General features: G+C 47.4%; 12 protein-coding genes across 23 annotated transcripts; 7 read left to right on the forward strand and 5 right to left on the reverse strand.

The window, feature by feature from the left end:
* Positions 1-10,969: 10,969 nt before the first annotated feature.
* UFC1 (ubiquitin-fold modifier conjugating enzyme 1) lies at positions 10,970-14,702 on the forward strand. 2 transcript variants are annotated; one of them, XM_007171720.3, is made up of 7 exons: positions 10,970-11,050; positions 11,208-11,330; positions 12,963-13,030; positions 13,268-13,331; positions 13,630-13,706; positions 13,964-14,054; positions 14,257-14,702. In XM_007171720.3, the coding sequence occupies exons 2-7, from the start codon at positions 11,208-11,210 to the stop codon at positions 14,335-14,337; spliced, it is 504 nt and encodes a 167-aa protein (XP_007171782.1). In that variant the 5' UTR covers positions 10,970-11,050; the 3' UTR covers positions 14,338-14,702. The 2 variants fall into 2 exon arrangements, with proteins under 2 accessions (XP_007171782.1, XP_007171781.1); XM_007171719.3 differs by lacking the exon at positions 10,970-11,050 and having other exon boundaries at positions 11,059-11,330.
* Positions 14,703-14,791: 89 nt separating this feature from the next.
* On the forward strand, positions 14,792-21,478 carry USP21 (ubiquitin specific peptidase 21). 2 transcript variants are annotated; one of them, XM_007171716.3, is made up of 13 exons: positions 14,792-15,518; positions 16,342-16,952; positions 17,742-17,801; positions 17,960-18,080; positions 18,304-18,415; positions 18,595-18,750; positions 19,257-19,321; positions 19,578-19,681; positions 19,864-19,950; positions 20,238-20,316; positions 20,547-20,654; positions 20,761-20,875; positions 21,116-21,478. In XM_007171716.3, exons 2-13 carry the CDS (start codon positions 16,353-16,355, stop codon positions 21,204-21,206), a joined length of 1,698 nt encoding a protein of 565 aa, XP_007171778.1. In that variant the 5' UTR covers positions 14,792-15,518; positions 16,342-16,352; the 3' UTR covers positions 21,207-21,478. The 2 variants fall into 2 exon arrangements, with proteins under 2 accessions (XP_007171778.1, XP_007171780.1); XM_007171718.2 differs by having other exon boundaries at positions 16,342-16,691.
* A 154-nt stretch (positions 21,479-21,632) lies between these two features.
* On the forward strand, positions 21,633-26,104 carry PPOX (protoporphyrinogen oxidase). Of its 7 annotated transcripts, XM_057528154.1 has the most exons (14): positions 21,633-21,833; positions 21,981-22,208; positions 22,727-22,821; positions 22,974-23,108; positions 23,242-23,357; positions 23,540-23,672; positions 23,977-24,121; positions 24,231-24,421; positions 24,847-24,907; positions 25,091-25,209; positions 25,287-25,397; positions 25,497-25,646; positions 25,760-25,802; positions 25,886-26,104. In XM_057528154.1, the coding sequence occupies exons 3-14, from the start codon at positions 22,735-22,737 to the stop codon at positions 26,026-26,028; spliced, it is 1,434 nt and encodes a 477-aa protein (XP_057384137.1). In that variant the 5' UTR covers positions 21,633-21,833; positions 21,981-22,208; positions 22,727-22,734; the 3' UTR covers positions 26,029-26,104. The 7 variants fall into 7 exon arrangements, with proteins under 7 accessions (XP_057384137.1, XP_057384129.1, XP_057384150.1 ...); XM_057528146.1 differs by having other exon boundaries at positions 21,633-22,208; XM_007171712.2 differs by lacking the exons at positions 21,633-21,833; positions 21,981-22,208 and adding an exon at positions 22,346-22,554.
* A 93-nt stretch (positions 26,105-26,197) lies between these two features.
* On the reverse strand, positions 26,198-33,056 carry B4GALT3 (beta-1,4-galactosyltransferase 3). Its single transcript, XM_007171714.2, has 8 exons — positions 32,973-33,056; positions 32,000-32,145; positions 30,592-30,866; positions 29,825-30,060; positions 28,676-28,866; positions 28,445-28,567; positions 27,099-27,203; positions 26,198-26,964 (listed from the first exon to the last, which is right to left on the reverse strand). Exons 3-8 carry the CDS (start codon positions 30,851-30,853, stop codon positions 26,691-26,693), a joined length of 1,191 nt encoding a protein of 396 aa, XP_007171776.1. The 5' UTR covers positions 30,854-30,866; positions 32,000-32,145; positions 32,973-33,056; the 3' UTR covers positions 26,198-26,690.
* Positions 33,057-40,650: 7,594 nt separating this feature from the next.
* On the reverse strand, positions 40,651-49,092 carry ADAMTS4 (ADAM metallopeptidase with thrombospondin type 1 motif 4). Its single transcript, XM_007171709.2, has 9 exons — positions 47,810-49,092; positions 46,379-46,702; positions 45,995-46,127; positions 45,264-45,434; positions 44,251-44,537; positions 43,957-44,143; positions 43,528-43,703; positions 42,415-42,590; positions 40,651-41,920 (listed from the first exon to the last, which is right to left on the reverse strand). The coding sequence occupies exons 1-9, from the start codon at positions 48,431-48,433 to the stop codon at positions 41,494-41,496; spliced, it is 2,505 nt and encodes an 834-aa protein (XP_007171771.1). The 5' UTR covers positions 48,434-49,092; the 3' UTR covers positions 40,651-41,493.
* Positions 49,093-52,533: 3,441 nt separating this feature from the next.
* Positions 52,534-61,658, forward strand: NDUFS2 (NADH:ubiquinone oxidoreductase core subunit S2). Its single transcript, XM_007171708.3, has 14 exons — positions 52,534-52,646; positions 53,451-53,557; positions 56,286-56,476; positions 58,003-58,123; positions 58,305-58,417; positions 58,673-58,747; positions 58,916-58,993; positions 59,137-59,222; positions 59,427-59,546; positions 60,256-60,385; positions 60,665-60,760; positions 60,940-61,023; positions 61,167-61,224; positions 61,425-61,658. The coding sequence occupies exons 1-14, from the start codon at positions 52,555-52,557 to the stop codon at positions 61,460-61,462; spliced, it is 1,389 nt and encodes a 462-aa protein (XP_007171770.1). The 5' UTR covers positions 52,534-52,554; the 3' UTR covers positions 61,463-61,658.
* Positions 61,659-62,102: 444 nt separating this feature from the next.
* Positions 62,103-65,767, forward strand: FCER1G (Fc epsilon receptor Ig). Of its 2 annotated transcripts, XM_007171707.3 has the most exons (5): positions 62,109-62,646; positions 64,499-64,590; positions 64,751-64,786; positions 65,228-65,248; positions 65,403-65,767. In XM_007171707.3, the coding sequence occupies exons 1-5, from the start codon at positions 62,334-62,336 to the stop codon at positions 65,463-65,465; spliced, it is 525 nt and encodes a 174-aa protein (XP_007171769.1). In that variant the 5' UTR covers positions 62,109-62,333; the 3' UTR covers positions 65,466-65,767. The 2 variants fall into 2 exon arrangements, with proteins under 2 accessions (XP_028019685.1, XP_007171769.1); XM_028163884.2 differs by lacking the exon at positions 64,751-64,786 and having other exon boundaries at positions 62,103-62,646.
* Positions 65,768-68,358: 2,591 nt separating this feature from the next.
* Positions 68,359-69,707, reverse strand: APOA2 (apolipoprotein A2). Its single transcript, XM_007171705.1, has 4 exons — positions 69,633-69,707; positions 69,402-69,477; positions 68,969-69,101; positions 68,359-68,593 (listed from the first exon to the last, which is right to left on the reverse strand). The coding sequence occupies exons 2-4, from the start codon at positions 69,451-69,453 to the stop codon at positions 68,467-68,469; spliced, it is 312 nt and encodes a 103-aa protein (XP_007171767.1). The 5' UTR covers positions 69,454-69,477; positions 69,633-69,707; the 3' UTR covers positions 68,359-68,466.
* Positions 69,708-71,503: 1,796 nt separating this feature from the next.
* Positions 71,504-76,138, forward strand: TOMM40L (translocase of outer mitochondrial membrane 40 like). 3 transcript variants are annotated; one of them, XM_007171702.3, is made up of 10 exons: positions 71,504-71,654; positions 71,875-72,125; positions 72,418-72,485; positions 72,787-72,879; positions 73,159-73,260; positions 73,408-73,513; positions 73,703-73,825; positions 73,939-74,015; positions 74,208-74,310; positions 74,450-76,138. In XM_007171702.3, the coding sequence occupies exons 2-10, from the start codon at positions 72,011-72,013 to the stop codon at positions 74,587-74,589; spliced, it is 927 nt and encodes a 308-aa protein (XP_007171764.1). In that variant the 5' UTR covers positions 71,504-71,654; positions 71,875-72,010; the 3' UTR covers positions 74,590-76,138. The 3 variants fall into 3 exon arrangements, with proteins under 3 accessions (XP_007171764.1, XP_028019705.1, XP_007171766.1); XM_028163904.2 differs by lacking the exon at positions 73,703-73,825; XM_007171704.3 differs by lacking the exon at positions 73,159-73,260.
* On the reverse strand, positions 75,315-86,002 carry NR1I3 (nuclear receptor subfamily 1 group I member 3). Its single transcript, XM_057556548.1, is given in 14 exon segments — positions 75,315-75,359; positions 75,361-75,445; positions 76,309-76,429; positions 76,609-76,648; positions 76,650-76,699; positions 76,702-76,725; positions 76,828-76,919; positions 76,921-76,978; positions 77,200-77,307; positions 77,310-77,340; positions 77,563-77,618; positions 77,621-77,725; positions 79,213-79,343; positions 85,956-86,002. Coding segments are annotated over 14 exon segments (993 nt in total).
* A 6,474-nt stretch (positions 86,003-92,476) lies between these two features.
* PCP4L1 (Purkinje cell protein 4 like 1) lies at positions 92,477-116,474 on the forward strand. The gene is made up of 3 exons (XM_007171701.2): positions 92,477-92,702; positions 114,696-114,750; positions 115,356-116,474. The coding sequence occupies exons 1-3, from the start codon at positions 92,694-92,696 to the stop codon at positions 115,496-115,498; spliced, it is 207 nt and encodes a 68-aa protein (XP_007171763.1). The 5' UTR covers positions 92,477-92,693; the 3' UTR covers positions 115,499-116,474.
* A 9,756-nt stretch (positions 116,475-126,230) lies between these two features.
* Positions 126,231-131,283, reverse strand: MPZ (myelin protein zero). The gene is given in 6 exon segments (XM_007171700.2): positions 126,231-127,489; positions 127,591-127,651; positions 127,809-127,944; positions 128,187-128,400; positions 128,644-128,810; positions 131,155-131,283. Coding segments are annotated over 6 exon segments (939 nt in total). The 5' UTR covers positions 131,222-131,283; the 3' UTR covers positions 126,231-127,195.
* Positions 131,284-133,324: the final 2,041 nt, after the last annotated feature.

Raw genomic sequence — 133,324 nt, forward strand, 5'->3', positions numbered from 1 at the left:
CCTCTCCTTACTTCAACTAAAAACTCGAGAAAACTCTCTCAGAAGATTGAGAACCCTATGTAGGATTCTCCTGTTCCTCCGCCTTTCACGTCCCTTCCTTTATATCAGTTCCTGTCTCTTCCTTGGAGCCTCAGCTGAGATAACATCCCTCCAGCTTTCAAAGACGGGCCCCTCCAACTGGACCCTGAATCCCATTCTTTTCTGCTTCTCAATACACTCTATTCCCACAATTATCTCTTCCTTCACTAGAATCATTAAACTGACACCCTTCAGCTACCTTTCACATGCTCCCATTTCCAGTATGTCCTGCACTTAATTCTCAATTCATTCTAATTTTCAGTGGTTAGAAACACCTTTTTTTTTCTTCTGTATTTAGAAAAATCTCTTTGTAACTTCCATTTATTGGTCCTATTTTTTTTTCCCCTCTGGATCAACGCATCAGAGCTAAATGTCAGCCCTTCAGATAGCTACTATGTCCCTACTAAATATTTTTTTCCCAGTCAATGGTACTACCAATTCAAATTATAGTAGATCTCTTCTCTTTTTTAATCTGAATACTCTATTGAGGCTGCTTGTCCCAGTGTATGCTGTTCCCCAGCTCTGCCAGAATTAAAATCTTTTTAAACCAGACATCCCTTAAAGAATTCTATACCCTGTTAGCAACCTATTGTCACAAGTATCCTCTTGACTCTTCCAGGCCCACTCTGATCCCTATGTCCCTGCCTGGGCTTTCCTCTTGAACTTTATCCTACAATGACTTGCTGACCTGACAGTCCTCTCTAGGTCTTGGTTTCCCATTAACTCCAAGCTGCTTTAGCTACTCATTTTCACCCAAGCATCATACTTGCTCCTAATTTCAGTTGTACTTCAAACCTTGCTGTAAGCCCTTAGCTAGAATTCCAGTGTCTGCTGGCTCCTGAATAGAAGAGTAGGGACCACAATCAGTCACTGAATCCTAATGATCTGCTGTCCAAAATTCTCCTTAACCTTTTCCCTTCATTTGCCAGCTCTGACCCTCACTAATATGACTTTGGGCAAGTTCCTTCTCTGAGCTTGTTTTCTCATCTGTAAAAAGGGCAAATATAAAATAACATCCATGTCATAAGTCCCTGTTTTAATGATTATATTAAATAATATATGTGCAGTGTCAACACAGGGCCTAGCTCGTTGTAAGCAGCGGATAAATGTTACCTAATATTTATATATAACAATTTTCACCAGGTTTCAGAAATTCAGGAGAGGTTCTTTGTTAATGCTCTCTGCTGCCCCCATGGGGATGATTTTTCCAAGTCATTGGTTATCCCACAGGCAGGCCATGACAAAAAACAGCCTTGTCTTACCAACCCCACCAGCTAATTAGAGAATTAATTCTCTTTGGTTGGTTGTTCAGTCAAATAAAAATGATTCTATATTCTAGCAAATTCACTATCTTTTTCAAAGAACATATCAGGAAACTTACGTTTTCCTGAAGTCAAGATATACTGTCTCTATGATGTTCTAGTCTGTTAATCTAGTAACACTGACAAGGAAAGTCATTCAGTCATTTACTTAATAAATATACGTTAGGCATTTACTAATGTCAAGTACTGTGATAGGCATATAGGATAGGATACACAGTGGTGAACAAAACAGACATGGTCCATGTCTTCATGGAGTTTACAGTTTACATGGGTAGACTGACACTAAGGAAAGAAAATAGCAAATATATCATTTTAAATTGAGATAGGTGCTATGAAGGAAAAGAACAGAATGCTGTGACAGAAAAATGAATGATCAGGGAAAGCTCTCTTTGAGGCAGTGACATGGAAGCTGAGACCCAAAGGACCCAAAGGAGCCAGGCTTCTTGCAGAAAAGGGAGGAATATCCCAGGCTGAGAGGACACCTGCTAAAGGCCCAAAGACAAGGAAGAGCCAACACCTTGGGAGACTGAATCACATCGCCATGACCACTGTAGGCATCTGGGGGTCGCTGCTTCCTTTTCTATTCATAAAATACTCTTTAATAACTTCTACAGTTTTACTAAGAATCAATAATCTTAGTTTTTTAGTTTCCAGAATTCACCATCTAGAATTTCCCTCTTTGAAGATGTGGACATTTGCTATATTGTGTGTTCCTCAGATGACCTAGACAGAAAACAATTTCACTTACAAATATTTCTGATTTCTAGAATACCATGTGTCCAGGCCCTGAACTCATTTAAAATGCTAAGAATCCTGTTACCATTTTAACTAATCATTAATGAAGTTATAACTAACAAAAAGACTTTTCCTAACTCATTTTACCTCATTTCTTAATGTTTTCTTCCAAGTTTTAGCTATTTATAAACATTTTATATAGCTAAAATAATAATGTAATTATCATTATTGCAGATGATAGCTTATTTACATAGATATAATCATGAGAATCAACTTTAAAATTATTACATATAATAGAACTTAGTAAAGTGGTGGTTGGGAGGGGAAGTAACATGCAGAAATAAATATCCCTTATATATAAACAGTAAGTTAAAGGTATAATCAAAAAAAGACCAAATAGGGCTTCCCTGATGGCGCAGTGGTTGGGAATCCGCCCGCCAATGCAGGGGACACGGGTTCGAGCCCTGGTCCGGGAGGATCCCACGTGCCGCGGAGCAGCTGGGCCCGTACGCCACAACTGCTGAGCCTGCGCTCTGGAGCCCGCGAGCCACAACTGCTGAGCCCGCGTGCCACAACTACTGAAGCCTGTGCGCCTGGAGCGTGTGCTCCGCAGCAGGGGAGGCCACCGCAATGAGAAGCCTGTGCACCGCAACGAAGAGTAGCCCCCACTCGCCGCAACTGGAGAAAGCCCACGCGCAGCAAGGAAGACCCGATGCAGCCAATACATACATACATACATACATACATATATACATAAATAAATAAAATTTTTAAAATATATATTAAAAAAAAAAAGACCCAATAGTGACAAGTCAGATAAAATGCCTAGGAATAATTAACAAGAATGGGCAAGATCTGTATGAATGGAAAAAAAAAATTTTTCCCCATGCCACATGGCTTGCAGGATCTTAGTTCCCTGACCAGGGATTGAACCTGTGCCCTTGGCAGTGAAAGCACAGAGCTCTAACCACTAGACCGCCAGGGAATTCCCAGTATGAATGAAATTTTAAAATGCTACCCATGGGCTTCCCTGGTGGTGCAGTGGTTAAGAATCCGCCTGCCAATGCAGGGGACATGGGTTCGAGCCCTGGGCCAGGAAGATCCCACATGCCATGGAGCAACTAAGCCCGTGCGCCACAACTACTGAGACTGTGCTCTAGAGCCCGTGAGCCACAACTACTGAAGCCCACGTGCCTAGAGCCCCCATGCTCTGCAACAAAAGAAGCCACCACAATGAGAAGCCTGCGCACTGCAACGAAGAGTAGCCCACGCTCTCAGCAACTAGAGAAAGCCCAGGCGCAGCAACGAAGACCCAATGCAGCAAAACTAAATAAATAAATGTATAAATAAATAAAATAAAATGCTACCCACATAAAAGAGAACTTGATCAAATGGAAAATAATATCATGTTCCTGGATAGACCCAAATATGTGAGGAAATTTTGTATTGATAAAGGTGTCACCTTAGATCAGTGGAAAGATTATACATACCCTTTAAAATTACTTCCACATGCATTAATAGCCGATCGTAATTAACATAAAATACTAGAAACTATCTAAAACGTAATGGTACAGGGACTTCCCTGGTGGTGCAGTGGTTAAGAATCCGCCTGCCCATGCAGGGGACATGGGTTCAAGCCCTGGTCCGGGAAGATCCCAAATGCCATGTAGCAACAAAGCCCGTGTGCCACAACTACTGAGCCCACGTGCCACAACTACTGAAGCCCACGCACCTAGAGCACGTGCTCCACAACAAGAGAAGCCACCACAATGAGAAGCCCGCACACCACAACGAAGAGTAGCCCCTGCTTGCCACAACTAGAGAAAGCCCACACTCAGCAACGGAGACCCAATGCAGCCAAAAATTAATTAATTAATTAATTTTAAAAATTTTATTAAAAAAATAAAACATAATGGTTCAAAAACGTTGAAAGTAAAAGAATTGGAAAAGATATACTGTGCAAATATAAACCAAAAGGAAATTATATAATAACAGATACAGTAGACTTGAAAGCAAAAGCGTTACTAGAAATAAACAAGGGCACTTCATATGAACAAGTCCAATTTACCAGGAAGTTTTAAATTTGTATGCACTTAACTTCAAATTATATAGAGCAACAGAGCTACAAGGAAAAAAATAGACAAATTCACTATCATAATAGGAGATTTAACATACGGCTGTCATCCATTGATAGAGGATACCTCTTTCAGAACCAGTAGACACCCCCCCCCCAAAAATTAGTAAGTATATAAAAAACTTAAATAACGTGAGCAGCAAATTTGATTCAACAAGCAGATATATAGTCACTGTACTCCAAAACTTTAAATTACAAATTATTTTCAAGCACACTTGGAACATTTTTAAAACTGACCATATTGTGCTATAAGGCAAATTTTAACAAATTTCAAAGTCTTAAAATTATACAAAGTATGTTTCTTGACTTGTAGTTAAGCTACAGATCAGTAACAAAAAAGTAACTAGAAGTTATGAAATACACTACTTCTAAGTAACCACCCAAAAAATCACACCTGGTGTTAGACAATAATTTGAACTGAATGATAATAAAAATATTACATACCAAAACTTAGATGTGACTAAAGCTGTGCTTACAGGAAAATGTATAGTCTTAAGTGCACATATTAGGAAAAAAGAAAAGCTGAAAGTTCATAAACTTTGCATCCATTTCAAGAACCTATATAACACAAAGCAACTATACTCCGGTAAAAATTAATTTAAAAAAAAGAACCTATATAACAGTAAATTAAACCCAAAGAAAGTAGAAGAAAGAAAATGTGCACATAGAGATGTCTGGAAGGATGTATACTTAAAATGATAGCAGTTTTTGTCTCTTGGGGTAGGATTTTGAATTAATTTTATTTTTCCATATTGCTTAAACTGGAACAAACAAAGCCATTTTCATTTTAAGAGAAAAAGTACTAGAGGAAAACATGGGATAATTTTTAAAAAATAGTATAGACTGTTGTGGTGACTCAACACCAGAAATTATAAGCAAAAAAGACTGGTAGACTTGACCTCATGTATGAAAAATTTCCACATGGTTAAAAATACTATGAACAAAAGCAAAGACAGATGACAAACTGGGAAAAATGTTTACAACTAATCACAAATGGCTAATCTCTTTAATACATATATTTTTAAAACTCATACAAATCAGTAAGAAAAAATGAATGACAATTACAAAGGAGCAAAGGATATAAGAATTTACAGAAAAGGAAATACAAATGGATCCTAAACCTATGAAAAGATATTCAGCCTTACTCATAATAAGAGAAATGGACATTAAAATTGTCTTGAGATTCCATTTCAATCATGAAATTGGCAAAAACAACTCTGTTGTTAACACTGATTTTTGGGGGGGGGCGCGGTGGGGAAATTTGTCATTTCATATATTGCTAATAGTAATACAAATTGGTTTAATCTTTCTAGAGGCAAATTGGCAATATTTAACAAAATTTAAAATACAAATCTTTTGAGGCAACAGTTCCATATCTAAGTATTTATTACATATGTACAAAATGATGAGTAGGCAAGGCTATTAACTGCAACACTGTTCGTAATAGCAAAAGACAACCTAAATAAACATCCTGAGGGTCTTGTTGAATAAATTATGGTAGATCCATACAATGGGATGCATCTACAAAAGAAGAAAGAGGCGGAGGGGGAAGAATGAGGTAGTTTCGTATGTATTAATATAGAACAGCCTCCAAGATATATTATTCAGTGAAAAAAGCAATGTGCAGAAATGTGAATAGTATGCTATGATTTTTATAAAATGTTTTAAAAGAATGTGTATGTGTGTACATATTGGTAAGTGCATAGAGTATATCTGGAAGGATATACAAAAAACTAGCTGGAGGGGGAGAGGCCCCTGGGGAAGGGAACTAAGTAGCCAAGGAAAGGGATAAGAGGGAGACAACGTTTCACTCTATATCCTTTTGTATCTTTTGAATTTTGAGCAGGTGTATGTATTACCTATTCAAAAGTAAATATTTTAAAACCACATCTAGGGCTTCCCTTGTGGCGCAGTGGTTAAGAATCCACCTGCCCATTCAGGGGACATGGGTTCGAGCCCTGGTCCGGGAAGATCCCACATGCCTCGGAGCCACTAAGCCCATGCACCACAACTACTAAGCCTGCACTCTAGAGCCCGTGAGCCACAACTACTGAAGCCCTTGCGCCTAGAGCCCGTGCTCCGCAACAAGAGAAGCCACCGCAGTGAGAAGCTCACTGCAACCAAGAGTAGCCCTCACTTGCCACAACTAGAGAAAGCCCACGCACAGCAATGAAGACCCAATGCAGCCAAAAATAAAAATAAAATAAAATAAATTTATTTTTTTAAAAAAACCACATCTACGTACAATTTTGTGTTCTGATTTTACACTTATTTTATAAATATTTCTCTATAGCATATTCCATATAGTTAATATAACATTAACAGTTTCTAGGAGCTTTCTTCCCTCTTCTGTTATAAATAATGATCTAGATATTTTGTGTCATTAATATAATACTATATTCCCTCACGCCTTCCTGCCTTACACATGTTCTTCTTTCTGCTTAGAATGCCATATTTACCCTGCTGTCTCCTTGCCCGCACATTCAATGTGCTCATCCTAAGAGTTCAGTTCAAATACTAACAGCCTTACCTGATTCTCTCAGGAATACTTACTCAGACAGTACTTTGTGTACCTCCAGAATAGAGATTTTTGATTTTATGGTAATTGACTGCTTATTAGTTTTTCCTCCCCAAAGAATACGTCTTTTCATCCTTGTTAACCAAATCCTCTGACACTCCCAGCCCTTGCCGAGATCTCACTAGCTAGTAGATTGCAGTTAAAGTCCATAGTTGTAAAATCTCTAGGGATGATACCAACACCTCAGAAGGTCCTGTGCACACATCAGCCCATTCCAGGGAGGGGGTTTGTTATCTCATTTACGTTCCTGCAGCTCTACTGTTTGTTCCTGCAGTCTCTCTTTGTGTTTTCAGAAACACTGGTTCATTACTGATAGCCGTCTTCCCTTTTAGGGCCATGAATAGCCCCTGCCACCACCTCTGTCCCCTCAGATCACTGGTGCTAATTTCACATTGGCCTGGAAATGGTAGAAAGCTGGTTAAGGATGTGATTTCTAGAGCCAGATTGTGCTTGGGCTTGAATTCCAATTCTACCATTTAGTGGCTGTGTGATATAGGGCTTTCTTTCATTGAACCTGACTGTTCCTCAGTTTCCTCAAATGTAAATGAGGCTAATGAAAGTAACTATCTTAAGGTTGTTGCCAGAATTAAAGGATCTAATTTTTAAAAACGTTTAGGACAGTGCCTAGCATACAGTAAGCATTGTTTAAGTGTTCGTTTTTATCATTCTCTTTACCAAGTTCTCTAAGTGTGAAACTAATTCCCCACAGCATAACAGAGATCAGGTTACAGTTTACAAGAATTCTTTGCTGAAGTCTCCAGAATAATTAAAGGCAATAACAAAGGAGAAAATTTTACAAAAGTGGCCACCCATCTACACTGATCCTCTATAGCAGCAGTCCCCAACCTTTTTGGCACCAGGGACTGGTTTCATGGAAGACGATTTTTCTACAGACCGGTTGGGGTTCGGGGTGGGGGGGTTCAGGCGATAATGCGAGCGATGGGGAGCGGCAGATGAAGCTTTGCTCACTCTCTGCTCACCTCCTGCTGTGCGGCCCGGTTCCTAACAGGCTGCGGACCGGCACCGGTCCATGGCCCCAGGGGGTTAGGCACCCCTGCTCTATAGGGTGGTTCCCTCCCTGTAGTAGAACTAAAATTTCCCTCACCATTCTGAGTAATATTCCAGAATATCAGAGTCCAGACTATCCCCTTAAAGACCAGAAGGAGGAAAAATTTTAATTCCTTTCCTAATCCAAGGTTTATTTCCCTAATACAATATTTATTTTTCCTTTTGTCCCAGGAGCTACCTTTCTCCATGATGACTGACAATGGGATTTTCAACTACTTTCAGAGGCTTCCTCATGTACTCAACAGTACTATCCCATCAAAACCGTGGTCTGATGTTAGTGTATTTCCCAGAATTGAGTTTTCCAATCAATTCTGTCAGGTTCCTTTTTATAGCTGTTTTAGGACAATTTCCATGAGGGCAAGGACTCTGCCTGCCTTGTGCACTACTGTATTTCCAATGCCTGAATGTAGTAAGAACTCCATAAACACATGAATTGTGTATGAATGAGCACTTCCTTTGAAAAAAGATGAAGCTCAGGCCTACACACTCTTCTTTCAGTCTTCTCAACCTTAGCGTCTGACCTCTTGTGAGAATTACTTAAAGCAAGAATCAGCTAAATTGATCATTTAAAAAGAAACTTCTCTAAAATAAATACACTCTCCAGAGATGCAACTATGCTTACAATAGAGACAGCCTTCATGCAGTATGAACTCTGCTTTACAAAGTGGTCTAATAAGGTGATTTTCAAAAAAAAAAAAAAGGTAAGATGCAGATTTAAGGTGACAGCTTGTCTGATGCTTACCTAACTCATCAAGATATTCCTTTATTTTAAAAATATTGATTGAGCACTTACTCTGTGCCAGGCATTACAGTATTATTGTATGAACAAGACTGACACACAGTCTCTACTGTGAGCTTACAGTCTTTCAAGACAATTAAACAATAAAGTGTGATGTGTTGTTACCATAGGGGAAGTATTCTAAGGCTAGAGGTCTTCTGCCTGCACTTGAACAAGAGCAGCTCTGCACTGATCATTTTTATACTTTGAGATTCCAAGTGAGATTTTATGTTGTTGTTGGTAACCTGGCTCCAGTATTACAAAAAGTTTGAAAATTACTGCCATATATATATATATATATATATATATATATATATATATATATATACACATATATATATATACATATATATATATAAATTTATTTATTTGTGACTGCATTGGGTCTTTGTTGCTGTGCGCGGGCTTTCTCTAGCTGAGGCGAGCGGGGGCTACTCTTCGTTGCAGTGCGTGGGCATCTCATTGCAGTGGCTTCTCTTGTTGCGGAGCATGGGCTCTAGGCACGCAGGCTTCAGTAGTTGTGGCACGCGGGCTCAGTAGTTGTGGCTCACGGGCTCTAGAGCGCAGGCTCAGTAGTTGTGGCGCATGGGCTCAGTAGCTGTGGCTCACGGGCTTAGTTGCTCCGCGGCATGTGGGATCTTCCCGGACCAGGGCTTGAACCCGTGTCCCATGCATTGGCAGGCGGATTCTTAACCACTGAGCCACCAGGGAAGCCCTGCCATATATTTAACGTGAATTTCATCCTGAAAATCTATTATGTGAATGAATGAAGAGACACTGCATATATAGTTAAAATCACCCTATAAGCATTACTATCCTCCTTTCACAGGTGAGAAAATGCAGTTCACAGAGTAACTCTCCAAAGTCTTCCCCCCCCCAGTTTTATTGAGGAATAGTTGACAAATATAATTGTATAAAGTGATGGTTTGATATACATCTACATATAAATCATATACATATGATAGTTTTATATATATATATTGGAATGATTATCAAGATCAATATCCACATCCATCACTTCACGTAGTTTACACATGTGTGGTTAAGAATGCTTAAGATCTACTCTCAGCAACTTTCAAACATACGATACCATTTTATTAATTATAGTCACCATGCTGTACATTAAATCCTCAGAATTTATTCTTTTTATAACTGAGAGTTCATATCCTTTGACCTACGATTCCCCATTTCTCTCTCCCCCGTCTCTAAAGTCTTATGACAATTACATTGCAAGCCTCATTCCGAATCTCTGCACTCTACCACACCACAGAGCCTACACCCTAAACGGAATAAATCTTTATTTCTCTAGGAGAAAGAACTTTAGTGAGATATTACAAGCTTGCCTTACCCTTATCCAATATCCAATATTTCAAAGAAAGAAATATATAGCATGCAAATAAAAGACAAAAACCACATCATCATCTCAGTGAATAAAGAAAAAGCATTTGGGAAAAAAATCCATATCCATTCATGATAAAAACTTTCAACACTAGGAAGAGAAGGGAACTTCCTTAACTTGATAAAGGGCATCCACGAAAAGCCTACAGGTAACATCATACTTAAGGAAGAGACAATGCTTTCCCCCCTAAAATCAGAACAAGACAAGGTTGTCTGCTCTCAACACTGTACTGGAGGTTTCAGCCATTAGAAATTAAAGTTGTGGATAGACTATAGAATTTGATGATTAATGGGATTTGATCCAAAATTACTGCCATGGTTTGGAACGATTAACACTGCAAACAAGATATGTAAGTTAAGGCCAAAAATAACGTGCTTAGGTTTAAAAACCAACTGGAAGATACACATTTTGCAAAAGGATTACTGGGTACCTACTGTGTGCCATGCACTAGAGATAAGAGACATGATTCCTTCCTAGATGAGTTCATTCCAGACCCAAAAATGCCTAGGCTACACTAAAGCAAGTCTTCCCGTGACCTCTAAACTCCTTTGGCATTTATTAAGAATTTTCTAATTCAATTGTGTTAACTGTTCAGGGCTGAGACTGTATATACTTTGATTCTCCACGGTTCCCAATAATTCTCAGAAGTTTACTACCCTCCTAATGGATCACTGCATTGGCCCCCCGCTATCTCAGCTGAACTACAAGGAAGTTAAAGAAGTTTATTCGAAGCCGAAACATGTGAATCGCGCGTTTTAGGATGACAGCGCCGGGAACAGCGCCTAGAACTGCCTGAAATTCTAACAACTCTTCAAGTGTCCGGAAGCGTTTTCTGAGATTACGTCTCTGAGCATGAGCGGAAGTCACCCTTTGAGCAATCTGCGGTTTAATTATATTCAGGACAGAGCCATCCGTTTCCATTCTTTTCTTCTCGTTGCACCCATAAGCAAGTGATCAGGTGACAAATTTCTCTTCGTTACTATAAAATAAAGATCGTATTCAAAGACGTTTCAAGGCAGCCCAACTCCCCATCGTCCAGTAGTAAAGATGGAGGCGCCCTGAATGTAAACTACAGGTAATACCACTTCCGTGTTTCTCTTGCGCCCTGGTCCAAGATGGCGGATGAGGCCACTCGGCGTGTCGTGTCTGAGATCCCGGTGCTGAAGACCAATGCCGGACCTCGAGATCGGGAGTTGTGGGTGCAGAGACTCAAGGAGGAATATCAGTCTCTTATCCGGGTCAGTTGTGCTTCTACTGCCAACCGCGTCGCAAAAGGGTTGCGGGTAATCGGGTGTCCTTAGGAATAGGCTCCGTGTGGAAGCCGCTTCCGGTTTTAAAGTTTACGAGTTCATAGATATTGGACGACTGCGGGGCTGGGGGACTTAGGGAGGCGCGGTGGGGAGGAGGTGCCTCCTAAGAGACTCAGGTTAGGAGCCACGGTGGGGCCAGACTTTATGACTGAAAGCAGCAGTTATTTGGGGGATGTGCCGCCCCGGAGGATGACATGTCCTTCTGGCCCCAGGTGATTGCTCTCCTGGCTATAGGGGAGGTGGTCAAAAGGAATTCCTGGAACCCTAAGTCCCGGTCCGCGTCTCTCCGCTCGCTCTTTCACTTGTCCTGAGGGAGGAATACACGTTAGAGCTAAAAATTCAAGTAGATATTAGTTGCAGAGAGACAAGGAGCTGAGCTCAGGGTTAGGAACGAGCCATCTTCTGAGCTAATCTCCCTTCTGTGGAAGGAGAAGAAAATTTGACTTTCTTGTGGTGGTCTCTGTTTCAAAGGCTACCAGCTTTCCTGATGCATGTATTCATTCACTAAAAAAACATTTATTGTATACCAAGTACCTAGGAAGGGCATCCAAAGCCGAATAAAGTTGAGCCTACGGAGGTGGACAGAAACATATCATGATAATACATTATGTGGAGAAACAGGGAGAAGGAGTCTGAGAAATTGCTAAGATGTTTTGAAGCAGGAGGTGAGATACCGAAATCCAGCTTGGGTCTGGTCAGGGAAGGCTTCCTAGAAGAGGCAATGCTTGAGCTGAGGCTTAAAGGGTGAATGAACATAGTTAGCCTGATAAAACATGAAGGTAAGAGAATAACATTCAAGGCAAACGGAACAGCATGAGCAGTCATAGAAGCTAGAAACACCATGACATATATGAAGAAACACAAGTAGATCACAGTTGTTAGAGCATCAAAGTGTGGCAGTGAGTGGTAGATAAGGCGTGACAAATAGATTTGAGCACTTGAATTTTATCTTGGAGGCATTGGGATACCTTTAAAGGATGTTAAGTGGAGGGGTAACACGATGAGATTTGGGTTTAGATCAATCACTGGCAGTAGAGAGGAAAATAGAATTGACAGGGGTAAGATTGAAGTTAGGAGGCTGTCATTAATCCAGGCAAAAGAAAGATGATGATCTAAACTTGGGAGTTATGGTGAAGATAGAGAGGAGAGGTAGATTTAAAGAATATTCAGAAGGTAAAATCAGCAGGACATTGTAAAAGATTGGTTTGTAGAGTAAAGGTGAAGGAGGGTCAAGGATGATTCCCAGGTTTTTGGCTTGGGTGACTGAATGCTAATGCTGCCAACTGAGATTGGTGAAGTGGAGAAACAAGTCTGAAGGACTAGAGGGAAACTCGGACTGCCAAGTTTGAGGTACCTGTGGAATGAAGGTAGAAATTTCAATACACAGTTGGATAATGGAGTTGAAGCTTTGAGAAAAGCTCTAGATTAAAGATAAAGATTTAAAAGTCATCAGCATATGGGTGCTTAAGAGAGGAAGTAATCACACACTTTTCTTTTGAGGGAAGCGGGACTGCCCTTGACCTCAACACCCCCCTCAAAGACCTCATTCTCTACTTTTAGTACGTGGAGAACAACAAGAATGCAGACAATGATTGGTTCCGACTGGAGTCCAACAAGGAAGGGACTCGGTAGGCAGACCCTCTTGGGAGGTGTGAGGGTGGGGATGTCACATAGCTTGTGCATTTTGGTGTCCCAGAGCCCACTGCCAGGCCTTTCCTGCCCCTTTCTGGTCTCCACTCCCACAACTCCAGAGTTCCCCAATTCCCAACCCACGAGTCTCCCAGGCTGGTCACCTAAGCCAAGAAGATGTCATCTGAGTATTAGAAGAATGGGGAAATTGCACTGAGGTTTGGTCTATGTTACAGGTGGTTTGGAAAATGCTGGTACATCCATGACCTCCTCAAATATGAGTTTGACATCGAGTTTGACGTGAGTATGATGGAGTGGGAATTATGGAGGTTAGTAGAACAGGAGGGATTAGGTGATTGTTAACAAGCTAACCTTTCTTGGAAGGACCAAAGATAACTTTTTAAATGGGAGGGAAAAGCTGAGGTTTGAAACAAGCATAGGTTATATTTACTCATCTCCATGTCCAGAATCCTGGTGTGTGACTGCTGCTTGATGAGTTTATAGAACATTTCAGTTCAACCAAGAAATGTGTATATCTGATTAGACTAGTTCCCTTCTATTCTGATTCTGTTTTATTAAAGCTTTATAATTCTTCCAGATTCCTATCACATATCCCACTACTGCTCCAGAAATTGCAGTCCCTGAACTGGATGGAAAAACAGCAAAGATGTACAGGTAGGACTGAATAGCAGATGGGAAAAGGTCAAAGAAGGCCTTGGGGAAGAACTCTCTGAGGCAGGAGTTTTCCCAGTGTCTGCAGGCCTACAGAGACTCCAGGTCTCCCTCTGCCAAGCCTGGGCAAAGCACTGACCTTAGCTGACCTTGTTCTCAGTTCTGATCACCAGTAGTCTTCCTGTGCTCTCAAGAGCCTGCTGTGCTTTATGGTATACCTTGCATGTCAACACCTTCTGATCATCTTGTCCCTCTCATAGGGGTGGCAAAGTATGCCTGACTGATCACTTTAAGCCTTTGTGGGCCAGGAATGTGCCTAAGTTTGGACTAGCTCATCTCATGGCTCTGGGGGTAAGTTTGGAGTATTCGGTATATAAGGGGAGAAGGGGTTAGGTCCTGAGCGGTATAAGAAAAGTAACTGAGAGTAAACAAGGAATAACAGTGTTTTCCTTTGAGCGTGTTCTCCTAAAATATCTCTAGGAAGGAGCTTCTGATGGAATAAGAGGCATTGATTGGGTGGTAGTAATCTCACAGGGTCTCCCTTGTATTGCAGCTGGGTCCATGGCTGGCAGTGGAAATCCCCGATCTGATTCAGAAGGGAGTGATTCAGCATAAAGAGAAATGCAGCCAATGAAGGATCAATTCCACTGAGGCAGGACAGAGGGATCTTCGATAGGCTACGTTCCTGTTTTCCTGTGCATCATTCTTTTTACTCATCTAACCACTTCCCTCCACACCCCTTCACCCATAATTGTTACTAAGTATCAATAGTTGCAGCAGACACTGCTGAAAAAAACAACGGTATTGCTACTGAATTTCTAAGTTGGGCTACACAGGAAGGAGAAGGACTAGGGCCTTGAAAAACCAAAAGGCAATTTATATCCCTTGTCCATGTGGAGCAGTGTGAGGTCCTGGAGGGATATGGGGTGACTGAAAGTGGGTACATAGTCTTTTTGGTTTCTGGAGATAACTCATCAATAAAAGCTGCTTCCTCCTGTGGCTTGTGGTTCTCATTGGTGGCTGTTAATAGAGGGTGAGCAGGCTTAGGGTCAGCAGGCTAAGACCCAAGGCACATGTACAACTATACTAGTTCGGGAGGGAAGGGGAAATGGGGGATGCTCTGGTCTGGAGCTGGGGAATGAAAGGGAATCCTGACCGCTCTCCCTGATGCTGAGATCTGCTTTTGTCCTTTAGCAGGGAGCCTACTGCTTTGGCCTGCAAGATGCTTGACGACTGGTTTTGCAGGGCCAGTATTCCCTGCCCTCCAGGGATCTTCCCAACCCTATGTGGATACTTCACTGGTCTGTGGGCTGGACCCAGTCCCTGCATTCGCACCCCTGCTCCCTGGGAAGGATCCGTGCTGCAAGCCGGGGGGCCATACTACGATTGTCAGATCTATATCCTTTAGAGCCACGGGGTGGGGCGATGGGACTCTACTTTAGGGACTTGCTTTGGAGCGATGGTTTAAAGACAATTCTTGCCAAAGCTGGGAACTGGCGGTCCTAAAGTTGGCTGTGTTTCCATGGTGTCGGCGGCGGAGCCGAGGGGGCGGGTTCACGCAAGCGCCGAGGAAGCCAGTGGGTGGAGTCTGAGTGTGGGTGCGCAGGCGCTCTGAGAGACAGTGAAGCCGGCGGCCGGTGGCCGGGCGGGACCAACAAAGATGGCGGCGGCCCCTGCGGTGGGAGAGATCTGGGCACTAGCTGCGGCTAAAGCTGCAGCCGGGCCCGCAGGGGTGCTGCACGAGGGTAGTAGGGGGTGGCCCTGAGCTGGGGCCTGGCCCCGGCTGGCCTCCCCCGCCGCCTCACCCGGGGACAGGTACGGTCCGGGGCGTTATGGCGTGGGGGTGCCGAGGGAAGACTGTTCCAGACCCGAGAGATCGCCCACCCCAAAGGCAGAGACGCTGGGGGCCCGGCAGGCCTGCGAGAACTGGGCTGGAGGGACCAGCATCCATGGATCGTGTAGAATATGCCGCTGGACCCCGTAGCCAATCAGCAGCCTCGGCCTTTCTGCCCTCGAGGGGGGCGGACCCGGTTAAAACCTCCTGTGGTGGGAGACGTGCAGAGATTAGGAGTCAGGGAGTTAGTTCGTCCTCCCCCCCCGCCACAGCCCCTGAGCTCCGACACCACTTTGGAGCTCAGAGGTGGGGGAGGGAGTGATTCGCAAGTAACCTTTTTAGTGTGCTTCATTTGCAGCCAGGAGGGGCAGGGGTTTGAGAATGGAATGCTGTCCTTGGGGCTGTTATACTTGCATCCACACCGCTATTTGACCAGAGGTCCCAAGTGACCCAGAGCACATCCCACTTGACTAGGCAGGTATGGGGGAACCTTCATGAGCACCTAGATTATAAAGACAGCCAAGATAGGAACTATCTATCATTGGCTCTCCAGTAAAGCAGTATTCTGTAGGAAGGGCGTGAGGAATGTAGAAAGAGTTAAAGCCCTGCCTGCTATCATTCATTCATTCATTTACTCAACGGATACTAAGTGTTTACTTTGTACCAAACACTATACTAGGCACTGGGGATACAATGATTGATATGATAGACATGGTTCCTGCCCTCCATGCATGTAGCTAGTATGGCAGCCTAGGTTCCCACCTCCCTCCATATTCAAACGCTGATCGTCTCTTCTCCTCCCAGGTCCAGCCACAATGCCCCAGGCTTCTGAGCACCGCCTGGGACGGACCCGAGAGCCACCTCTTAATGTCCAGCACCGAGTGGGATCCAAGCTACCATTTGCTTCCAGGGCCCGGAGCAAGGAGCGCCGAAACCCAGCCCCTGGGCCGAACCCTATGTTACGACCTCTGCCTCCTAGGCCAGCTCCCCCTGAGGAACGGCTCAAGAAACTGGAGCTGGGACGGGGACGGACCTCAGGCCCTCGTCCCAGAGGCCCGCTTCGGGCAGATCATGGAGTTCCCCTGCCTGGCTCACCACCCCCAACTGTGGCTCTGCCTCTCCCATCAAGGACCAACCTAGCCCGTTCCAAGTCTGTGAGCAGTGGGGACTTGCGTCCAATGGGGATTGCCTTGGGAGGGCACCGCGGCACTGGAGAGCTAGGGGCTGCACTGAGCCGCTTGGCTCTCCGGCCTGAGCCACCCACTTTGAGACGTAGCACCTCTCTCCGCCGCCTTGGGGGCTTTCCTGGGCCACCCACCTTGCTCAGCATACGGACAGAGCCCCCTACTTCCCATGGCTCCTTCCACGTGATATCTGCCCGGCCCTCTGAACCTTTCTACTCCAATGACAAGATGGTGAGGACTTGCCAGCACATGCCTTCCATGCCCATGTTCCTCCATGCCTCCAGCTTTCTTGCCATCATATGGCTTTCCTTTCCCCTTTTTGCCAAGTTCCCTTTTCACCCCTTCATTTCAGTAGTTGGGACTTGCCTCTCCCTTATTTAAGTACCCTTAAGCCTCATAGACCCTTTCCAGGCTTGTCTGTGACTCCCCAGAATGGTGTGCCATTTCAGTCCCCAAGGAATAAACCATTTGGAATTCTTTGGGTCTCCAGGCCCTTACCTTCCCTTGCTGTACCTTCTCTCCTAGGATGCTGCCTAGGCCTAATTAATCTCTGGAGCTGAAGAGGGGCGGGCTCAGAACATCTGAGCTCGTGTGGTTGCCCATTTCCCGAGCTAAGTGAGCTAGGCTGATTGCAGTTGGAGCCGTCAGGAGAGGGTGCAGGAAGGGGCCACGGGTGCAGGACGGGGCCTTGGGGGTAGCAAGGTGGGGGTGGGGAGCAGCTGGGCAACCATGCCAGTGCTTGGGGAGTTGCCCCAGGAGCTGCATCGCCGGCTAGCTGGGCAGAGGAGCAAGTGGGGAACAGGTGGGACAGCCATGGCTGAGTCCGTGGTACACTCAGCTGTGATAGGCTTACTGCTCATGGCCATTGAGGTAGGGAGACCCTAATACCCAGTGACGGAAAAAGTGTAGAGTTTGGGGGTGAAGGATGGGGTGGGGAAGGCAGTGGGCAGCATGCTGTCGAAAGGTTAAAGTGCCAGGTGGGATATATGGGAACGTGCTGACTGTACTCTGACCTTCCAGGCTCATCACACACTGCTTCTGGGCTCTGGTCATGTTGGCCTCCGAAACCTGGGGAACACGGTGAGAGCCATTCTCCTGTCTTTCCTAACAGGAATGTGAACTGGTGTTGGGGGCAGGCATGGGGAGGGAAACTTGGGGAAGGACAGCACTGCAGTTCTCCTAAGGCTTCCTAGGCACTGGTCTGGGGAGGTAATGGCACTGTCTTTACTGCTCCCCAGTGCTTCCTGAATGCTGTGCTACAGTGTTTGAGCAGCACTCGGCCTCTTCGGGACTTCTGTCTGCGAAGGGACTTCCGGCAAGAGGTGCCCGGAGGGGGCCGAGCCCAAGAGCTCACTGAAGGTGGGGCAACAACTCCTGCTCCCTTCTTTCAAGTCCTCTTTTCCCCAAACCCTTGTAGGTCCATCTGCCAGTGCCAGTGGCCCCAACCCTGAAAGCTGGCAGTTGTATCTGTTTTTCCCAGTGCCTGATTTCCTAGAGGTTGTTTTCCACCCTCTAAGCCTCCTCTTGCTTCCCTCTTTTACTCATTAACCATTGTTTCCCTTCCCCACTCCCACCCTAATAGCCTTTGCAGATGTGATTGGTGCCCTGTGGCACCCTGACTCCTGCGAAGCTGTGAATCCTACTCGATTCCGAGCTGTCTTCCAGAAATACGTTCCTTCCTTCTCTGGATACAGGTGGGAGAGCTGGAGGGTATGGGATTTCTCTCTGGCCTTGTCTGGGGGTAGGGCCAAGCAGCATCATTCTGAGCCTTGAGACACTCTTCATCCAGGAATTGGGGACAGATGTCTGGGCAGGGGTTAGTGACTGTGGACTAGGCAGGGGTCAGTTGCCCATGTTCTTTGTCTGACTGCAGCCAGCAGGATGCCCAAGAGTTTCTGAAGCTCCTCATGGAGCGGCTACACCTCGAAATCAACCGACGAGGCCGCCGGGCTCCGCCAGTCCTGGCCAATAGTCCAGCTCCCTCCCAACCCCGCCGTGGAGGGGCTCTGCTAGAAGAACCTGAGTTAAGGTAAGGTTGCCCCCCTCCTTCTTCTCCGCAGTAGTTTAACAGCAGCATTCATCCTTCACAGAAATGAGCTAGTCAAGATTGAGGATGTAGGGTCCAAGGAAGTACTTAGCTCAGAAAATGGTTTGAGAAGCAGTGCAGAAGTAGGAAGAAGGCAGGAGGAGGAGGGAGGCTGAGGGGCACAGATGGAGGCAGAAGATAGTGCTATGGCTGTCACTGTATTGACAGAGGAGGGGATAATTAATTTACAAGGTACCTAAGGGGTCTGAAGCCAGGTGGAGGAAGACGGCATGTTCTTCCCTTGTCAACATTCCTTTCTTTTCCTCTCACCTTGGATTTCCCCGGAAAGTCCTCTGAAGCATTACTCCTTCGTCTCTTTCTTGAAATTTAGAGAAGGAGCTGGGGTATGGGTGGGGTACAGGGCTCTGTGGATCATTTCAGTGGTGTCGGGGGTGCCCGGTGTTCCTGCTGTCTGATGGGTGCTCCCCACTTCCCTTGATCTGTCCTAGCGATGACGACCGAGCCAACCTAATGTGGAAGCGTTACCTGGAGCGAGAGGACAGCAAGATTGTGGGTATGGAACGAGACAAAGTGATGGGGAAAGTTAGTGTGCGGGGGGTGCGGGCTTGGCAGAAAAAAATCCATCCTCTCCAGGGGTGTGGGAATAAGGCTAGATGACGAAAATGTGGAGAAGTTGTGAGGGGTTTGTGAGGAGTGTCGGTGGTGGGAAGGGAAGGGTCAGGCAAACGGGTGGGAAGAGATGGGAATCCAAGAAAGCATCTCAGGCATCCCACAATGACTGTTTCTCCTGCCCCTTTGCTTCTATCTAGACCTGTTTGTGGGCCAGTTGAAAAGTTGTCTCAAGTGCCAGGCCTGTGGGTATCGCTCCACGACCTTCGAGGTTTTTTGTGACCTGTCCCTGCCCATCCCCAAGGTGGGATTCCAGAAGATTCCAGGGGTGGATGGGACATGGGTTCTGTGACCCAACCCTACCCACCCCCAGTGTGGGAGGGAACCCTGTGGGTCTCTGGAGCAGAAATGAAGCTTGGATTAATTGAGAAGAGTTGGAAAAGGAAATTCAGAACATGCTGACCCTTCACTCCCCTTTCCCCCCAGAAAGGATTTGCCGGGGGCAAGGTGTCTCTGCGGGATTGTTTCAGCCTTTTCACCAAGGAAGAAGAGCTAGAATCGGAGAATGCCCCAGTATGTGTGGGTTCACAAGGGATATAGTATGGGTGGGAGACCTGGGGGGGGCTCCATATGGGTAAAAGGGGTTGCATGATGCCTTAGTATGAAGAATAACACTTATATGTCTGGGTTTGTGTAGGAGTTTCAGATATGTCCTGGGATTCCCAGGGCAAAGGGCAGTGGCCCAGAGGATACAGAAGTAATAGGGAGCATAGTAAATTTGTCTGTGAGTCAGGGTGTCAGAAAAGCCAACTGAGGTGAGGAGCACGTTAACCTTATAATATTATTTGACATTTACTCAGGTGTGTGACCAATGTCGGCAGAAAACACGAAGTACCAAAAAGTTGACAGTACAAAGATTCCCCCGAATCCTCGTGCTCCGTATCCTAATGTTCAAATTCTTATTTCTCCCATTCATTCTTTTTCCTCATTCCTCATGTTTGCAGAGGCTGGACATTTGGGAATTCAGTTTTCCTTAGGAAAAGCCTGCCACTCCACCTTTCCCTACCAAGCTCCCCATGTGTGTTCAGGGAGGGGAGTGGACAACATTCAATTCCTCAGCCCCCCTCAGAGGCACTCTGCCTCCCAAATTCTCCTTAACCAGAGCTTAGATCTTAATCGATTTTCCGCCTCCCGAGGCTCCATCAAGAAAAGTTCAGTAGGTGTAGACTTCCCGCTGCAGCGACTGAGCCTAGGGGACTTTGCCAGTGACAAAGCCGGTGAGTCTTGTAGGGAAGGTCCTGAGGAGCTCCCATGAAGGGGAGGGAGAGAGTGGGAGTGGGGCACAGCTCTGACTATAGATTTTGGTCATCTCTAACCCCGAAGGAAGCCCCGTATATCAGCTGTATGCCCTTTGCAACCACTCGGGCAGTGTCCACTATGGCCACTACACAGCCCTGTGCCGGTGCCAGACTGGTTGGCATGTCTACAATGACTCTCGGTGAGAATAGCCTCCTATTCAACTCCTGCCCCATTCCCGCTGCAGCCCTGATACCTTTCCCTAATACGAAGCCCCAGGAGAGCACAGTGCCTGGTAAAAGGTGGGCGGTGGGTGGGTGTGTGTGTGGGTATGGGGGCGTCTTTCCTGATCACTACCGGGATGCTGTGAGGTTGATCATGTGGGGAGGGGGGGAATATGCAGGAATGATCACACCTCCTTCCCCATCTCCCTTCTTCCTAGTGTCTCCCCTGTCAGTGAAAACCAGGTGGCATCCAGTGAGGGCTACGTGCTGTTCTACCAACTGATGCAGGAGCCACCCCGGTGCCTGTGACATCCCCTTTAAGCCCTGGCACCTGTGAAACCCTTTTAACACCCTCAAGCCCCCAGGCTCCCCATTTACCTCAGAGACGTCTATTTTTGTGTCTTTTTAATCGGGGAGGGGGGAGGGGGTGGTTTTACCTCCCATTATTTTTTTTATTAAAAAATATCCTTCCACCTGGAGGCTCCCGTCTCCCAGCCCCATGTACAGAGCTCCCCAGGCCCCTGCCCGTGTACAGCCCCCAGACCCTCTACAGTCTCACTTTTTTTTGTAAATAAATTTATTAAGAAAAAATGATGTCCTTATTTGTATTTGTGCTTAAGGGGGGGTGGAGATACAGAACTAGGTCGAACTGGAGTCTTCCTGGGACTCAGTTCCCTCTCTGAACAGATGGGGGCGCGCTCAAGGCCGTGGGGGTGGGAGTGGGGATAGAGGTGCCGGACCAGGACACATTGATGCCAAGGTTTGACCACGCAGTGATGGTTTACATTGGGAGGAAAAGGGAAGGCGAGCTTGAGACTCGTGAAGCTGTAGGCAAGCCTGGAGCTAGAGTGCAGGCACTGGGTAGACGGGTTTTGCCGGCGTAGGGGGCTGCCCCCTCGAGAGCGAGGTGCCCAAGGACCCCTGTTGATAAACACGGTACGTTGCCGGGCCGCCCTAACTCCCGTAGGTCCAGGCTGTTGCTAACATCAAGGAGCTGTTTATGGAGCCACCTCCCCACGGACCAGCCTCCCGTGTCCCTATCTACTCTCCCTCCAACCAAAGCTCATGAGGCCCTCCCTCCAGGGTTCTCAGCCTAGCTGGGCCTGGGAAGCTCGAGCTGGGGAATGCTAACCAGCACGCAGCTCTCGCCGCTCCAGCCTTGAGGGGAAGTCAGTGATGGATATAGCTGCTCTCTCCAACCTGGCATCGAACCGGTTAACTAACCTCCAGCTCCACAGAGCAGCCTTCTACAGGGGCCAACCCTACGCCTTTGCGGGAGGAGGAGCCGCTGCCGGTTCAGTGTTTTCATTGGTGAGTGTGATCGGGGCCTTTCAGGACCCACCAATCCAGGAGCAGGAAGGTAAGGTCAGGCGTGTGCCGCGAGAATAGAGTGGACGGAGAGTCGGAGAGACCGAAAAACTGGGGTTGGGGGGGTGGTGGAGGCAGCGGACTGAAACTCTAGGCCTAGTGGGGGCGGGCGGGAGGGAAAGCGCTTCAGAAGACAGGCGGCAGGTCGGAGCCCAGAGCCCTGCGCTAGCAGATAGCGTGGGTGTGGCCCTTATCCACCTCCCAGCCCCCGCACCCGGGACGCCGGCGGCGTGATGTGTTGAGACCTCTGTCTCCTCCTTTCCCCTCATTTTTCTCGTTCCTCTCGTGGGTGAGTCCTAGGCCCTGGGCGGGGACCTCACAGTTTCACCACCCCATCCGCGGGCTCTGCCTTAGTTTCCCCTAAAGCAGCGAATGGCCGGGGGTGGAACGCGGAACCCGCAGGTCTTCTGGAGAGCAGGGTGCTTCTGGTCAGCCTGGCTGTATCGCCTCCACACCCTCAGGCTTCACCATGGGCCGGACCGTGGTCGTGCTGGGCGGAGGGATCAGCGGCTTGGCCGCTAGTTACCACCTGAGCCGGGCCCCTTGTCCCCCCAAGGTGAGTGCCCCCCGCTCCGTGCCAGAGGGAGCCTCCTTTAATACTCTCCCATTTCCAACAAGAGGGAATGCGCCGCCCCATTTCCCTCCTGACCCTTTACGCCGCGGCCGCGGCCGCGGCTATAGGCTGCAGTGTCTCCCTCTTGTCCCCAGGTGGTCTTGGTGGAGGGCAGCGAGCGCCTGGGAGGCTGGATCCGCTCGGTACGAGGCCCAGATGGTGCTGTCTTTGAACTTGGACCTCGAGGAATTCGGCCGGCGGGAGTCCTGGGAGCCCGGACCCTGCTCATGGTGAGCGGCTTGTGGAATGCCTAGGAGAGGTTGTGGAGGGACCTTCACTAGAGAATAGAGTGAAGGGGAGCAAGTAGATTTGGTGGTCAGTCCTTTCCTTAGTTTATGCTCTTTCTGAGGACGTGTGGAGCAGGTTTCCGAGCTTGGCTTGGACTCAGAAGTGTTGCCTGTCCGGGGAGACCATGCAGCTGCCCAGAACAGGTTCCTGTATGTAGGTGGCGCCCTGCACGCCCTGCCCTCTGGCATCAGGTAATGCTACCACCTCCTTACTGCCATTCTTCTCCTCTGCCTCCATCCTCACATCCCTTCCATTTCCTCATCTTCCAGTTTGTCAGCCCTCCCAGCAAAAGGGGCCAAATGAATGGAAATGACCCCCTGGAGCTGGGGGGTTAAATCAGAGCTCCCTCTTCACTGTGCCTTCCTCCATGCAGGGGGCTACTCCGCCCTTCACCTCCCTTCTCCAAACCTCTGTTTTGGGCTGGGCTGAAGGAGTTGACTACGCCCCGGGGCAAAGACCCTGATGAGACTGTGCACAGTTTCACCGAGCGCCGCCTTGGTCCTGAGGTAACACCGCCCAGAAGCCCCCAAATCCCGTCCCTCCTAAACCAGCTGCAGATCCCCGTACTCGCACCTCCCAGTAGGGCCTATTCTGTATCATCTGAAAATGCCCTCTTCTCTTCATACCCAGTAGCCCCCCAAACTCAGTGTTGGGGGTGAATGCCTTCACTTCCTTTCCATCCTTCTGTAATAGTGGGACTGCTTTCCAACCAAACCCCACCCCACCTCACCCCTATTCTCTGCCAAGCAGGGACAGTGGAAATTAGTGCAGCTTATTCCTTGGCCTCTCAATCCCAGTCTCACCCTTAAGGTGGCGTCTCTAGCCATGGACAGTCTTTGCCGTGGAGTGTTTGCAGGCAACAGCCGTGAGCTCAGCATGAGGTCCTGCTTTCCCAGTCTCTTCCAAGCTGAGCAAACCCATCGTTCCATATTACTGGGGCTGCTGCTGGGGGCAGGTGAGGGGGGAGTTGGTTCAAGGGTTGAAGATATTAAGGACTGCCAGAGTGAAGGACTGGAAGCAAGGGGTGCTATTTTAATGATTCTTCTCTGCTTCCTCCTCTGCAGGGCAGGGCCCACAGCCAGACTCAGCACTTATTCGCCAGGCTCGGGCTGAGCGCTGGAGCCAGTGGTCACTCCGTGGAGGGCTGGAGACATTGCCTCAGGCCCTTAACACCCACCTGACTAGTAGGGGTGTCAGTGTTCTCAGAGGCCAGCCAGTCTGTGGGCTCAGCCTCCAAGCAGAAGGGTGCTGGAAGGTAGGAGAGCCCCGTGGAGTGTAATGAACCTGTCTGTTAGAGTTTCCAACTTTGTCTAAATGCTTTAGCCAGCAGGACTGGAGTTTCTCCTTGTTCTCCTGTCCTAGAAGCTATTTAAATATGGGCTACTCCACATTCCTAGGCCTTATTTGGGGACCTTCCTCCAAGACCTGTTTGATCCAAACCTGTGGATAGAATATATATAAGTGGCTCCCAGCTAGGGGAAAGAACCCCTGAGCTCCACTAAACATTTCAGAGTGGCCCACTGGCTTTTGTCTGGCCCGCTTCCTGGAGTAATGGGATGATTTTTGTGCTGACGACTTAGTCTCTTCATCCTGAGTCAGCACCCAGTCTCTCTCCTGCCTGGGAAACTAAGGCAAAATTCCCATGATCTCTGTGTCTTTTAAATGTTTTCTTCCTCTCAGGTGTCTCTAGGGGACAGCAACCTGGAGGCTGACCACATTATTAGTGCCATTCCAGCTTCAGGTAATGTGGTAGTCACCCTCCCCTTCTCCAACCAGGTTGAGGCAACGTAGCTTCTTTCTGGGCCAACAGGAGCATGCCATGCCCCTGAACTGGTCAACCCTGTGGGAGTCTAAGCCCAAGGAGGGTTGGTAAAATTGTAGTGTGAATGCCTCCTGAGGCAGGCCTCTGCCTGCTCTCCTCCAGTGCTCAGCAAGCTGCTCCCTGCCGAGGCTGCACCTCTGGCTCGTGCTCTGAGTACCATCACTGCTGTGTCTGTGGCTGTGGTGAATCTACAGTACCGAGGAGCTCGTCTGCCTGTCCAGGTGTGACACAGAAGAAGGGGAGACGTGGGCTCAACTGGAACTCTTCCCTCCTGACCCAGTCTCTTCCTTTTCTCCAGGGATTTGGACATCTGGTGCCATCCTCAGAAGACCCAGGCATCCTGGGAATCGTGTATGACTCAGTTGCTTTCCCTGAGCAGGATGGGAGCCCCCCTGGCCTCAGAGTGACTGTGAGAGAAGGCAGCTTTGCTTAGTGGGGGTTTCCCAAGGGCTCCTCTGTGCCCCAGTGTAGTAAGGCCAGGCTGGTCAGTGCCGTATTCCCTCCTTAGGTGATGTTGGGAGGTTCCTGGTTACAGACATTAGAAGCCAGGGGCAGTGTCTTATCTCAGGAGCTGTTCCAAAAGGAGGCAGAGAAAGCAGCTGCCACTCAGTTAGGACTGAAGGAGCCACCAAGTCACTGCTTGGTCCATCTACACAAGGTAAACACTCCTCAGCTACCCACTGGAGGCAGGGACTGGTACATTTGTCATTGTCTACCCAGGCCTGGGACATCAGTAATAATCTTTCCCTGTATCCCCTCTTCTCTCCCCAGAACTGTATCCCCCAGTATACTTTAGGCCACTGGCAAAAATTGGGTAAGTTGGGAAAGCAGCTGGGCTGAGAAGAGCCATGAAAATAGACCCCTAGCTGTAACATTCCTTTTATCTTTTCCTCCCAGAGTCAGCTACCCAATTCCTGGCTGCTCAGAAGCTGCCTTTGACTCTGGCCGGAGCCTCGTACGAGGGGGTTGCTGTCAATGATTGTATAGAGAGTGGGCGCCAGGCAGCAGCCCGTGTCCTGGGCACAGAACCTAACAGTTGATCCTCAAACCCCACTTCTTCCTGCCTCTGCTGACAGGGACTCTCTCACCCATGAAAATAAAAGTTGCTGGAGCTTGGCTTGGTCTGGCTGTTCTGTCTTCTGTGGGCGTGGGTGGGGTGGGTGAGCAAAGGTAGTAGGTAAAGGGTGCTTAGGATACAGAAAGCAGGAGCAGAGGCAAGACAAAGTCCTTTATTAGAAAATATATCAAAATCCCAGCCCCCTGAGCAAGGTCCAGAAGAGGGAGCTACTCCAACACTGGCAGAAAGTACCCTGGGAGGGGCTTCCTTCAAACACACTTCCTGGGAACCATAAATAGAATAAATATTCACAGAGGTCCCGGGAAAAGTCAGATCACTCTTCTCTCCATGGAAGAGGAAGGGATTTGGGGTCCAGCCCTGCTCTTACCCCGTGGGCAGGGGACACCTAGGAGTCATCACAGAAAATCATGACATCAAGGATTCACAGTCATAAGCCCTGGCTGGTGACCCTAGAAAGAGGGACCCCCAGGGCTAGAGGAGCCCAGCTCCAGTCCAGCAGTGAGAGGCCCCTGCCCCCAGCACGGCAGTAGAGTTCATTTCCCCCACATCCCCTCTAAGAGCAGTGAGGAGCTGAGGGTGGGGAGAATACAACTCTTCGGATTCAGTTTCATGATTAAGGAGGAGTCAGTGTGAACCATGGGGAGCTGTGTGGTTGGCAGCAGGCAGAGGGTCGGGCCCGGCTGGGGGCCGGCGCTGCAGCATCTCCTGACGGAAGGCCTGGGAGGAACCAGGTGGGTAACGGGGACCAGAGGGAGTCTGAGGACCCCGAGGGTCAGTTCCAATGTCTGCTGTGATGTTGGTATAGAGAGGGCCCAGCTCTCGAGCCAGCAATCGGTATGTCAGTGAGTTCATCCCATCTTGAGTCCAGGAATTCCGGGTTCGGACCAGGAGGTCAAATCTGAGGATTAGAGATTGGAGACTTAAGACCTGGAAAGGAACAGCCAGGAATCTAGGAACCTTCAGGAACTGCCTGGCTAGGGTGCAGAATCCTGAGGATCCAGTAATAATTCCCAGGCGGCCCTCCCATCCTACCTGTGGGGATTTTCCTCATTGCCCTTATCTCCTCGGTGCTTCACCATCTTATAGTGTCCCACAGATGTGGGGGGCCGAGAGATCTTCATCCCAGCCAGGCGTACCCTATGGGAAAAGTGAGGGCAACATGGAGGGTCCAGAGCGGAAGAAAGCTGCTGACAGGTGAGCAAGAAGAGCTAAGGCTAGCAAGGATGGAATTGCACGTTTCTTTACACAAAGAACAACTATTACTAACTAGGCAAAAAAAGTGCCAAGTACTGGAAGGGGAGAGAAAGTCAAACAGAAAGAAGGAAATGGCTGAAGAGAATGTAAAAGCTTGGATGTATCCAGATCCTCAGGGCCTACTGCCAGGCACCCTGGGGGCTTTAAACAATTGGCAGAGGTAGATTTGCACCTCCCACCTTTGTTTCCTAAACGGCTCCCAGGAGCTGCCCTTGCAGTCTGGAAAGGAGCTGCCCTTGCAGTCTGGAAAGGACCGAGAGAGGAGCCATTTTCTCAAAAAGGGAGGACAAGACTGGGAGTCACAGACCCAAGCTCAGCAGTTCTTATTTAGATGAGTAGCTGAGCTGCCTCACCTCTGCCACACCCCCTACCCCCCACCCACATTAAGAAAAGAGTGGAACCAAGTCATCAGGACCTGGAAAGAAACAAACTCCCACTCTGACACACAGAAGCAAGAAGTGAAGATAGCCTGGGAAGGTACTGAAAGAATACATACATTTAGAAATTGCTGGGTGCTTTACACACATACAGAAGACAAGAATTCATAGAGATGTCATCCCAGAGGACAAAGGGGGAGGAGAAGCAATGGGTCCAGCATATCAAGCCCAAATAGTCAAATGACAGATAGGAAATTGGGTCAGCTGAGGCTGAAGGTCAAAATGTTTCACATGCTAAAAATAAGTTGGCATCATGCCAATGGTACAGGCTTTTTAAAAAAAAAAAAAAAAAAAAAAAGTGGTTCTGGGCTATGTGGAGCTGAGCCTCTCCTCTCCCAGCCCTGAAAGGAAGTGTGGTTTGGATGCAACCCTAGCAGAGGCAGGACTAAACTGTCTCTAGGCCCCTTTCCAGCTCTGGAATCCCGTGATACTATAGCCTACTGATCTTATCTTCTCTCCCAGGAACAGTACTAACCAGATCTAAGAGACTGAAGGATAACAGAATGGGAAGCAGCATGCAAAGCCTGACCTGGGTAGACCAGACTGAAAAGACTAAGGGAGAGGAATGGGCACAGTGCAGGACCAGGGAGCTAAAAGTTAGTGGTAAAGGGCTATGGCTAGGGGTGGTCTCAGAGGACAGTGATCCAGGCTGGGGTCAGGGAGGGAGGTGGTGGCAGGAAGTCTGACCTGGTAGCAATGTCATCATCCTCACCACCCCAGCCCCAGTATTCATTGGGGAAGCCATTCATCTTCAGATACTGGTCAGGAGTGAGCGCCGAGACCCCTCCAAAGTACTGGGGGTACGGGAGGCTGGGGAGAGAAAGATCCTTGGATTCAACAAGTCTTCTGGGGGGCCATCCCTCCTTCTTCCACCGGGTGGTGGAATTCCTGCTTCCAGTACCCTCTCATGCCCTCTACCTGTATCCAAACTTGTTCATGGCAACAGCAACATGCCGGGGTCCTCGGTGGTCGCACACATACAGATTGTGGTCATTCTCTGGCAAGAGGTCCACATCATGCAAGAACAAGCAGTCCCATTCTTCATCACGCAGGGCCTCCCGCACCCCAACATTCAGCAGCTTTGCCCTGTTAAATGTTCCATTTCCAGCCTGGAAGATAATGGCGGAGGACCAAACTAGGTCTATAGGTAGCATGGAGAAGAAGCATAAAAGTGAAAAGAGGGAAATCAAAGTGGGATATGGGGCAAGGAAAATGAAGAGAAAGACAACTTCTTTGTTTTTTCATTCAAGAAAAAATTTTTTGAGCATCAGTATGTGCCTGACACTTACATGCTGCTATTTAGCATTTAATCCCGACAACAAACAAACCATGTGGAACAGGTGGTATATTAGTTATCACTCTTTGCCTCATTTTAGCAGGTTGGGTATCTTGCTCAAGGTCACATATGGAACAAGTGGCAGAACCCAGATTTTAGCCCAAATCTATCCACTTCCAAATTCAAGAACGGAAAAATCATGGAAGATTATAGGACAGTGGGAATATCCTTAAGGAGAAGTATGGGACTAACACGTTGGCAGAGCAGTGCCAGCTGCTGCTTTCTTTATATATATATATATGTGTGTGTGTGTGTGTATATATATATATATATATTTTTTTTTTTTTTTTTTTTGGGCTGCATTAGGTCTTTGTTGCCGCATGCAGGCTTTCTCTAGTTGCGGCGAGCGGGGGCTACTCTTTGTTGCGGTGGCTTCTCTTGTTGCGGAGCACGGGCTCTAGGCGCGCAGGCTCATTAGTTGTGGCTCGTGGGCTCTAGAGTGCAGGCTCAGTAGTTGTGGCACACGGGCTTAGCTGCTCTGTGGCATGTGGGATCTTCCCGGACAGGGCTCGAACCTGTGTCCCCTGCACTGGCAGGCGGATTCTTAACCACTGCCCCACCAGGGAAGCCCCCTGCTTTCTCACATTCAACAGTCTGACCCTCTTTTTTTTTTTTTTTTGTCTGACCCTCTTAAAATTATTTCAGGGATCCATTATATGAGAGTGGAGTGGAATTTGTTTGAGGCTTCCTTATAAGAAAGAAAATCAGAGGGGTATGGGAATTGGGGGTACCTGGTGGATGACATAGATGCCATAAGCAAGCTGCTGGCGCTGCAGGAACGGGTGCAGGTGGTAGAGCAGCAGGCGCAGGTGGTGCTCCCGGGCGCGATGGGGCACAATGATGGCTGTTCGGGACCGGGGCTCACACCCTGCAGGGCGGTACCGGCCCCCCGGTTCCACCCGGGGATTCCTCTCCACAATCTCTGCCAGTGACGGCACTGGGCTAAAGGACACGGACACGGGACCCACTGTTGGGAGGGAATGGCAAGGTCAGGGATTAGAAGGGCAAGAAGAACTGTCCCTGGCAGTCTGATTCTGGGGCTCAGCTCCCCCAAGGGCTTGCTCAGAAATCTCACAAAACCTTGAGTTCCCCATCACTGGGACAGCTTTGCAAAGTCTGGAAGGTGAAGGCTCCTTACCTAGCCTACCTTCTTATTTAAGGGTTCCATAACTCTCCCCTGCCTCACAAGGTTAGAAGCTTACAGTTAGGGGATGGAGAGAACAGATGGACTTCCAACTAACTCACTAAACTAGGAGTGGTCTACAAAAGAAGCAAGTCCTAGCCCGAGGCAAGAAGAGCCCATAAATGGGTTGTGGCTCAACCCAAGAGCCCAGTCGAAACTCCAAATTTAGAGTCCGTTCTATCTCAACCTCAGCGTCCCTTCCAGTTACGTGACCCTCCTGTTCTAAGACCCACTCCTGCCATCCTATGCCTGTCTAAGCCTCCCTGTCCCCACACCTTGGCCTTGCCTTCACTTCTGCCTTCCTTCTGCACTCACCTAAGAGAGGAGATCGTTCTGGACAGTAGGGCAGACCTTGAGGAGCTGGGGGGCCTCCTGGGGCAACAGGGGCCCCAGGCAGGTGACTGAGGTTACTGTAGACATCATGGGGATGAGAGTAGTCAAATGTCGGCTCCTGCTCTCGGCCAAATAGAGCGCTGAGGCTTCGGAAGCCCCCCAGTGACAGGTACATCATGACGGCCAGCTGGGAGCCCACAAGCAGGGCCAGAGTGCAGGGTCGCTCCAGCAGCCTCCGCAGCATCCTGGGGTGTAGTCTGGAGAGGGAGAGAGGAGAGTGCTGGGGCAGGCAGGAAGAGAGCAAGCCAGCAGAAAGAGATCATTGGGCAGGGATGAAGGTGGTGCCAGGGGTAAAGAGGAAAAGAACAAAGTCACAGAAGGGAGCACACAGATGTATGGAAAGAAATAGAATGCTACCACTGGCGCAGTGGTTAAGAATTCGCCGGCCAATGCAGGGGACACGGGTTCGATCCCTGGTCCGGGAAGATCCCACATGCCACGGAGCAACTAAGCCTGTGTGCCACAACTACTGAGCCTGTGCTCTAGAGCCCGTGAACCACAACTACTGAGCCCACGTGCCGCAACTACTGAAGCCCACGCGCCTAGAGCCCGTGCTCCACAATGAGCGAAGCCACTGCAATGAGAAGCCCGTGCACTGCAACGAAGAGTAGCCCCCGCTCGGCGCAACTAGAGAAAGCCCGCGTGCAGCAACGAAGACCCAACACAGCCAAAAATAAATAATAAATAAAATAAAAATTAAAAAAACCCAAAAAAACAAGAAAACGTTACCTTTAAAAAAAAAAAAAGGGCTTCCCTGGTGGCGCAGTGGTTGAGAATCTGCCTGCTAATGCAGGGGACACGGGTTCGAGCCCTGGCCTGGGAAGATCCCACATGCCACGGAGCAGCTGGGCCCGTGAGCCACAATTGCTGAGCCTGCGCGTCTGGAGCCTGTGCCCCGCAACGGGAGGGGCCGCGATAGAGAAAGGCCCGCGCACCGCGATGAAGAGCGGTCCCCGCACCGCGATGAAGAGTGGCCCCCGCTTGCCGCAACTGGAGAAAGCCCTCGCACGAACCGAAGACCCAACACAGCCAAAAAAATAAATAAATAAATAAATAAATAAATAAAGAAAATCCTTAAAAAAAAAAAAAAAATCCACTGTCCTGTAAAAAAAAAAAAAAAAAAAAAAAAAAAAAGAATGCTACCACTAGCAGACCTACCACCTGTCACTTCCAGCCCAAGTTTCACTCTCCTCCACCCCTCCCTCAAACCACTCCTATCACCTACTATCAGTCCCCAAGAATGCTTACATCATTCATGTCCCAAGGCCATTTCAGAGCATTCTCTGGAGAACCTCCCTTCCAATTTTAGAGGGGGTAGAGATAGACTCACCTAGGTTCAAGCTGTCTTCTTCAGGATCATGGGGACTCCACGGGGTCCCGGGGGAGCAGAGATGTGAGGCATTATATAAAATTGGAAATGTCACAGAGGACAGAGAAAGGCTCCATCCAGCACTCCAACAGCAATCTTAGGACCGGCTGAAACAGAAGTGGTCAAGGATAGCCAGCCACCCGCAGAGGGGCAGAGAAGAGGATCAGGGTGAAGCCGGTTTCCCAGCTGGGGAAGGGAGGGAAAGTGGTTGGAGAGAAAAGGGGTGGAGCAGCAGATGCTAGGTCCCTGGCCTCTCCCCCATAACCCTCTAGTGTGTCAGATTTACTCTGTACTTAACCATCCTCCACCCCAGCAGGACCAACCTGTTTGGAGAGTGGGGACTGGGAAGCTATTGGAGATCTTACTTTCGCCAGGGGGGAAGGCAGTCTTAACAGGACTGTGGAGTGGCCTCAAGAGAACCCAGGGAGGCGGAGGAAACTGGCTCCTTTCCGTTCTTCACGTTTCTGGGAGCTAGCTCCGCAGGTGCAGGGAGCGTGACCACCTGGGAGCTGCATGCAAACAACCTCGGAGCGCGGCGGGGAATAGGATGGGGGTAGCATCCCCTACCTTTTTCTACCTTTCCCCGGTCCTATCGGAGGTGGGGATCAGGGGTTATTGGTGAAATGAGATAGGGAGAGGGAGGGCTGGGCAGAACCTGTCAGAGGTACCTGGGCTAGCTCACCTAGAGGGGCGTGGTCAGCGCTCTGCAGGGGGTTACAGCCCAGTTCTTTCGGAGCACCCTCATCCCACCCCAATCTCCTCCTTCGTTTGCTCTACCTTGCGATGTGAGCCCACCGGCCTCTGTCCATACTTGCACTTAACGTCCCCCTCCCTGCTCAAGACTGTCTCCAGCCTTTACCCAAAACTTCTCACCTTCCCAATTTCCCGAACCTTTCTCCCGTGCCTCTCACCCCACCAGCCCCAGACCACACACCTGACCTTCTGCAGCCAGTCGTCACCATCACCCAGACAGCCGGACAGGAACCGCTGCCGCCATCTTGGAAGCGGGAGCTGCGGGGGCGGGGCCTCGCGTCACGGGGCGGGGCCTCGGGTGGAGCCGCCCCGGCCCCGCGAAGCGCAGGGTCTGAGCACCGCGCGGCCCGTGGGGCACGGGTGAAGCTACCGCGCAGGCTGCTCGGGGCTCGATCCCTCGGGAGAAGGCGCGGGGGCTCATCCCCACCGGACCGACTTCCAGCGGGATTCCACCCCCCACCCCTCACCCCTCACCCCTCACCCCTCACCCCTCACTCCCCACCCCTCCACTCCCCACCCCTCACACTTGTGAAAACAGCAAGTCAAACCGGGACCTTTCTCGGGGCCAAGACGTACTGAGAGGCCGGTGCGTCGGAAGACCTCACTCTCGCCCCAAGTTGACCTGAGCCCCTTTCCGAGTGTGTCAGTGGCGCCCCCTTTAACCTAGTGCCACTTATTATCAAAATTATTTCTTGCTCAGGGTACATCGTTGCAGACTGCTCTGGCACATTTTTGTATCCCCAAGGTATCCCGCAGGCCTTGAAATAGAAACGGTTAATAAGACAAGGAAACGTTGAGTGTGGAGGGAAGGGCAGCGTCCGCTTTAATGGAAAAATGTGTTTCCCCAGATGTAAGAGTAAGATGGACGCTTCATTAATATGCAATATGTTTTATCTTGTGGCTTCTACTACCCCCTTAGCATACTGTGCTCCTTACAAGCAGATCATCACACTGAGAAAACTTAAATAACTCGCAGTGTCTGCCTCAAAAAGCTCATTTTCTTTTGTGCGGGGTCGGGGTGGGGATGGAGGGGGGCAGGGTAGTTGTACACAATATAGTGTGATAAATATGATAGCCTAAAAATTGCACCTCATTCACAAGTTGAAGTTTGGGAAAGGTTTCGCAGAAGTGATGGCTAATGGGAAACCTGAAGGACTTGTCTATAGCATGTCCTTCTGTTTCATAAGATTCCGTCTCCATGGAGCTATTTTACAATTCTGTGTAGGTTAACTGATCCACATGCAAATTCTGTCCTGTCTGAGAGAGTTTCAATTAACCCCCGACTCCCCTCCCCCCCACATTGTGGGAAAAACAAAACAAAACAAAACAATTTTGCCTCTCATTTTCATATTTCTGTATTTCTGTTCTGTAAATGTCTGTTCTTTAGATTTTTTGTTTTTTTAAACTAGTTATAACATCTGCTGGTTTCCTTATGAGTTAAATAAATCTTTAACAGGTGTTCATTTTTATACGTGTATTGACAAAAACTCTCTCCTTGACCAAATTTTAGACAGGTTCCCCTGAGCCCTCTTTTCTAATAGACCTCATCCTTGGGCCTGTAGCCGTTTTTAGCAAGAATCCTGCTAAGTCAGTTTAGCAAGAATCCCCTCACCCTTAATTTCTGATCACCCTGGCCTGCCTTTAGCAAGAATTCTAAGTTGGTTGAGCAAGAGTCTCCCTACTCTTTTTTTTTTTTAAAGAATTTCACTTATTTATTTATTTATTTATTTTTGGCTGTGTTGGGTCTTCGTTTCTGTGCGAGGGCTTTCTCTAGTTGAGGCAAGTGGGGGCCACTCTTCTTCGCGGTGCGCGGGCCTCTTACTGTTGTGGCCTCTCTTGTTGGGGAGCACAGGCTCCAGACGCGCAGGCTCAGTAGTTGTGGCTCACGGGCTTAGTCGCTCCGCGGCATGTGGGATCCTCCCAGACCAGGGCTCGAACCCGTGTCCCCTGCATCAGCAGGCAGACTCTCAACCACTGCGCCACCAGGGAAGCCCAAGAGTCTCCCTACTCTTGATGTAATTTTCCATCTACTGACTCATTCTGCTTATTGGCTATAACTATCCACCTGTCCTTAACTGTATTCAGAGTTGACCCCAGTCTCTCTCTGATTGGGATAGCCTTGGCACCTATTACAGTAGTCCTGAATAAAGTCTTTCTTACCATTTTAACAAGTGTCAGAATAATTTTTTCTTTAACAGTGTGAGAGTCATAATTTTACCCTTTTCTGAAAATTATCTTTTAACCGATGAATAGTGTTCTAGACACAGGAAACCATAGTGCAAAAGTCTGGAAATGAGGAAGAAATTAGGGAGTTGGGGAAATTAAAAAAATGGATCAATAGGCTAAACGATAGAGTCAGGGGAATGGTGAAAGGGGAAACTGAAGAGGTAAATAGGTGCCAGATAATGAAAGACTCCATAAACCACATTAAAAGAGATTGAGTTTTATCCTGTGGGCAAGAAGAAAGCCTTAAAGTGCTCTAAACAGAGAGTGCTACGATCAGAACTAGGAATTTTACTCTGGTGGAAATGTGGAGCATCATTGGAGTGGTCAAGACTGGAAGCAGGGACCTATTAAGGAGGTTACCACAGCAATCCAGGAGTGGGATGAAACTCACGCAAAACAAGGTAATATCAGTGGGACTGGAAGGAAGAGGACACCTTTGAGAACTTTTAGGAGGCAAATAGGACTTGGTGATTGGCTGGATGTGTCAAGTCAGGGAGTTAAAAGACTCCAAGAGGACTCCCGGATATCTTTTTTTTAACTAATTAATTGATTGATTGATTGATTGATTGATTAATTTGGCTGTGCCTGGTCTTAGTTGTGGCATGTGGGATCTAGTTCCCTGACCAGGGATAGAACCTGGGCCCCCTGCATTGCGACCGCAGAGTCTTAACCATTGGACCACCAGGGAGGTCTCGACTCCCAGATTTCTAATGTGGACCACTGGGTGGATGATGGTGACATTTAATGAGAAACAAAACTTAGAAGAGGCACATTTGGGGGAAACAGTGGAGATGACAACTTAAACTTTGGAACTCATGAGTTTGAGGTGCCTATGGAGGCTCAGAATTAGATAATACTGGATTTGAATACAATGGCAGCTTTGAAACCCACTGGCTGTGTGATGTTCAGCAATACTCTCTGGGTTTCATCCACACAGTGAACCCATCTTAAGTGGTTTTGTGATAATTAGTGAGAATTATGGAAAAGGGCCAGCAGACAGCAGATATTCAATACATCTGATTTTGAGCACCAAGTAAGAGCCAAGTAAAAGCCCTCATTTTTTTTTAAAAGATCTCACTGTGTAGTGGAAAAGACAGACATACAGAAAATTGAAATGTAGTTCTTCTAGAGGACCCTTCCTCAGCCTCTGCTCGTCCACGGTGTCCTACTCTTGTAAAACTGAACTTCACCTTCTTATCCCTCCTATCTACCATCTTCTGATAACACCTCTACATTCATTTGCAAGCTCCCTGTTTTCAAGAACCTTCATCTCTATTCCTTTTCACCCTGGCCACATCCTGGGCTTAGTCATCCCCTAGAATTGCTAGTTTCTGAAACCTTAAATTCTTATATGCTGGTTTCCACCGCAACATCCTATCTTTCTGTATTCTGAGTAAATCCTGGGGCCCCTAGAGGCCCAGTCATGACACACAACATAACAGAAGAAACCCAGTCTAGTAATAAAAAAACTAATTTAACATAATTTAAATCTCTACTTAGTTTCTCAAGGAAACATCAGAGGCATGGGGGAGGGGAGAGTGAAGCAGGAGCACATTTTAATACACAGCTCAATGTCTTTAAAATCCTCTCTCCCCCACTTAACATTTTCTACCGAGATGGTAGCTTCTCCCCAAAACTATGCCTTCCAACTCGACTCAGTTGCTTACAGAATTATCCACCAGCTTCAAGTCTGTCCACTTTACTTTGATTTTGCATAACAGAGCAGAGCCTGGGAGCTGACCTAGCAAGCAGAAGTTCTTTTTTCTTCCACCACTACCCTACTCTCCAAAAGCCCTTATAGCTTACTTCTAGAAGGGGAGGCAGGCACCTCCTCCAGGAACACTTCCTTGACCCCATCTTCTATGCCCCTCTTCTATCATGGCACCTATCACACAGGTCTGGAATCTTTGTCTTACCTGACTGTCTTAGCCACCAGACTATGAACTCTCTGAGGACAGAGACCATGTCTTCCTTTTTATTATCCCCTGAAAGTAACCTAGAACTTTTGGCACAAATTCTACAAAATAGCCCATTTTAGATCTGACCTAGAAAGTTCCTTGGTATACTTATTTTCTCATGCTAATGCAGGAGTGGGAAGGGAACAGGGAACGGAAGAGATTTGAGGGGAAGAGAATCAGCATGTATTGACACTTACTAGAAGTCACACACAGGGTCAAGCATTTACATCATTATGTTCTTAAGTTCTGACAACCTCTCCATAACGCAGGTGGTAATATACCCATTTTACAGATAAAGAAACTGAGGCTCACAGAGATCAAGTAATTTAAGATCATGCCATTACATCTTGGCTCTTGCAAACCTTAGATTCAGTCTGACTCCAAAAATCTGTGCCCTTTCCAGACACTGTGAGAGAATGATTTGATTCTAGTTTATAACATAATGGCTTATTTATTGAACAAATAAGTGGGGTGAACAATTCATTCTCACTGGGGAATTAGGTCAATTAATATATTTTCTCTGACCCATTTTCAGGCCCCAGTTCTCACATTTTCAGCTTCTCAATGCTTATTTGCATCTACATTATCAAGAGAATATGCTAATGTATCTCTATGGAGTTGGACATGTGTATGTCAATGTGTGTCACTGTTTATGTATTTGTTTATTACTGGGTTTGTAGGGCCTGTTATTGGTTGCCCAAAGATTATGAGGGATGCCTTCAATCTATACTTCCTCCCCTCCCTTTCCTTCCTAAAGCTACTTAAGTTCTCTGGGCCTGTCCCCATATAAGGTCCTACCTAAGGAAGTTGTTCAGTATTGTTGTCCCCCCCTCCCCTCATCTGCCTCTTTCTGAGCATTTTTAGAACTGGTGGTTTCCCACAGCTGTCAGCTGGTTACTCTTGCTGCCAATGATTTTAGCTTGCCCCCAGTGACAGTCAATGGGGAAGGTGTTCAACTGGTTCAGAAGCATCCTCTGAGCCAATAAAATGTTACCACATTAAGTTCTACTTTCTTCCCCCTTCCTCCCCCACAAGTCCTGACCAATGGGATGCTGGTTTTGTCAATTACTATTAATCTGGTATTTTAGAAAACAAAACACTGTAATACCGTATGGAGATTATAAAGAAGTGGAGCCAGAGATGGAGTAGAAATGTAACCGAGTAGTTGCTCCCACAGCACCCCTCAGGAATGCTGGCTCTCCCACCCCCACCACACAAACAGGGGTTGGACAAATGCCCAGATTTCCTCCGCTCTAATCACTGAAGTCGAGAATCTCAGGGACAGAAAGAACTTAAAGAAACTGGCCCAACTCACAGTTATTGCTTCGACCTCTTCCCCCACCTTGAACACACAGGCACACTTGCCATCCCATAAAATAGTTGTCCATCTCTCCTTGAACTTCTGCAGGGATGGGGCTCTCTCAGCAGTCACCTAGTTTTCTTCCTCCAGCTCATCACCATTCTTTTTCCCTTAAGGACCAGATACTTGAACTGTCTCCATGCCTTCTTCCTTCCTGTTATTCCTGTTTCTCCTCCTGCTTGTACACCCACACCCCAGCTCAGGCCCATGAAGGCAATAAGTGGGCCGACTGAGGAGTCAGAGCTCATCTTGGCTCTTTGAGGGAGGTATGCCCTCCCCACATCCATAGCAAGAACTTGTTCACTCCTGACATCAGGATATTAGGCAGTCTACAGCCTGGGTCTGGGAAGGGTGGTATGGGCGAGAACATTCCAGGAAGGGGTGAGGCCTTGCTAGGGATTTAGGGCCAGGATACCCATCAATTCTCTTTGAGGAGCAGCTCTCTCTTCTCTTCTCTTTCACTGTATGCCTCCCCGCCCCCCACCCCGACACCCAATCACACAGGTAGCCTCTAAACTCAGTAACTTTCCAGGAAAAACTGCTTCATGGCAGTCAGAAGCCTACTCAGTGAGTAAAGGGCTTTCTCTTAAAATAATGGATAGAAGTGATTTATTACCGTCGGCACTAAAGAAACGTAAGAAGGGCTATCATGATTACCTGTTCCTCAAGGTCCAGCCCAAGACTCACCCTCCTTAACCCTCATAGCCCATTAAGCCCAGGCATCAATCTCTGTACAGGTCAATTTGCCCTTATCGTACAGTTCTTTGTACCATCCAATGTTTCTCTTTGTGGAGGTATAGTACAGAACCTTCCCCCAGACGGCAGTGAGCATCTTTATTTGTGTATTGTTTGCGTTTGTACTTTACATCTACTTAGCACAGAACTCTGCTTATTGTACCATCAGCTCATAGTATTAAGGTCTGTCTATAAACATGTTATTGGTGGTCCAATTTTGCTAATCAGATGAAATAGTTGAAGATTGCTCTGGCCTTGTCCCACTCTCCTGTTTCTCCCTCCTCTAGCCTGGTTGGTAGGAGGACAGGAGGAAGGGCCTGGGCCCAAGCACAGCAGTGGGGGCCATGCATACGGAAGAAAAGAAGCCGAGCAGAGTAGGGGGCTGCCCTGTTCCCAGTGCTGCCAAGGGAGTAAGTGCCATGCTCGGTGGTACAAAGTCCAGGGCACTGTGCAAGGCGCTACCTCGTACAGAACTTGAGCGGCGAAGCCCAGCCCCAGTGAGCAGATGCACACAACTGCTACACTCTCCATGGCTTGCCTTAATCCCCTAGTCCCAGCACTATATCCCGAGCAGTATTGGGCGGCCCAGCTAAGAGCTACTACGGCAGAGTGAAGCACCCCTAGTTCCCCCGTTTCCCCCTCTTCCACTCCCTCCTCAGGGTCTTCTTTACCTATAGTTCCTCCCTCACCTCCACATTCAGCCCTTCTCCGATCCCTAGCAGTCCTGCTACTACCAGGCAAGACTCTATAAATTCTTGCAGGGTCCACCTGCCACCCTTTCCCAACCCTGTTCCCTTAAGCAAAGTCACCTGCTCAGAAGGAAAAGTAGAACTGATTTCCGCCACCACTGAACACCTGGTTCCCCCTCACCTCAGCTCCCTCTCCATGCCTTTTTTTTTTTGCCCTCCTGACTATCCCCTACTCCTCTTATTAAAATCCATTCTAACATCACATCTTCAAAGATGTCTGCTGGGTTTACACTGGTTGATTCTGGGGACCCTGTATCAGTCACTCAGTAGTCATAAGGATAACCTCTCACATGGGTGCAGCCTTCACTATTTTCTCACATGGGTACAGCCTTCACTATTTTGAAAATATTGTAACATTTGTTCAGAACAACCCTGTGGGAACAGGTATTTTTTAGCCCCATTACACACATGAGCAACCTAAGGCTCAACATCCATGACTTACCCACCACTACCAGCTAGGAAGACGCTGAATCCCAACTTAGATTCAGACCCATGGGCTCCCGGCTCCAGTGCTCTTTCTATAACAGCTCCCCACAACCCCCTCAACTAGCACTCTCATTACTAAGCGCTTGTTTGTTTTGACGGTAGTCGTTCTAGTTATCTTTCACATTCGTGTTCTTGTCAATTGTGCTTGTAGCCAAGTGTTTATTACGCCTCCATGTGGTTGGGATCCTCCAGAGATCAGGGACAGAACTGTCCTTTCTCTGACAGTCCTTCAGAATCCAGGCTAGGGCTCTGCCAACCAAAGGAATTGGGCCTGGGGACAAGGGCAGGCACCACTGATGCAGATCTTTGCCACCTTCAAATGCACTGCAGACTCCACGGACAGTGGAGCCGAGGACGGTAAGGTGGTGATAATAATAACTGACAGCAGCTGACATTTGTTGAGCACTTACCAAGTGCTAGGCATTATGCTAGTTCTTTATTTACATTAATCCTTATAACAAATTTCCAAGGGAGGTATTATTATTGTCAAATGAGGAAACTAGTGTTCAGAGATGTGGAGCCAGGGTGCAACCCACATCTGTCTGACTCCAAAAGGAGCACATAAATAGCAGAATTCAATTTATATTTAAAAATATGATAATCCCTTACTCCCTGAAGGCCTATCCTACCCTTGACTCTTCCTTTCCCAGAAAATAAAATTCAGGGAGAGGAAAGCTGGGCAGGAGGAACCTCATACACACACACACACACACACACACACACACACACACACACACACATCTTCTCTCACACACACACACACACAGATCACTCACACCTATCACCACCACCCTGGATTTCCTAGACAGGGTGAGGGCTATGAGGGCAGGGGGTCAGTTTCCCCGGGACCCTGGCCCTCATCCCCTTCCCTGGTGCTAAATAAAAGTGAATAAATACTAAATAAATACAACCGGGGTCTACCCTGCCTTCCCCCTCCCTCCTGTGACCAGCAGGGCAGAGGGGGCAGTTTAGATAGGGGACTATCTCCCAGCCCCTTCCATCCACCAGCCATCCAGGGCAGGAAACCCGGGCAGGGCCAGCCTGCTCGGTAGGGCAGAGAGGAGGGGCGGGCTCACCTCACAGCCCCTCCCCCACTGTGTCTCGGTGCGAGACAGCTGCCGAGCCCCCTCATTCTCCCAGCCAAGTCCGAGGCCCCGGTGCCCAGAAAGGGCAGCCGGGACGGTGAGGTTATTTCCTGCCCGCCCAGGAGCGCCGCCGGAGGATCTCCAGAATCTGGGCCTTGCGGTGCAGCCAGTCCTGGGGAGGGGGGCGTGGCGTTGAAGGGGCTGGCCAGGGCACGAAGAAGCTGTAGCGGAGGCGTACGTTCTCGGGGTTGCCAGCCACCAGGACCTGCAGCGTTAAGGGCTGAGCCAGGGGCCCGTGGCCGGACAGTGTCTCCGAGGCTGCAGTGGCCCCGCTGTAGCGCAAGCTGACTGCCCCGGGCAGGACCACGTCTGTGGCGGAGGGTATCAGCGTGTATTCACCATTGAGGGCATAGGAGCCATCGGGGAGCTTCAGGGCCAGGTAGAGGCTCCGGACACCAGGGGTACCCTGCTGTCGGACCAAGATGTGGGTGGCCCCTGCAGGGATGGTGACCACATTGTTGTATCCGTACCTGTGTGCAAGGAGTAGAGGAGAACTCAGCATCTTCCTGAATCCTCTCAGCCTTTCTGAGCTGTGTTTGTATGATTGTATGTGTGTAGAAGGTTGTCTCCCCAGACCTACGTGAGCTGTCCAGCCTAGATCTGAGCTACATGCAAATGTGCCCTCCTTCCTCTTCTCTCCGGGCCTTTACACCTGCTGCCCCCTTACTGAGGTGCCCATCTAAGCCCCGCCTCCTTGGTGCCTGTGCAATTCCTATTCTTCCTCCAGAAGGGAGGTCACCTCCTGGGAAGCCTTCCCTGATGCCCACAAGTGCCCTCACAGCAGCCCAGGCTGACCCTTTGAGCAGGTGGGACACTGCGTTGTAACTGCGTACTCGTCTGTCTCCCCTACTAGACTGTACGTCAGCTCTTTGAGAGGAGAAGCAGTGTTGAATTCACCTCTGTATCCCCAGGGCCCAGAACAGCGTCCCGGAAGGTGGGAGGAGGAAATAAATAGTGAATGAACCTGAATTTTCTCAAGGAGCCAGACTGCTTGCTGCAGCTAGAACCATCCCCACCGCACACCATGCACTTGTCAAATTTCTTTTTGGAGCCAATGACGCGGTCACAGCCGGCATGGATGCAGCGGCCCTGGACACAGACTGAGGAGCTGTCTGGGGAACAGGGCGTCCCATCTACCACCTGAGGAGAAGAGAGGGAGTGATGAAAGGATCTTCCTTAGTCAAAACGGGCTGGTAAATCGAACAAGACCCATATCCCATCAGGGAGGGGATGCCAGAAAAGTTGCGTGAGGGAGAGAATGTGGATGGAGTGTGGAGGGAACCCCAGCCACTCTAAGGGATGATAATCATAAAAGCCACCATTTTCAGAGCACTCACTATGAATTAGGCACTGTGCTAAGTGCTATATAAATCTCACAACCACTATTTGAGGTTTGTAGAGATGGAACACTGAGGTTTAGAAAGATTAGGAGCTTGCCCAAAGGTTACACAGCTGGCAAGCAGAGAAGCCAACAGGGGAATTGCTGGTCTGAGTCGCAACACCAAGCCCTAAATCTTGGTGGTACCGTCCCAGCTGGACACTAGAGGGCAGTCAACCTGCAGGCATTCTCCCCAGAACAGAGGTGAAGGATGCAAAACTGCTAGGCTTGTTCTTCCTTCTTCAGCCTCAACCCAGGGCCCTATCACAGAGAGGGGGTGCAGGGACATCGCTGTCTCCAGGAGGCCTGTCCAGTGAGGGACTGGCCATCCATGAGCTCAATGAGGCCACCACTGTAATTTGCCAGAGGAGCCCATGGGAAGGGGGCAGAGAAGTGCCCAAAAGTCCACACACTTCCATTCTCACAAAATGGAGCACTGGAAGATGGGAGAGAGAGAGGGAAAGAAACCAAGGGAAATGGGATAGGCTAGAGCTGCCTGATTGGCAACTTATCCAGAGTCCAGGGCTAGTTTTCTAAATACCCACGGACAGAGAAGTCTGAGTGGACCCCTGGGCTGGCCGGGCATGGCTGTGGGAACACCAGCAACAGTGCTGTTTGGGATCTCTGCCATCAGAAAGTAGAGGGCGGCTTGGGCAGTGTGTGAGCTTAGACAGAGCCCTGGGGCATCCTGGTCCTCACCCGTGGCTCCAGCACATAGTAGTAGCCCAGTGCCCGGGCCTGGCAGGTGAGTTTGCACTGGTCCCGGGGCGCCACACCTGTGTAGCGAGGAACCCAGTCCATGGGCCCTGGGAAGTTCTTGAAGAGGTCAGTGCGGTGGTTGTAGGCAGCACACTGCTCTTCACGGAAGGTCAGTGCTGTAGGGTTAAAATGGACAGTCAGAGCCCCTCTCTCCTCACGCCGCCCCACCAGCCCCTCCACCTAGCCTCTCAGACCTCCAGACAGCATGGCAGCTCTCTCCCCCACAGACTACCTGTCACTTTCCTGAAGGGTAAAGTCACTCCCCTCAACAGCAGGGACAGTCAACACCTTCTTGGTCCCTGAACTCAAGGGACAGCCCTTTCTGTCCTACCAATCCCTCCCAAGGCTCCCATCCCTCCCACTCCTCACCTGAGCCAGTTGGGCAGTCCTGGGTATTGCAGGAACGAAAGCGGGTATGGCGGCCCTCACAGTACTTGCCACCATTCCGGGGGATGGGCCGTGTGCAGTCCCGGGAAGAGAACTGGACACCACCTCCACAGCTCCGAGAGCAGTCACCCCATGATCCCCAGGGGCCCCAGCCACCGGCCTGTGGGATCTGCAGAAGGACAGAACGGAAGAGGGGGATAAATACACTCTCCTGGGCTCAGGGCTACCCCCTACTCCCCCAGGCCCTCTGCCCCTCCCCTGCCCTTGGGATCTCACATTGAAGTCCTGGAGCTGGTCCACGTGGAGGCAGCGGCCACCCATACAGGCCTGTGCGGGCCCACAGGGGGTACCATCAGCCCAGGGTGAATGCTTGGTCTGGCACATGGAGTGGCCATTGAGATGGCCAGAGCACCAGAGGGCAGCACAGGGCGGCGGCAGCTGTGGACAATGGCGTGAGTCAGGCCCAAAGGTCAGCTGGCACTGGTGGTCAGCATCATAGTCCTTGCCGGGGAAAGTCACAGGCAGATGCAGGGGAGCCTCTGGCTTGTCTAAGAGACAGTGCCCTGGGAAAAGAGGCAGGGGTATGAAGTCACCAGTAGGTTGAAGGGGTGCCAGCCTTGGGCTCCCCAGGGCCTGATAGATCCTAAAAGCCAAATTCTAGGACTGGAAGAAGCTTTAAATAGCAGCTAAATTTATTCAATGCTTATTATGTGATGAACATTGGCTAAATGCTTGACCAACAGTATCGTGTTTAATCATGGCCAAAGCCTATGAGGTAGTTACTGTTATTATGCATATTTTACAGATCAGCTACACAGAAGTGAGGTGACTTACAGTCACACATCTACACACATCTAAAGAACAGGATCAGGATAGGAACTCAAAGCACTAGATCTTCCTACCTGTTCTAACCAGCTACAGAATTCTTGAGTCTGCTTCTCATCAACAGCCCTGCCCATCATAGTCATACTGCTAGGCATGCACACCTCAAGTGACAAAGCAGTCACCTCCTTTCACAACTAGCCCCTTCCAGTGTTGGATAGTTGTGGCCCTTAGAAGGTCAGTTCTAATTCTGTTGAGCCAAAACTTGCCTCTTGTAGCTGTGCTATTTGTTCTGAGAGGAAGTGGGAGCCGCACAAAGGCAGCAGCATTTCTCACCCCATCCCACACTGCAGAGGAGGCACATTGGAAGGAGTCAATTTGGCCCATGTGAAATGCAGCAGAAGAGAAAGTACAGTGGGGGCAGGAACTGGGTCCTGCACAGGGAAAGGGGAGTGCCATCTGCTTACCGTAGCCATTGTCCAGGAAGTCAGTGATGAAGCGGGCACTGCAGGGGGACCAGGGCTCCTCGGGATCCACGTGAGCCATCACAGGAGCCATGACATGGCGGGAGGTACTCCCTGGCCCATTCAGACCAACACATGGCTTTGAGTTGTCATGGAGCATGTTGAAGACATGGCCTGTGGGAGCAGAGGCCCTGTTAGGGTCCAAGGGTCTCATCCCTGGGCCCTCAGGGGGTTGCAGGCCCATCATAAGCCTGGGTGCAGCTACGGATGGTCAGATCCATTCCCCATCCCAACTTGCCCCCCAATCTCTTTCTGGTGCTCCAAGGGCTTCTCAATATGTAGCCCCCCTTGCTCTGTCTCCCCTCTCCCCATGATACACTCAGGACCCCTCCCTACCCACTTTTCCTTATAGCCAACATTCCCAACCCTGATTCCATCCACTCTATCACTGACTCTTGTGAATAATCTCTCTCAGTACTGTGCCACCTCCCCTCCAAACACACATACACAGTTCACAGTAGATTCCTACACACTATCTCATTTAATAGAAAAATCTAAATATTTGTCTACATCCGGAGCAGAGAAGGGTAATGGCCCTGGACCTAGGCCTGGGGAAAAGGAAGAAACACCTTGTGACCTGCATTTGTACCCCAGTGAGCTCACTGTCCCCTCACCTCACCCCTGATAGCTCTCTCACTCATCACAGGTGCTCCATGACCCCACCCCTACCTTACCCAGTTCATGAGCAGCAGTGAAGGCTGATTGGAGCCCATCATCCTCCACGACAGCACAGCTCCGAGCTGGGTCACACACAGTGCCCACATCAGCCATGCCTAGAGTGTCACAAGTAGAGACCCCACACAGGTCCTGTGGAGAGGGAGATCAGAGACAACACATGAGGAACCAAGACACCAGCGTCCATTGAGCTGAGATCCAGATTAGTGGAGAACTGGGCACTGCATATCCAGCACCGTCAGGGCCCAGATAGCACTGGCAGTGTGGCTGGGGCCAGGCACCAGGTGGAACAACTCCAGGGGCACCATTTACATCACAGTCTGTGCAGTGGTGCTTCTTGGAGTTGTGCAGTGCATGGCCTGAGGTGCTGATTGGGGCCTCACCTGACGGGTAAACAGAATGGCTGTGTCAAAGTGGTCAGGATCCGAGTCCTCGGGGGTGTTGAGTCCTCGCTGCCAGGCACAGAAGCTGCGCAGGGTCTGGGCGGCACTGGGCCCTACTTGGGGCCCTTCCTCCCCTGGCCCCAGAATCACTAGCCGAGTCACCACCAAGCTGACAGGGTTGCGGATGCTTGGGTGCTTGAAGGCCTTGGCCGCTGCTGCCATGACCGTCAGCAGGTAGCGCTTTAGCCCACCACCGTGAAATGCCGCCATCTTGTCATCTGCCACCACCAGGGTCTCCACAAATCTACTCAGGGAAGCAAAGCGCTGGAGAGGAAAAAAGGGGAGGAGGATCCTGAAATAGCCTCCCAGACCCATGGATCACTTCTCCCCTCCCTTACTTCCTGGGTCTGGAACTCAGCAGAGGCAGCTGGGCCACATACATCCCACGGGATTCCTGATGGGTCTTGGTGGGGCCTCCCCCCCAACTCCAAATCCCAGGGCTTTTGTGGTAACGCTGAGAAATCATCTGCTGGTTCTGAGAAGGGGAGGGGATGCGGATGCCACGTCCCAGGGCTATGTGGGCCCAAGAGGTGAAAAGCAGCTGGGACTGCCTCTGGGAGGGACTATGGGGTCCCCCAGGCCTGAGTGTGTCTGGGGCTGCAGGACTGGGGCTAGAGGGCTGGGCTGCAACGTGTCTGCCCTGTGTGGTTGGAGGAACAATTCAGTCAGCAGCTAGGGCCAGGGCCAGATCTCAGCGTGGCGGGTGTGGAGGGAGCGTCTGGTCTGGATTAAAGCTAGAGAGGGAGGGAGGAAGGAAGGGAAGAAGGGGGGAGACTGGGAGTGGGAGGGAGGAAAGGACGGAGCCTCAGGCAGCCTTGCAGTCAGTCCGCAATGTGGGAAGGGGACGGACCAGAAGGGGGTTCAGGATGCCTTTCCTCCCCGGTCCACTCCTGCCCTAGTTTGCAGTTTGCCAGAACAATTTTGAAGACAGCATCAGAAGCTAGAGGCCAATCTCTTGGGCCTCAAACCTCACTCCTTTAGCTGGTGGTGAAAATCAAATTTGGGGCCCAGAAAAGAGTCAAGGCCAAGGGGCTATCAGGAGGGCCTCATTGTTGGGGACGGTGCCAGTAGGATGCCATGGCCAGGCAGGGTTGGGGTGGGGAGGGAGGACGGTCATTCCCAGCGTAGAGTCTCTGACCCACCTCTGGGAACCCCCTTGGGATTAGCGGTCTGGCTAGGAGAAGGGTTGGGGCAGGGAAAAGCCAGAGCCTTCCCAGGAAAGGAGGCCAGTGGAAAGAGAAAAGGCAGGCAGAAGGGAGGGAAGCAGCAGACTGGCCAGAAGTGGAAGTGGGTGGAGAGAAGGTGAATAGGGGTCAGTAGGACAGACATGGCAGGAGGACACTGCAGGACACAGACTCCAGGGCTGCCTACCTTGGCTCTTCGTGGGCTGGAACTGGGGTTCCCGGGAGGAGCCTGGACGTTGCAAATGGGGCCCTGGCCGCTGGCAGGACTCTTCCGGCGTAGGATGTGAGCCCCAGGCCCACCAGCAGAGTTAGGGGTGCCTCCTTCCAGGGGCTGGATGTGGAGTTCGGTCCCTCGATACTGCAGCACCCCTAACAGAGCTCCCCCATCCCAGTGCAGGGATGCCACCGACTCCGGATCTCCGTTGATGGTGCCAGTGAGGTATGTGCCCGGCTCTGCACCACCCAGGAGCTCAGGCGCCCGGCCCAGGTATTGCACCGTCAGCCCCTCCACCCGCACGCCGGGGTCCTGCTCCAGCTCTAGTAGCAGCATCTCCCCAAAGGCCGGCAAGTGGTACAACAGCCTGGCAGGGGTGCCCAAACCAGGCAGGACGCTGTCGTTGAGCTTCTCTGGAAACACGATCTCCTCCTCCCGGGGGAGGGGGCTGGCCGGCCAGGCTGAGGGCAGAAGGGAGGCCAGCAGCAGCAGAAGCGGCCCGGAGATGGGCACGGTGGGGAGCAGCAGGCGGGGTTGGATTCCCCACAGGCAGCACTCCGCCAAGCCCCTCCCGGGATGCGAGTCCGTCCGGGACATGGCACTGGTGCTGAAGCTGGGAGGGACTGAGGCCGTCTGGGCACCAAGTCCTCCCTGCCCTGGCTTTGGAAAGCTCCTCTCTGCAGCCTGGGGGCTCGGACCCCTGCCAGGGTCAGAGGCAGAGTTTTCAGAGGGTCTGGGGACCTTCAGAGGAGATGGAGAAAACTTGGCCCTTAGGCTTAGGAGAGGTGCCTAATGGTCTGGTTCCTCCAAACTCTCCTCCCACACCCTCCTCTCCTGGATCTTTGTTTCTCCCTGCCTGTGTCTTCTGCAGCTTCTCTGGCCTCTCCCTTTGCACTCCCTCAGACTCTGTCTGGCTTGGCTTCTGTGCCTGTCCTCTCTCTGCCTCCTTCCGCCGTGCCTTTGTTTCTGTCTTTCTCCTCCTCTCTCTCCCGTGTCTATGTGTCTGTGGGTCTCCCTGTGAGTTCTTCCCAGCCTTTCTCCGCGCCAGCTCTTTTTAAGCATCCTGAGTCACTACGATTGGCTGAGCTATAAGCCATTCAGCCAGGAGCTCTGGTGGTAGGACTCAGATGGGTGTTTCATTGCTTCCCAAAAATCTAGTTTTTGTTTTCCTTTAAAAAAAAAATGGGACTTGCCCAGGGGAGGGGAATCTCTAGCAGCCGGATGGATCATAGGCACTGGGCCAGCTGATGACATAGCCTTTTCCCAAACCCCACAGTCGGCTCTCAGCTGTCTCTTTCCCTTTTTGGTGGGACAGAGCCCCAGGAGGGGTAGGAAGTCAGAGAAAGGCCCTGGAAAACACGCGAAGAAAGGACCATGGTCCCAGGAGAATTCTAGCTCCCACTGTCTAACCTGGCACATTCTCCCTTTTCTCAGGGATCCCTCATGATGCCCCTAGAGGCTGGTTTCCAGGGCCGAGGGAACTGAGTGAGCTGCCAGGGAAAGAGGGTGGGGAACAGGTAAGGAAGCATCAAGAGGGCAGAACAAAGAAAGGAGGTGGCTTGACACTGCTCAGGATGGGACCAAGCAGCTGGAGAGAGTACAGGAGGCAGGGAGAAGGGGCAGGCAAGGAGACGGTGATCAGGCAGTGTACTGTCCAAAGGTAGGATATGAGTCTGCTTAGAATGGGCACATGGAGCCGGCAGAGGACAAGGCAGGAGGGGTTAACGACTCTTTCTTTTACAGAAGGAAGATCTAGGGTGGCACCTCCTCTTCCCTAACGTCTCTTCTCTCCCTCAGGATCCCCTTTCCTGAATTACCATTCCCCGCCCCCTCAGAAGCCCAGACAGCCATTCTGCCTCCAGCCTCCATTCCCCCCAGAGCTCCCCCTCCCCACTTCCTGACTCCCCATTTCCCTGGCCCGGCTCCCAGTAGCTTCCCCCAGGCTCTTGGCCCTGCTCCTACCCACTCCCAACTGCCCTAAACCCTCCCCCAGCCTCAAGTCAGCCAGCCCCCAGCACAGGAAAGACATGCTTTCTCAGGAACCCAGAAGTACCCTATGCCAATCCATCAGAGGGAATCCCCACCTGGTTCCCCTTTTCAGCCCCACCTTGTCCTAAGAACCCAGTGGTTCCTGGAATATCTAGTAATCTTTTATTTCTCATTCCCCATGGGACAGGGAGAGGGTGGTTGCAGCATTGTGTGTACAGGAAAATTAGGGACCTGAGAGAAACAGGAACCCAGTGCCTGGGATGGAGAGAATGCTTGGGGAGGAAGAGGTAATGTTAGGGAAAGGAAGCAAAATGATTCCCTTGGTTTGGGACTGGAGAGAACTCAGCAAAGAAGTCTTGGGGGTGGATTCTCAAGACAAGGAAGGAAAGGGTTCAGAAGTAGGGGCAATTTCTGCTCACCCCATGCTATGGCCACTCCTTTCCCCAGGATATCCCCAGGAAGGAGAGTACAGTCAGCACTTTCCTTTCCCAGAGGGAGACCACCTGCCCCTGCCCCCATTCCTCTATTCACTCTCTGCCTAGTCACCTCCTGTTCTCCACATCCCATCCGCCAGAATACTTCCTTTTCCACTCCCTTCCTGCTCAGGTTGCTAATACCTGCCCTGGTGACCATCACTTCCTGTATCACCCACCCCCTTCTGACTGCAGGACCCACCACATGCCCTGACCCTGGTCCTAAGTGGAGGGGGTTGGTGCTGCAGGAGTCAGACAAAGGATGGGAGACCAGAAGGGGCAGGGGCAAGAGGAGCTATCACCAGAGGACTCTTACTGCCCCTTTTCACCCGCATCTGAGATGAGGACAAAGGGGGCGAGTAAGCAGTGAGAGACAAAAGGCCTTAGAGTAACAGCAGCAGTGTGTGTGGGGAGTGCTGGCAGCAGGGAGAAGGCACAAAAGATGCCGTGTCCTAGGCAGCCCCCCAGGATCCCTCTCCCTAGTTCCAGCTCAAGTTGCCCCTCGGGCCAAGCAGCCCGGAGTCTATCCTGACTTCTCCTAGGCTGGATTAGGGCAAATAAACGCAGTCCCCACATCGTCCTCCCTCACTATCACCACATTCACTGTGTTTCAGCTATACCGGGAGAGAAGCCCCAGGGAGACAGTGGGGAATGAGGGGGGCAGGGACGCACAGCCTCTGTCTGGCTCTGTGAGGGCTGCCGAGCCCACCCAGGTCCCAGTCAGTTCCCACAGCCAGGGATATGGCCTCGCCCTTTGGTACAGTTCCCATTAGGTCAACTCCCAGGCTAGAAGTCTGGCTTTCCCCTCTTTCTTTGTAGCTAAGAATTCCCTGTCTCTGCCACTCTCCTGGTCTGTCTGCCCCACCCTGCTGTCCTGCTGGTGGGCTGTGGCCCAGGCACCCTGTCTGAAGGAGATCTGGGGAAGGCCTCTTTCCAGGCCCCAAGTGGGAGGGATGTGCAAAGTTAACGGGTGGCCCAGCTGGAGCTGGGCTTGGAGGCAGAGAGAACAGGAACTAGCTCCAAGGCTGGAACTCCTCTTTGTCTCTTCCACACAGGATTAGGATCAGACTCCTGCTGGTACTGCATTTCTATGACGTTGGCCAGTACAGAGGCCAGGTCAGAAAGGTATGAGGTAGGACTTCCCTGGTGGCACAGTGGTTAAGAATCCGCCTGCCAGTGCAGGGGACATGGGTTCGAGCCCTGGTCTGGGAAGATCCCACATGCCGCGGAGCAACTAAGCCCATGCACCACAACTACTGAGCCTGAGCTCTAGAGCCCGAGAGCCACAGCTACTGAGCCCGCGTGCCACAACTACTGAAGCTACGCCTAGAGCCTGTGCTCCGCAACAACAGAAGTCATCACAGTGAGAAGCCCCCGCTCGCTGCAACTAGAGAAAGCCCGCGTGCAGCAATGAAGACCCAATGCAGTTAAAAATAAAAAAAAAGAAAGATATGAGGTAAAAGAGACTGACCCAGGATGGAAGTGGGGTGCGAGGCATCGCTAAGGGCACTTCTTGGGTCTGTAATTCTGTGGGTTCTGGAAGCCTGGCAGATATCAGGGTCACCCATAGGGGACCTCCTCTCCTCATGAGGTGGCTCCTACACACCCCAGCAGCCCGTTCCAATGCTGGTGGCCTTCGCATCCTACTCTTTTTTCATTTTACTTTGGCAGAAGCTCTCAGACCCGCCCAGCCCCACTTGGGCCCCTTTTCCCTAACCCATTTAGGCCGTCTGGAAATTAGCTAGCTCTCCCGGCTCCGAATCTTTTGGATTCGGGGATAAAGAGGTAATTTTGGATTCTGGGGTAGCAAAGCCCGGGGCTACCCCAGAAGGTCAGGGCTCAGACACAACCAGAGAGCAGGGCTACAGCAGCGGTGCAGCTCAGGCGAGGAGTGGGGAAGGGCCCCCATGTGAGTGTCCGCCTGGCTCCGGGCGGCAGGGCACTTTCTAAGGCGCGCAGGCAGCTCGGCGATGGTGCGCGAGGGGTGCCGCTGCCCGCAGCAGGAACTGCAAGTTTCTCCTGCTCAGCCTTAGAAGAGCCCACCAGGAGCGGTGGGAAGCAAGGGCCCCAGCCTCCGGTATTTAAGCGAAAGTGAAGCCGGGGTGCAGAACCCGGATGTTGTCAGGTTCGCGCTCGGCGACCCCGCCAGCTTCCAAGAGGGCGGCTGCGTGGTGCCAATAGGCGAGAAGCCCACAAGGAGGCGCGCAAGAGGCACTTCCGCCCGGTTCTCCTTCCCGCAGTCTGTGGCGGGGCAAGATGGCGACGCTCAGGGCTCTATGCGGCCTCCGGGGCGTCGCGGCCCTGGTGCGGCCCGGGGCTGGGGCCCGACTGCCGATTCAGCCCACCAGGTGAGACCAAGGGCAGCCCTCGATGCGCTGTCCCCAGGGCTAGGGTTTCTCGAGTCCGGGGACTCCACGGGCCCTGTGACCCCCTTTGAAAGAATGACCCAGGCCCGTGACCCCTCGCCCAGGCCTGCTCTATCGAGTTCCAGGATCCAGTGGTGCCTGCCTTGGCCGAGGGAGGAAAGAGGGTTTGAGCTCGATCTGCCGGAGGTGAAATCAGTTGGAGGGAGACTCTGCGCCTCGGTGTTAGTGATAATGTCACCCTCCGTTTATGTCCTGCTGCTTTTCCCAAACCCCTTCACGGGTGGGGCGCGACTGGTGAAAAGTCTCCTTAGACGCTGTGGAAGAAGAGGAGAGCAACCCCGATAGACTTAAAGGAGGAACATAAACCAAGAATCCCCGGGTTGGCCCCAGTGCATTGTTCTGGCCATACTTGAGCAGAGCCAAGGAGCCAGCATGCCCCACCCCCCTTTCTTTTTTTACTCTTGGGTTGACCTTGAATAAACACCTTTCTTGAGTTCACATTCACCAGGATGGGAATATGAATATGACCAGAATTTAAAGGAGCTGGGATCCCCAGCTTTGCATGCGTACGGGTGATAGGTGAAGTGATTTCAGGAATAAGTTGTTAGTAAGGATGGAACCTCTAGAATTCCAGTTTGTTCTGCCAGAGCGACACAACTCTGTGTCAGTGACTTGGCATTGAAGAATCCAAGACACCCTTCCCTGGGCCCACCTGAAAGTGAATGGGAACAGAGGAACCAAGCACTGTTCAGGCCCTTTGTCTAGGATGTGTCATTACCTCCCCAGAGGTGCTCGGCAATGGCAGCCAGATGTGGAATGGGCAGAGCAGTTTGGGGGCGCTGTCATGTACCCCACCAAGGAAACAGCCCACTGGAAGCCTCCACCTTGGAATGGTGAGTGCCCAGTGCCACTGTCCCAACCCACACCCCTCCATGCCCCAAGCTGATTTCTAAGTGCTTTCCGTGTGAGGCAAATTTTAGCCGCCAACTCTTTTTGCATCTTTAACCTTGCAACTCGACAAACGTGACAATAGTGATAATAGGAGGTATTTGTCAAGTAGAATATTCCAAGAGAAAAGAAAGAGAAGGTCCCAGCCAACCCTCGAAGATCCCTACCAAATTTATATCTTTAGCTTCAGCTTTTTCCAGAGGTTCAGTATATTTCCATCTCCCTCTCTTGACAAGGTGGTTTTTCCCACTGGCACCCAAATGAAACCTTTCTGAATACGAAACATTTTTACCCCCATCAAAACTAGCTCTTCCTTGTGATTTTTAATTTTGATCAGTGACTCCCTCATTCTCCTAATCCCTCAGGATTGAAACTTTTTAGTCACCTTTGGCTCTTTTTTCTCTCTTGCCCTCCATGTCTATGTCCAATAACATGCAGATTCTTTAACAATGTTTCACATCTGGTCATTTCTCCCTTTGTTGTTTCGATTTATTTTGTATTAGATCTTGATTATTTCGGAAGTTTCTTTGATGGGTTCTTGCCACTGATATAGTCTCCCTCCAGCTATCCTATACAGTGTCTGTGGCTTTATCTTCCCCAAACATCATTTTAGCATGTCATTCATTCTTTTGCTCGAAAACCTTTAAAGGAACTTCCAGTTAACCTTTCAAAAATTTAACAGTAACAGTAGCTGAGTGCTTACCGTGTGCTGTTTTTGTATGCATTATTTCACTTAGTTGTTACAACAACCCTATGAGAGTGATACTAATATTATCCCAATTTTGAGGAAATAATGGTGTAGAGAGATTAAAAAGTGGTTGAGGACACAGGTGGATTTGTACGTGGGTCTGTCTGACTCCAAAGCCCATGGTGAAGAATTTTGGTTGCATAGGTGGACTCTGGTTTCAGATCTCAACTCTCCATTTACCAGTGAATAAAGTACATACTTCATAGCGTTATTGTAAGGATTAAATGAGATACAGGTAACATAAACCACATAATATAGTGACTGGCTCATGCTAAGTCCTCCCTAAGTGTTATTAATAATACTGATAATTGGGGCTTCCCTGGTGGTGCAGTGGTTAAGAATCTGCCTGCCAGTGCAGGGGACACGGGTTCAAGCCCTGATCCGGGAAGATCCCACATGCCGTGGAGCAACTAAGCCCGTGCGCCACAACTACTGAGCCTGTGAGCCACAACTGCTGAAGCCCATGCGCCTAGAGTCCGTGCTCCGCAACAAGAGAAACCACTGCAGTGAGAAGCCCACGCACCGCAACAAAGTGTAGCCCCTGCTCGCCACAACTAGAGAAAGCCCGTGTGTACCAGTGAAGACCCAATGCAGCCAAAAATAAATAAATTAATAAATTAAAAATAAATAAATAAATAAATAATACTGATAATTGAACCACTACCCCCTACCCCCTACTGCCTGCCAACACTTAATCTTCTGTCTCTTGGCAGACAAGAGTTCCATAGATATTTTGTTTCTAAGATTTGACATGTGTTCATTCCATAGCATGGGATGCCTTTTCTCTCTACCTATTTGAATCATTCCCTGTGTTTAAGAACCAACTCAGGGCTTCCCTGGTGGCGCAGTGGTTGAGAATCTGCCTGCTAATGCAGGGGACACGGGTTCGAGCCCTGGTCTGGGAAGATCCCACATGCCACGGAGCAGCTGGGCCCGTGAGCCACAATTGCTGAGCCTGCGCGTCTGGAGCCTGTGCCCCGCGACGGGAGGGGCCGCGATAGAGAAAGGCCCGCGCACCGCGATGAAGAGCGGTCCCCGCACCGCGATGAAGAGTGGCCCCCGCTTGCCGCAACTGGAGAAAGCCCTCGCACGAACCGAAGACCCAACACAGCCAAAAATAAATAAATAAATAAATAAATAAATAAGAAAATCCTTTAAAAAAAAAAAAAAAAAAAAAAAAGAACCAACTCATATCTTGCCTCCATGAGATCTTCACAGTGTTCTTTCCTTTCTTTAAATACTTAACGGCTAAGCAACTTACTTGGCAACTTGTAAATTTGACTTGTGTTACTAGTTTCTCACATATACTTATTTCCCAAATTAAACTGTAAGCCTCTTGAGGGTAAAAACTGTCAATTAGTAGTAGTAAGAATTAAGTATACATTTCCCAATTAGTTGGCCATTCAGCAGATACATCTGGAGAGCAGTGTATCTTCGTGGTTAAGAGTGTGGAGTCTGGAGCTGACCAGGCTGAGTTAAATCCTGACTCTGCCACTTACTAACTCCGACAATTCATTTAGTCTTTCTGGCCTCAATTTCTCCAAAGAGATGAGGATAATGATAGTATCAACTACTTATATGGTTGTTGAAATAATTAAATTAATTAAAATAAGTAAAGTGCTTAGAGTAGTGCCTGGCACATAATAAGGACTGTATAAGTGTTATCTATCATTATTATTTTTTTTTAAAGGTGTCCTGAGAGACACGGAAAGAGTGAGGCTCATGGTCCCTCTCGTCAGAAAGTTTAGATCTCCCTTCCCTTTTTCCCATCTAATGGTCTTCTTCCTGGTTATGATAAAGGTTAGGAAATCAGCAGGGTATGGAATGGTGAGATGGAAAGTCTCCAGGGAGATGCTAACTCCTTGCTGTCTTTTGGGGGTTCTCAAAGGAATTACCATTTGGCTCAACTATTTCCCACTTCTCAGATGTGGACCCTCCAAAGGACACGTTGGTGTCGAACCTGACCCTGAACTTTGGGCCCCAGCACCCAGCAGCCCATGGAGTCCTGCGGCTAGTGATGGAATTGAGTGGGGAGATGGTGCGCAAGTGCGACCCTCACATCGGGCTGCTGCACCGAGGCACCGAGAAGCTCATTGAATACAAGACCTATCTACAGGTGTGGGGGGTGAACGGGGACCTGTTGACAGGACCTGGGGATGCTTTAACCTGGGTCTTTGCCAGTTCACTGCCCCAAAACCCCAGGGGAGGAGGGTGTAGAGAGGAGTAGCCCGTTGAGGTTATTAGGATGGTTTTGGTTGGGAGGATGGAGGGGTGTGGCAGGGGATGCTTGACTTGGATCATGTGGACTTGGTTTATCAAACAGAAATACTTTGGACCTGGAGCTACACTCCTAGCTCTTCTCTGGCTGACTTTTGGCTGACCCCTTTATCCTTACTCTAGTGCCTCAGTTTCCCTGCTCTAATGTCATACTAGTACGTCAAAGCTGGTGTCCTTGGGGTCAGGGAAAGAGGAGAGAGACGTCAGCTCCCCAGGTTTAACAGCTGATTCTTGTATCTTCCAGCATTCTAAGTTTGTTTTCGAAATACTCAGTGAGTCAGAGTGACCGGGAGGGAGTTTGTAACAGAGTTTGCTGTTTTTAGGAGAACTCTGTGACCCAAATAATGAGGGTCAGATTTGAAGAAATTGGATCTGGCATAGGAATCTGAAGTTTTTTTCTCACTGTCATGAAGAAAGCTCTTGATAACAGAGGACGATGGGGTTAGGATTTAGAACCAGCTGACTAGAATGTGATTCCCCCAAAGAGTCCAGGCAATGATGGTTTCTGGTCCCAGAGTCCATGGAGTTAACCCCTGTAGCTTTATCCCACGTCACAGTGACATCAGGGCAAGAACTGGCTGTTCCAAGGCAAGGCGTCTTAGCTCCGCCTCCTTCCTGGAAGCTGAAGCTGGTTCAGCGTACAGCTGGGACTTAGCTTTCTTGGTATTCTGGGGAAGAACCATTTCTACCTGACTCTTCCTCCAGAAACAAATCCCATTCTTCTTGGTGTTCTTAATTTCCTCCTGAGATTACCTTTCTCCTGCAGTATCTCAGAGAGGCGTTCTTCTTTGACAGAGGCGTCACTTGGCCCAGAAGACTTGGTTGGCAGTGGTGTGCTGGAGCTAACTCATACTGGCTCACAAGAACAGACTGTTAAATTTTCAGGAATTTTGTGAGCCAGTTGTTAAACACAGCTGTTATTAAAAATCACATTATACTAGCTTGCGATTTAATATATTAAAAATCAAGGTAAGAAGTATCAAAATCCATGCCTTCATTATTTTACTACATTTTTCTACGCTGTGCTCTTTAGGTATTTACTTCCATTGTATCTGTATAGTGGAAATACTGTGTAATGGTGTGCTACTTGGCCCAGCGCTGTCTGTGGTCAGTTACATAATGTTGGTAGTTTAAAGTGGGACTTCGTAGGAGTATTTTCACCATGGAAATTGGCAAACACGACAAATTGGGGTCCCCCCACCTTCACCCCTTCAGTGTGTTTCATCCTGCCTTCCTGAGGCTCCTGAGGTTGGGAAGGTTTATGTAGCACTGACCTCTGATGCCCACTGAGAGCAGTGCTTCTAGCAGCCAGACTGAGGGTTCCTTGGCCTGTTAGATATGATCCCGATTCCTCCCTCTTCCCAGGCCCTTCCATACTTTGACCGGCTAGACTATGTGTCCATGATGTGTAATGAACAGGCCTATTCACTGGCTGTGGAGAAGTTGCTCAACATCCAGCCTCCTCCTCGGGCACAGTGGATCCGAGGTACGCCCCATCCCCTTCTTCCTGTGGCCCACTGAGAGTACAGCATAGTGCCTCTGCCCCCCATCTTAGGAGCGCTGAACCGGAGCTTAGTATGCAGACCCCAGGCTCTGCCCAGAACTGCTCTGTCAGCCTGGATCCTTGGCTCCTATATCCTTCCCTTCTTGTCTTCACCTCTCTACAGTGCTGTTTGGAGAAATCACTCGGCTTTTGAACCACATCATGGCTGTGACCACACATGCCTTGGACATTGGGGCCATGACCCCTTTCTTCTGGATGTTTGAAGAAAGGGAGAAGGTATGAGAAGGAGGAAAGAATAGGACAAGGGAAGGAGGTGCCAGAGGTAGAGAAGGTATGAAGGAGACGAGAGTAAAAGGAGAGAGAACGTTTAGGGGGAGAAGGTATATTTAACCTGGGTTATATTCTTGAGGAGCTCTGTGTCATGAGGGGTTGGTTGGGCACCAGCAGGCTGGGGGCGGGGGAGTAGACCATCATGGTGTTTGACTTAGGGGCCCAGGACTTTGTCACTAATTCCCAGTGTGTCCTATCAAGATGTTTGAGTTCTACGAGCGAGTGTCTGGGGCTCGGATGCATGCTGCTTATGTCCGGCCAGGAGGTGTGCACCAGGTGAGCAGGCTCCCCTGCCTCTCTTAATGTCCAGTCCTTGCTTGTATCCTCTGTGGCCACTGGAGGGCAGCCCTGGCTGATGGAAGCGCTAACCCTGTATCCCTGAGGCAGAGCTGGCTTTCCTTAGTGGAGACTGCACTCACTATCGATTCTCCGTTTGTCTTCTAGGACCTACCCCTCGGGCTTATGGATGACATTTATGAGTTTTCTAAGAACTTCTCTCTTCGCATTGATGAGCTGGAGGAGGTAAGATAGGAGTCAGTGGGAAAAATCCCTCTTTTGCCCCAAGAGGATCTGTGGGATTTTAATCCCCAGTTGTAAAGAAATAACAGAGGTATTTGAAGAGTGTCATGAATGAGTGTTCACACACCAGCTCTCTTGCTCAACAGATGCTGACCAACAATAGGATCTGGCAAAATCGGACAGTCGACATTGGGGTTGTAACAGCAGAAGACGCCCTTAACTGTGGTTTTAGGTGTGAGGAATAAGACTTCTCTCTTTAGGGGCGGGTGGGTTCCAGCTTAATCTCTTGGCTTCAGGTGTGGCGCCTTCCTTGCCATGCTGTCTTTGTATCCCATGCCCAGAGCGTGCGGGAGGGAGAGGGGAGACTAAGGAAGAGAGCATGCCTCTTTTCTTGGTTTGTGGAAAGTGACCCTTGGTCCCGTTATACTCTCTACAGCGGGGTAATGCTCCGGGGCTCGGGCATCCAGTGGGACCTGCGGAAGACCCAGCCCTATGATGTTTATGACCAGGTGGAGTTTGATGTTCCTATTGGCTCTCGAGGGGACTGCTATGATAGGTGAGGCCCAGATCCCTTCTTAGAGCATTGTCCAGCTAGTTTCCCCTATCTAACTTTTCTCTTGACTACTTTCTTCTTTCTCATACTTTCCAGTATCTATTGGAGCTCTTGTGTATGTTAAACTAGGTTGCTTTTCAAAGCACTTGCACCTATGGGACATTTTATTTTACCCTTACATTCTTCTTATGTCTTAGATGGAACTAGTTTTGGCTGCATCTTATAGCTGAGAAAGCTGAAGCAGAAAAGTTAGAGATTAGCCTGGGATATTATTCTGTTAGTAGTGCTTGAGACAAGAATCCTGCTGATCCAGTGCTCTTTCCACTAGATTCTAAGCTTCAAATTCCATTCCTCTTTACTGACGCCAAGAAAAATTTGTTACTGTTTTCTTTTTGAGTCACTTTGACTCTCACCTGTTCTATACTCCAAAAAATGTTTAAGAGGGTAATTAAAGAGGGAAACACTACAGGACATGGTCTGAGAAAACTAGGAGAGGATTTGGTCTGAGAAAACTAGGAGAGGGCCCAGTACTCTAATCAGAAGACTGTAGGTTTTATATGGGTGGCCAGGCCAAGCAGAGATGCTGTACTAGGAGAAAAGAATGAGGAAAGTTACCTAGCACTCTTCAGTTTGGCCAAGGGCATCTTCCCAGCCTCACATCTGATCCTCTGGCTGCTCTTCTCTTGCTCTGAGTCTGTCTCATCTACTTCAGGTACCTGTGTCGGGTGGAGGAGATGCGCCAGTCCCTTCGAATCATCTTACAGTGTCTGAACAAGATGCCTCCCGGGGAGATCAAGGTTGATGATGCCAAAGTGTCTCCACCAAAACGAGCAGAGATGAAGGTTAACTATAGGGGGAGGGAAAAGGGGGAAAGGGGGCAGCGGCTGGGGAGGAGTACCTTTGGATTAAATCCTACTTTTCAGTTTTCCTTTTTCAAATAATGCACTGTATAAGATTCTTACCCTCCCGTAGCCTCCTCTCTTTTTCTGTAACTTCTCTGCTCATTGACTTACATGTGGGATTTTAGACTCCCTGGGGGTAGAGATTATTTTCTGTGTGTGGGTACACCTGCCATACAGTTTGGATCTGGCTTGTTGATGCTCCGTTTTTCCTCTCTCCAGACTTCTATGGAGTCACTGATTCATCACTTTAAGTTGTATACTGAGGGCTACCAAGTTCCTCCAGGGGCCACATACACTGCCATCGAGGCTCCTAAGGTGAGGCAAGAAGGGGAAGGAAAGGACAGTATGTGGAGTGGGTGACTGGAGATGGATGTTCAGTTAAATGCTTGTTCATCAGTGAGAGAGAGGACGTGAGGGTGAATAGAGAGGTTTTTGTTGGCAGAGGAAAGGGTTCTTCCTGTTAATGGAGGCAGCCAACCTTCTTCCTTGGACAGGGAGAGTTTGGGGTGTACCTGGTGTCTGATGGCAGCAGCCGCCCTTATCGATGCAAGATCAAGGCTCCTGGTTTTGCCCACCTGGTAAGAACCAACCCCAAAGATTCTAACGCTAATACATGAATCCAGTAATTAATGACCTTGGTTGAGATTCTTATGAACTTTCACTCCTCCTCCTTCTACCCTGCTTATCTTGCCTAACACTGTTGCTGTCTTAATCTCTGCAGGCTGGTTTGGACAAGATGTCTAAGGGACACATGTTGGCGGACGTCGTTGCCATCATAGGTACAAGGCCTGTTGTGTAGTAGAGGTGTTCTAGGCAAGGGAGTTTGAGACTCTGATTGGGGACAGAAACTGAACACTTCCTGTTCAACATAGACGATGGGCATAGACTCAAATCCTCAAATCCTCAGTTTCCTGAGCGCAGTAATGAGTTCTAGATTCTTGGTAACATCACTTTTTTTCTCCTCCCCCTGACCTCCTAGGTACCCAAGATATTGTGTTTGGAGAAGTAGATCGGTGAGCACGGGAACAGCATTGGACCTCCGTGCCTACCTGCTTCTTCTGCAGAGCCTGTCCATCGTTGGGAATGGGACTGTGTGTGTGTGTGTGTGTGTGTGTGTACATGTACATGAATGCTTAGCTGTCAGGCTTTCTGTGCATGTACTGGAAAAGGAGAAATTGTAATAAATTAGCCGCCTTCTGGCCCCAAGCCCAAACTTCTGGTATGTCTTTCTCAGTATCTTACTGTCTTTCACTTTTTTTTTTTTTTTTTTAAATTTATTTTTGGCTGTGTTGGGTCTTCGTTTCTGTGCGAGGGCTTTCTCTAGTTGCGGCAAGCGGGGGCCACTCTTCATCGCGGTGCGCGGGCCTCTCACTATTGCGGCCTCTCTTGTTGCGGGGCACAGGCTCCAGACACGCAGGCTCAGTAGTTGTGGCTCATGGGCCCAGTTGCTCTGCGGCATGACCAGGAGCTCCAGACCAGGGCTCGAACCCGTGTCCTCTGCATTGGCAGGCAGATTCTCAACCACTGCGCCACCAGGGAAGTCCCTGTCTTTCACTTTGATGGGAAACTTAGGAGTGTTAACCCTCTACTTCTCTGTTAGACTCTGTCCTTAGCAGTTTTTCCTGTTCATCTCCGCCCCTTTTGTGACTCTTGTCCTTTCCACTTCTCCATTGCCCATTTCCTCTTTTTCCCTTACTTCCTCCCTGCCAAAACCTTGCTGCCCACACTAGTTGGTAAACTCCTCAAATCAAGACTGGGTACAAAGTTCCAGGTGGGAGAGAAAGGGGCTATCATGGGTTCTTAGGGAATTTTGAGGGGCAAGTTATCAGAGCTCTGTCTCTGAACAGGGCTAGAGTGAGATGGCGGGTTTAGATAGCCTTTCCCAAGCATGGGTGTTGCCTCTTTCCATGGTAGCAGGGGCTTGGTCACTGAAGGACGGAGGCATAGGAGACCAGATCTCGTAGCTCCCTTAGTTGGCCCTTCCGGGAGCCGCCCGGTCTCTAGTGCAGGAAGGGGAAGGGGCCAGAGCTCAGAGGAAGGCGTGGCAGGAAGGGGACAGCTCTGTGGTCAGGGAGCCGCTCGCAGAGCACAGCTGCACAGTGCCATCGGAGCATCTGATCCCCAGCTCACGGCCCCTCGGCCCCTGCCCAAGATGTTTCCAGCAGTGGTCTTGCTCTTACTCCTTTTGGTTGAACAAGCAGGTAAGAGGCTTTGCTGAGGGACAGTGAGCTGGGCTCCAGGGTGGGAATCAAGGGCGTGTGTCTGAGGGCTGAGGCAGGGACAGGCAGAGGAAGGCTGGCACTGGGAGGATGGGCACAGAGACCCTGAGGCTGGTCCTGTCCAGTCTCTCTCAGGGCGCAGGAATTGTAGTTCCCTCCTTTCTTGTCCCCTTCTTACTTTTTCAGGACTGATACACACGTAAGTCTTCAGTTTGGCAGAGGAGGGGAGTGGATGTATGACATGAAAAGCTGGTCTGGGGGAAAATTCCGTTTCCCATGATCAGCATTTTCTGTGGGGTGCCTTTGGTCTTATCCATTGGGAGCTGATCTCTAGCTGGTTAAATAATATTTATAAAGCCCCCGTTAGGAAGGCAGGGGCCTGTCCTTGTGTTTCGGAGTGAGGCAGAGATAGTCAAATACGTGATTGCGGCTTCTGTGGGTCATCACTAAGGCACAGTTGATGTGAGGGTGGGCAGCGTACAATGCCCAGTTCCAGAGAGTTCCATTTCTGCCTAGAAATGGGAAGTCCTCTGCATCTCTGAGGCTCCAGGCGTTCTCTAAACTCTCCTCGCTCTGTTTGGATTGTCTGTGTTTTGAAGAGGGATAGTTACAGCTGGGGTTCGGGGAGGAAGAGGTTAGTGAAACTTCAGGGAAAGTGGGGAAATTAAAAGAGATGGACCGGGATGGAGTTCCACCAGCCCAGCTGTGAAGATGGAGGGAAGGACTAAGTGAGCGGCCAGTCTGCTGCCATGGGATGAGGGAGCAGGGGCACTGAGGCATAAAAGAGAGGGCACAAACTTGGAAAGCAGAAAGCCTGAATTTGAATTCCAGCTCTGGCACTTAATGCTATGACCCTAAATGAATTACTTAAGCTTTTCTGAGCCTTGGTTTCGTCATCTACAAAATGGCGATGATGTTTCCCTCAAGGGGTAGTTTTGAGATTTATGTAATAACCGTCTGTGAAAGAGCGTCACAGAATAAAACGTACTTCACCCGTATGTCACATGCCCATGAGCTCTTCTGATAGGGGTCAGAGCAGATAGAGGCTGGAGCTCAGACTTTATTTGATTTTTTTCCTTGCATGAAACTTCCTCTCTCAGTGGCCCAGAGTGAGTAACAGGGCAGAGTACCCGGAGCCGGAATCCATATAGCTTGTGGTCATTCCCTTGAGCCTGGGCTAACACACTCGCTCAGCCTTATGTGCAGAGCCATCGGTATCTATAAGGCCAAGGAAAGCAGGCACCTTGTTTTTACATATTTAAGTGTCTTAGTTGCGGGGGGGACAGAAAGCGATGTGGCTGAGGCTAGATGACCCATAATAGAGTGATTGCCTTCCCTCCTTTCCTCAGCTCACACCCTTCCTGTCCAGCCCTTAGCCACAGGTCACAGGACTTAGCAGAGACACCCCTGTGGTTTCTTTGCTGAAATTTGTCACTGCCTCCACCCACTTTACCCCCCTGGGCTGAGGTTTTGGTCTTGGCTCAGTGAACTCAAATGGGTCCCTTGAGGGCTATGGAGTGCTCAGTGGTATCTGAGGAACCCACAGTGCTAAAAAAAGAGGGTTGGGGGCTGAGGGGGAAGCTCTCATCTCTCAGAACCTATAAGTTCCATCACAGCAGAACTGTTCACACTTTCTGTCCTACCCCTACCCTAGGGTGAGGAAGAAGAGGGAGAGGTGAGAGAAATAGGAATCTAGAGAGGAAGATGAAGTTTATTCCCTGGGACGGTGCCCCTCCAAGCCCCGTCCTACCTCCCAGAGCCCTTTCTTTCTCTCCTCTGAGCACCAGATCTTTCCTGCTGCCCCTGACCCCATGGGTACCCTCTGTCCCCTCAGCGGCCCTGGGAGAGCCTCAGCTCTGCTATATCCTGGATGCGATCCTGTTTCTATATGGTATTATCCTCACCCTGCTCTACTGTCGACTCAAGGTAAGGCTGGGCAGAGTGGGGTGAGGGCTGGAAGGAGAAGTGGGAGGGTGGTGGCAGCAAGGCTCCAAAGAGAGGGAATAAAAGGGGCTCCCCTACAGCGTTTGGAGGTGGGGTTGGGCCACTAACTTCACCTGTACTAATGGCCTTTCCCCTACTCCAGCTGCAGGTGCGAAAGGCAGCTACAGCCAGCCTTGAGGTATGGACCCTTCCTCAACTGGGTATCAACAATTTTTCAGTCTCTTAGCCCTTCTGGGGCCTTAGCCTTGGGATCTGAGATCTCTGGGGAGCATGGGACTCAGGTGCTGATCTGTATAAGCTTCAGAGGTCCCCCTCCTACCTCATCCTACCCACCCTGCCACCTAGCCAAATCACAAGTAAAATATTCAACAGGTGACGAGGAAGAGTCAAGTGTAGAGTGACAAGGAGTACATGAGAGAGTTGTATGTTGTGTGTATATGTGTGTTGGTAGCCATATGGGCAAATGTGCATTCATGCCCCAGAGTATCCATGGGAGTGCCCTCTAGCCCAAGGGGGCCAGCCACCCCTGGCCACATACCTCCCTGGGTAGGGAAGAAGATGCTGAGGGGCCCTGGAGGAGATGTGGGTTTCTAATGCCTTGCCCCTTTTACCTCTGCAGAAATCAGATGGCATTTACACGGTGAGTGAACCTGCCTCCCAACCCCAGTCCCAAGAAGTCAGCAGAAGAGGGTGGGCTTTTGAGTGAACTTTGGAAGGGGTAGGGCCTCTGGGGGTGGGTAGGAGGCTCTGTGATGGGCTCAAGCTCCTGACTATCCTCTGACTTCCACCTCCAGGGCCTGAGCACCCGGAACCAGGAGACTTATGAGACCCTGAAGCATGAGAAACCGCCACAATAACTTTAGAACAGATGCCCTTGGTCACTTCCTTCTTCCACTCTCCTCCCAGCCCTCGTAGCTGGCATCACATATGCCTCCCCGACGTTCATGCCAGCTGACCCTATCCCTGTAATGATGCTATGCCCCCCATTAATAGACACCAGTGGTTCCTCCTCCCTGTCAAAGGCCTCAGATGCTCTTCATTAATGTTTATATTCTAGTCTCACCTCTTTATGCCACCCTTCTCCTCTTCCTCATCTCCAACTCCCACTAAACGATGGGAAGGGAAGGGACTAACATCAATAAAGCTACCACAGACTGGACTCTATTCATTCATTCATTTAACATACATTTACTCAGCCTCTACTAGCCTAGGCTGGATACTGAAGATATCACAAGGCAAATTTAGTTCCTGACCTTCCATAACTCATAGTCTAATAGACCAGAGCTGTTCTGCTTGATTGAGGGATGAATGCTGACTGTGACGGGGGGAAGGATGAGACCCTTGACCCCCAGGCTCTCTAGCAGGGTGCTGGAGCAGGGCGTAATGTGTTGGGAGTCTAGGCACATTCAGAGACATTTGAACCCAAGAAGTGACTTCCGCACCCAGCTTGGCCCTCTGTGTCTGACAACTGAAACAAGGTTGGGTTGCGGAGAAGCCTGGCTGTCCAACCCCAAATAGTCAGCAGTCCAGATCAGAGTGGGCTTCAGGGAGCAGTGTGAGCACAGCTCGCAATATACGTGCATATGGGCATTAGCATAGCTGAAAAGCCAAACATGCAGAAGGGATGGTGTGACAAAAGCTTGTGTGATGCTCCCAATGGAAGGTTTTTTTTTGTTTGTTTGTTTTTTTTAAATTTTATTTATTTATTTATTTATTTATGGCTGTGTTGGATCTTCGTTTCTGTGAGAGGGCTTTCTCTAGCTGCGGCAAGTGGGGGCCACTCTTCATTGCGGTGCGCGGGCCTCTTATTATCGCAGCCTCTCTTGTTGCGGAGCACAGACTCCAGATGCGCAGGCTCAGTAATTGTGGCTCACGGGCCTAGTCGCTCCGTGGCATGTGGGATCTTCCCAGACCAGGGCTCGAACCCGTGTCCCCTGCATTGGCAGGCAGATTCTCAACCACTGCGCCACCAGGGAAGCCCCCAATGGAAGGTTTTATGGGAACAGTGTTTTCAGTGGATTCTGGGGCAAGAGGGACCTGAGGGAGCCAGGTCTGGGTTGGAGGAGGGTAAGGCAAAGGGGAACAAGTCAGGTCCAGATGGGAGGCCAGTTCCTCCAACCACATGGGTGAGTGGTGAAGGAATCCCTCTTCTCAGTGCCTGTCCTGTTTCTAGGCAGGATTCCCTGGTAGTATCTGAATCCCATCTGATGCTGTCAGTTCTACCTCTGATCCAGCAGCCCTGTCCAAATGGGTCCAGAGTCTCCAGGCTTACCCCTAGCAACCCCCTATGCTGGGCAATACTTTGTACTGCATGGTGACTTACACTTTTCAATGTGTTTTCCATCCTGTCGTACCAGTTGATCCACTCATTAACACTGTGAGGAAATTCAGGCTCTTTGAAGTTAATTAACCTGTCCAATGTCATCTTGCAAGTGACGGACAGATCTCTGTCCCTGCACGTTTCGCCACGTGAGGAAAAAAAAAAAAGATACTGAGAAAGAAAGGGGAAGAAAGTAATCATGAGTGGTAAGGGTCTTAAAGCCCAGACTGAAGAGGTTGATCAGTATACAGAAGAGCAGGGGAGGGATAGATTGGGAGTTTGGGATTGACATGTACACACTGCTATAGTTAAAATAGATAACCAACAAGGACCTACTGTATAGCACAGGGAACTCTGTTCAATACTCTGTAATAACCTAAATGGACAAAGAATTTGAAATAGAACAGATACATGTATATGTATAACTGAATCACTCTGCTGTACACCTGAAACACAACATTGTTAATCAACAAAACTCCAATATAAAATAAAAATTAAAAAAAAATATATATATATATATACAGAAGAAATTGGAGCTATCTCTGGTGTCTGGGGAAAAGGTGATTTCAGATGAGATATGAGGAATGAGTTGGGGTAGAGAAGTAACTATTTTAAATATAAAGTGAAGTAAACTTTTATTGGAAAATGCCCATTTTCCCATTTTGGGATTGTGAGTCTCCTGCATCAGTCCAGCCTGACCTCCATTCCATTTTGATTTAATCCAGGTGTCACAGCTACCAAAATTTCTCAAGTCCCACATATCCATCAAGTTGGAGACCTGTTAGGCCTTTAACTGGCTACCACGTCTACTAGCTCCAGGCTCTAAGATGGCTACCAGAACTTGGGCCAGTTCCATGAATAGCACCCAGATAACAGTGGGGGAGAGGCTTGGAATGGGTGTTCCCAGACAGGGGGTCTAGGTGAGAGGTTTCAAATGGAAGGATTAGAGCACCTTCAGGGAGAGGAGTCTTTTATTGCAGGATGGGGGGAAGCACAGTGTTCCCCTGGCTCAGAAGGGAAGGGAGGGGCCTTGGGTGACACCTTTGAGCTCATTTTTGGGAAGCTTTCTCCTCTTCATAGTATGATAGAGGAAATTCTGAAGGGTGCTCTCATTTCCCGTGACCTCCAGGAGTCTAGGGATTCAGCTCATGAACCTTTCATGCCTTTCAAGGTACCATGTCCACGGCAAAGTCTCTTTAGTTTCTCCTGCACGGCCATTCCCAGCCCTGTAGAAAAATTCCTGGGGTTTGGAGAAGAGTCACAGGCACCCTTACCCTGTCATTTCCATCACTGGTCTCTTCAACCCTTCCTCCACCCCTTCACACCAAAACCCCTCTCCTGTTAGAAGCAGATTTCTCTTTGTTCTCCCTCCTACTCCTCCTCCACTACCCCTATTTTTCCCAGTCCCCAAAGCATACCAGGCTCACAACTTGATTCCTTCAATATTTATTGTAGAAAACAAGGAGTAGGTAGGAAGAGGAGCTCTAGGCCTGCCCAGTGGGTGTTCCAGGGGCCAGCTGGGGATGGAAGACAACAGTCTAGACAATGCACTTGGCAACAGGTTGTGTTTTGAGGTCCATAACACTGCTCAAGAAGTTAACCAGATCAGTTCCAGCCTTCTTGACCAGGGGCGTCAGCTGCTCCTGTGCCTTCTCAACGTAGGCCCTGGATATGTGAGGGATTAGAAGTCAGGATGAGGGACTGGTAGGGGCCTTCTTGGTGGTGGGAGGTGAGATCCAAGTCCCCAAACTCTAGTGCCTGGTCTATCCTGGCATGGCAAAGCTCCTAGGAGGAGAGGCAAGCCCTCCGCTGGGCAGAGGAACAGACCATAGAGATAGAAATTCAAAGCCCAGTTCCTGCTACCCCTATCTGTCCAAGAGGTCCATGGGATCTGTGGGGTGATGAAGGAATTTTCTCTACAATTTAAACCTCATCCTCCCTAACCCCCACCCCTTACCTCAGTCTTCTGTAGGACCTCCCAGCTTCCCCTCTTTCTCTCCATAGCCCCCTGGTCCATGAACCCCCTTTGTTGAGACTTACTTGGCCTGGATTTGAAGCTCTGAGCCCTTGGCCTTCTCCAGCAGGTCCTTGCCATAGTCGGTCACAATCTGGAAGTACTGAGAGACCAGGCTCTGCAGATTCAGCTCCTCTGCCTGTCTCCGAACCAAAGCCCCTGCACATACACAGAAACACACACGCGCACACACACACACACACACACACATACATCCTCAGCTGAGTCCCCAGCAATAAGTCCCACATCTCTGCCAGTATTCAGCCTCAGCTCTCAGCTCTCTCCCCGAACAGGTATCCAGCTCCAGGTCTTTGGATGCGCTTTCTGGGCTTTAGAGAGGGAATGATTTTTCTTTTAAGCTCTCTGGTTGCCAGACCTGGGCATAGGAGAACAGACAGATGGGCAGCTAGGACCCAAGCACCTTTTCCTCCTTGGGACCCCTCTTCATACCGCACCCACCTTCAAGGCTACAGATGGTAAGGAGCAGCACGGCCATTGCAAGCAGCTTCATGGTGTTAATGGAAGGGAAAGTGGCCTGCGAACAGGTGGGGGCAAGGAAGGTCACTGAAGTGAATGGGCTTCAGCCCCTCCCCAGAGACCCCTACCTACATGTCCACGCCAACCTGGTTCCCTCCTTTTCTACAGTTAAATCTTTGGATGCTGCCCACGCCTCTTACTCCCTTACTTTACCTAGTCAGCGTTGCTGTCCTTGCCGTCTGTGCCTGGCCTGGATAGGGAGGCAGGGGTTATATATCTGTATGCTTCCCCACCCCCCTATCAGGTGACAAGTACTTTGGAGGAGTCCAGTGGGGCAGGGGCTATCCTGGAGTAAACAAGTTAGAGAAATGGGGGGAGGAGAGGACAGCACGTAGGGGACTCATGGTGATGGGGTAAGAGGCAGGGGGTGCAGGCCTTAATGGATGCCAAAGGGGTATACTTTAGGCCTATTCAAGATCCATTCCTTTGGGGCCTGGGCCCAGTAGTCCTTGGATTTGAATTCTTCAGGAAGCAGGATTCCTAGGGTTCTTTTCCCCTGGAAAGCTCTGACATATCAAGCCCTCAGTCCTTGGTATCTTTGTCCCATTATGGGTATATTTCATCTCCCAACCCTATCCCCTGTCACTGCAACTTGGCAGAGAGGTATTGGGGAACAGAAGAAAGGACATAAAATCAGAGACAGGGGTGAGGGGAATGCAGGTTAGGACAATAAGGGTTAGGGCCAGAGGCCAGGTGTCATTGACTCTGTACCTTTTTGAGTTAATGTGTAATGAATGAGATGGGAGAGAAAACACTAGAGCCCAGAATGACCTTCCTGAGTGCTGATCAGTGAGCACAGCCCACCCCCAATAAAACAAATTCAGAAAGCAGCCGCTGCCCTCCCCCTGAATTGGAGTGCTCTGGCAGGAAAAGAGGTGAATGAGAGGCTTCTACCAAGGATAAAGGTTGAAGGTCTCTGGGCATTTGATCACCTTACCAGTTCTAGGCAATGGTCAGCCAATGTGAGTCAGCAGGAGCCATAGCATCCCTCTGACCAAGGCCCTGACCCTTGTCCCAGCCCTGACTGTGAGGGAAGGCAGAGGTGCATTCCCCAGGCCCAAGGTATTTGGGTGAAATCAGCTAAATAGATACCAGAAGTATTTGTATCTTTCATCCTTTTGCCCTCAAAGTATACATAGAGCATTCCTGAGAGATGGGAGTGGTGATGTGAGAGCTAGTGGGGAGGCGACAATAGCCTAAGAAATCTTATTCTATCTTCAACTATTCCCCTGTGGAGCACTTAGTTCTTGAAGGGCACTCCATTGACTTGTCTGTAGCTTTGGAGTGGAGCGCATTGAGGGCAGCGGTCCATATTCCTCGATTTTATTTGCCAACTCTGCCTAAGGAAGCAGGGAAGGAAGGATTAACTTCGGGGGTCAATTGTTTCAGGGAATAGTTCTGCTAGAATTAAGGCTGCGGCCCCTGCTCCTCTACCCCAAATTCTCACACCCATTCCCATTCTACCAAGAGGACAAGAGCGCCAATTTTGAGAGGTGCAGACCTCCAAGAGGGAAGTGTATGTCCATTTTCCTACGGAGAGCTGTACCTGTGCGTCGAACTCATTTGGAGGTGTACTGTGTTCTGTTCAGGACTGTGAGGAGGAGCCCCCAGGGCCTGGGAGGGTGCGGGGCGCCTAGGGGCGTTCCGAAGCAGTGTTCGAAAGAAGTTTCCACAGTAGTTCCCCTCCGCCACCCTTCACAAAACGCGTCTCCAGGCTATGTGGTGGAGGGAACTTCAGTGGCTCAAGCTCCAAGATGCTCCCTCTAGTGTCTTGCACGCTCAAAGGTTTTTCCCGACCTTGGAAAGGCAGGGCGAGCTAAGGCCATCCACTTGAGTAAGTCTAAGCAGCTACCAACAAGTCCCGTCTGTCTCTGCAGTGCGGGGGTTGGAGCTCTCTGGATGAGAGGTCTGTCACTCCTTTGCGTCCTCCTCTCCCACTGGCCCATGCTCAGCAGCCAGGCAGTTTTTTTTTTTTTTTTAATTGATTGGGCGGAGCCCAATCAAGGGAGGGTTGGGTCTCTGAAATCTTTTTTTCGCCCGGTTCCAAGATGGTGTTCATGACTACGCTGGGAATGCAACGTGAAGCCGCAGTTCTGCCATCATTCAAGATGGCTGCCCCCATCAAGATGACCGGGGTGTGCCTGGGGGAAAGGGGCAGCATGATGGTATGAGACGGTAAGGGTTATTGCTCCATTGCAAGCCTCGCCTTGAGGCATAGGAATGAAGAGCAGAAAAGCTAGGAAGCTGGGTGAGGTCTGTGGTGGAGGCTAGGATTAGAGAGTGGGGGAGGGTACAGGGGTGACAGGTGGGGGTGAGGGATTAAAGATGGGATGGGAGTGTGGCTTGGGTTCAAGCTCCCCACCGGTGCCCTCTCCCCCCACTTTTCCTGTTCCAGGTCTAGCGTCGGGCCATGTGGAAGTTTCTGGGACTGGGGAGCCGGATAATGGGGCGTGGGGCCCGTGCGGGGTAGAGGGAGCAAAAGCGTCCTTTCCCAGGCGAACCCCGGCCCCTCCCCTGACCTCTGAACTGAAATGGGGAACACGTTGGGCCTGGCACCGATGGGGGCTTTGCCCCGCCGGAGCCCCCGTCGAGAGGAACCTCTCCCCAACCCTGGGAGCTTCGATGAGCTGCACCGGCTGTGCAAAGGTGAGAACTTGGCATCTGGGTGTCTCAAGTTGAAGGGGCAGAGAAGGGGAGGGTCTTGAATGGTGGGTGTCCAGTGATGGGAGCAGAAAGGGGGAGATCACAGCTGGGGCGTGCAGCCTCAGGGAGGATCAGGTGCTCAGTGGAGCGGAGCACTTCCTGTTACAGGACTTGAAAGGAGGTCAATTCCTCCAAAGCACTTTTCTATGGGATTGAAAGGGGAGACTACTTCATGGGGTAAGGGTTCCTTGTCTGTGCTTATTCCTTCCCTTCCCCTCCCCTCCGCCCGCTTCAGATGTATTCCCAGCACAGATGGAGGGAGTGAAGCTCGTTGTCAACAAGGTTCTGAGCAGCCATTTCCAGGTGCTCCCACTTTTCTGGCCCCTCCTTTCAATTCCTCCCTGCCTGTCTCTGGATCCTCTTCTCCTTTCCTTTGTACTCCAGCCTTAGCCAGGCTATATGGGACAAAAGAGAGAGAATATGGGGGCTCTCTTTATTTTCTTTGCCTGTGGGAGTTGTTGCTTTTAATCTGGTGACCCTCTGTATATGTTGGAATGTTTGGGTTTCTTAAAAGACCTGCTGGATGGGGACAAAATGAAGGGTGGGATGGGGGATTGAAATAGAGCAGAAATGCTCTCTCCTCCATTAACTTCTCTTTCCTCAGGTGGCTCACACTGTGCACATGAGTGCTCTGGGCTTGCCGGGCTATCACCTCCATGCGGCCTATGCAGGGGACTGGCAACTTAGCCCAACTGAGGTGAGGGCTCCACACACCTGGGTTATCTCCCTAAAAGCCCAGCTAGGACCCAGGTGTAGAGGAGGAGGAAATGTGTGTGTTATGGGGAAGAATGGGCAGGGCACCTCCTCCGGGTTTCTGCTGAATGGGAGAGGGTGGGGAAACATTTCTGTGATGAGCTGGGAGTTTGTCCTTGTGGCTCCACTAGGGGGCGCTGGGTACCGTTAAAGAAATCCTACCTTTGGATTTAGGCTGAGTGCTGCCACCCAGCTCAGTCTTAGTCTGGACACTCTTCAACAGGTGTTCCCCACTGTGGTCGGGGATATGGATAGCAGTGGCAGCCTCAACGCCCAGGTCCTGCTCCTCTTGGCAGAGCGGCTCCGAGCCAAGGCTGTCTTCCAGGTGACCCATGGTTCCTGCCTTCATCTACTGAAGCATTTCCTCTTTCTCCCCCATGAGTGTCCTGCTCTGGGGGCTCAGGGGGAGGAGCAGAGGCAACAGTGATCATAAATAGGGAGGGAGATTTTACTTCTCCCTCTCCCTACCCAGACGCAGCAGGCCAAGTTCCTGACGTGGCAGTTTGATGGCGAGTATCGGGGAGATGACTACACAGCCACTCTGACCCTAGGAAATCCTGACCTGATTGGGGAATCGGGTGAGGAATTGGTACAGGGTTCTTTTTGTCTTGGCTGCCCACTTGCTAATGCTGGCTATGCCTCTTCACTGTCTGTACAGTTCAGGGATTAGAAAAGAAACTTTCTGGGGCAGGCTGGGGTGGGGGGCTGCTGGGGGTGAGGTAGAGGGCCTGTCTCTATGAGTGACTCCATGTCTCCCCACCCCACAGTGATCATGGTCGCTCATTTCCTGCAGAGCCTCACTCATCGGCTGGTGTTGGGAGGAGAGCTAGTTTATCACCGGCGGCCAGGAGAAGAGGGGGCCATTTTGACACTGGCTGGGAAGTACTCGGGTATGGGGTGAGGAGGAATAGTGACAGGGAGGGAAATTCTGGACTTGGCTGGGGTCCTGGCCTGTGTGCTAGTACAGTAACACTCCTTTTCACTTGTACTTTGGTTTTGACAGCTGTACACTGGGTAGCTACCTTGAACGTGGGATCAGGTGGGGCCCATGCAAGTTATTACCACAAGGCAAATGAACAGGTGAGTCTACTGATCCCATCCGCCGCCCCAACAAGCCCCTCCCAACCTCCACAGGCCCTGCTGACCCACTATTCTTCCTACCCTCACTACATATACGTTTCACGCGCACCTTCATTCTGCTGATGCCCTGTCAGGACTCCTCTAGTCTTCACTGAGAAAGATCCCTCTCCCATCCTTGCCCGTGGTTCTCAGGTTCAGGTTGGAGTGGAGTTTGAGGCAAATACGAGGCTACAAGACACAACTTTCTCCTTTGGTTACCACCTGACTGTGCCCCAGGCCAACATGGTATTTAGAGGTGAGGGTTATTCAGATGACATTCGGAGGTGCTGAGGGATTGGGGTGGGGGACAGCGGGAGGGAAGCCCCACCTTACTCTGCTGGCCCCTTTCTCCGAGCCCTGTTAGATAACCTAGTGTATATTCTCTTCCCCAACAGGCTTGGTGGACAGTAACTGGTGTGTGGGTGCTGTGCTGGAGAAGAAGATGCCCCCCCTGCCCGTCACCCTTGCCCTTGGAGCCTTCCTTAATCACTGGCGCAACAGATTCCACTGTGGCTTCAGCATCACTGTGGGCTGAGGTTGTCCCAGAGCCAGCCCCCATAACAGCTGGAACCCCTGAGTCAGGTGCCCTGGGGCCAGGAACTAGGCCCCTCTCAAGAGCCCACCTTGCTGGGTGACCTCTAGGTCCCAGGAGCAGAGTGGGGACAATACATGCCCTCCTCCGAACTGAAGCTGCCACAGAGGCAGCTGCTGAGGCAGTGGTTTGAGGCTCCCACCTCTGCCATCAGCCCCAGTTTCATCTTCCCATACTCTTATGGCTCTGGACTAAGGGAGAAGGATTAAGGGGTCTGGCTGGGTGCATTTTCTCCCCTCACTCCCACCTCCTTCATTTCCTTATGGATTAAAGCTCCTAGCCTCTTCCTCTTCAGCGCAGAAAAATCTGCATGGGATTAGCTCCCCATCCTGTTTTCCATCCCAGAGTTTCCCAAGGCTGGGAAAGAAGGGCTGAAGGGCTAAATCTTTGACCTCAGAAAGTGGGGCCCACCTATTCCTAGACGGAGCTTCTTTACCTCTTAGCCCTGAGGCTTCCTCCTTCCCCATCTTCTGTGCTTCCAGAGAACAACTGTGTCCCCATGGCCACCCCTCATTCTCCCCATTACCGCATGAAGAGGCAGATATTGCTTTCATCTTTCATTGCAACCAGTGGGCTCCCTGTTTACTGGCTCCAGCCTCTGGTCCGAGCATTTTCCCCTTTCCAGTCCAGCGTGTCCAGGTGGGCTGGGGAAGGAGGTGAACTGGGCCTCAGCTGCAGGTCTCCTGGAGCAGTGGCACCATGGTGGGCAGTCCCCTGGATGTTCGCGATTTGGTACCAATATGCATTGTTAATGCTTCGGAGCTCAGCCAACAGGCCCAGCAGCTTCGCATATAGAAACCTTTGGGGTCACCAGGGAAGGAGGAGAGAGATAGGCAGCTGAGAGTCTTGTCCTGAGGCCCTGACCCCCTAAACTGCCTCTCTGTGAAGCTAGGTCTGAACACTAGGGAAAATATGCTCTGATGTGACAAATGTATCAAAAGTTCCAAAGGTCCCGAGTGGGGCCTCTATCTGACACTGACTTCTCTCACCATGCCATTTTTCTTGAACCCAGAGCTCAGAGGGCCAAGTGTGAAGAAAGCCCCAGACTTTGCCAGATATTCAGCTGTGTGGAATCTGAGGATCTGGCCTTCTAGAGCAGGTTCTAGAAGGTGGGTGTGTTCTATGGTATAAAGCAACCCTCTCCTGGCCAGACTGGCACATGGAGGAATAAGCAAAACAGAAGTGGAGTGTACTTCAGAGCCTGGTTAGATCATGGACTGTTGAACCAGGGACTGGCGTTGGCCATGAAACTGAACGACCATAACTTCAAGGGGAATGAAAAATTAAAGGAATTGGACCAATGGAGAGGAGGGGAAGGGCCAAGGAAAGAGAGTGAACAAGGTTCTTGAAAGGCTGTTTTAGTCTGGAGGAGTTGGATTGGTGAGGTGATGGATGTCATCAATCTCAGGAATGCTATTATACCAAGCCTGTGAGCTACTACTGTGCATCTCTCCTGAATAAAAAAATCTGGAAAAAGTGAGATGAAACAGCAGTAGGAGCAATTTGAATGCCGGAACTCTATGAGATGGGAGGGAAGGACTAGACCCCCAGGGGCCCTGGTTTCCCAAAGGAAAGGACAGTAAAAGCACTCATCCTGAGTTCAGTATCTCCCTAACTCCTTCCCACCCTGGTGCAGCCTCCACGCACCCAGTCCCACTGTACTGGTCCCAGGGATTTTGCTGCTGGCCTTTGATATAGCTCTGCAGAGTCAGCGCTATCTCCTCTTGCAACTGATCAGTCCCCTCTCTCTGGGTTATCCCAGGCCGATCTGTAAGATAGGGAGTGGGGAAGGACAAGGTGGGAGGTTGCGGGTGACCTGCATGGTGCCCTGGGGAGCCAAGACTGGGATAGACCCATTCCACAGGTTTGAAGACTAAAAGGCCTGGATGGATGGATTCAGGGAGCTGGGAGTTTGGGCAGAGGTGGTGGAACAAAAGCTTCTGGGCTTTGGGGGATGCTTCCCAGGAGAGAAGAGGGCCATGGCAGCCATGAACACATACTCCAGGCTCCTGGAGCTGCAGTCGGTGCAGTGTCCTATGGAAGCTGAAGAGAACTCCAAAAACTCTTCCTGGAACCCCACTGTGGGAGATACCAGGCTTAGGAGCCTTCAGGTCACCTCACCACATACCATACCGTTCTACTCTACTGCTGATGCCCTCTACTGTTCTAGCACCATCTCACCATGCACTCCATCTTCTACTGTGTAGCGAAGAGGCCCACAGAGAAAGTTTTGTGTTTGGAGACAGAAAGTGGTATTGAGTGCAATGTGACATTTCTACAGGTGCTTCCTTGAGAAGGGAGATCTGGTCCTCCATGGGCCAGAGCAGGAAACCTGCTGTTTAGACTCTAGCCTGAACTTCAGAGAGGGAGAGGAACTCCCAGTTCTGATTGAGACACTTAAAAAAGCTGGGAATTCAAGACCTGGTACTTGAAAAGGCTGAGCGATGGGTTAGTTTGGTTAGTGACCTTTTTTTTTGGTGGAGGGTGGGGGTGGTGAGGGTGGGATTATAATTTACTGGAGTGTTTTCTTCCTGAAAGGTAAGGGGAGGTCACATACCAAAAGGGGCAGATCCTTGGTGAGCCTGATGATTTGCTGTACCATGAAAGCGTTGATGTCTGCGAAATGCGTGAGCAGAGGCAGTACAGGGAACTGGGTGGGCGGCGCTGGTGATGGATGAACAGATGAGCTGGAGGCTGCAGAGATCAGAGCCTGGGTGAGAGGCCCCGGTCCTAGGGAGCTCTTTTAGGCCTCTCCAGCTTTATCTTGGAAGGGTTCCGGGCTAAGGAGTCTGCCTCGGCTGGGGTTCTGGAGAAGTCCTGTCCTCTGTTGGTGCGTGGCACACAGCCCCCTCCCTCAGGCCAGCCTCCTTGGGCACCTTTTGGTCACATTTCAGCTTGAATCCTGTAAATGCTCACCCTGAACTGCACAAACTGGTCAAACGTGGTGCCCATGTGGCGAGTTTGGGCCCCAGCAGTGTCTGGACTAGCTCTCTGCTCCTCAGCTGCATCGACGCTTGCTGTGCCCATCGCCGGGCCTGTCTTGCTCACCGCAACGCCCGGGCTTCTGCCCATGGGATCACTGTGCCCGGGGAAGGGATGTGACAAAGCTATTGAGACCAGCAGAGAGCACCTTTCTCTGTCAGCCCCTGGTCTGGGGCCCTCGGACACTCTGCGTAATGAAGGATGCAGGGGAGGGAGGAGAGTTCTTTTTTTTTTTTTAATTAATTAATTAATTTTTTTGGGCTGTGTTGGGTCTTCGTTTCTGTGCGAGGGCTTTCTCTAGCTGCGGCAAGTGGGGACCACTCTTCATTGCGGTGCGCGGGCCTCACTATCGCGGCCTCTCTTGTTGCGGAGCACAGGCTCCAGACGCGCAGGCTCAGTAACTGTGGCTCCCGGGCCTAGTTGCTCCTCAGCATGTGGGATCTTCCCAGACCAGGGCTCGAACCCATGTCCCCTGCATTGGCAGGCAGATTCTCAACCACTGCACCACCAGGGAAGCCCTGGAGGAGAGTTCTTGAGGCCTCCTTGGGCTTGGCTGACGTCCCAGGGGCTCCAGGTGGTAGGGAGTTCCTGTACGCTTTCCCTGACCTGTGAGTCACTGCAGCAGAAAACAATGCACTGTGGAAAGGAAAAAAAGGATAGACAATAAAGTGGGAACAGTATAGGGAGATGTTTGGCTTCTGGGGGAGCACTGAAGAGGGGTGGGCTCGTGATACCAAAAACAGCACCTTATGTTTGCATAGCTTTATAATTTCAAAGCTTCTGAGGTTAAGTCTCACTGAATGAAACAATCCTGTGGGTGGAGAGGGCAGGTGTTATTATCCATGTTTTTCAGAAACAGACTGACATTCCAGTGACAGGTCCAAGGTCACAAAATCCTTATGTGATGTAGACTGAATTCAAGATTTTTTTACTTCTACAGTTTCCTTTCCACTGCTCCATATTGAAAAGCAGTGTGACGTCATGGAGAAAGCAAGGGTCTGGTGAATACTGACTCTACAACTTTTCAGCTGAGTGGACTTGGACAAGTTGATTTCTGTTACTTTAAGTTGATTACAAGTTACAGTATCTTTTGGGGGCAGAGCCTTATTATCTGGCACAGAGAAAAAACATTAAATAATTCAACAATTATCAAGTACCTACTAAGTGACAGGCACTATATTTGAGAGATGGAAGAGTAAAAGCAAGCCATATAAATATCTAGGGGAAGAGCATTCCAGGTAGAGGCAATGGCAAGTGCAAGTATAAGTTACAACAGTCTTGAGAAGAGTGTGCTTGGTGTGTTTGAGAATGGCATTGACGTCAGTGTGGCTGGGATGGGTTGAGCAAGGGGAAGAGTAGGAAGTAAAATCTGAGAGGTGGTATGGAGGAGCTGGACCATGAGATCATGGACCATAAGAGAGAGGAGGAGCCCTTGGAGTTTTTGAGCAGAATAGTGACATTGTCTGACTTGTTTCAAAAAGCTTACTCTGCCTGCCCTGTGGAGAATACACTGTGGGAACAAGGGCAAAGCATAGTCAGTGGAGGGACATAGTGGATTCTCGGGATGTTAGGGGGCCAACTCACTGTCCTTCTTCATGACAGCATCTAGGCATTTCTGCAACCTGCAGGCTGAGCAGTGGCGCCTCTGGGCCTTGTTGACCTTCCAGCTTCCAGCAAAGGGGCACGTGAGACCGGTGCTTTTGCTGACTGTTCGCCTGAGAGGACAGAGACATTGTGAGGGTTGGGGATGGCAGCGAGCAGGTAGGTACGTGAGGGGCTGAAATGAAATGGTCAAAAAGAAACTATGGTGGGAATTCCCTGGCAGTCCAGTGGCTATGAAACAGGAGGGAAGGGGGCAGGGCACAACCTTTGAAAGAATGACATAGCCCAAGGACATGACATAAACTGATTAGAATCAAATGGGTCCAAGATGGCAGACAAGTCGAGTTCCACTAGACCTTGAGCCTCAGTATACGCTCACTGTAACACATCTGCAAGCTAAATGACACACCCACAGGTGCCATGACAGTTCCAAGGCTGACCATAAGGATCAAAAAGCGGGTGGTGGCCCAATTCCTGGAAATCCCCACCCCTTCCTGAAATAGCTGGAATACTCCTCCCACTTATTAGCCTATGAAACTACCCACCCCTATAAAAACTGACAACCCCATACCCTGGTGCCTTTCTCGCCTTCTGAGATGGCCCACACTCTGTCTGTGGAGTGTGCTTCTCTCTAAATAAATGCACTTCTTACCTATTGCTTTGTCTCTCACTGAATTCTTTCTGCGATGAGACATCAAGAACCTGAGCTTCATTAAGTCCTGAAACCAGGTATGTGATCTCAGTTGGAAGACCGTAGGTTTTGGCCGGGTTCGAGTCCTGGCTGAGAGGGTTCAAGTCCCAATCTGAGTTTTGGCCGGGTTCGAGGCCCAGACCCGTGGGTTCAAGTCCCAATCAGTCTAGGCTGGGTTCGAGTCCCAATCTGAGGTGCACGGTTTCGGTTAGAACTATGTGCTTTCACTGCCGAGGGCCTGGGGTTCAATCCCTTGTTGGGGAACTAAGATCCCGCTAGCCAAGTGGCCAAAAAAAAAAAAAAAAAAATCTGTGGTGACAGGGGCTACTCTGAGCTGTGCCCAGAGGTCCCTAGGGGTAGAGAGGATACAACGCATCTCAAGCATTTCCATGGGGGCACAGAACCAGTCAGGAAGGCCTAGTTGATGCTGTACTAGTTTGGTGCTTTGCAGGTAGTGAGTACCCTTGACTAAGGGGTTGTGTCCATAGGACAAGCACTCAGCCTTCCCTCTGTTATTTTGCCTCATGTTTATACAAGTGATGAGGTTGGCAATTTGTAGCGTGCTGGCCACAGCGTAGTTAGGCTTCAGGATGCAGGAGTGATGTAACTGGACAAGCTAGGGCATGTGCCAGGGCTTAAAGGCTGCCTGGCAGGCAGTTTGGGAGGGCGTTTCTGTTGGGGAGGAGGTTCTCACCTGAAGGAACCCTTGCAGTCCTCAAAAGGCAGGGCATGGAAGTGACAGCCTGTGGCTCAGTGCCTGAATACCACACAATTCCTTGGCTCATCTTCCTCACTGGCCCTGGCTTCAGGTGTTGCAGTGGCTGTCACAGGCCCCTGAATGTCAGAGGGGTTATCAGTCAGCTCTGGACCACCCTTGACCTTCTTCCCCTCCTGCAGAGCCTCTTCCCAAACCTGCCCTCGGCCTGACCCCCTGCATTATCTGCACTTTATTGCTTTTAGTCTCTGGACCCCAAAAGTTTTCCTACCTGCTTCTCTTCCCACTCTGACTCTGCTTTCCCCTTGAGCTCAAGAGCTGCTAGTGTTTAGAGTTAGGGATTACGGCCCTCAGTATCTGGAAAACGAGGATAGAAACCGCTCCTTATCAGATACATGTAGATTTTCCCTATTGCTGAGGAGAGAGGGAGAGAGCGAGCTTTTTCACATGCAATATGTCAACAGTAAAAGAATAGGCATATCAATTGTACAAAGCTCCCAAAAGGAAAGTTCTTCAAAAGAGACTGGGGTCTAATTAAGGGCTTATGTAAAGAGCTAGAAGAGGTCCCACTTCCCAACAAGGGAGGGCTGAGTATTAAAGCAGAATGGCCTCTAAAACATTAGATATATGGGATTGATCTGGGGGCTCTTGCACCAGAGCTGGCATCATGGGAGTGTGCCCTGTGCAGTCACACAGTCTCTGTGCTCAGAGGGATCTTGGGCTTGGTTTAATGCTCTGATGTTGCCGCTGTCTTGAAATTCTTTTTTTTTTTTTTTTAATAAATTTATTTATTTATCTATTTTTGGCTGCGTTGGGTCTTCGTTGCTGTGCATGGGCTTTCTGTAGTCGTGGTATGCGGGCTTCTCATTGCTGTGGCTTCTCTTGTTGCAGAGCATGGGCTCTACGCGTGCGGGCTTCAGCCCGTTGTGGTACTCGGGCTAAGTAGTTGTGGCACACGGGCTTAGTTGCTCCGCGGCATGTGGGATCTTCCCGGACCAGGGCTCGAACCCGTGTTCCCTGCATTGGCAGGTGGATTCTTAACTACTGTGCCACCAGGGAGGTCCTGTCTTGAAATTCTTAATGATGTTTAAACAAGGAGCTCTGCATTTTCATTTTTCAGTGGGCCCTGCAAATTATGTATCTGGTTTGTATGGAGCCAAGATGAAGGACATCTAATTAATAAGCTTAAGAATCAGAAGTAGGAGCCTTCACTGGGGTTGTCTAGTGCTCCATTGACACTGAAGAATATTTTTGCAAATGTAGAAAGTGTGTATGTGTCCAGATGGCCAAGAGGCAGTTGAAAATATGCTCAACATCGCTAATTATTAGAGAAATGCAAATCAAAACTGCCATGAGATATCACCTCACACCAGTCAGAATGGCCATCATCAAAAAGTCTACAAACAATAAATGATGGAGAGGGTGTGGAGAAAAGGGAACCCTACTACACTGTTGGTGGGAATGTAAATTTGTGCAGCCACTATGGAGAACAGTATGGAGGTTCCTTTAAAAAACTAAAACTAGGGCTTCCCTGGTGGAGCAGTGGTTGAGAATCTGCCTGCCAATGCAGGGAACGTGGGTTTGAGCCCTGGTCTGGGAAGATCCCACATGCCGCGGAGCAGCTGGGCCCGTGAGCCGCAATTACTGAGCCTGCGCATCTGGAGCCTGTGCTCCACAACAAGAGAGGCCGCGATAGTGAGAGGCCCGCGCACCGCGATGAAGAGTGGCCCCCGCTTGCCACAACTAGAAGAAAGCCCTCGCACAGAAACGAAGACCCAACACAGCCATAAATAAATAAGTTAATTAATTTAAAAAACAAAACAAAACAAAACAAAAAACTAAAACTAGAGCTACGGTATGATCCAGCAATCCAACTCCTAGGCATATATCTGGAGAAAACCATAGTTTGGAATGATACATGCACCCCAGTATTTATTGCAGCGCTGTTTACAATAGCCAAGGCGTGGAAGCAACCTAAATGTCCATCGACAGACGAATGGATAAAAATGTGGTACATATATACAATGGAATATTACTCAGCCATTAAAAAGAATGAAATAATGCCATTTGCAGCAACATGGATGGACCTGGAGATTATCATACTGAGTGAAGTAAGTCAGACAGAGAAAGACAAATATGATATCGCTTCCATATGGAATCCAAAAAAATGATGCAAATGAACTTATTTACAAAACAGAAACAGACTCACAGACATAGAAAACAAACTTACGGTTACCAAAGGGGAAAGATGGGAGGGAAGGATAAATTGGGAGTTTGGGATTGACAGGTACACTCTACTATATTTAAAATAAATAACCAACAAGGACCTACTATATAGCACAGGGAACTCTGCTCAGTATTCTGTAATAAGCTAAATGGGAAAATAATTTGAAAAAGAATTGATATATGTATATGTATAACTGAATCACTTTGCTGTACACCTGAAACCAACACAACATTGTAAATCAACTATAGTCCAACATAAAATAAAAATTTAAAAAAATTAAAAAGGTGGGAATTTCTAAAAGAAAAAGTGGGTATGTGTCTATACACATACACATGCACTCTCTCTCCCAACCTTTATGAACAGAAAAAGTAATTTCAAAAGCTATTTGGATGTTTTGGGGATGGGTAACATGTTGGATACATCTATGTTGGATAAATCCGATCCCACACACACTGGAATAAGGTCCAAATCTCAGTCTTTCACTTTGAAAGGTCTTTCTCACTGTACATCTCCCTGGGTGTTTGTTGTTTCTGCACTAATATAGTAGTTTTCTCCCGCTAGAATACAGCATTTTTTTCTTTTTTTTTTTTTTGGGCATATCGTCTGCTTCTTCAGTTAAGGGTTAAATTATAATTAATGATACTCTAACAGTGAGTTAAAAGCCCAAGTGGAGTCTAGAGCCATAAAAATACACTTAGAGAGACAGAGACAGAGAGAAGAGATTGGGTTAAAAAGAGCCTTGTTTAGGTCCCCTTCATCTCAAGTAGGTGCAACATCCAACTATGTATAACTTACTGCATTTTGAAGTAAGCTGAGCTCCAGAGAACACAGGTGCTTGGATCTGGTCCTTGGGAGTTGGTGAGCATATTTATGCATATGCATCTGTTGGTATCTTTGCTTGAGTGAGACTCTGTGAGAATTCATACTAACTCATTCAATCAACAAATACTGACCGAGAACCTACTATGTATTAGACACTAAGGATAAAAAAGATGAATAAGATGCTCTCCTGCCCTCATGGAGTTTAAAGATGCTAGTGGAGAGACAGACCTTTAAATAGATATAAAGAAATATAATCGAGAACTGCCCTGGTGGTCCAGTGGTTAAGACTCAGCACTTCCACTGCAGGGGGTGCAGGTTCGATCCCTGGTTGGTGAACTAAGATTCAGCATGCCGGGTGGCACGGCCGAAAAAAAGAAAGAAAAGAAATATAATCCTATCACTGATGACGCTATGCACAGAGCATTCTGAGACTACAGAAGAAGGGCAGCTAATCCTGCTTTGGCAAAGAGGTGTTGAGGAGGAGGCAGGAAAGTCTTCCTGGAGGAGTGACAGCTGAGTTGATTTTTAAAGGATAAAGAGGAGTTAGCCAGATACAAATGAAAGGTAGTTCAGGTAGAGGGTACAACCTCAGAAGTTCAAGAAGCCAGATACAAAAAAGTAAATATGGTAAGAACCACGAACAGGTCTTTCTTGCTGGAGCATAACATTTCAGGCTGGAGTGGGAAGAGAAAAGTCTAGAGAGATGGGGTATGAGGCTGAGATGTAGGCAGGGCCGGTTCATGGGAGACCTCGTGTGCCAGAGAAAGCAACTTAAGTCCATCAGGAAGCTTTTAAAGGGTAAGATGGGAAATGACATGGTCAGATCTATTCTAGATATCCAACTACTGGCTGTTTGGAAGATAGATTTGAGGGGGCAGGACTGGAGGCAAAGAAACCAGTTAGAAACTCTTGCCATAAAGTAGGTGAGGGATTAAGCCTGATCTAGGATAGTGGTAGGATATAGTGGAGGAGAGGGTTTTGAAAAATACATGGGAGGTGAAATAATTGGAGCTTGGTGATTACTAGAATGTCTAGGTTGAGAAAGAGGAAGAGTTAAAGATGACTCCAGGTTCCTAGCATGGGTGATTGAGTGGATGGTGGTACCACCAACTGGGAGAGAGACTACAGGAGGAGTATAGGGCCCTCCCTACTTGGGCCCCTATTCTTTTCCACAGTTGCAGATTTACACTAGCAATAAGTTATTAAGTACCCACTCTGCGGTGAGGCACTATGGAAAGGGATAAAAGAGAGGGTTCCTATTATCAAGGAATTTACTGACTGATTATGGAGATTGCATAAGTAAATGGAACTCCTAGATCTTACAAGGAAATATATAATCAAACTCTAAATTGTGTGGTAAAGATCATGTATCATATTATAGGTATTAATTGCTTCACTAATTTGTTCTTATTATGAGCAGCATACTGTGTAAGAATCCTTACCAGTGTTAACCCTAAAACATAAGTAATATCACCACTTTACAGATGAGAAAACTGAGGCCAGAGAGTTTAAATAACTTGTACAAGGATTACTATACCCAATAGTTTATTAGATGACTTCACCTGGATGTCACATAGGCATCTCAAATTCAGTATGTCTACAGTGAAGCTTTATGATCCCTAAAGCACAAGCAACATAATAAAAAAATAAGTGGTACTGCATCAAACTAAAAAGCTTCTGCATAGCAAAATAAATGATCAACAAAATGAAAAGGCCACTTACAGAATGGAAGAAAATATTTGCCATCCACACATCTGTTAAGGGGTTAATATCCAAAATAAATAAGGAACTCATACAACTCAATAGCAAAAAACCCAAATAATCCAATTTTAAAATGGGCAAAGGACCTGAATAGACATTTTTCCAAAGGAGGTATTCAGATGGCCAACAGGTACATGAAACGTGCTCAACATTGCTAATATTTATGGAAATTCAAATCAAAACCACAATGAGATATCACCTCACACCTGTTAGAATGACAATCATCAAAAAGACAAGAAATATAAAAATTGTGAATCACTGTGTTGTACATCTGAAACTTACATAATACTGTTCATCAACTGTACCTCAATAAACACACACAAACACACACACGAAAAAAGAAAAGAAATAACAATTGTTGGTGAGGATGTGGAGAAAAGGGAAACTGTGTGCACTGTTGGTGGGAATATAAATTGGTACAGTCACTGTGGAAAAGAGTATGGAAGTTCCTCAAAAAATTAAAAATAGAACGACCATATGATCCAGTAATTCCGCTTCTGGGTACCTACCTGAAGGAAACAAAATCACTGTCCCAAAGGGATATCTGTATCTCCATGGTCTTTGCAGCATTATTTATAATAGCCAAGACATGGAAACAACCTAAGTGACCATCAATAGATAAATGGATAAAGAAGATGTGAGATATATATATATATATATATTTCTATATATACATAAATAATATATAATATCTATTTAATATATGATATATATTTAATTCAGCCATAAAAAAGAAGGAAACGCTACCATTTGTGACAACATGGATGGACCTTGAGGGAATTATGCTAAGGGAATAAGAGAAAGACAAATACTGTATGATCTCACTTATATGTGCAATCTAAAAAAAAACCAAACTCGGGGACTTCCCTGGTGGTCCAGTGGTTAAGACTCCGTGCTTCCACTGCAGGGGGCACCGGTTTGAACCCTGGGGGAATTAAGATCCCGCATACCACGCAGGGCGGCCAAGAAAAAAAAAAAACCCAAACTCATAGAAATAAAGATCAGATTAAATCAGATTGGCGGTTGGCAGAGGTGGGGGGAGAGGTGAAGCTGGTCGAAAGGCACAAACTCCTAGTTATAATGTAAATAAATTCTGAGGTTGTAGTACACAACATGATGACTATAGTTAACAATACTATATTGTATATTTGAAGGTTGCTAAGAGAGCAGATCTTAAAAGTTCTCGTTACGAGGAAAAAAATTGTAGCTGTGAGGTGAATCATTTGACAATATATACATATCAAGTCATTATGATGTACACCTTAAACTTACACAATGTTACATGTCAGTTGTACCTCAATAAAACCGGAAAAAATAAAAACAAAATGGAAATCATTGTCACCTCCCCACAGACTAATTTCTCCTACACAACCTAACCTGGTGACTATCCCAACATGAGGAAGTATTGGGTTGGCCAAAAAGTTCGTTTGGGTTTTCCTGTAAGAGGTTATGGAAAAACCCGAATGAACTTTTTGGCCAAGCCAATAGAAAGCACATGTGGCTTGGAGTCATACAGACTTAAGTTCAAATTTTGACTCCAGCTCTTGCTAGCTGAATTACTTTTTCTTTTTTTTTTTTTTTTTTTCTGGTTCCTTTCCTAATTATTTGAAGTCACTGAGACCCAGCTCCATGGGAGTCAGATATCATCAGACTGGGCCATTCCCAGACCGGGGAAGGGAGGTTGACTTCCTTTTCCTAGCTCAGTACTGAGTCAGGGAGAAGTTCAGGCTAGAGGAGAGATGCTCTGGCCCAGGGCTGCCCCTTCACCTGGGGCCCAGGGGTTGCCCTGAGCCTTCTTTTTGTTGTTGTTGTTTCTTGACCAGGGATTGAACCTGTGCCCTGGGCAGTGAAAGTGCAGAGACCTAAACGCAGGACTGCCAGGGAAGTCCCTGGCCCTGAGCTTTCTTGTTCTTGGAGAAGTCCACCTTGCAGTTCTTTGAGATGGGGTTGTCTTAGGAACACACCTCTCTGACCTTGCTCTTCTTATGTACAGAAATGCTCCCCCGGCTTCATGGTCTCTCCCACTGAGCGGACTGAGGCTGGGAGATGTGCTGCAGGATGCCCCTGGCATCCATGATGAACAGGCTTTCAGGGTTAACTGATGTCCTTACCCTCTTCCAACATACCTGTCCTAGGCCAGGCTCTGAAAAACAACTGTGTTCGTTGTAGCCTGGTAGGTTAAACTCTCTGAACTTTGGTTTTCTTATCTGGAAAAAAAGGGTTTAATGATACCCACTAGCTGGGTTTGTTGTGAAGATTAAATAAAGTGGTATATGTAAACTTCCTTACACAGTGCTTGGAACATGGAAAGAAGTCAATACATATTCATTCTCTTACCCTCTTCCTTTCCTTCTTTTCCACTGCTATCCTCTCCCTGATGTCAAGCCAGAAGCCGGGGAGTCACCTAGCCCCTTTTCTCTCCCTCCCTAAAAAGGATCAGATGCCATGCCCTGTCTTTCCTGTCTCCTGGCCTCTACATGCCCACTACCTCTTAGCTGAGTTCAGGCCCTCATCATTTTCCACTTATCACTGCAAGTAGTGGAATTAAATTATTAAATTAAATTATTCTCCCTAAGACCGGCTTCATCTATTTCCAACCCATCCTCCATGCTGTTGCTATTTCTAAAATGCAAATTTGATCATGTCTCTCCCCTGCTTAAAATTCTTCATTTGCTTCTCATCACCTTTGGGATAAAATCCAATCTCTTTGGCATGCCACACAAAGTGCTTTGTGATCTGGCCCCTATTTATCACTCTGCCTTCATTCATCCCACTTCCCTCCCCTGACCTAACACATCATACTTTGTGCTTAAGCACTTAGAGTTCCCTGAACAAGCTATGCTCACACACCTCTGAACATCTGCCCTTATTATTCAGCCTGATTGGAATTGCCCCACACACCCCACTTCCAAACCACCACACATCCCCCCACCAGGTCCTCTTGATCCTTTTGGCCCCTTGGGCCTGAGTACAGCAGATCACCTCTGGGAGCCTGTGGATTAGAGCTACACATCTCCTCACACATTTGTCACAGCACTTATCACTTTGCAGAGCAACTGTCACTTTCTGACTGTCAATCAACTGTGAGTTGAAGTCAAGAGCTGCATCTTTTATTTTTGGATCCTTAGGGTCTCGTATACTCCAAGCACAGATAATAAATGTTTACAGAGTGAATAAATGGGCTGGGATATGAATTAAGGTCTGATTCCAAACTCATGCTCATTCTATGTGGCATTATGTTATTATTTGAGAATGCATTCATTCATTAAACAAATACTTAATGGGTATCTATTTTTCCAGGCGTTTTTTTAGTAAGGTACATTCCATGTCATCTGGGTACATTTCCTGTTTCCCTTTTAGCTGCTGTCTTTCATAGCTGATTATCTTTTGCTGTTCTGAGTTTCTGACAGGATACTCATTAGTCTTTTAGTCTAATTCCTGACTCCTTTCTGACTTCTGAACAATTGCTGCCTGCTGTTCTTACCTGCCATGTTTGCAGTTGACATGTGGTCAACCTCACTCAGGTGTCCACTGAGCCAAATTGCCAGTCTGGGCCTGCTTTATCCTATTTGGCCTCCCAAGTTTTGGCACAAACACTTCTTTGAATAGGAAGGGTTCAGGCTATCTCCTTTCCTTTGTACCTTGTAATCTGGTTTTGATCTTTAAATTCACCAAAGATCTCCGGTGACCTGTTGAATTCAATGGGCTTTCTCTTATGTTTCTCCCAATCAACCTCCCTATTGCTTTGACTCCCTGACAACCACATTATCTTCTTTGAAATGCCTTTTCTCCCTAGTCTCTATGATGTTATGCGTTCCTGATTCTCAACCTGTACTTCTAATAGCTCTTTTTTCTTTCTCCTCTATTGGATTCTCATTTTTCCTAAGGCTACGGGTTATGGAAAACTATGGGTTTTTCTCTAAGGCTCAATTTCAACCTCCTCACCTTTCTTCTTCTGTGTTCTTCCCTCATAGTTCATCTAGTCACAAGGCTCTGGTAAAATGTAAAAATAGCTCACATTTTAGCATCACAGTTTACAGAGTGCCTTTACATACCTGATTTCATTTATCCTAATTCTAGTATGTGAATGTCTTCACAAATTAACTCCAGTTCCATGCATGGGATCTTGCTATTCTTAGTAGTTCCTTATGATGCCTGTTCAGATTATTATTCTCATTCTATTCCTTTTTCTGGACTCTCACTGCACTTGCCCAGACTTCCACCACAGCACCCATAATAATATTGCACCTTAGCGTTCACATGACCGTCTCTCCCCTTCTAGACTGTGGGTTCTATGTCATGTGGGTCTCCTTTTCCCAACACCTAGCAATAAGTCCTGGCCATAATGTGTGTTTAATAGCCAGTGAATAATTGAATAACTCCCAATTTTCTGGTCCCCATTCCAAGAGTCACTTTGAATCCTCTCCTAAATCTTGTTATTGATTCCTTATGCTTATGTTTCTTGATGTTGTCCCTTTTCTTCTGTTACTGTCACTATAGTCACCCAGACTGTAGCACTTTGTATTATTATGACATCCCCATCTTTTTCTCCCTGCTCTTGGTCTTTCTCTTGTCAAATCAGTCCTATGTTTTCCTTGCAAGAATAATCTAAAAATGCCATTTGTACAAGGGTAAGGTTTAAATTCCTTATTCTGACATTCAGGGCCCTCACACATCTCCTGCCACTTCCCTATCATAAACCTCAGTCTTCTTTCATCATTTTTTTCTTGTTATCACCCAGATGTCAGATCGACACCTTTTCCTCCTTCCCCCATTCCTTCTAGCATTTGTCTAAATTTTACCCTTCCTTTATCCAACCCAAATCCCACTTTCTCCAGGAAGCTTTTGACTCTTTCAGTCCTAGACAATGTCTTTCTTCTTAGACCTATACTATTTACTGTTGTACAACTTACTGTTGTAGCATACTTGGGCATTTAATCATCTATGGCAGGGATTGGCAGTTTATGGCCTGTAAGCCAAATCTGGCCTGCTGCCTGTTTTTGCACAGTCTGTGAGCTAAGAATGGTTTTTACATTAAAAATGTAAAAGAAGAAAAAGAATATTTCACAGCATATGAAAATTATATGAAATTCACATGTTAGTGTCCACAAATAAAGTTTTATTAGACTATAGCCACACCTATTTTGTTTAGACATTGTCTATGACTGCTTTCAAGCTATAATGGGAGGCTCAAGTAGTTTAACTATAGGGCCTACAAAGCCTAAAATATTTACTCTCTGGCTGTTACAGAAAAAGCTTGCTAACCTCTGATCTAGGATCTTGAATTCTCTGTATAATCTTTGCATCGCTGTTCAAGAACTTTGGAGAGGTCTGCTTCACTAAAGACAATCTTTTCAAGGCTAATTAGCTGTTCCTTAGACAGGTGGGGGAAGCCAGAGAGTAGGCTGCATAGAGTAAGTAGGAGCTAGCCTACTTAGAATTTAGTAACTTAGGCAACCAGATTCCCATTGGAAAGTGAGAGTCAGAAGATCCCAGGTAGATGGGGGAAAATATGTGATCTTTTTTCCATCTTCTCTGTTTCCGAAGTGGCAGAGAAAATGTAAACACACAGAGGGTCTAGCTAGAGAAAGGGTATTTGAGGTCTTATCTGAATCTGGTTGTTGAGAAGGGATCAGTGGTTGCTGGCTGAGAGAAGCTCAGCTATTAATGACTCAGTTATTACAGGCCATGAAAGAAACTATCAAAAGGGTGTAACAGCTAAAGCTGAAAGTGTTTGGCTTTGGCTGACTGAAGCTTTAAGTAGGCTAAAAGGTTTTACAATGCCTGGAAGTATCACAGGCAAGAGCATTTAAAGGATTTCTTTAAAGTAGAAATGAAAGCCAGATATTTAGGAATAGCAGTTGAAGTTATCAGAAAGTTCCTGACTTTTACCTAGGTGTTCTATTTCTTTTCATCTTGCTCTAATCATATTTTTTTCTTAAAACTTATACAACATAGTGATTATTTAGTAAAGTTCCATCTTAGTGAAAAATAATCTATATAGATTGGACTGTGGGCTTCATCTTTCACATCTGCTCCCTACGTCTGGGCAGAATCCACTTGCTAGTTTTGGTACTCAAACATATACCACCAAATGGGTTCCTACCTGAATTGCAGGAAGAAAAAACCTAGACTCTAGGAGATAGGACTTGCATATTGAAATCTATTTTAATGGCAACAATAGGTGCAAGGTCATAATGTGTGTGTGTGTGTGTGTGTCTCTCTCTCTCTCTCTCTCTTTTTTTTAATAGCTTCACCACCACAGTGGAGGGCACATTGTCAGAATGAGACTGAATGAGTAAACAGTCGTAAATTAACTTTTGGGGGGCGCTCATTACCTATTCAAGTAGACGCTAGGGGACCATCATTTTGTTGGAGAAGGGTTTTTCGCATTATGTGGGAGGTAGAATTGATGAATCCTAAAATGTCTTTCAACTCCTTAGGTCTATGATCTTCCAAATCAAACAGGCACTTCAAATTTTCCCTGTTCTTTGCCACAGAATACCGTCCCCTTGCATCTCTCTGTCTCTCTTTTGCTCTCTCTGTCCCTCTCTGTCTCTATCTCTCCCTCTCCTTCCCTTCCTCCTTTCTGCCCTTCTCTTATTCAGACTGCCATCCTATTACTAAATCTTAATCTGTAACATCTCTTGGCTTTTACCCTTTCATTCAGTTTCCTGCTTCACATGTACCCTCTTGATCTCCTTCCAGCTCTTCTTTCTTCACTTTCTCAAACTCACACACTCCTTCCCTCCCTCTCTCTCTCCTTCCTTCATGTACTACTCCTTCCTCTCCTTCCTTCTTTGCTCCCCCTGCTTCATTTTCCATCTTCTCATCCCCCGACGGTCTCCCCCTCCTTCCCGCTCTCTGTCTTACCCTAGTTTGGAAATGCAGCCGACCTCTGAGCCTGCCACCATTGGATGCCAGGGGCTGTCACTCTGCGGCAGGAAGAGCTCCTATTGGTCGGGCTGGAGGCTGGTAAGGAGCTGACTATAAAAGGTGGGGCCGACGGAGGCTCGCGGAGCGGCTCTGACAGGACAGGGTCGGAAGGGGACTCCTAGCAGGGAGCTGAGCGCCCTGAACTGGGGTGCGGGCACTGGAGCAGCGGCTCTCCGCACTAACTCTCCTCGCCTCGTCAGCGGGGCCCCTGCCTCAGAGCCCGGCAACTCGCGGCCGTCGCCCGTGCAGCCCGAGTGCCCCTTGTCTCCCCTGCACGTGTCGCGCCCCGCACGCCCCGTCTGGCCGCCGCGATGAGCGAGGTGAGAGGCGCTGCCCGGCCCCGCCGCTGCGGACTAGGGCTGCGGCGCGGGGAGGCCGCGGCTCGGGGTCCCAGGGCTGCAAGGGAGGGTGCTGCAGCCCAGAGCCGCTGAGAATCCTCCCGGGACGCCCACGGCCTCTCTGGGAAAGCTCCCACCTTGGAGTGCTGGGGAGCGATTGGAAGAGGGAGGGTTTATGTTCCCTGACTGTCGGTGGAGATTTTGGAGGACTGGAATCGACTGTAGAATGGGAGGGCTGAGGTCTCAGGTCGTAAGTTTTATCCTCAGGATACTGCCCTCTGCATAGGTCTTACTGCTACGAGGTTACTCGGGCTTCCCTTCACTCCCCTGACTTCTGAGAAAAACATTAGCTTCTGTCTTCCCTCTCCTAGGGCTGTATTGCTTTTACACTCCTTATGTAGCATTCAATGGAGAACTCCAGCCCTCGCCCCCTGGGGTGGCCACTTCGTCCCTTTTAGGAAGGTGGCATCCTACCCTCCACTCATTCAATCAAGAACCAACCGTTGGAGGGACCATTCTGATATTCAGAAGCCTTGTAGTGGGGGCCTGTCTGGCTCCTGGGGAGATGTCCCCTTCAAGAGTAGACCTCCTTCTGCAGCGCTTCTTACACCCTGAGTCTCCACAGGATCCGTGGTCATCCGAGCCAGACCCACTCCATTAACTGTGATTTCCTCTATTCAAAGAACACTGTCCATCCATGGGGGTCAAAGCAGAGACTGGGAAAGACCTCTCCCATCGTTTGACTGCATTTGTAGGCATCCAGAGACAAGGATCTTCCTTTCTAAGTGAAGTCAGTATGGACAGTGACATCACAGGCTTGCTCTCTGCAACCCCTTTCCTAGTACCCAGGATCTTGTGTTAAATCCAACATCTCAGCTATATGCCAGATCCCAGCTCTACTGCTTACTAGCTATGTGTCCTTAGGCAAGTTTACTAAACCTTCCTCTGCTTCAGTGTTTTATCTGCAAAATGGGGGTAATACTGGTTGTTCTAATGATTAAATGAGATAATATATGCCAAGTACTGAGAACAGTACCTGGCAGAGAGTAGGCACTCAATGTATGTTAGCTATTGTTATTATCTCCCTCTCTCTTTTAAAATTTTTTTTAGAGTTTTTCAGAAAACTAGCATGAGAAGTCTCAAGGATACAAGGTTAGTGAAGGGGTAGGACCCTGTAGCCGAGGTCTCAGTTTAGATCTTCATCTTTAGTAGGAGCTCTGCTGGCTCCTAACAAAAGCTCTCGTCCAGGGAGCCAATTAGTGCCAACTACTATGATTTGGTTGCCATGTCCACTAAGTTTATCCTGGAAAATTCAGCTACTCTGGGGGCTGCAGATGAACTAAAGTGGTTTCCTGTCCCTCAGATAGTTGTGACTGTGACCACAGCAGCCTTTCAGAAAGAAAGAAAAGGAAAAAAAGATTCAATCTTCTTTCCTTTTGCTTCTTTCAGCCCTAATATGAGAAGAGAGGTTTTCTTTGCCCTCTTTTCACTGAGGTCTAGAGTTCAACGCCCCCCTAGTGTTTCTAAATCTGAAATTTGCAATTCAAGCCATCCCCTGGAGGTTTGTGATCTGAAATCTATGCCAACATGAAGATGTGTGGTTAGCCTGTGCTTTTTAGGGGAAGTGCACAGCCCCTCTGTAGGATACACTACAGGGGCTGAGATTTAGGGTGATATTTGGTGGAGTGACAAAGCTATCACAAAGCAGTGTCAAGAAAAATAATTTGGTGTTTGAGGGGAAAGTCAAGTCTTGACTTAGCAGCTGTACTTGACTAGCCTCAATCAGGAACTCAGTAGAATGATGAGAGTGGGATCCTTGGATGGGAAGTAACTGACAGCGTCTGCAGGGCTGCCTGGCCTCCCAGGCTGTCAGAGTGAACTGGTCCTAACTAGCAATTTAGCCGTAGAAGCTGCCTCCTAATACAGAGCTGAGCCTGGCTTCAGGGATGAGTATTTATAAAATCCAGAAGCAGCCACCTGGGCTTACACAGAGATCAGCTGTCTCTGAACCAGATCCCCAAAGGGCCTCTGCTTCCCTAGAGGCCAAGATCCAGCCTGTTTTCTTCCTCTTGTAAAAGCTATGAAGAAAAGTGGAAGTGTTGCCCGGAGCTCTGAAGCTCTAGGGAGACTCCAAACTTTTTTACTTCTCTCAGCCCAGCCCCAGGGGTCTTCTCTTTCAGGCTGGAGCCCTAGCCCAGGAAAGCCCTGTGCACTCTGAATCTTATGTAAGCTTCACCTCCCCCACCTGCTTATTTTCTTGCTTCAGTGAAACTGCATGAAATGAGAGAATTTGGGATCTCTTTAAGAGATTCCCATTTCAAATGAAGAACAAAAATTGGGGAGGGGGTCTCCAGACCTAGAGGAAAAGTGTAGGGTCCTGGTGACACTGCTAGGGAGGGTCTCTGCTTATACTTTCCCTTCCTGGCTCTTTGCTGTCACTCAGTACTGCAGCAGAGCATTTCCCTGTGAGTGTGTGTGTTCGTGTGCAGAGGAGCTGCAGGGGCTCATCTCCAGCTTGTCTGCATTCACAGCTGCAGGCAGGACTTGATTGCTGTGAATCACAGTCTATCTCTCATAGTTTAATAACTTTTTGCTAGTTTCGGTGAAGAATGGGGATGGGAGATGCATTCAGTCCCTGAGGGCTCTTTCCTATAATCCCTTGTCATATGGTGTAGCTGGTGGCTTAAAGCACACTTGCAAGTTCTTCTGTGATCCTGTTGCACTTCTCAACTGTAAAAAGCCCAGCTGGAGGCATCCCTTGGTCCAGCAGTCATTCTGCTGAAATGGGGGTTATGGATGACTGGTAACTAGTTCCATGGTGTCTGCCCCATAGTGTCTGTCCCCAGGCTGGCAGGGGATGGAGCAAGGGACAGATCAGTTAGAAACCTCACTAGAACCAGTACTCCCTCCTTTATTATTCTGCTTGCTGTCCTTTTAGGTAATAGGAATGGGATATCACACTTTGGGGATCACATTCTCCTTCCTGTGCATATCTGCCTGAATCTACAACCTTCTCCACAATGGAAGTTTGGTCAGGGTGACATCATTCTGTTATGTCTTCTGTGAACCATTTGTTAGGGAACCTGGTAGGGACTTGTAGGAAATCCAAGTTTCTCTCTTTCTCTCTCATTGGTATTTTATTATGATGATGATTATATTGGACATATAAAACAGAAGAGCTTGATATTGGAAAGACTTCCACCTCTAGAAATATCTGTCTTCTGAAGTAAGAGAAACCAGAATTTGGTTCTAGAACTTGCTTATCCCTTTCTTAGTCACCAGTTCAGGTTGTTGGCTTTAGCTGCATGAGCAGGAGACTCTGGCTGATAAAAGTGGATGACTTTGTCATCCTGTGACCTGGGAATATAGATGAGTCTTCTTCCTAAGCTGCAGCTGTGATCAGTAACACCTTAGAATGTCAAGTCTCTATAGGGTCAGGCACTGTAAGTATTGTGGCTGGAGTCCGAATATGCAAACCTGATGTGTCTTTCATGTCTGTCCATGGAGAGTCTTAAGTGATGACAGTGATGGAGATAGGGCTGCAAAGGCAGAGGAGGAAGTAGGATCAGGTCAATCAAGACAAGTCACTACCTTGTCTTTTCAAGGTAGTGGTTCTATGAGTGCTTCCCCCTGTTTTCTTTCTGTTTTTCTATAGTTCCAAATTGTCTTTCATGAGTCTATGTTATCATGGAAAAAATAAGCTTAGTTTTGCAAAAATCCTTCTATCTAGAAGAAATACAGGTATTTTTTTTTTACCAAGAAAATCTCAAATAATATATCAAAACATTTTAGCGATATAATTTCAGATGTTTTCAAGGAACCCTAAAGATCGTCTGGTCCAATCTTCTCATTTTACAGATGAGGAAACTGAGGCCCAAACCTTATCTAAGTTTACACAGTATTAGAACCAACACTGGGGCATAGAACTGCTGCCTTCTTATCCCCAAAGAACTTTCCCTAAGACTCTTTTAACATGTGACTCCAGTGATAGAATGATTTAATTTACATGCAACTTTGAAGGAATATATTACAAATACTTTCTATAAGAGATCTAAGCACTGTGATTTAATAAATCCTGAGCAAGAGGATAGAGAGAGAGGAGAGACCAACATAGGATGATATGTATCAAAGGGGTAAATTTTGGTAGAATACTAGACACAGTAAGCACTATTCTTCCTATGCAAGACGACTAGTCACCTTAAAAGTGGGTGCAATGAATGTGCTGAAGTGGAGTAGGTAGGTTAATAGGAGTGTAGGAAGGGGGAAGTCTGGAGGTCCTCTTTTCATGCATTCTTAGTTTCTGGTGTCCATCACTGATTTCCATAACTGTAAAGCATCAAGGACCAGAAGGAGAGGTTTTCTTTCAGAAGAGAAAGGAATGAGCAATTCTCTTAACTCTAAAGTATTTGACTTGGAGGATCCAGCGTAGAAAACAGGTATCTAAGTAAAATTGCTGTACCTGATAATCAGACAGGCACTGAACATTTACTCCTCCTTCATTTGGCCACTTGACTTCCAAAGAGAGTACAAAGGCTTTGGGAGGAGAAATCTAGAAGAGGGAAAGAAGAACGCATTAGGCTGGCAAAGTAAGTGATGAATACTAAGTGCATGATTTTCTAAATCCGTACTCCAGACCTACTTCTCAAAGTGGCTTGACTTGCCCCAGAATTATTTTACCTGTAAGAGTAAGCCAAGTCAGAAGCAGATCCCAAACCACCTTTTCTAAGAAATCTGCATCCCTGCAGGTGCCTAGACCTTATCACATTCTCCTCCCTGAAGCCTGATTATTGTTTAATTCCAGGCTGACGCCAGAAGGCAGGCCACCTAGGTTTCCCAACCCCCCATCCAGGGAAAAGAGGTGCCATTCACCGTTCTGTTGTCCTTGGTGCTGCCTCCCTCCCACACAAAGCCCTCCAGCTGAGTGTTTGATGTGTAGGCTGTGGTGCGATTAATACGTTTATTTTGGGACAACAACGCCATGGGTGGGATGCACACTGAAGATTACAGTAATAAATGATGCTTTGGCACTACTCTCTCTCCCCCACCCCCTACCCTCAGTATGAGGTGAAGGCACAGTTCCAAGCTGTGTGCAGAGCACCACAAATAACTACTCATTAAATTGTGGCAGCCCATGCTGGGGGGAAACGGGCGGGGGCTGTTGACTCACCGCATACCATGAGCTGGCATAGCCAAAGAATTCTGCCTGACTCCAGTGAGGGGTACTGCTATTTCAGGAAACAGGGGTGGGGATGGCTGAGGGGGGAAGGACAGACCAGGGGGCTTGGGAGCTCGGACTGCTTAGGTTCTATTCCTGTCTCTAAGGTATCTGGGTTATAGTCCATGCATTAGGAAACATTAGGAAAAGAATGTGTGTCTGTAGAACCTGGAGTAAGGATTCCTAGTTCTTTTTCTATTATTATCTTGAGGGTGACCTTGAGCAAGTCTTTCTGAAGCTGTTTGAGGACTGCAGCTGGTTGCTGCACTGAAAGAATGGAAACAGTTCCAACAGTGCTCCAAAAACAGCAGTCCAGGGTCTTTCAGGGGCACCAGGGGATCCCAAAGGCCTCTCTAAGGATATTTAGCAGTGAACTTCATTTATCATTGGGGGAGAACATGTCAGCAGGGATAAAAGGGTCCCTGGGGGGCTGAAGCCTCTTTGTCACTACTTGAAAGCAAATGCACGAACGCCTTTCTCCCTTCACTTTCTGCATCTCTAAAGCAAGCAGGGAGCTTACAAGGCCTAGGATTTATTTCAATACTAAGGCAAGAAAGGGGTCTTTGGGGCTCATATTTAGGATTTTTAGGATTCAGGCCCTTTTTAGATTTCCCTGCCCTGGACTATAAGACAGTATTCTGAGTCCTTGTGCCTATTCATCTGAGCTAAGTGATTCTAACAGTACTATAATGTGTATATGATGTGTTTTCATTTGCCCAGCATCCAAGCTATATCATGCAAAAGCACAGTATATGTGATCCAGATACAGTGAGGTGCTCCTTTGTTCCTGTCTGTTGCTGCTGCTAACAACCTGTGATACCTCTTTAAAGACCCCAGTGGGATGAGGAGTATGGGGAAATCTGGGTAGTTTACCTTTCCCATGGTTAGTTCTAAATTGCTGCTTGGAACAGAGGGGGTGACGCTATCTTGCCTCTTCGCGTGACAATGGTTGCTGTGGCAACACCATTAAAGATGAAAGAGACAAAGAAAGGAAGAAATGCAGCCTAAGAAGGGGGCAGGGCGAGTAGGACCTAGAGTTATAGGGTACCTATTCCCCAATAGTGACAGCTATAGGGAAAAAGCACCTAAGTCGCTACCACTTTGACTATTTTCAGGTGCTTTGCCAATACTGACAAACTATCCTTCTGAGGCAAGGAATGGATTTACAGAGTCATCTTTCTGATACAAAGGATTGATTGAGGAGATATGGTCTATTTGCTCCTGAGCACTAATCATCTTCTCCCTGTGGCCTACCAAAAAAAAAAAAAAAAAAAAAAATAGGGTGTGTTTGTGTCTAAGGGTTCTTTGCAATGAAACATGAACACTAATGGAGGTGCTGTATTGGAGGTCCCCTCTGGTACACCTCTGACCTGGGAGTAGTTCCAGGAGGCTCCAGGGTTACAGACGTGGGCAGCTGCTATACAGAATACAATTTCTGCCCAAGCAGACTATTGTTGGGCCCTTTACCAAAGGTTTAGAGCTACTGTCAGCATTTTTGGGGGCAGACATTGAGAATACAGGGAGATTGTGATTTCCAGGGTTGGTTTAGGGTAGAAAGAGAACAGTTATGAAACTCCTTTGGTAGCAGAATAAGCCTCAAGGGCCCTTAGAGCCATCCCAGGTATTCCCTTCCTCCTTCAGTCTCACTTAGTGAAGATATACTCTGTGGCAGCTCTACTCTTTGATTCCAGACCTTGAGCCAGGCAACAACCCAGTAACTTGACCTATTCTTATATTCAATCCAGAGTTACATTACTTCAAAATAATAACTATTTATTTTGATATATGCTAGGTATTTTGCATACATTTTTTCTAAGTCTTTTCACCTTTTAGGATAAATATGTTTTCTCTTCTGCAGATGAGATGTCTGAGCACAGCAAGGCTAACTGATTTACCCAATGTCACACAGCTAGTAATGGGAGAGCTGGGATAGTCAATGCAGATCCAGGATATGAACTCGGATCTGTCTCACTCTACCTAATACGACATATTGCTTCCACCAGGAATTTGAGGCTTGAGAAAATTTTAATTCACGTAAACAAATATCTACTGAACACCTACTATGTGCAAGACATAGCTTGTAGTTACTACAAGTGATGCACAAATAAATGGACCGTGCTTTCAAGGAAATGGACTCTGGTGGGGTGGTGAAGTTGGGGAAGGGGAGGTAAGACAAATACACAGTAACTATAATATAGGTAACATGAAATACACTCCTAGAGAAGATCTTCCCCTTCATCCTCAGCTGTTTTTCAGGCACATCTACTGATGTGAGGAAAAGCAATGACCTGGCTTCACAATCTCTGAACCAGCTACAGAATGAGGCCCTCAGCTATCTGAAAACAAATTAGACTTCAGAAATCGTGGTGAGGTGGCAAATAAAGCAGAGTAGGAGCTCCCTTCATTTGTTCAACATATACTGAGTGTATATCATGCTAGACCCTGGGACTACAGGAGTGAGTAAGATAGACACTGCCCCTACCCTCATAGCGAGTTCCTCATAGGAACTCACACAGAAATGGAGGAGACAGACATTAAATATCTAATCAATAAATTATTATTTAATTACATTAGTAACAAGTCCTACTAAGGAGAAGTACCAGGTGCTGTGAAAACTTATGAGGGTCTTAGCCTAGTCTGGGGAGCTAAGAAGGGCTTCCTGGAAGAAGGAACCCCTAAGGAGAGCTCTGAAGGATAAATAGGAATTAACTAGGTAAAAGGGGAGCAGGGGTAAGGGAACCATGTGCCAAGATCCTGAGGTGAGAAGGAACAGAGATGAGGTTACCGAGGTAATCAGAGGCTGCATAATGTAAGGCCTTTTAGACTGTGTTAAGAATTTTCTTCTAAAAAAAAAGAATTTTCTTCTTTATCCTAATAGCATCAGTAACCTCTTGGGCTATTACTGTGGTCCACATAAGAAACAACTGTGTTAGGATGGTGGAAGTGAATGGATTAAGAGATATTTGGGAGATAAACTTAATAGGACTTAATATTGAATTGGATATGCAATGTGAAGGAAAGAAAGGTGTCAAGAACAATTTCTAGGTTTGTGGCTTGTACAACTGGATGAAATGGGGAATACTTGCAGAGGACTAGGTTGGGTAGGTAGGGTTATGAATTTAGTTTGAGACACAAAGAGTTTGGAGTTTCCATAGAACATCCAAGTGGAGATGTTTTAAACCTCAGAGGAGATTTCTGGGATAGAGGTATGCAGTCTGCCCTCTGCATCCATGGGTTCCACCAACAGCGGATCGAATTTCTGAATCTGAGGATGCAGAACCCATGGGTACTGGAGGGCAGACTGCACTGTGCCATTTTATGTAAGGCACTTGAGCATCTGTGGATTTTGGTATCCCTGGGGATCCTAAAACCAATCCCTCTTGGATACCAAGGGAAAGCTGTACATTTGAGCCGTCAATGGCATTCTGTGCTGTTCAATATGGTAGCCACTAACCACATGTAGCTATTTAGCTTATTAGTTATTAATAAATTATTAACTTATTAAATAAATTTATAAATTTTATTCCTCAGTTGCACTAGCCACATTTCAAAATGCTCAATAGCCCCATGTGCCTAGGGGATGCCATATATTGGACAGCACAGATATAAAACATTTCCATCATTGCAAAAAGTTCTTTTGCAGGGGTCTGCAAACTTTTTCTGTAATGGGCCGGGTAGCAAGTATTTTTGGCTTTGTGGGCCCTGTGGCCTCTGTTGCAATTACTCAACTGTGCTATTGTGGTGCAAAAGCAGCCACAGACAATATGCAAACAATGGGCATGGCTGTGTTCCAGTAAAACTTAATTTAGGAAAACAGGCCGTAGACCAGATTTGGCAGTGAGCAATAGATTGCTGACCACTGTTCTATTGGATGGTGCTGTATAAATGATAACTGAAGTCATAGGTGCAGATAAGATCATCTAGGAAAAGAGAACAGAAGGGAGCCTAGCCCTAAACCTCGAGAGCCCTCAATACTTAAATGTTGACAGAAGTGTCCAGAAAGATAGGAGAAAAACCAGGAAAAACTGTGATGTCCCAGGAGCCAAGGAAAGAATATGTGTCAAGAAAGGTGAAATGATTAACAGTATTGAATGCTTCAAGAGGTCAAGCCAAGTGGAGCTGAAACTTTTGCATTTGATTTCTTATCATAGAGCACATTGGTTTTCTAAAGAGGCATTTCAGTGGAGTAGGAGTAGAAGCTAGGTTGAAGTGGGTTGGAGAGTGTGTGGGAGGTGAGGAAATGGAGACAGTAAGTGTTCTGAGAAGTCCAGCTATGAAAAGAAGAGAGACGTGAGGGACCCTGGCTCCCACCCCTTCCCCAGTCACCTGTCTACTCTACCTTTCTAACTGCTCCTTCTCAGTCTTTGCTAGCTTCTTGACCTCTCAACCTTTTTTCCCCTTAAAAAAATAACTTATTATTTAATAACTTATGTTACTTGTATAACTTAATAAGTTAATAAGGTATAACTTACATGCAGTAAAATGTACTTTTATCTGGATATAGTTCTGTGAATTTTGACAAACATATACATCATGTAACTGCCACCACAATCAAGATATACAGCAGTTCCATCATCCCCAAATTCCCCCATTTTCCTTTATAGTCACCCCTCCCATGACCTCAGCCCTTAGCAGCCACTGATCTGTCTGCTGTACCTATAGTTTTGCCTTTACAAGAAATGTCATATAATTGGAATCATACAGTATACGTGTAACCTTTCGGGTCTGGCTTCTTTGCTTAGCATAATGCCTTTGAAGTTCATCCATGCTGTTGTATGTATCAGTAGTTCATTCCTTCTTTAATTGTTGAGTAGTATTACATTTTATGGATGTATTACGATTTGTTTACCCATTCCTCAGTTGAGGGACATTTGGCTGTTTCCAGTTTTTGGTGATTACAGGTAAAGCCGTTATAAACATTCACTTACAAGTTTACGTGTAAACGTACGTTTTAATTTCACTTGAGTAAATACCTAGGAGTAGGATTGCTGGGTTGTATGAAAAATGTACACTTAAGAAACTTCCACACTAGCTGTTCCATCTTACATTCCCACCAGCAATGTCTGAGAGTTCCAGATACTCTGTATCTTTGCCAGCACATCGTATAGTCATTAAAAAAAAACCAACAAAAACACGTGTGTGCATGCATGCGTGCATGCGCGCGTGCACACACACACAACCCCCCCAAAACAACAACACAAAAAACATTCTAATAGGTGTATAATGATATCTATTTGTGGTTTTAATTCAAATTTCCCAAATGACTAATGATATATATATGTTCATGTGCTTATTTGCCATCCATCTATCTTCTTTGGTGAAGTGTCCAAATATTTTGCTCCTTTTTACAAATTGTATTCATACTATTGAGATTTGGAAGTTCTTTATATATACTGGATACAAGTCCTTTATCAGATTTGTGATTTGCAAATATTTTCTTCCAGTCTGTAGTTTGTCTCTTCATTCTCTTAGGAGTGTCTTTCAAAGAGCAGTTTTTAATTTTGATGAAGTCCAATTTATAATTGTTTTCTTTTATGGATTGTGCTTTTGGTGTATCAAAGAAATCTTTGCCTACCCCAAGGTTGCAAAGATATTTTTCCCCTGTATTTTCTTCTAGAAGTTTTATAGTTTTAGGTTTTATATCCATTTCAAGTTAATTTTTGTATTGGGTGCAAGATATAGATTGAGGTTTTTTGCACATGGCTATCCAATTGTTCCAGCACTATTTTGAAAGGACCACCTTAACATTTTATTTATTTATTTATTTTTATAGATCTTTATTGGACTATAATTGCTTCACAATACTGTGTTAGTTTCTGTTGTACAACAAAGTGAATCAGCCATATGCATACATATATCCCCATATCCCCTCCTTCTTGAGCCTCCCTCCCACCCTCCCTATCCCACCCCTCTAGGTTGGTGCAAAGCACTGAGCTGATCTCCCTGTGCTATGCTGCTGCTTCCCACTAGCTATCTATTTTACATTTGGTAGTGTATACACATTGATGCTACTCTCACTTCGCCCCAGCTTCCCCCTCCACCTCCCCCCATGTCCTCAAGTCCATTCCCTATGTCTACGTCTTTATTCCTGCCCTGCCACTAGGTTCATCAGTACCATTTTTTTTTTTTAGATTCCATAATATATGCGTTAACATACGGTATTTGTTTTTGTCTTTCTGACTTACTTCAGTCTGTATGACAGACTCTAGGTTCATCCACCTCACTACAAATAACTCAATTTCATTTCTTTTTATGGCTGAGTAATATTCCATTTTATATATGTGCCACATCTTTATCCATTCATCTGTCAATGGACATTTAGGTTGCTTCCATGTTCTGGCTATTGTAAATAATGCTGCAATGAACATTGTGGTACATGTCTCTTTTTGAATTATGGTTTTCTCAGGGTACATGCCCAGTAGTGAGATTGCTGGGTCGTATGGTAGTTCTATTTTTAGTTTTTAAGGAACCTCCATACTGTTCTCCATAGTGATTGTATCAATGTATATTCCCACCAATAGTGCAGGAGGGTTCCCTTTTCACCACACCCTTTCCAGCATTTACTGTTTGTAGATTTTTTGATAATGGCCATTCTGACAGGTGTGAAGTGATATACCTCATTGTAGTTTTGATTTCCATTTCTCTAGTAATTAGTGAGGTTGAGCATCTTTTCATGTGCCTCTTGGCCATCTGTATGTCTACTTTGGTGAAATGTCTATTTAGGTCTTCCACCCATTTGTTAATTGGATTGTTTGTGTTTTTTTTGTTTTTTTTAAAATTTTATTTATTTATTTTATTTATGGCTGTGTTGGGTCTTCGTTTCTGTGCGAGGGCTTTCTCTAGTTGTGGCAAGCGGGGGCCACTCTTCATCGTGGTGCGCGGGCCTCTCACTATCGCGGCCTCTCTTGTTGTCGAGCACAGGCTCCAGACACGCAGGCTCAGTAGTTGTGGCTCACGGGCCCAGTTGCTCCGCGGCATGTGGGATCTTCCCAGACCAGGGCTCGAACCCGTGTCCCCTGCATTGGCAGGCAGATTCTCAACCACTGCGCCACCAGGGAAGCCCCGGATTGTTTGTTTTTTTGATATTGAGCTCCACGAGCTGTTTGTATATTTTGGAGATTAATCCTTTGTCCGTTGTTTCATTTGCAAATATTTTCTCCCATTCTGAGGGTTGTCTTTTTGTCTTATTTATGGTTTCCTTTGCTGTGCAAAAGATTTTAAGTTTAATTAGAACCCATTTGTTTATTTCTGTTTTTATTTTCATTACTCTAGGAGGTGGGTCAAAAAAGATCTTGCTGTGGTTTACGTCAAAGAGTGTTTTTCCTATGTTTTCCTCTAAGAGTTTTATAGTGTCTGATCTTACATTTAGGTCTTTAATCCATTTGGAGTTTATTTTTGTGTATGGTGTTAGGGAGTGTTCTAATATCATTCTTTTACATGTAGCTGTCTAGTTTTCCCAGCACCACTTATTGAAAAGGCTGTCTTTTCTCCATTGTATGTTCTTGCCTCTTTTGTCATAAATTAGGTGACCATATGCACGTGGGTCTATCTCTCGGCTTTCTATCCTGTACCATTGATCTATATTTCTGTTTTTGTGCCAGTACCATACTGTCTTGATTACCGTAGCTTTGTAGTATAGTTTGAAGCTGGGGAGCCTGATTCCTCCAGCTCCGTTTTTCTTTCTCAAGATTGCTTTGACTATTTCGGGGGTTTTTGTGTTTCCATACGAATTGTAAAATTTTTTGTTCTAATTCTGTGAAGAATGCCATTGGTAGTTTGATAGGGATTGTGTTGAATCTGTAGATTGCTTTGGGTAGTATAGTCATTTTCACAATATTGATTCTTCCAGTCCAAGAACATGGTATATTTCTCCATCTGTTCACTCTAAACTTTTAATACTGGGGTTCCTCAAGGCGTGGTCCTAGACCCACTTCTTTTCATTCTAGTTGTGGTTGAAGAAGGAATTCAGATTGAGGAAGAATTTTTTTGTTTTTTTTTTGGTTTTAAAAAAAGGAAGAGGTTTTATTTATAAACAAGTCAAGAGAATTGATTGTGAAGATTCCTGAGGAGGAGAAAAGGGGAATGGGATCTAAAGCTCAAATGGAAGGACGAGACATCATCTGAATGCTGATAAATGCCCTGGAAGGAGGTATGGGGTCAGGAAAGGGAGGATATTGCTGTGTCATTTCCCTCTCTGCAGTCTCTCAAAGTCTGAAGACAAAAGACCCCTAAGCCAGCAGAGCTCTCCTTTTCCTCCTTCCACACTGGAAGGGAGAGTCCACAACTTTGAACTGCAGAGGAAACAAAAGTATACTCATGGGGAATTGGCAGCTACTGCCAAGATGATGGAATGGAACATTGGAGCACATCAGGCCCAGAGGTGAGGAGAAAAGGAATACAGGAAGGTAGGCAGGGAAAGAAACTAGGGCCCTCTAGGGAAAGGCAAGAGTTGATGGGCCTCATAGTTGCTAATTACATGTTGAGAAGTAAGAAACATTTAGTCCTGTGTAGGCAGTGAGGCTGAACTGAACCAAGCTTCAACTCACTAGAAACTTGGAATAACAGGCTTAAATGTAAGCAAGAGAGTCATTTGAAATGGAAACCAATAGGATGATCCTTCACATGGAATTCTCAGAATCTGAAAGGCTAGCATCTGGCCCTGGGAGTGAAGAACACACACACAGGCTATGGCTAACCCCCAGGGGTCAGCCCGGTATGTGTCAGGAGGCCCACTGGACAAACATCAAGATGAGAGCCAGAATCAGCATGGCTAGCTCAACTAGCAGAGCAGGAATCTGAGTCAGTAGGCAAGGTCTGGGATCAGGTTCTCAAATTACAAGTAAGCTTTCCCCATATTGGGAGGACAGGACCCTCTAGAGTGTATATCAAGAAAGTGTTGGGGACTATGGTTTGAGAGACTGGTCCTTGAATACAGCTGCCTAACTGTGGGAATGGGAGGAAATCATGATCTCTAGGACTTTCCTTCTTACCTAGGGATTGCTCTGCTGTGTGGGAGAACTTGTCTATTTAAATCAGTTTCACACTGGACATCCGTCTCATGTGGTATGTATGTACCACATGCATACACATGCTTACGCCTTTGGCTGGAGACTGGGATACAGCATAGCATAATGTTCAAGAGGGTGGACTCTGGAGTCAGACCACCTTGGTCCAAATCCTGGCTTTGCTACTTCTTAGCTGTATGACCTTAGGCAAGTTAATTAACCTCTTCTGGCCCTTAGTTTTCTTATCTGTAAAGTGAGACTAGTAACAATACCTATCTAATAGGGCTGTTGTAAGAATTCAACGTGTTAAAGTACTTAGAAAAGTGACTGGCACAAAGTAAGTATTATATCAATATATATGATTATTAATAAGATGAGGTGGGGTGGCATTCTAAAGTCCTTGATTTCTTCCAGTTGCCCTAGATGGGTCCCATAAGGAAAAGGAAGGATTTGCTAAACCATTTCCCTGTTGTTATTTCTGGTCAGAAGAGCTCAGTATTGAAAGAAGTAGAAGAGCACCTGAGAGTTTCCAGTAATCCATACCTGGCTAGAATGAGAGGCTGAGAGAGAGCGGCTGAGAAACGCTCACCTGTCACAGCTCTTGTGGGTGAGCACTGATCCTCTGGAGTTGTGAGTTTTTGTAAGAGACACTCTTACAGCACATGTGGTTTCTGGTTCATCCAGAGTGGACCTCCGTGCCTCCTAGGTTTAGAAATATGGTTAATCTGATGGCTGTCAGATGGATGCACCAGAGGACCTTGATTCATCTAAAATTGCTGAGTTTCTGGAAGATACACAGGCGGGTTGGGGCAGAGACCAGGGACCAGTAAAGGGCTGAGTATGACGTAGAGGGTGGGAGCTAACAACCTGTGACCTAACTGCCCCCACCTCCCACCTCAGCAAATCACTAACCACTAAATCCAGAAATCCATAGTGTTCAGAGTAGCTATTTGAGAACTGGCTGGAGAGGGTACAGGGAGGAGGGGCAGGTTGAAGCCCCAGCGTATTACTTTTTAGCAGAAGGTGTGAGAGAGATTTCAAGGGGCATTGTGAGTAATAGGGGTTTTCTTCTCCTTTACAGAACCCTTTTCTAGTCTCCCTAGTGACCTCTCCTAAATTTAAGCCAAATGGAGCTGAGAACCCCTGGGTGGCTAGACAGCAGCTGAGCCATGGCTCCATTCCAGGGTCAGTAATCTCAGGAGAGACTCAAGAAGGTGACAGCTGGCAGGGCGGAGGGAATGGGGTGGCGTGTGAGGTTCAGTCCTGACAAATATTCCTGCTTCGAGGATTCTCAAGGTTAGCTGATATGAGAAGGAAGGTAGAGGAAGGGACAGCTACTCCAGGGGAGATGCTTAGAACTGGGGTCCAGATTTTCCTCCAAAGGGGAGGGATGAAAGAAAAGAATTGGTGGATTAAGGGACCAGGCTTAGAGAGAGAGAGAGGGATAATGGTTAAAGCAAGGATCAGATTCAGGGATTTGCTGGCAATAAAGAAAGTAGGATTTGAAGTCAGAGATCATGGGACTGTAGAACTTGCCTCTTGACCTGAGACCCTCTTGTCTGGACTATTGACTGTTATTCTATTACTAAACACCCCATCTATCTCATGCTTTTGCAGTGTGGACAGACCTCTTGTGATGACAGCGTGCCAGTGTGGAAAGTGTCACCTAGCTAACTACTGGGTCATTACATTGATCATGTGCCAAAAAAAAAAAAATATATATATATATATATATATATATATATATATATATATATACTGACTACAGGAAGATCATGGGAAAAGAAAGAGTAATGAGTGGCCAGTCTCCCAAGAGTCTCAGGAACAACCCTTCCTCTCATGGAAACTTTTTTTTTTTTTTTTGGTGAAAGGGGGACTAGCAGGAATTCCGTAGGGTTTGGGGAACACCCTTGTGCATGTTCCTTCCGATTTTTAAATAAAAATGTACATATACATAGATAAGCAATCAATATATTTTACAAAAATTGGACCATATCAACTTTTCTTTTTAAATTTAATTGTTTTTGGCTGCGCTGAGTCTTTGTTGCTGCGCGTGGGCTTTCTCTAGTTGTGGTGAGCAGGGGCTACTCTTCATTGTGGTGTGCAGGCTTCTCATTGTGGTGGCTTCCCTTGTTGTGGAGCACGGGCTCTAGGGCATGTGGGCTTCAGTAGTTGTGGCTCGCAGACTCTAGAGCATAGGCTGAGTAGTTGTGGCGCATGGGCTTAGTTGCTCCGTGGCATGTGGGATCTTCCCGGACCAGGGATAGAACCCATGTCCCCTGTATTGGCGGGCGTATTCCTAACCACTGTGCCACCAGGGAAGTCCCTGGACCATATCAACTTTTAAAAACATTAGAGCAGGGCTTCTCTGGTGGCGCACTGATTAAGAATCTGCCTGCCAATGCAAGGGACACAGGTTCGAGCCCTGGCCCAGGAAGATCCCACATGCCACGGAGCAACTAAGCCCGTGCGCCACAACTACTGAGCTTGCACTCTAGAGCCTGCAAGCCACAACTACTGAGCCCACGTGCCACAACTACCGAAGCCTGTGCGCCTAGAGCCCATGCTCCGCAACAAGAGAAGCCACGACAATGAGAAGCCCATGCACCGCAACGAAGAGTAGCCCCCGCTCACCGCAACTAGAGAAAGCCCGCGCACAGCAACGAAGACCCAACACGCCAAAAAATAAACTTATAAAAAACAAAACAAAACAAAAAAACATTAGAGCAGAAATTAACAGAACATTGTAAATCAACTATACTACAATAAAATTTTTAAAAATAATAAAAAAAATTAAATAGTTATTTTATAACTGTCTGCTCTCTCCAGTACTTTGCAAGATGCTAGGAATACACAAATAAATCACAAGACTTGAAAAGGCGGTATAAATGTGACCAATATATCCTTTGAAAATCACACATGATCAGTAAAGCCGTCTTTGGCCCAAATTTTAACATCCAAAAAGATGGGATTGTCCATCTACCTAACAATTTTTAAATTTGTAATTTATTTTAAAAGTCACTTCCCTATCAAACATAGCACTGCATCAGCGTTTTTTATCTTTATTTATTTATTTGTTTATTTTTGGCTGCGTTGGGTCTTTCGTTGCTGCACATGGGCTTTCTCTTGTTGCGGCGAGCAGGGGCTACCCTTCGTTGCGGTGCGCGGGCTTCTCATTGCAGTGACTTCTCTCATTGCGGAGCATGGGCTGTAGGTGCGCGGGCTTCAACAGTTGTGGCACATGGGCTCAGTAGTTGTGGCTCGCGGACTCTAGAGCACAGGCTCAGTAGTTGTGGTGCAGGGGCTTAGTTGCTCTGCGGCATGTGAGATCTTCCCGGACCAGGGCTCAAGCCCATGTCCCCTGCCTTGGCAGGTGGATTCTTAACCACTGTGCCACCAGGGAAGTCCCAGCGTTTTTTATTTGAATAATTTTTATTTTACTTTCAATTATTATTTTCTTCTTATTTCCCCCTAACTTTCTGTTAGAAAAATTTATCAGAGTTGAAAGAGTTGTTCAATGCACATCCATATCTTTTCCAGCTAGATTCAGTAACTGTTAATATATTAGCATATTTGTGTCAGCATGTGACGGTATTCGATCTTGTGGACATAGCACAGTGGCTAAGAGTGTGGAGTTGGTCTGCCTGGGTCCCAGAGCCAGTTCCACTGTTTTCTAGTAGTGTGGCTTGAACTTGGGCAAGATCTTTAACATCTCTAAGCCTGTTTCCTCAACTATAAAATAGGATGACATCTCAGAGATTTCAGAGGATTAAATGGGATAGGGTTTGGCACATAATAAATGCTCAGGAAGTATTATTTGGGTACTTGTCTTTTCTCCTCACTCAGCCTGGAAGATAGGGACAATATCTTGACTGGTTTTACTTTGTTTTTTAAAAATTTTTGGCTGCGTTGGGTCTTCGTTGCTGTGCGCGGGCTTTCTCTAGTTGCGGCGATCAGGGGCTACTCTTTGTTGCAGTGCTCGGGCTTCTCATTGTGGTGGCTTCTCTTGTTGCGGAGCATGGGCTCTAGGCGTGCGGGCTTCAGTAGTTATGGCACGCGGGCTCAGCAGTTGTGGTGAGCGGGCTTAGTTGCCCCATGGCATGTGGGATCTTAGTTCCCTAACCAGGGATCAAACCAGCGTCCCCTGCATTACAAGCCAGATTCTTAACCACTGGACCACGAGGGAAGTCCCTTACCTGCAGAATTTGACACAATTAATCACTCTCGTCTCCTTGAAATAGTTTCTTCATATGGCTTCTAAAGTACTATAATCTCTTGACTTTTCTCCTGGCTTCTTCTCAACTTTTCTTTTTCTTTTTTCTTTTTTTTTAAACATCTTTATTGAAGTATAATTGCTTTACAATGGTGTGTTAGTTTCTGCTTTATAACAAAGTGAATCAGTTATACATATACATATGTTCCCATATCTCTTCCCTCTTGCATCTCCCTCCCTCCCACCCTCCCTATCCCACCCCTCTAGGTGGTCACAAAGCACCGAGCTGATCTCCCTGTGTTATGTGGCTGCTTCCCACTAGCTATCTGTTTTACATTTGGTAGTGTATATATGTCCATGCCACTCTCTCACCCTGTCACATCTCACCCCTCCCCCTCCCCATATCCTCAAGTCCATTCTCTGGTAGGTCCATGTCTTTATTCCCGTCTTGCCACTAGGTTCTTCATGGCCTTTTTTTTTTTTTTCCTTAGATTCCATATATATGTGTTAGCATACTGTATTTGTTTTTGTCTTTCTGACTTATTTCAGTCTGTATGACAGACTCTAGGTCCATCCACCTCACTACAAATAACTCAATTTCGTTTCTTTTTATGGCTGAGTAATATTCCATTGTATATATGTGCCACATCTTCTTTATCCATTCATCTCTTGATGGACACTTAGGTTGCTTCCATGTCCTGGCTATTGTAAATAGAGCTGCAATGAACATTTTGGTACATGACTCTTTTTGAATTATGGTTTTCTCAGGGTATATGCCCAGTAGTGGGATTGCTGGGTCGTATGGTAGTTCTATTTTTAGTTTTTTTTTTTTTTTAATAGATTTATTTATTTATTTATTTATTTTTGGCTGTGTTGGGTCTTCGTTTCTGTGCGAGGGCTTTCTCTAGTTGTGGCAAGCGGGGGCCACTCTTCATTGCGGTGCGCGGGCCTCTCACTATCGCGGCCTCTCTTGTTGCGGAGCACAGGCTCCAGACACGCAGGCTCAGTAATTGTGGCTCACGGGCCCAGTTGCTCCGCAGCATGTGGGATCCTCCCAGACCAGGGCTCGAACCCATGTCCCCTGCATTGGCAGGCGGATTCTCAACCACTGCACCACCAGGGAAGCCCCTATTTTTAGTTTTTTAAGGAACCTCCATACTGTTCTCCATAGTGGCTGTATCAATTTACATTCCCACCAACAGCGCAAGCTCTTCTCAACTTTTCTTATTGATTTTTCCACATTTCTACAACCTCTAATCACCGGAATGCCCCAGGATTTGACCCTTTTCTCCTCTTTATCTGAACTCACACCCTTGGTGATCTCACCCAGTCTCATGGCATAAATGCCAACCACATCTTAATAACTGTCTAATTTATATCTCTAGGCAAGAGGCATCTCTCTAACTCATCTTGAATATCCAACAGCTTATAAAAACATCTCCTCCTGGTAGACAATGGACTTGAGGACCCGGGGGAGGGGGGCGGGGGGGGGAAGCTGGGACAAAGTGAGAGAGTAGCACTGACATATATACACACTACCAAATGTAAAATAGCTAGTGGGAAGCAGCAGCATAGCACAGAGAGATCAGCTCAGTGCTTTGCACCAACCTAGAGGGGTGGGATAGGGAGGTTGGGCGGGAGGCTCAAGAGGGAGGGGATATGGGGATATATGTATACATATAGCTGATTCACCTTGTTATACAGCAGAAGCTAACACAACATTGTAAAGCAATTATACTCCCATAAAGATGTAAAACAAAACAAAACAAAAAAAAACTCCTCCTGGATAATTAGGTAGGCAATCTCAAACTTGTCCAAAAACAAGCTTCTGATCCTTTCCCTAATACCTGCTCCTCCTGCTGTCTTCTTCATTTCAGGAAATGGCAATTTCATTTTTTTTCATTTCCTCAGCCCAAAAACTTTGGAGCTATTCTTGAGTTGTCTCACTATGCCACTTAACCAATAGTCGTAGCTTGAAAATACAGTTGACCCTCTGTATCTGAGGGTTCTGCATCTGTGGATTCAACCAACCAAAGATTGAAAATACACATTTTTTTAAATTCCAGAAAGTTTCAAAAAGCAAAACTTGAATTTGCTGCAAGCCAGAACTATTTGCATAGCATTTACATTGTATTGACAACTATTTACATAGCCTTTACATTGTATTAGGTATTATAAGTAATCTAGCTTTTAAAGTATGTGGGAGGATGTGCATAGGTTATATGCAAATACTTGCCAATATAAAAATAAATGCCATTTTATGTAAGGTACTTGAGCATCTGTGGATTTTGGTATCCTCGGGAGTCCTGGAACAAATCTCCTGCGGAATCTGAGGGACAATTGTATACCTAGAATCAAACCACTTCTCACCACCTCCACTGACACCTTTTTGATCCAAGCAACCATTATCTCCTGTCTAGTTTTCTGCAATAATCGCCTAACAGATTTTTCATCTTCCTCCCTAATGCCCCTTATGTGCAAATTGAAGGTTTCTAATGGCTTCTCATCACCCTTATGATAAAAGTCAAATTCCTTAAAAAGACTCCCAAGGCTTAAGAAGACTCCCAAGGTCTGACAGAGTCTGCCCCCACTCCCAGTTATCTCTGATCTCATCTTCATCTGTGGTTCCTCCCTCCTCCTCCTCTCCACTCCAGCTACGTTGGACTCATGCTATTCCTCAAACACGCTAGTCACACTTCCACCCCAGGGCCCTTGAAAGCTCTTGCCGACCATCTACAGCCCTTACTCCCTATCTCCTTCAGCTCTTGGCTCAGATGCCACCTTTCAGAGAGGCTTTTCCTGACCACTCTGTATAAAACTGTATTTCTCCATTCCCACCTGGCAGTCACTACCTCCCTTCCCTGTCTTTTCTCTATAGCACTTATCACCACTTAACATAATAATAATTTTGTTTATTTTTTTATTTATTTTTTTAAAATAATGTGAGTTGTTTTTTGTTTGTTTGTTTTTAAATTTTTATTTATTTATTTATTTTTGGCTGTGTTGGGTCTTCGTTTCTGTGTGAGGGCTTTCTCTAGTTGCGGCAAGTGGGGGCCACTCTTCATCGCGGTGCGCGGGCCTCTCACTGTTGCGGCCTCTCTTGTTGCGGAGCACAGGCTCCAGACGCGCAGGCTCAGTAGTTGTGGCTCACGGGCCCAGTTGCTCCGCGGCATGTGGGATCTTCCCAGACCAGGACTCGAACCCGTGTCCCCTGCATCGGCAGACAGACTCTCAACCACTGCACCACCAGGGAAGCCCAATAATTTTGTTTATTCATTTGTCTATCTATATCCTAGAATGTAAACTCCATGAGGGCAGGGTTTTTTCTGTTTTGTCCTCTACAGTTTCCCTAGCACCAATCAATACTTGTTGAATAAATTTTGATGACTTTTCTCCCTCTCTCTGATCTCGAGACCCACTTCTTCAAAAGACTAAGGGATGTACCTGGTAGTAGGAGGGCTTGAAAATGATGATGGTGAGTCTACGGGGATGGCACCTTAATACTTCTGTGAATAGCTAATATTCTGATTTTTCTTTTCCAGCTTAACACCAAAACATCCCCGGCAACCAACCAGGCAGCTGGCCCAGAGGAAAAGGGTGAGTGGGGGTGGGCTAAGCAGTTTGTAGAGCAGGTAAATATAGGGACATGAAGACAAGTAGGGCTGGAAGCCTGGAAGCTCCTAAAGTCAGATGTAACAGGAATAAGAATGTGATAAGTGAAACAAAGCACTAGGTTAGGACTACTATATCTATAAACTTCCTTCCACTTTTTCCTAAGAAGTAAACCTACTAGAATTTACTCTTTGACTTTAGAAACTGGCTCTGGAATGCTTGGAAACAGGTACAGTGATAGGAAGAAACTCATCAAATAATCCCAGCCTCTGTCTCAATCAGAACTTTAGGGAAAACAGGGGAAAGTGAGTGTGCTCTGGGACTCTGAACTGTAGGATTTAGGAATAAGTGGTGATAGAAGACATTTGTCATCTTGGTTCAAGAGTTGCAAAGCTCCTGAGTACCTACTATAGCTAATTCTCAGCCCAGGTACCCTGACTCAAGCTTCTGGGAGATTTATCAGGCATTCCTGGTCCTAGCAAAGATTGGGGGATGTCACAGAGTCCAGCAGAAAGTGGACTTTAACCACTGTATTTGGGGCCTGGGGCAATTCAGGTTTACTCATTAATGAATCTCTCAACTATCTGCAGGGAGAGCTGGCAATACCAAGAAGGCTGAGGAGGAGGAGGAGATTGATATTGATCTGACGGCACCAGAAACAGAGAAGGCTGCCCTTGCTATTCAGGGCAAGTTCCGGCGATTCCAGAAAAAGAAAAAGGATCCCAGTTCCTGAATAACCAGCCTTACCCTTCACCTTGCTCCCTTCCCTTCCCTTCTCCACAGCTCTTACTCCCATGTATCTTTGTCTCTTTGTCCCTCAAGCTTCTCGTTGAGGCAAGTCCAACCCTTATACATTATTTTCTCTGGCCCCTCAAGCCATCGCAGCCGCAGAGGCACAAGGAACACAGGGAAGATGAAGAATTCAACAGGCAGCCACTTGCTTAAGGGTGGAACGTTTTCTCCTTGGGATACAGCTCCTTGATCAGTACCTGTGCCTGCCTTATGAGGTTGAAGAGGAAGAGGATTTGAGGTTGAGAGAGGGACCCCTGACAATGTGGGAGGGAGGGAAAAGCCTTCAGAGTAGGGTGCCCGAGGGTGGGTCATATGCCCTGTTCCACTGGTTACAACATTTGCACTTCAGGTAGCATTTTTTCCCTTCACATCCTTCTCATCAGGACCTCAACTTCCCTCCTATGAGCTAACCCACCATGGGGACTGGAGCCTCCCTTTCCCCTGGGCAGACCTAAATCAAGCTGCTCCCATGTTAGTGCATGCTCAGTAGATTAGTTCCAAGGAAGGGAGACTGGGACTGGTAGAGACAAGGAAAAGTTTCCTTCATCGTCTAGTCTAGAACCATAAGGGGCAGAAGTGGAAGAGGTTCAAGGGGCCACAGGCAGGGAAATGGGAAGATTTGGGAAGGAAATCGCCAGTTGATTTGGGAAGAAAAGAAAAATGAAGGAGGAGGAGAGCTCTAAGGACACAAGTTACTGCTGGTAAAGGTGTACTATATGAAGGATTCTTGGGGCTTTGTTAACCTGCCTACCTCTAACCCCTCCTGCCTAGCCACCCCCAGAGGCCACACAAACCAAGTGACCCTGGTAGTTCCCACCTGCCCCACTGTGGAGTCAGAGCAGAAGTGGAACAGCCACTCTATGTGATTTTAGCATGTTTAATAATTATGAAAACAATAAACAAAATCCTCAAATAGGGCCATTTGAACTCTACTTCTGTTTTTTCTTGGGAGGAATATGAATATAAGCCTGAGCTGGCCTCAGGGAGGGTGGTAGAGCAACTGCACGGATTACATGATGGCTCAGGGAATTAACACAGACCGAAGCCCTCTCCTACCTTCCTTCCCTGACCTTGTCCTCACCTTGATTCACCACCCATATTGTCTCTATCTGCTGCTATTTCCACCCCCGGTGCTCCCCTGCAAGGGTGCCCATCTCCTTCCCTTTCCCCTTCCAGCGAGCACATGCTTGGTGGATCTGCCTCTGAAAACAAACCTGATCTTCCCTTCCTCCCTCTCCCCGAATGACCTGTACTAGCTGTCCCTCCTGCTTTGTCTTCCTCCCACATCCCTCCTCCTCCCCTCCCACTGTTTTCTCAAACTTAGAAGAAGCAGATGACTCTGGGTCAATAGAGAGCACCACTGTCACGCTGAAGATTTTAAACCATGAATCAAATGGTGGCTTACATTGCTGAGAAATGATTTCTGTATATTGAAGCCAGAAGCCAAATGCTTGAAGGTCGAACAAGGAATGCTTTCTCTCCCCCACTCTCCTCACTTCTTAGTACTGATTTAAGAATACAGAAGTTGGAATCATGCAGCAGCTCTGAGCAGGAAGCAAGGAACAATATCCCTGGAAGCAACCTATATTACAAAGTTTATCCATGCCTGACAAGCCATGGCTATAGACTATCAGGAGGATTAAACAGTAATTCATGGGAAGGCCCTCTTCTCCTGTTGCCAGAGACGAGAAGGAAATTTTACATTTGAAATCTGTTCTGAGGGCAGTATAGTGATGATGGTGGATTTTAGTCCTGGACTCAGGGGCAAATAAAAGGATAACCTCATTGCCACACCAGATGTGTGTCCAGTATGTCCTGGTAAAACAGGAGGATTCCCTGTTTTCTGGTTCCGCGGACACAAGATGGGGATTAACTGTACTGCACCTTGGTCCGCCCCTATTCACACTAAAGTAAAACAGGTACTTCCTGTTCCTGGTGGTATGAGCTTCTGAGAGTTGGCTGGTACTAGGGCAATCGTGGCGTTCTCTGTCACCAGCCCTCTCCTATAGGCTCTGCTGCTTGGAGGATACCTGCTGATTTGTTTTTTGCCACACTGATCTGGAGAATGATTTTTTTCCCTTCACTACTACTAGCTCCAGGGTACTATGCTTGTCCTCATGCATTTTTTAAAGAAAGGGCATGGTAGCAAAAACATAGTCTGTTGCCTTGGGAAAGATAGTTTGAACTGGAAAGAAAGGTTTAGGCATCTTTTGCTGGACCAGTGGTAGTTCTCAATAAAAGTTCTGAAAGCTGGTTTCTCTCTGCCCAGGCTGCTTACTTCTACCATAGGGCACTCAAATCGAGCCTTTCCTCTCTGGCATATCTGTAACTCCTCCTTGGGGCCCTAGAATTCTGTCTCTCTGCCAGAGACACGATCCTTGAGTACTGATCACTGAGAAATTATTCCTGGGTGCTTTGTTCTGTGGAGCAAAAACCACACGTCTTTGAGGGATCGGTGAATACTCTTATAATAAGTGGTTTAGCAGAAGACACACGCATTAGAAACAGTCGAGGAAGAAAGCAAATGCAGTTGTCACATCTATATCACTGATAACCCTTTTGGTGCTTTTTCTCTGTATAGGCGTGGCAGAGCTGGGAGTAGAGTCTCCTCAAAAGTGAAAGAGGTCTGGAGATCTGAGCGGGGGATACTTTGAAATATGTTCCCAAAGCCCAAACTTGGAGGTGAAAGTCTTGGGAGAAATTCAGGCAGCTAAAAGGACAAGGATCCTGCTTCCCTGGACAACCTACTTTCAGGGACTTGGTGTCTTTGCTGGGTAGGGCTCTTGACCTCTCCTTGAACTTGCCCCAATATAGAGCCATCTTTTTCCACTTTGATCTCTTCCATCTTTTGCTCTTACACTTAACCCCTGTCCTAATGCCCTTTTTAGGAGCTTCCCTTCCTGTCCACCTCTGCCTCTCTCTGTCTACCCTTGCTGTGTTTCCCTTATTTCTGGAGTTGTTTTCAGTGGGAGTGACTCCTGGCAGCTTCTTTGTCCCTGCTGTACTCATCCCTGAGAACCAGTTCTCACTGGAATCACTCTCCAGTGAGCTGCTGTCTTCCAGTTTCAATCCTCTGCTGTCTGTGCCTCTGAAAACTGAGGGTTTGTGGGTCAGGTGGTTTGGTAAGATGGACATCACTGGTGCCTACTGTTCTGGTTGTTTGGGTGGTGGCCCTGAGTCCAGATCTGCAAAGGCAGAAACTCACAATCCACGGATGTTCAGAAAGTCAACCTGTTCCCAAGGCTTCAGGAGAGGCTTCTTCATTCCCTCCTTGACTACTTCCCTCCTCCAGCCATTGGGTTAGCGTGGCATGTACAGCCCTCCCTCCTGCTCTCAGGATTCTAGCCTCCCCTTGGTATAACACTACCGCTACTACTAATAGGCCTTTCTTATTCCCTAATCACTTAGATCGTCAAGAATGAAGCAAGAGGGCCATCTCCCCTAGATCACTTGAGTATTACCTGCACATAATGTTCTGTTGACATAGGTTTCATCATGTTCATCAAGTTGGGGTAACTCCCTAGCCTTATGTTACCCGCAGGGCATGAATGGTGATGACAGTGGTGATATCTAGATTTGTAAAGTACTCTGTGCCAGACCACGTTCCAAGCACTTTTACATATGTAAACTCATTTAATTCTTACAACCCTATGACATATTATTTCCCTTTTACATATGAAGAAACTGAGGCACAGAGAGATTAAATAACCTTCCCAAAGCAAGTGAATAGGTGAGTTAGTATCAGAGCTCAGGTAGTCTGCCTCCAGAATCTGTGCTCTTTGTACCACCTTGATAAGGGACTGGATGACTGAAGAGTAGAGAGCTTCGTTGTCGAGGATGTCATTCAGCCTAGTTTAGAGGGCAGAGAAGGCCAAGCTTCCCTTAGCTGAGCCCAGGCATATCTACTTGGTCCCTCATAGCCCACACAAGTAAGACCTAGACCCTCTGTGGTCCCCCATATTTCTAGGGGACCACCAGCTCTGGATTTACCTGATTGTACTGCTAGACTCTTCCCAGAATTCTGTCAGTGGCTTGACAGCATCCAGCTGCCTCCCCTGGTGCTCCAAGGAATATAGGGGCAGGCCCTCTGGAATTAAAGGTGGTTTGAAACGAAATGGCTAAAGAAATGGGGCACAGAACTTGGCGGGTAGGGCTGATATGCATGCCCAGAAAAGGAAGAAGGGTCAACAGACTCACATTAGGGTATAAAGGTGAAGAGATGCGGGCATTATGAAGTGAAACCAAACTCTTCTCTAACTCCTGGGAGGGCTCCAGGTCTCACTTATTCCCCAAGCCAGTTCTCAACAGGAAGATGTACTGCCCTCTAGGGGATGTTTTGGAAGTCCATGGGGGTATTTTTTTGGTTGTCATGATATGTAGGGGGGTGGGGTGGGGATGGGGGAGGGTTTCCTGGTATTGAGCGTTCAGAGGTGAAAGATGCTAACCATACTGCAATGACCAGAATAGTGCTGCACAAAATAAAATTGTCCCACATCCCACGTGACTGTTAAAAATACTATTGTGTATTAATGTGAAAAACCTGTTATAATCTGAGGGTACCTGGAACCCAACTTCATTTTACATATGAACACAAAATACTTTTTGCACCATTTTAAACACTGAATTTTCAGAAATGCAACTAACATGTAGATTGAAGGAACTTATAATTTGTTTTGTTCAGAACTTTATCATGAGTTGCTTACCGTTTCAGAAATCTACGTCATCAATGACAATACTGCTTATGGTATTTGAGTCACTGATACATATGCCCCTATCAGTTTGCATTTGTTGCTGTTGTATTTACAGTGATTCTACGTGTAGGTTCAAGTCTCTGCTATGTTATATGCTTCCAGTGTAGTTATGCCTGAACATTACATATTAAAATACAGACAATTGTATTATAAATTAATCTTTTATTTCACCTTTATAATATGGTTAGAGTATTATATTTGTTTTTTGAAATTATGTTTATAGTTTATATTACATATGAATATCATTCCTGGATAGTAAAACGGGCACTGTGTCTGAGGGGTTTGGGAACTGTTGACCTAAGCTTTTGCAAAGTCATGCCCAGCACTAGCCTGAAGATTCAGGAATTCATCTTTCCCCTGCATCCACCCCTTTTTTCTCTAAAAGAGGCCCCCAAACCTTACTGCCAAGCTGTAAGTCTTTACCATGAGCTGGATACTCAGAGAGGGACCACAAGATAAATAGTGGGGACTCAGCTGGAAGCCACACTTAATGCCTAGAAAGGAAAGCCTTTGCAGGACAAAAGGATCATGTCTGTGTTATGATGATGCCTGAATTGTGAAGCAGACAGTAGTAGATGGAGGTCTGACCTGTGGGCAACTTAGGCCCTCCTGCCTGAGTGCGTACTGGGGGAGAGGTTCCCCACTTGCTTCAACTGAACAGAGGGAAAAAAGGGAGGAAGAGGATGACTAAGAACTAACATGGATGGGGCTTCCACTCTATGCCAAGTACTTAGTGACATGGTTTACATATATTCTCAATTTCTTCTTTTAAGTGCACCATAGGATAGATATCAACTTAACAAAACTCAAGGTTCCACAGTCACGTGATTTGTCCCACGTCACAGAGAGCTTCAACAGGAATTAAAGCAAGACTGGTTTGATCCGTGTTTTAGGTTGCCAAAAACAGGGGTGAGTTCCTTCTTTAGACCATTCCTAATTTTGGGTTCTTTTAGAATAAGCAAAGAGGGACTTCCCTGGTGGCGCAGTGGTTAAGAATCCACCTGCCAGTGCAGGGGACACGGGTTCGAACCCTTGTCCGGGAAGATCCCACGTGCCGCGGAGCAACTAAGCCCGAGCGCCACAGCTGCTGAGCCCGCGAGCCACAACTATTGAGCCTGCGTGCCACAACTCCTGAAGCCCACGCGCCTACAGCCCGTGCTCCGCAACAAGAGAAGCCACCACAATGAGAAACCCGCGCACCACAATGAGGAGTAGCCCCCGCTCACCGCAACTAAAGAAAGCCTCGCACAGCAATGAAGATGAAGACCCAACGCAGCCATAAATAAGTAAATAAATTTTTAAAATGCTTTAAACAAACAAACAAAAAAATCTTCTAGATGACTCCAAAGCTGAGTGCCTAATATGTCAACAGCAGAGACCAACACTGAGTCCCTAATATGTACTACTCCCTGGGGGGGACCAGCCAGACACTTGATATCAAGTTAATTACATTGGATTTCTTTCATCATGGAGGGGGCATAGATTTGTCTTCACTGGAATAGACGTTTTGGACATGAATTTGCCTTCTTTGCTCATAATGCTGCTGCCAGCACCAACACTGGGGGAATTCACAGAATGCCTATTCATAGTTATGGCATTCCCCATAGCATTATGTCTAATCAAGGAACTTATTTCATAGCAAAGGAAGTTTAGTAATGGGCTTGTGCTCATGGAATTAAGTGGTCTTACCATGTACCCCATCATCTGAAAGCAGAAGCTTATTTGAAACGTGGAATGGTTTACTGAAGATTTACAGCAGCAACTGGGAGACAATACCCTGAAAGAATGAAGTTCTGGCTTACAAAATGCAATACATGCTTTGAATCAGAGACTATTACATGGTGTTTTCTCCTCCATGGCCAGAATACAAGGGTTCCAGAGTCAAGGGGTAAAAGTGCGGGTGGCTTTTTCACTATTACACCTAATAACCAACTCACAGAAGTTTTGTTTCTCCTGGCAACTTTGAGCTTTACTGGTTTGGAGGACTTAGTCTCCAAAAGGAGAATGCTTCTACCATTAGACACAATGGTTCCACTGAATTAGAAGAGGAGACTGCCACCTGGTCATTTTGGGCTCTATACATCACTGAACCAAGAGGCAAAAAAAAAATGATTACTTGGCTGGCTGGTGTGATTTATCCTGATGACCTAGGGGAAGTTGGGATGCTGCTACACAACGGGAGCAAGGAGAGCTATTTCTGGAACCCAGGAGATTCTCTGGGGCACCACTTAATACTTCCTTGCCTAATAGTAAATGTTAACATAGCAACCAAAAAAAAAAAAAAAAAAAAAAAAAGACAGGACAGATCTTGAGTCAGAAATGGAAGTTTGGATCACTCTACCAGGTAAAGAACTCTGACTATCTGAAGTTCTGGCTGAAGACATAGGAAATATGGAATGAGTAGTTGAAGCAGTTCACAGATATTAATTACGGCTTCTTGACCAATTACAGAAATGAGGACTGTGGTAACTTGGCATATTTTCTGTTTGCTTGTTTTAGATATGTGTTTGTCTAAGTTAACCATTTTATTCACCTCTCCCTTTCTTCTCATTTTTATGTTATTATACTAATTGTTGGAAGTGAACTCCAGAATTTAATCTTCAGGTAACAAAAAATTAAGTGGAACTCTGGGTTTAAGGAGTAGCTAATATAGCCAGAGATGGACATGATGACTGGTGGCCTGTTTGAGGAACTGTGAAAAGCTCTGTTTTGTAGTCTGACTTTACCTCCCTTCTCCAACTTCACTCCCACACATAAATATTTGTCCAATTTCTTAGACGTTTTAAGGCAGAGCAGCAAATTCATGTTAAGGGTGGTCGGGCAGGTAAGGAAATGAGAGTAGTGAGAATTCAGGCCCTATGTAGAGGAAAAAAACTATATTCAGTTCAAGATGATTGTTGCCCTGTGACGCTCAAATGTAGCCTTAATTTAAATAAACAAACACACTTCGTGAGGGACAAAAGATGTCTTCCTGGTTGTTTCAATCTCTACTTTAAAATTGTCATGCAGTTTTCAAATACGTAGGAGAAAAACCATCAGTGTGTTTCAAGGAAGCCAAGAGATAAAGTGTTATCAGAAAGAGGAAATGGCCATTAATGTTAAATGCTGCTGAAAGGGTGAGGAGGACTGAAAAATGACCATCAAATTTGGTGAAATGGACATCATTAATGCCCTTGGACAGGAGCAGTTTCAGTAGAGTGATGGGGTCAGTGTGTTGAAGGGAGAATGGGAGGTAGGAGATAGTGCCCTAGACTTGTTCAAGAAGTTTTGCTATAGAGGGAAGCAGAGAAATGGGACAGTAGCTGAAGATGCGAATAAGGGAGATATTAGATTGTTATGTGTAGGAAGATATTTCATTTGTGTTGTATTTTTCTCCACAATTACCAAGTGTCTTTTGGTTTCATTTATAATATATTCTGCCATTAAAGGGGTTCAAGATTTTATGTACTTCCTTTAAGATTTCTGGACTTCCTGTCTTGTTTAAAGGCCTTTTCCATTTGAGGATTAAATGAATATGCTTATTTCCTTCAGATACTTGTATTTTATTTCTTTTCTTTTTTTTTTTTTTTATAAATTTATTTATTTATTGGCTGCATTGGGTCTCTGTTGCTGCGTGCGGGCTTTTCTCTGGTTGCAGTGAGCGGGGGCTACTCTTTGTTGCGGTGCGTGGGCTTCTCATTGCAGTGGCTTCTCTTGTTGTGGAGCACAGGCTCTAGGCGTGAGGGCTTCAGTAGTTGTGGCTCGCGGGCTCTAGAGCGCAGGCTCAGTAGTTGTGGCGCACGGGCTTAGTTGCTCCGTGGCATGTGGGATCTTCCCGGACCAGGGCTTGAACCCGTGTCCCCTGCATTGACAGGCGGATTCTTAATCACTGCGCCACCAGGGAAGTCCCTGTATTTTATTTCTTAATATTTAGATTTTATTTTTATATATGGCATGAGATAAAGATCTTACCTTGTTTTCTTCTAGACATATGTCAATTGCACCAATACCTTTTGTTAAATAATCCATTAATTTACCACTGAAGTGGAATGTTATTTTTATAATAAAATATGTTCCCACGCTTATTTGCATTTCTGGACTCCATATTCTGGTCTACTGATAAAGACTCTTTAGCTTAGATATTCCCAACTTCATTGAGTTGTGACTAAGCTTCCTCTCCCACCCTGAAAAAGCTATGTAGACTCTATTAGCTTTTATTTTCCAATTTAAAAAAATGTGGTAAAATGCAATTAACATAAAATTTACCTCTTAACCATTTTTAAGTGTATAGTTCAGTGGTATTAAGTACATTCATAATGTTTTGCAACATCACCATTATCCATCTCCATAACTCTTCATCTTATAAAACTGAGACTCTATCCCAATTAAACAATAACTGTCCATTCTCCCATTTCCCCAGCGGCTGGCAACCACCATTCTACATTCTGTCTCTATGATTGTGACTAAGTACCTCATGTAAGTGGAATCACAGTATTTGTCTTTTTATGCCTGGCTTATTTCACTTAGCATAATGTTCTCAGTTCATTCATGTTGTAGCATATGTTACAATTTTCTTTCTTTTTACAGCTGAATAATATCCCATTGTATGTATAGATATACCACATTTTCTTATCCAGTCATCAATTGTCCAGGGACCTTTGGGTTGCTTCCACATATCAGCTATTGTGAATAATGCTGCTATGAACATGGGTGTACTAATATATTTTCAAGACCCTACTTTTAATTTTTTTGGATATATACCCAGAAATGGAACTGCTGTATCATATGGTAATTTTGTATTTAATTTTTTTGAGGAACCTCCATACTTTCCACAGGAGCTGTACCATTTTACATTCCCAGCAACAGTGCACAAGGGTTCCAACTTCTCCACACCCTTGTCAACACTTTGCTTTGGATAGTAGCTATCTTAATGGGTATGAGGTGGTATCTCATTGTAGTTTTCATTTGTATTTACCTAATGGAATCTATTAGCTTTTATATTAAAATGAATTTGGGTTAATTTTTCTTTTAAGAGAAGTGGAAGACAGCCCTTGAAATAAATGGAAGCACTCTGGGTTTTGGCAAAGCTGCTGTTAAAAATCTTATCTTTAACGTCTTAACAAGGTGAAGAAATGACTTGTGAGAATCTTGGGTTTTTTGCTATCAGTAACCACCAAGGGAAAAAGATATATATGTTTTTCCATAATTATTTAAGGATTCCAGGATATTAATGGTGTATCATTAGCATACCAACAAACCAGCTAATGAGCTATTAATATTATACCTAAAATGCACCAACAAAACAAAGTTGTGTGTGCATGAGTTTGTAGGGGTGAATGAGATTAGTGCTAGTTTGTAAAGTGTAATCCTTTAGGCAAGATTGAAAGGACTCCATCTTTAAAGGACTGATCCTCAATATCTTAGCTGTATATCAATTTATAGTTTACAAAGGTTTCCATACACAGGATGGAATCATGTGATTCTTACAAAAATCCTGGGAATTCAGTAGGGCAGGTATCATTATCTCAGTTGTTTACAAATGCAGAAACAGGCTTACCTAAGCCACGTGACTAGCCCTGGATCAGCTTGTGAGTGGCTGGGATATTTTAAAAATACAGATCTTGGTGAAGAGGGAATCTGTTATAACCCATGTAAACACAGAGCCTGACACACAGTTTAGCACATAGTACAAACTCTGTGTACTATAGTACGAACTCACTGAATATTGTTGAATGTATGAATGTGTCTTATGAGCCTATTTCAGAGTTCTTTCCACGATACTATGTAACCCCATGCCATGAAATCAAATTCTTAACAACTGAAACAGGTTGGGGAGAAGAAGTTGGGGAGGAGAGGGATTGGGGAAGGTGGGAGGTTGGGGATGGGATAAGGGGCAGGGATTATTCCCAGAAGAATGAGGAAATTGGAGATGGAGGCAGCAGCTTCTGGAAATGTCAGTGTTTATTAAACATTTAAGGAGATTTGGGGGTTTGAGAAGAAATATACAGAATGTAGAAAAATCCTAAGAATCCCCTGTGGCTAGGAGTGCAGCCTCTTCCCTTTCCCCCCTGTTTCCCATTTGTTTTTCCTGCTTTGTCTTTGGTTATTTAAAAGCTATTTCTTAAGGCTCATTTGTCCCCTCCTCAACCCCCTCACCTATGAAGATCCTTTGTCTCTCCCTCTCCTTTCCCGTGACCTTGAGTCCCAGAACAGTGCTCCAAAGTGGTCAGGGGGCACCATTCCTGTAGCTGAGGTTTGAGGATCAGGGGCCCCTCTGCTTGGGCTGGCTCTCCGTTAAGGATTTAATGGGGGGTGGGGAATTGCCAAAGCTGCATGACGTCATTGGTACTCAGTCATGGGGGGAGGGTAGAGCATGGGCACAGATCAGATAAACAAACAAACAAACAAACAAGAATGGATTAAAAAATAAAAAATAACTAACAACCTAAATAAAACCTGAAGGAGAGTCTGATCTGGGTGACCTGGGTGTTAGCTGGGAGGGCAGAGTCTGGAGCTGGGCCACCTGACAGAGGGGAGGGAGGGTCAGAGAGAAGAGAGTCAGAGGGACAGGCTAGGTGGTGCAGGGGGTGGGAATATCAGGTGGCCTGGAGTTGAGGCAGGGGGTATCAAGGTCCCTTTCTTCTCAGCGCCAGAGGAACGGGCACCAAACACAGAGTCCTTGGGGCAGGTGAAGCGTAGGATGGAGCCCTGGGCTTCCAGAAAGCCAGGGGGTGAAGGTGGGGAAGAATATGAAGTGCCTGGGGAATGAATTTTGGAATGAAACTTACATCTCAAAGGGAAGTGAGGGCAGGGCAGGGCTGGGGAGCTAAGGAGGAAAGCACCTAGACGGGGGATAGAGGAGCCTAGGTTCCCCTTTTCTGGCAGGGCCTTGGTGGGGGGCGGGGTGATCACTTTTCTGAGTCCAGGCCCATCATGTTCTTGAGGGCGTTCTTGAGGCTGGTTCTGCTGGGGGACTTGACAGCAGGCCGGAGCTCCGAGCTCTGCTCATCCTTTCGTAGCTCCATCTCTATGACCACCATCTGAGAGCCTTTGGAAGCCTCCGCCCCTGACCCCTTACCCCCCGCCCGGCCCGCTAACCGCTATTTCTTATCCTTGCGAGACTCCCCCAACCCTTTAGTCTTCTTCTCACTGGCAGCTTTGGTGCTTCTGCTGTGGTCCAGCATGGCATACAGCACTGGCGTCTGTGGAGAGGAGTGCACGCATCAGTCACCGGTCTGGTGGGGCTTGACTGTTCCCATCCTGCCCCTGACTGCTGCCCGGAGGCCCCCCAAGTCCCGCTAACCTGCCGGCCGCGCTTCGACGAGTCCTTCACAGACTTGTGCAATTTCCCCTTCTCCATGGCACTGCAGGGAAAGGGGGTGCTATGGATTTGGCCCTGTTGGAGCCCCTCGTAGAGGGGTCAAGACTTCCTTTTCCCTTTGGCCCTCCCACCCATTGGGTTAGTCTCCGCCCAGATGGGGAGTAGTGGGTTAGGGAAGGGGAGTCGGCTCCGCCCTTTACCTGAGTCTCCTCTGCAGGGCCGCCTGCCTGCGTAGCCAGCAGTACCGAATCAGGTAGAAAAGCAGCAGCAGCAATAGAACACCCCCCAAAACACCCCCGATCACGGCTCCCAGCACCACCCCGTACCTAGTAGGCACTAAAACGGGAAGGAAAAGAAGTGGGGGAATGAGCAGGGACAAGTATCTTTGGTTCCTAGCCCCACACCTATTCCCTACGGTTCGGGTTGTAAGACACCCCAACCAAGGCTGCCTTCTGCCCACTCTCCCAGAGGCTGAGGGGCATTAGCCCCGGCATTTTGCCCCTTCCCCCAGCCTCTCAGGGAGGCCCGATCCCCTCTCTGAACTCCCTCCCATACCCACATCCCATCTCCTCTCACACCTTTTTCAAAGACATAGAGCGTGACCTGAGAGGTCTTGCCCACTATGTCTGGTGGGTTTTTGACGTCACAGGTGAAAGTGCCGTTGTCACTATAGTCCAGGTTGTGTATGACAATGGAGCCATCCTTCCAGAGAGGGTCCCCTACCCACTGAATGCGCTCTTTGAAGGTCCCCACCTCATCGATGTAGGGTTGTCCCTTGGCATAGTGGAAGATCTATGAGGAATGAGGGGAAGCATGTATTTCTAGCCTCAGGGTGAGGGATTCTGGGCTGGTGACAGTAATGCTGGGGAGGGGATTCAGCCCTAGTCAGGGTGACGAAGATTGCCACTTACCTTGCCAAAGACGGGGTTATGGCTCATAAAGGATTTCCCCTTCCTTAGCCCAAGTTCTCTTTTCTGTGGTTCTTTGAAGCACCCTTTCTGTTATGCAATCTCAGGATTCCCCCCAGGCACTCACCGAGATGGCATCGCGGCCTCCTTCTGGCTGGTAGCGCCAGGTGAAGGAGATGTCATCTGAGACCCACTCACTGGACCAGAAGGAGCAGTGCAGGGTCACCTGGGAGCCCACAGCACCGTGGACCTCCTTGTCCGTGTAAACCACAATGGCCTGGGCTGGGGAGAGCACTGCAAACATAGAGGGGGAATCAGATGCACATGTGGGCCCCAAAAGGGATATAGAGCGAGTGAGATCAATAGGAAGTCAAGCCTGAGTCAGAGGCCATAGCAAAGACTGGGACAGAAATGACGAATTCTGAGGTCTAGGTCTCTCTCGCCTAATTGAATAGATGAGTGGAAATGCTGTGTTGACTCAAGCTCTTCAGCATGTTCATAGAGGAAATGAAATCAGCAGTACCAGAATTCTCCTGAGGACTACCAGAACTTGAATTCTGTCTCCAAGTCTAACTTTCCCTTTGGATCAGTATCTAATTCTTAAGCTATCCCTTAGATGCAGGCTTTACAATTTTTAAAACTTATTATAAATTATACAGGTAACACATAGTGCATTCTTCTTATAACTATTCAAGCAATAGAGATAAAGAGAGCTAAAGTCTCTCTTGACCAATTCCTTTCCTGTAGTCCCCTCCCAGATATTACCAATGTTATGTTTATTGTGTAACCATTTTCTATGTGTCAGACTCAATATAAACTCAAGATACACACGTACTTATAAGAAATAGTTTCTTCCTGTGGAGCTTTCTTTTCTTTCCTTTTTTTCTTTTTTAACACACATTGCATTATAGTCTACTTTTTTTTTGCTTAAGAATATATGTATAAAAAGAATATATGTATCTGTTGGGAGTGTTCCACTTTGATGCATACAGATCAATATTATTTTTAACAGCTACATAGTATTTCACAGTACAACAAACTCAAATTTCTTGCAGAAAAATTGAAGATAACTAGAGAATGTAAGTCTTCTTCCCTGATCCAGCTGTCTTCATTGCTGAATCTCTGATTGCCATACAGCTGCTCTTGACTGGGGGGGTCACGGAAGGAAGGACCTCATATCCCTCTCAGGGGAAGCTTGATTCAGAGCAGGACCCCCAAGCCCAAAGCTCAGATGACTCTGCATTTGAGCCCCTTGTGGTTCTGGTTTGACCCTCCTCACCCTCCTCTTGGCCATTTTGTCCCAGTGCCACTCCCAAGACTCACCCACACAAGGCCATTCCAGGGAGATTATGTGTGTGGGCTGGCCCTGGCTGGGGGCAACTGTAGACCCTTTTGTTCTATGGGAGGGGGAGGAAGCAACCAAATAAATAGAGACCCATTGTCTGACCACTGACCAATGTTGGGGGCTCATGCCTCCCCTCCCCTCACCCCCCGCCCCGCACCCCGCCTGGGGTCCATAGTCCCAAATCTCCCACCTCAGCATACAATAACAGTGACTCACCTCCTGGGACTCAGCCTTAGAGCCTTCTTGGGTATCCCAAATGTAACAAGGAAGGTTATTCATTGGATCTAACTTCTATTCCTCCTGTTCAAATATCAACCACTGCCCTTCAGCTCTGTTCAATGGTGCTATGAGTGGGACAGAACTCTCTCTCCCTCTTATACTCCAAGATTCCCTCTCCCCATTTCCCTCACCACGCCCTTCTCCAACTCCCTATCTTTAACATTTTCTCAGGGTACCTCTGAATAGTCCAGTACAGTCCAGAAGAGTCTAGCTTCTAGGTTTAGGACTCAAGGAGCTGACAGCAGAGAATCTCAGACATTCTAACCAGCCCTTCCTCCCCTCCCCCCATTTGCCCTACTTCTCACCCACTGAACTAGGCTTCAGGGCAGTTTGGAGAAGGGAACAATCCATTCAGATAACCCTGCTTTGAACTTCTCTTCCTCACCCAATATCTGCCCTGGGGCAAGGAAGGGGCTGGTCAACTTATGTGGAAGATAGCTTTAGATGGGACAAGACCCTAGAATCTCATAGAACCTCCCTTCTACTCTGTTCACCCACATAATGGACGCAGATCCACAGAGAGAAACTGAGGCACCAAGAGACAAAGGATCTGAGGAGTTGGGACCACAAACCTTGGGCTCCTTCCTTAGATCACATTCCCTGACTTTTCTCTTCAGGGAAACTAAGGTGAAGGTACCTTCTGCACAACTAGGGAATGAGTAGGGACCAGAACCCAGATGTCTGAACATGTTCCTTACCAAGCTCTAACACTGCTTCCTACTAGGCCTTCACCACTGCTTTGGGGGCATGTCATTGGTTTCCAACCCGGGTCCAGTCAGGTCCACTTCAGGAGAGCTCTCTACACTCTTTTACCTTTTCCCTTCACAGAATACCTTTACCTTTACAGCCTCCCTCCAAACTATATATATATATTTTTCTCTGCATAGAATATCACCTTCCTGCTCTTGCTCACTCTTTCTTTGATTGCAGTGAGGAGCACAGCGAAGGCAGAGGAAAGCTTGCTGAGAGACAACCTGAACCCCGGGGCCCCCAGACTGGGGTGGCTCAACTTACCCAAAGAGGAGAAGAGTAGCGCAGCCAGGATAGGACTGGGGCTGGAAGAGGGAGCCCCAGGAGCCATAGCTGGGGCAGGGCTAGGGCCCGGAGCGTCTGCGGGGTTGGGAGAGTGGGGGACAAGGAACTGAGCGGGGGTTCCTGGAACCCGCTTAAAATCCCCCAGGGCCCCAGTATGAGGGGGCTGTCCTGAGCCAGTAGCCAATTGCAGCCTGGCATGTGCAGTTGAGAGGTGGTGGGGAGGGGGGCAGAGTGCAGGGAGCAGAAGGGGCATTGTGTCCTCTGGGTGGAGGGGTGGGGGGGACACATACCACCCCATACACTGAGGGCTTTGTGTCTGCTGGCCTCCCCCTGCCCCAGGCTGGAATGTGGGGGGGGGGTGAGGGGGAGGGACAGAAAAAGGGACACAAACACATTTCTCTGAGGGACAGATGGGCGGAGGAACCTGAATCCTAAGGCTATGAAAAGGGATTCCTCCCTAGCCTCCATGCCTGAGAGTGGCTCCCCTAGAGCTCTAGGAGTTAGAGGCGGGTTTCCCCCAGAGAACTTTGAAAACAGGATATCCCTGTTATCTTGACTACTATGGGCTGCATTACAGGCTTCTTGAGATGACCAAGTCCTTTGGGTGTCTTTTTTTTTTCCCCCTATCTCTCTGCATCTTGGGTGATTCTTTCCACATTAAAAACTTTTTTTCCATGGGAAAATATCCAGGGAAGAATCCCTGATCTTTCCCTTTTTTTCAGGAAGTCCTTCACTGCCTAATGCTGCAGGTTAAGTCCATTTCAGTTAAGAGCAAGGCAACAAAATTATATTGAGTGCCAGCCAGCTACATATATGAGTATGCGAATATGTGGGTATGTGAGTAATAGAAAGAGGAATAAAAATTAAGATCCTCCTTCAAGGAGTTCAAAATTTAGTTTGGGGAGACAGAGAGGGGAGAATCAGAGGACAAACCCATTAACAACGAAATATAATAAACCATGATGCTTGTATAGCAGACTGATGAACAAAGTGCTGAGAGTATAAATGAGGGCACATAGAGCTACATTAGGAAAATTAAGTTATGTAACAGAGATTAAACACAAAAATATCAATAACTTTCATTTAATAAATGAAGTTCAGAGGAAGGGGGAGTCATGTCTAGAAGGCAATATTAGATGTGGACCAACCTTTAAGGATGCATGCCATTTTGAAAAGGAGAAATTGGCAGTGAGGGTATCTAGGCAGATAGAACGACAAAAGCAAAGACAAAGAGATAAGAAAGTGTGTGTGTGTGTGGGGGGGTGGTGGGTAGGTTTGTGAAGTTTTGGGAATATTCAGGGCAGATCTGGTGTCCTCCATTTTTACTCGATTTGGGGGATCTTGAACAGGCATCAGAGGAAAGGAGTCTGTACAGGAAAGTTGAAGCCAGTTTGTGGAGGGCCTTGAATGACAGACTAAAGGGGGTGGATTTAATTTGGTACATCATAAGAATTTGCTGATGGTTTTGGGATGGTATTTGGGGTTAGGAATGGGAGTGTCTACATGGTCAGAGCTGAGTTTTAAGACAAATACGTTACGTGAAACATTTGAAGAACTAAGTGAAAGAGGCATCCATTGGATTTGTTAATGTGAAGCTTCCGAGGGCCAAAGCAAGATCAATGACTGGAAGATCAATAGCAGAAAACTGTATTTTACCGTAACAACTTCCTAATGACTAAATTGTTTACTAAATGAAACTTGTTTTTTGAGGTACCCATTATCGAATGTGTTAGAACACACTCTTGAAGATCAGCTGTCAGCAGCGCTACAGAGGACATTCCTGCACTGGAGAGAAAATCGGGTTGGAGAGCCTGTAAGGTCCCTTCCAGTCCAGAAGTTTATTAAAGTGCTTTCTTTGCCAGCATTACAGAAATGCAAAATAGTATATTCATTTGATGTAGAAATAAATGAATCTGTGCTATTTAAGTCCTGAAAGGAAAAGTACAGAAGCCCTAAATATAAATAAAATCTGAATATTAATGTAACGAATATGTTTTTATTGCCGAACAGGAGTTGCTCTGGGCTGTCTGCTTCACTTCTCCTCACCCTTCCTCCTCAAAAGAGGCTCAAGAATTTTTGCGCTTTTCCGTTCCTTTCCACTTGCTTGTTTTCTCCCTTATGTTATAAGTGCTCTGGAAGTGATTGCTGT

This window comes from Balaenoptera acutorostrata, chromosome 1, assembly GCF_949987535.1.
Source record: "Balaenoptera acutorostrata chromosome 1, mBalAcu1.1, whole genome shotgun sequence".
Lineage (NCBI taxonomy): Eukaryota > Metazoa > Chordata > Mammalia > Artiodactyla > Balaenopteridae > Balaenoptera > Balaenoptera acutorostrata.

What these genes read in the sequence shown, in the direction of transcription:
- UFC1 (XM_007171720.3), top strand. Translation starts at nt 11,208, where the DNA reads ATGGCGGATGAGGCCACTCGGCGTGTCGTGTCTGAGATCCCGGTGCTG. An exon ending in AATATCAGTCTCTTATCCGG is followed by an intron (nt 11,331 to 12,962) that starts GTCAGTTGTGCT and finishes CTCTACTTTTAG; the next exon opens with TACGTGGAGAACAACAAGAA. An exon ending in AAAACAGCAAAGATGTACAG is followed by an intron (nt 13,707 to 13,963) that starts GTAGGACTGAAT and finishes TCCCTCTCATAG; the next exon opens with GGGTGGCAAAGTATGCCTGA.
- USP21 (XM_007171716.3), top strand. Translation starts at nt 16,353, where the DNA reads ATGCCCCAGGCTTCTGAGCACCGCCTGGGACGGACCCGAGAGCCACCT. An exon ending in AGCCCAAGAGCTCACTGAAG is followed by an intron (nt 18,081 to 18,303) that starts GTGGGGCAACAA and finishes CCACCCTAATAG; the next exon opens with CCTTTGCAGATGTGATTGGT. An exon ending in TAGAATCGGAGAATGCCCCA is followed by an intron (nt 19,951 to 20,237) that starts GTATGTGTGGGT and finishes ACATTTACTCAG; the next exon opens with GTGTGTGACCAATGTCGGCA.
- PPOX (XM_057528146.1), top strand. Translation starts at nt 22,735, where the DNA reads ATGGGCCGGACCGTGGTCGTGCTGGGCGGAGGGATCAGCGGCTTGGCC. An exon ending in AAGCAGAAGGGTGCTGGAAG is followed by an intron (nt 24,422 to 24,846) that starts GTAGGAGAGCCC and finishes TCTTCCTCTCAG; the next exon opens with GTGTCTCTAGGGGACAGCAA. An exon ending in GAGCTCGTCTGCCTGTCCAG is followed by an intron (nt 25,210 to 25,286) that starts GTGTGACACAGA and finishes CCTTTTCTCCAG; the next exon opens with GGATTTGGACATCTGGTGCC.
- B4GALT3 (XM_007171714.2), bottom strand. Translation starts at nt 30,853, where the DNA reads ATGCTGCGGAGGCTGCTGGAGCGACCCTGCACTCTGGCCCTGCTTGTG. An exon ending in GATGATGACATTGCTACCAG is followed by an intron (nt 27,204 to 28,444) that starts GTCAGACTTCCT and finishes CTTTTCCCATAG; the next exon opens with GGTACGCCTGGCTGGGATGA. An exon ending in AATGAGGAAAATCCCCACAG is followed by an intron (nt 26,965 to 27,098) that starts GTAGGATGGGAG and finishes TCTAATCCTCAG; the next exon opens with ATTTGACCTCCTGGTCCGAA.
- ADAMTS4 (XM_007171709.2), bottom strand. Translation starts at nt 48,433, where the DNA reads ATGTCCCGGACGGACTCGCATCCCGGGAGGGGCTTGGCGGAGTGCTGC. An exon ending in CTTCCTGGACAATGGCTACG is followed by an intron (nt 44,538 to 45,263) that starts GTAAGCAGATGG and finishes CTCTTTTCCCAG; the next exon opens with GGCACTGTCTCTTAGACAAG. An exon ending in ACCAGCTCCAGGACTTCAAT is followed by an intron (nt 44,144 to 44,250) that starts GTGAGATCCCAA and finishes GTCCTTCTGCAG; the next exon opens with ATCCCACAGGCCGGTGGCTG.
- NDUFS2 (XM_007171708.3), top strand. Translation starts at nt 52,555, where the DNA reads ATGGCGACGCTCAGGGCTCTATGCGGCCTCCGGGGCGTCGCGGCCCTG. An exon ending in CTGCCGATTCAGCCCACCAG is followed by an intron (nt 52,647 to 53,450) that starts GTGAGACCAAGG and finishes TTACCTCCCCAG; the next exon opens with AGGTGCTCGGCAATGGCAGC. An exon ending in CAAAACGAGCAGAGATGAAG is followed by an intron (nt 60,386 to 60,664) that starts GTTAACTATAGG and finishes TCCTCTCTCCAG; the next exon opens with ACTTCTATGGAGTCACTGAT.
- FCER1G (XM_007171707.3), top strand. Translation starts at nt 62,334, where the DNA reads ATGGGTGTTGCCTCTTTCCATGGTAGCAGGGGCTTGGTCACTGAAGGA. An exon ending in CCTTTTGGTTGAACAAGCAG is followed by an intron (nt 62,647 to 64,498) that starts GTAAGAGGCTTT and finishes CTGTCCCCTCAG; the next exon opens with CGGCCCTGGGAGAGCCTCAG. An exon ending in AATCAGATGGCATTTACACG is followed by an intron (nt 65,249 to 65,402) that starts GTGAGTGAACCT and finishes TTCCACCTCCAG; the next exon opens with GGCCTGAGCACCCGGAACCA.
- APOA2 (XM_007171705.1), bottom strand. Translation starts at nt 69,453, where the DNA reads ATGAAGCTGCTTGCAATGGCCGTGCTGCTCCTTACCATCTGTAGCCTT. An exon ending in TACCATCTGTAGCCTTGAAG is followed by an intron (nt 69,102 to 69,401) that starts GTGGGTGCGGTA and finishes GTGTATGTGCAG; the next exon opens with GGGCTTTGGTTCGGAGACAG. An exon ending in GAGCTTCAAATCCAGGCCAA is followed by an intron (nt 68,594 to 68,968) that starts GTAAGTCTCAAC and finishes TCACATATCCAG; the next exon opens with GGCCTACGTTGAGAAGGCAC.
- TOMM40L (XM_007171702.3), top strand. Translation starts at nt 72,011, where the DNA reads ATGGGGAACACGTTGGGCCTGGCACCGATGGGGGCTTTGCCCCGCCGG. An exon ending in TTCTGAGCAGCCATTTCCAG is followed by an intron (nt 72,486 to 72,786) that starts GTGCTCCCACTT and finishes CTCTTTCCTCAG; the next exon opens with GTGGCTCACACTGTGCACAT. An exon ending in ACTGGCTGGGAAGTACTCGG is followed by an intron (nt 73,826 to 73,938) that starts GTATGGGGTGAG and finishes TGGTTTTGACAG; the next exon opens with CTGTACACTGGGTAGCTACC.
- PCP4L1 (XM_007171701.2), top strand. An exon ending in AGCTGGCCCAGAGGAAAAGG is followed by an intron (nt 114,751 to 115,355) that starts GTGAGTGGGGGT and finishes AACTATCTGCAG; the next exon opens with GGAGAGCTGGCAATACCAAG.